This window comes from Sardina pilchardus, chromosome 20 (assembly GCF_963854185.1).
Source record: "Sardina pilchardus chromosome 20, fSarPil1.1, whole genome shotgun sequence".
NCBI classification, from domain to species: Eukaryota; Metazoa; Chordata; class Actinopteri; order Clupeiformes; family Clupeidae; genus Sardina; species Sardina pilchardus.
In genome coordinates, this window is record NC_085013.1 from 13,014,089 (window position 1) to 13,119,488 (window position 105,400).

Genomic DNA, 105,400 nt, shown 5'->3' on the forward strand with positions numbered 1-105,400 from the left:
TATACTGGTATAATTACTACACAAGCCATTAAGTAGGCTATATAATGTACTTTCTGCACGTTATTCATGGTCACTGTGTTTGAGATGGCTATTGGCATTTTTAGAGTATAATCTGTTTTTAACAACCAGACCACCAACCCGATGTGCTGCTGGCAATTACACAAATGGAGCCGGGACTGCGCTTTCCTCCCTAAATAAACAAGATAAGTCATGCCCTGCCACTGCAAACAGCAACCGCATATTAAGGCTTTCAATTGCAACACTCTTAAATGGTCACGCACAGGAGACGCACCAGCCTGGTAGAAAAGATAAATAAACAACCAGAATAAAAGAATATTGTCTGGACTTTATGAGGAAAATGGCTACCCTGTAGCACATTTGTTAGCTTTTGATTTTGTCAAACAATGAGACACTCAACAAATCCTCAAGGAACTTTCCGTGTTGCATTGAAAGGCCACGTTACTTACCAGGGTGTTTGGCCGACACATGGGTAAGGAAAAAAGCAGCCATAAGGACAGGGTGCTGTATCCTGCTGCAAAAGCTAACAAGAAAATGTCATTCATCTTCAGGGTTATTGCCCAGTGGGATGAAGCACAGTCACAGTTAGTGACCAAATGAAGCAAGTGACAGTATTCAGAGAGATGGGGATGTGGACAGAGTACGGCTCAGTAGTAGCCCCATGGGCAGCTGAATGCCAGACTCAGGACATAATTTGTGGTTATGTTCTATGAAACTGAAAAGGTGGATAGGTGTAGTGTCAACATTCAATATCAGCTCACTAGGGCCTTTTGACTGATCAGCTTCAGCAGCAGTGTTGTCCTCACCAGTTTCTATGTAGAGTCTATGCAGTACTGAGCCTTTATACTGACGTTTATTGATAGATAGATAGATAGATAGATAGATAGATAGATAGATAGATAGATAGATACTTTATTGATCCCCAAGGGGAAATTCAAGATGTTTTGTTACATGTAAACAACCGACTGACACTGATAAAAGTTAAATAGACCTATAAAGGTATTTTCTTCATGTACTGTAGTAGCACTGGTTACCATAACACAAACTCTTGCGTAATCGACATTTTAAAGAGAAAATGGGAGAGCACTAAGACCCAGAGGATGTTGGCAGCTCTCAAGTAAGGAGACTGGAGTGATCATAGCTACAAGTTTCATCGGAGTCAGCTATATAAAGCCAAGTCCTTAACCCACCTACCAGCAAAAAACGGATGCTACCCTCTATTCAAGGTGCTTTGAGCCTCATCGCTAAAGGGGTAAACTAACCCTTTCGTGTGAAAATCGATATTGTTTCATGTTTCTAATGGCCTAAATATTTTACTTCCCTATTTATTTTCGAACGTACTATTAAATGAAAAATGATGAAGGGTAAAAGGAAAGAAAAACGAATCGAAATGCAACATTTGGGAAAGCCACGAAACTTTTTGAGAGTACAAGAAGAACGAAGACGTGGATCAAATATTCAAAAAAATCTATGATTCCTGAAATCAAAATAAGCCGGGTGTACGCGTATTCGGAGGATACTTGTCAACTTTGTTTAAATGGGCTGACACAGAGAGAACCATTTCTGAATACATTTCAGTATGAAATAGACAATTACCTTATTCTTGTGAAAGGGGGCTGAGGGATGGATAGCCCAAATAACTTGAAGCCAACATCACCGAGTTTTGGTCAGGTATATAACAACTCCACCAATGATGCCAATGTATCTCATTCATCTCAACCTGGTGAAAAGACCACCGACTTAATTTTCCAAACAAGTCTAGCTGTCATTCTTTGCATTATAACTTTGGCAACAACATTATCAAATGCTTTTGTCATTGCAACTATTTCGCAGTCACGGAAGCTGCATACCCCGGCAAACTTTCTTATAGCATCTTTAGCGGTGACGGACCTTTTGGTATCCATCCTGGTGATGCCCATTTGCGTGCTGTACACAGTAAGTCATATATGGACTCTTGGTCAAATTATTTGCGACATTTGGTTGTCTTCGGACATAACATGCTGCACGGCGTCTATACTGCATTTGTGCGTAATAGCCCTGGATCGTTATTGGGCTATAACGGACGCGGTTGGGTACGCCAAAAGGCGCACACCGGCGAGGGCAGCGGGTATGATCGCCACAGCTTGGGTCATTGCTGTGTCCATCTCTCTACCTCCACTGTTCTGGCGCCAAGAAGTAAAAGCTGAAAATGTGACTAGTTGTTCTGTGAATACCGATCACATATTCTACACGATTTACTCTACGTTCGGAGCGTTCTACATCCCAACTTTGCTGCTTATCGTTCTTTACGGGAGGATATATGTTGAAGCCCGAAAGAGAATTCTGAAACAGTCACCGAAAGTTGGCAAAAGGCTCACGTCTGCACAGCTGGTCAGTAATTCGCCTGGATCTGTTGCTTCGACTAGTCCCTTGCACTTTGGACGAAAAGACTATGGGTTAAATGATACGAATGTGCACCAAGTTCAGGTGACTCTGTCGGACGGACTACTGGAGAAAAAGAGAATCTCCGCTGCTAGAGAGCGGAAAGCGACCAGAACCTTGGGTATAATTTTAGGAGCTTACATAGTATGTTGGTTGCCGTTTTTCATCTATACACTGCTGGTGCCACTATGTTCGTCATGCTTTCATCAAGAGTTATTTGATTTTTTCACATGGCTTGGCTACCTCAACTCGTTGATAAATCCAATAATCTACACCATGTCCAACGAGGATTTCAAAAAGGCTTTCCACAAACTCCTGCGATTTAGATGTTGTGTATCTTAAACAATGTAAAATACTCAACTAAAATCATTTAAAGCAATGTTAAATGAAAAATGGCAATGAATGAAAGTCAAATCCAAGGCAACAATACTGAGGTAAAGTAAGTATGGACATTTGAACTAGTTTAATTAAAAATGTTGTCTAAAACCAGTAATGAGGTGGAGATCAGGGGACCATTCACGATTTAATCTCACTGTCAATTGCTAGGAGTCATGTTGATTGTTTGTTATGCCTTGGAAATTGCCAAACAAGAATAGACCTCAAGACTAAGGTTAAAGTACAAATATGTATTTCCTGGGCAGTGGCATGGGCTTTGTAATAAGATGAATGTCATAAATTGAGTAAATCCGAAGTAATATTTACTCCACGAAAACAGGTCTGGCTCATATTTGCTGAGTAAACATGCATCTATACAGTCTCCATGCGCTGTGCATACACCCTTCAGCTGTTTGCTCCGATGGACATTGCCGTTTTGGCAGCTAAAGATAAAAGGCATTGTTCCTTAGTACAGTGTTTAAGTAGCCATGAGCTACAGCTACAATATGGGTTCCATAACTAAAATGACTGGAGGGAGACTCAGAGCATGTTTCCTTTAAGACAGCAATGACTTGTAACATGTCATGTGCCATATCACCTTGTACCTAAGGGATAGCTGTCTGTATGCTGAGATTCTATTCCACAAGGCATAATGAAATGCTTTGCAATAAAAGGGACAAGGAAACCAAGCTTGGTCTCATCGTAGTCTTTTCATGCTGCAATTGTCATTCAAGACTGTGTGTACTATCTCTTCACGATGGAAACATATTGATTAGTCATTATGTCCAGATTTGGTCCAGTTACTGTTGACATCTTGCTGCTATTAAGGTGGATATAATTGATCAGCTACAGTAAATGTACAATTAGCCTACAGCATTTTCCTGAATGAATCTTAATTGATTCATATGCTATTTGAATGTGATGCATACTATATGTTTTTTCACCATTTGGATAACATGTTTCACCAGGCATAAATGCAGACTCACATGACCTCCTATTTGATACCTCTGGACTCGCCTCCAGTTTGCATCAAACACCTGGCTCACCAGATGTGACCAACCTCTGTACACAAAAAAAAACACAGAATGGAGAGAGTTTGAGGTAACAGGTGGGGGGTTTTATGTGAGATTCCTTCAAAAGCTCAGAGCTAGTCATGCGTCGTCATAATCAGACATCTCTCCCTTTGGCTATGAATTGAGCTTAACAATCGGAACAGCTAAGCTGTGGACTTAACTGCAAACAGGAACAAGACGGAGTGAATCATACCAGTTGGATGAGTCTGGGGGATTGGGTGTAAGATCATTACAGCATTACAGAGCACTGTAACTAAATTACATTCTGGAGTAGAAATTGCTGAGGAAAAAAGGAAAGCAGTGCATGAAACTTTCAGGTTGATGAAATTGGTTTGGAGAACCATGCTTTGACTTCTATGAAACACACAACAGTTACAGTACAATCCAAACTGGGCCACAGTGAGTGATGAGAAGAAAAGAGTTATTAATTTAACAGCATAACATACTGTATATATATATATATATATATTTTGTTGTTGTTGGGGGGGGGGGATTCAAGGGGAAAAGCTGGAATAATTACATTACCATGCAATAATATGCACTAAACCGGTCCAGAGTGAAAGTGTATTACTGTGGCTCTAATAGTCTGTGCACATACAGTACATAACCCCTCTTGTCCTCTAAAAAATGAATGAGTCCATCACTTATTTGTGGCATTTGGCTGTGGTCATAAAGACTCTTTCAATTTAAAAACAGTTGACCTTACAATAATGAGCTGAAATTAGTGAGACGTAACAGAACATTAACACATCAGCATTAAGGGTGGCTTGACTGTTTGTGTTTAGATCGATGATTTCTTCACAGAGGGCACACAGAAAATTGTCTGAGGGTGTGTCTCTCTCTCTCTCTCTGTGCTCTCTCTCTTCTTGTCTTGAGTGTGTGTGTTTGCTTGTTTGTGTGTGGTATAGAGGCCACGATGCGAGATAATTGATTTTTATTAATAAGCAACAATGACACAAGCAAAATATTGCACCTGCCAGTGAGCTCAATTGGTGTGAACATATGCCATGGGTGGTATTGCTCAAAGCTATTTGGGTGTCTCTCTCCAACAAAACAAGACCATTCAGGGTGTTAATTGAAAGTCACAGTTCCATCTGTATAATACCTTTGTCTGGAACTGTTTTTATGACTTCAAAATATTAATGACTGAGCTCCTCCTATGCTTTTATGTTCCATGAATTTATTGACTTTAATACTCAGTTTGTGACAGCACTGTGGGCAGGCACTGTAAACCAAATTGCCCCATCTGAATGAATGATATATTCGATAGATTCATAGTCATTCTGACTGTGTTGCTATCATTTTTCCCATCCTACCACCAGAAGTAACAGCGTGTGAGTCATTGCTAAGTATAAACATATGGCAGATCAGGAAAATATTCAAAGTTAGGAGGAGAACGCTTTATGTAAAAAAACAAAAACAAAAAAAAACATATTTTCTATTGTGAGAGAAGCCTCGAGTACACTGAGACACTTATCCACGAAGCAATAATCCAAAAGCTTTGCCAAGATACCTCTGGAAACCACACAGAGGCTTTGTTGGTTGGTTTAATGCATTACTCTTACACCACATTGATAAGAACACTAATGGCATCTAATGTAGCTGGGGTTTTGGATCTGAAGGTCAACACTGCAGGACGGAATATCAACACATTTCACGATCAGCCGGTTCTGCCGCATGGACTTGTGATCCTCTAGTGTACATACTGCTCCTCATACTGCTGTCGCTCTGTCCACATGGGGATCAGCAGAATTGGATTGCCCTAAGAGAGGCTAGTAAATTGAATAGCTGTTTATTTATGATGCTGTATGATGTGTGGTGGCAATCTATTTACAAACTGTTTTATGAAGCTGCTGTAGTTTTCAATCAAATGTATTATGCAAACGTGCATGTGTGTGTGTGTGTGTGTAAATGTCTACATGTTGATGTACAGTATGTAAAAAGACATTACAGTCCAAGGTCAGTATACTCTCCCTTACATGTCTGCCCTGAATTTTCATTGACAGAAGCCTCTACGCTATGGTGTGTCCTGTGAAACTGTGTGAAAGCCTGAAGCACAATCTCATTAGCTGTGAACATGCCTCTAGAGGACCGTTAGTATCCTCCGTAAACTCTGCCTCCATCGCCCCCCAAGCCCGCCCTAGCCTAGCCCAGCCCGGCCTGCCTGCCTGCCCCTCACCCCCCTTCTCCTGGAAGCAGTGTCCTCTGGAGCCCTGGGCCCAGGAGCAGTGGCAGGTCAGCACCCCGGAGAGCGCCGACAGAGGAGCTGAAGGCAGGAGAGCGGTGAGGAGAGGAGAGGAGAGGGGAGCGAGAGAGGAGCGAGAGGGGAGGGACGAGGTCGTTAGTGCGGAGACAGGGGCCTCTCTCTCCCTGTGTCTGGCCCCCTGGTGACTGGCGTTTCCTTCAGCTCTATTTCACACAGCTCTACAGCTGACACCCAGAACTCCTGTGGCCTCTCACAGAGCAGATTGAGCCACGCGGATAACAGTGGTCTGAGCCACTGTTGGCATGCTTGCCGTCTTACCTCTGTTATCTCAATACGGTGTCTGCTGGCACAGATTGAGTGCTACCTTAATGGAAACTGACATTAGCGATCAATGTTTATATATACTTATTTAATAATTTATATAAATATTGGCAGCTATGAAAGGTCAAAAGCGATGTAGGTCCTTCCACGAACTGCCAATTTATTTACCATTTGATGGCTCATAGAGTGTAAGAAAAACCTGCCCATCTTCACATCAAGGGGTGTAAATTAGCATTGTAAAATGGCAAGCACACACTGGTTTCAGAAGTGTTCAGTCAGCTTGCCCGGGGAGACTGTTGGCATGGCTACGTTACGGCTCTCGTTGTAAGTCACGGCCTCTTAACAAGCCCTTCAACTGTCACATGGTTAATCACCTGGAATCCCCGTCTCTCATTTTTGTGAGTCCATAAACACGGTCTGTGTATGTGGCTCCCATCCAGCCCAGCTGCATGGCACTAAGGGCTTAGTTGCCATGGTCCGAAAGTCCCATTTGCAGTCACTGCTAGGGCAGACAGAGTGATAAAGAAGGGGATGCAAGACATGAACAGAGGGAGTAGCATAGTTTTGAAAACAGGAGACATAAAAGCTATACATTACACCAGCAACCCTCTTGGACGAAATGACTACTGGAAAGCAGGAGAGAACAAAGTGTCTTAACGACTGTGAAAATGGAGCAGCCAGCAGCTTTTTCATGTTTGGCATTTCTCTGCCATTTGTACCTCAAAATCCAATAACACACCTGTCATTCTTTCCCTTAGTATGAAGAGATGTAATACAAATAGACTAAAGCCCTGATTCAGGAAATCTGTTCCGTTTATTTTTAGTGCAAACAAATAAAGAAACCAAAGGAGAGAACATGTCAGCCACAGCTGCATTCAGAAATCCCTCTTTTCACATCAGGGATTCAGAGTTTCTTTTTTTGTCAGTTCAATCGCAGGCGAGGATGTTCAATGTAGGCGAGCGAATTAAGCGAGCTGGTCTAAAACTGGCCGTGAGTCCACCAGGGCCCAGTGCCCAGAACACGGAACGCGGCCATGGTCCTGAAGGAGAAAAAGCCAGGCTGTCATCACTTGTCAGCCGGCCTTCTCTTCCCCGGCTGTGGAAAATAGAGCCCTCCCTTGGGGTGTCTTGATAAATGGGCTCAATTTTGCAGTCCAACATGCTTTCCACTCTCACCTCTGGAGCGATCCGCAGAAAGAGACCTGTGCAACCCGCACACGCCTGCTCCAACAGGGTCAAAATTCCAGAGGAAGTGTGAAATTGTTTCTATTCCATTAAGCCTCAAATCAAATCATATGTTAAAGGTGATTTCACCACACTTCATATGGAACATAGCCCATTTCCTGTGAAATGCGCTGAATACTGTAGGTGATTCGTAAAGTCTTTATGCATCTCAGATGTAATACTCTCCGATTTCACTTTTCCTCTCAAAGGGTTTTTAACTGTTTTGCCCTACAATGAAAATCTGAGAGGCTCTGTTCCTGCCTGATCCTCTACACAGCACCTCTGATATCCCTGTGTGTGTGTGTGTGTGTGTGTGTGTGTGCGTGCGTGCGTGCGTGCGTGCGTGCGTGCGTGCGTGCGTGCGTGCGTGTTCCCTTCTCCATTAACCACAGTGTAGTCCTGTATTTCCATTGTTGGACGGTATCATTACCATAAGAGAGAGCTGATATCACATTAGCATGGATCGGCCCTTCTCTCGGTCATCATCCTGCCCTGCTCTATGAAAGAATAATGGGGCCCATCTCTCCACCCTGCTCGTGCAGGGAGCCTTATTAGGCCATCCGCTGCCCTCTTGCTCCTGCTCTGATGAGGCCGCTTTACCATAGTGCTGATCTGATGCCACCACCCGCGGAATCCCTGATTTTGCACCCCTAGCAGCATATAAATGAACTTGACTTTAGAGCAGCAGGAGCCTAATCAAACACTTCATGCACCTCCAGGTTTTCTAAGTGTCCTGACTGATCTGTCCTTTACTGTAAGCAGTGCTTTTTGGATGCACTATGAACTCCTAAGAGTTAGTTGTATCAGAGTGGGCTTTGTGATGGGAAATTATGTTGAATGGCTCAGGAGGTAGAGATAGAATTAAGCTTGTTGTCTTTCTCTATATTGTGGTGCTTTATTGGATCTTTTTTACTTATTTGTGAGGTTAAAGGAGAGCTCCAGCCATTTTGTCGCAAGGAGGATACTAACAGAGAGCCTCTGTTGTCACAGAGTACTCATAATTCTCATCATTTATTTCCGCATTTAGTTATTTATTTATCTGAAAGTCATCATTGGTCCCCCTCCCCCATCCTCCATTCATTCATGTTAGTGCTGTGGCAGTTCAGCTGTCATTTGGACCGTTTTCATGTTCTTACATAGTCATCAATATTAATATATCGCCATTGCAATGCTCAATCATCGTTTTTTGGAAATAACCTTCAGATTTTGGTGTTCATGGAAATGGGAAAAGGCGTGAGTTTGACTTTGGCATGGACTCTAGACTATAGGAAGAGATGGAGGGAAACAGAGACTGCCAACAGCTGGATTTATAGTTTCTTCACAATAACTGAGTTGAAGACACATAGTGGTGTTGTGTAAGAACCCTGTTCATGTTGCACAGCCCTTGTAATGACATTTTGAGTCTGTTAAGAGGCACAAAGGTGCAGTTTAAGTGCTGCCCCCAGAGCATATCTCATAGCAGCCTGGTTGTAGTAGTTAACTGGATAACTTGCGTTAGGTAGTACTGGGTTTGTTCACTTGTTTTCTTACCTACAGTTCTACTCAGTGGCCTAGAGCAACAGCGCTCTATGTTAAAACATGGTCTGAGTTCTCCTTTAAACATATTTATTAGTGACATGCATAAGATGTCCAGGGTGGACCAGACCAAAAAGATAGCAGCATTCCGAGGCCCTTTCAACAAAATAACAAAATGTTTGAACAATATTTTTCCTTTGTGTTGTGAAAAAAAAAAAAAAAAGTTTTGTGTCCACACAACATCCTTTTCAGAAATATCCCTGTCCATACGGAAACGCAAAAACAAGTGAAATGTTGTAGTGCTGATGCCCAGCCAATTGGTGCCTTGCAGCAAGAGGTTTCACACAAATTCAGAAAGAAGAGACAACAACTGTAAAACTAATCAAGATCATTTCAAAAATCAAGGTTTGTGACGGCTATGTATCTGGAAATGCATTGGTCGTTTTACGTTTGGCATCATGTCTGGTGTAGAACAAGTTACACAAGGGAACGACCATTAGCTTGCCATGGCCCTGCAGTAACGTTCATCTTGCACTTTTTGTCCACATGGCAAGGCCTGGGTAGCCTGACTCCACCTGTCTACACACTCCTGCTCAATTTCTCTTCCCTTCAGTACTCCGTCTGGGATATTCTGATCCACTTCCGGCAAAAGCACCTCGCCCAATCAGTGAATAGAGGGCATTCCCGAGAGCGATTACATTTAAGTTTCAATCCTACAGTATCATCGTTGTGTCCCCTGTGGTTAACATACGTCATTACCAAACGTTAGTTATTGAACTCCAATGATTTCAAACTTCAGACAAGTGTCCACCAACCAGGAAATAAACGTTTGAGAATGGATCTAGCCCAGACTCTCTGCTAGAAGAGTCTGGTCTCCAGGCTAAAGCAGCATTCACACCAAGAACGATAATGATAATGATAACTATAACCATAAAGATAAAAGCGTCTACACTGGCCAACGATAAGAACACTCTCTCCTCGTGTTAATGAATGTAGAATATTATGGGTTCTGATTGGCTGTTAGCTTTGTATCGTTCTCTAAATCGCTCTGAAAGTTATCAACAACGATAAAGTTCTTCATGTCGTTATCGTTATAGTTTATGAGTGAACATTGTCATTCATATTTAACCAGAGTGATATTTAGAGTGCATGGAAATGCACTCTACTGTTATCCGGTTTCTTCTTATTAGAGTGCATGAAAATGCACTCTACTGTTATCCGATTTATTCTTATTATTAGAGTGCATGAAAATGCACTCTACTGTTATCCGGTTTCTTCTTATTATAGGCGATTATTCTTCTTCTTCTAACGCTTTTTGTGCGTGCAATTCAGCTTCAACCGTTTAACGTAGAAACTTCATTCAAACTGCGCTGCGTAGGTCTTACTTAGGTGACTTCAGCTATGTATTTTTCAACTTTGTAACTTTTATACTTTTTGAACTATTAAATAAAAACTATTAAAATTTCCCCATAGACTTAACATCACATTGTGACATCATAATAGGGCAATTAGAATCTTATGCCAGGTGGCCAGTCCAGGTGCAGCAGCTCTCTCTCTCTCTCAGGCTTTAAGCATACATTCTCTGTGAAGACTAATGTACATATACCTGTTAAACTGTTTCCTCTGTCCAAAACTGTTTCAAAATAAAAGTCCTCACTACAATAATACACTATTAAATCATTTAACCATTGAAACTACTCATCTATTTAACTGTTCAACCATTCCCACTGTCAGTTATCATCAACTATGCCTCCAGTCAACTACATGAGACCTCCATGTACCTAGCAACCAACATAGCAACCATTAAAATAAAGCGTTTATGACCGTTTCCATAGCAACCAACATGATTTTACTACAGTAACTTCTTTATTCCTGATAGTGGCAGCCATGGATACCGTATCAACAAATGTTTCAAAATAAAAGTCCTCACTAGTGAGTTAGCTAGTTAGCATGGTTAGCATAGTTAGCAAAGTTAGCATAGTTAACATAGTTAGCATAACTGCTATAAATAATTAGCTAAGTTAGCTAATCAACCTGGTTAGCATTGTTAGCATAGTTAGCATTGTTAACATAGTTAGCATTTTTTGCATAACTTCTAAAAATCATTAGCCAAGTTAGCTAATCACCTTGGTTAGCATTGTTAGCATAGTCAGCATTTTTAACAGAACTGCTAGAAATCATCAACTAAGTTAGCTAATCAACCTGGTTAGCATTGTTAACGTAGTTAACATTGTTAACATAGTTAGCTTTTGTTCCATAACTGTTCAAAATCATTAGCCAAGTTAGCTTATCACCTTGGTTAGCATTATTAGCATAGTTAGTATTGTTAGCATGGCTAACAAAACTGCTAGATAACATGAGCTAAGTTAGCTAAGCAAGCTGATTAGCATATTAGCATTATTAACATAACTGCTGGCAAACATTAGCGAAACATTAAACATCCATTAAACTATACCTTTTGCATTTTCATGCACTCGTAATTTCCTTGGAATTACATTCTCTAGTTGTTTATTGTTATCGTTAAGGGCCGTTCACACCAAGAACGATAACTATAACCATAACGATAAAAGCGTTCACACTGACCAACGATAAAAAAAAGTCTCTCCTCATGTTAAGGAAGGTGATTGCTAAACTGTGATGGGTTCTGATGTGCTGTTAACTTTTTATCGTTCTCAAATCACTCTGAAAGTGATCCCAAACGATATCCTTCTTCATGTCATTATCGTTATAGTTTATGTGTGAACGTTCATTCATAACAAGAGCGATATTTATTTATAGTTATCGTCATAGTTATGGTTCTTGGTGTGAACGGCCCTTTATACGATAGTTATCTTTCTTGGTGTGAACGGCCCTTAAGGCCTGGGCAGAGTTTTGAAAATTCCCCTTCTGGAACCCGTTTTTTAAATTCTATAATTTAGGGTAAATACATTTTAAATTCTAAAATAGAGAGTCTGGTCTCCAGGCTAAGGCCTGTGCAGAGTTTTAAAAATTCCCACTCTGGAACTTTTTTTTAAAGTGTGTTTTCAGACAACTTACGCATTGTTACTGTATGTGGTCAAAAGGCGAAACGACACAAAACGTTTGCGTTTTTCCAAAATAGAGTTTTCAGCATTTCTGTGTGGGTGGGGCCTGATATGGTATAGATTGTCTTTGCTAGGCTTTGTATTTGGCTAAAGTGGAAGTTCCACCCCCTCTTTCTCTCTCTGTCTAAAATGTGCATGCACACCGAAGGGTACAGGATCTCCATCGTTGGGGAAAAGTATCCACACAATAAATTAAACTGCCATTTGACATTGTCTAGACGATAGCCTATGGTTTTGGGAAACGCGCTCCTGATCAGAAAAAAAGTAGCCCAAGTTAACTCTATGCATGTTACCACTGTGGGCTAATTACATTTTGTTAAGAATTAGGAGGGCTGTCAATTGATTAAAGCAATTATCTAATTAATTACATACTCTGTGCTTAATTAATCTTAATTAATCGCATATATAATGTTTGCTGTGAAAGTGTTTTATTTAAGCTATTTATTTTATTTAAAAATATTTCAATTCAAATGAATAATTGAATAATCAGCATTAGTGACATTAAAGTTCAAAAACTCTTTAATTATTATATTCACTGTTCAAATAATTGCCATAGCAATCTGTAATATGACCTAATATGCTGAGGAAATGAGTTCAAAAGTGCTTCGGGAATATATATATATTTTTTTTTTTCAAATACAAGGCATTTCAGGCCACAGTTATAACCTAGTGGACACAATGAAAATAAACTCCCCTCAATGTCAACACTTTATTTTTATCAACACCATCAGGCCATTTTTTAAAAGTAAATGTTCCAATCAATGATCCAGACAGCGTATTCTCCCTCCTTCATTTTACAGTCTAATGGTTACTGACTAGAACGGCTCCGGGTCAAAGGTTATATGGAAATGATTAATCTGTGTTATATTATTTAATCAGTTTTTTTTCTTAGATGAATTTATCAAAAGTTATTTTGACAGCCCTAATAATAACATTGTACGGCCAAAATCAGCTAGGTCACGATAGGTTTATGAGCAGAGCAGAGATACACACTAATGTTGTTTAAGTTTACTGAAGGAAAGTAAAACATGAGGGATACGTTCATGTTCTCTTTCAGTCGACTTCACTCAACGTTGACCAATGGAAAGTCATCCCTGCCTGACATCAACAATCTGAATCTCCAATCACATGTACAGTATTAGGGAATTTCTTTGTGGGTATACTAAAGGCACATACAGTATGATATTGAATTGTCCTTTGAATTAAAAAGGGTCTGTATTTCTATGTGTTACATGACAGTTTATGGAAACATTATCATGGGTAGCCCACTCTACTCATACTCCAAGACATGGATGCAAATCACATTATTTATCGTTGAAGTTAGCAATTTGCTGGTCAGGTGGGGTTAGGGTTGATGTTTAATACATATTTTGGTGGGTTGGGTGTGGTGGATTGGATATCCAAATAAGATCATAATAAAATTTGACCCGCACATCAGTAGGTCTGCTATTTATTGGACTATTGATAATCGATTATTGCATTATCTATACCCTTCAATCAGACATCACCTTGTTTGACAACCTTATTCCTTCACCTGAGTCCCACTACGTATTCCACGGGAGTACCCTGCCATGTCTAGAGGATCAGCGTTCACCACTGTTGACTTCTGTGTGGATTTTGGAGGACCTAATTCTCATGCTCCCACACTCACCTCAGTACCCAACAGAATACATTATGTTGCTCATTTGCTGAGCAGATGTCCACATTCGGAGCAATTCACATAGCTCACCATTCAGGGGAGCATATTTCCCGGACAGCTGGACATTTAGAAAGGCCATCAAAGTGAACTACACTTCCCAAGGGGACTGGAGCATGGTATTAACTTTTGTGTACCATGTCCTTCACATCAAGCATGTATGACACTTTTGTGTCATTTTCAGACAAGTCATTATAAAAATGAATGACTCTATTTCAGAGAGGTGTTTTGATGTGATCCAACCTGTTGCATTTTACTAGTGCCTTTTACCCTTTTCATTAGAATCCAAAATGTAGAAAATCTGTGTTTTGGAGAATTTCTACTGCACCTGAAAGGGTATGTTGACTACATTCCCAAACAAACCAACACACATTCTCACACATTCTCACTCACACACACACACACACACACACACACACACACACACACACACACACACACACACACACACACACACAAACATGGTGTGGGCGTAGAGTCTATGTCATTTTTCACAAGTGTTGAACAGATTTTCTCAACATGAAGAAGAGCACTATCAATGTCTATCATTAGATCTGAGGGCCCTCTCATGTGTGAGCCATCCTCTGGGAGAGCTGCTTGCTCTTCATTTATTGATGCCAGGGAGGAGATGTTTTGTTGGGTACGTATGTATGTGCAGACACACTCTCCTGCTCTGCATCACACTTCAAACATTCACTTCACTTGAAGTCATTTCACTAAACACCTACAACTATGATCATCCACAGAGTACTGTATTATGCATACTGATGATCATGCTGTGCACGTGACGATTCAAATGTCTTCCAATGATTTGAAGGTTGTTGTGTCCCGATCTGTTCCATTCAAAGTAAATCCGGTCTTACAGTAAAAGGATGTGAAAGAAACAATCTATCTCAATCCGCCAGTCCTCAGTTAAAATGGGAAGGGCATTCCAGACATGATGTGTCTTTTGGCAGATGGTCCGGTGAGTTCACCATTCTAAGCATAATTCAAAGTGACCCCACCTAAGTAGAAAATTATTTATTTATTTGTAAAGTGTATTTTGGGGTTTTTATGCCTCAGCAAACAGAGTGACATAAGGCGAGGGGGGAGAGAGAGAGAGACGGCGTGGGATTGGGAGATGTCCTGGATCGGACATGAACCCAGGCCCCTGTGGGTGCTTGGACCCCGATGTGTTATGGACACTGCACCAAAAGTGCCCCGCGGAAGAGAATGATTTAATTCATCATAATATAAAAGACAGTCCAGTAATATCTTACATAACACAGCATGCTTTGTTCTAACCCTCAAATGCATCTCTTACCTATGACTAAAGGTACATCTGCAATCATTACCTAGTACCTACTCCTGTTGCTGGAGTGAACTCAACATTTCAGGAAAAGATGCTTTGTGTCTGTGGTTCAGTTGTTTTCTGGCATTGCCTTGGAATCCATTTGGGAGGTAAATCAAGGCTTCGTACGGCCTGATGAATTTGTGCAATCCCGCAGCAGCCTGAGGGATTTGCAACCAAGCGCCCGCTTCCGATCTGATCATTGTATCTCGATTCATGCTCGGCTAGCCACTCATGCAATATACTCCCTCGAGGGCCAGCTCAGTCATCGGGAGAATCAGCAGTATAATGAATCTATTGTTATTTTCCTTTTATTTAACCACTACAACAAACACCTTGATTATGAATATGGGCACATCAGTCAGTGTGATATTTGGTAAAAGAATGAGGTGCTGTGGGGGGAAGTCAGAGGTGAATATCCGAGCATAAATGCAGAGATCACAAAGCATAAAGCAATAACGCTGAGGAAAGGGCATTTTATATTGTAAGAAATAGCATCGGGGAGTACTCATATTTTTAACTAAACACAGCCTGCTTTGAATTTCAATGAATTTCTTTTTCTCTGTGCAACTTTTGACAGTTTCAAGAGTTTCATTAATATATGATAAAGGGTATCTTTTCCATTTACTTCTTTGAAGTATTTTCTTTATTTAATTTATTAAGGCATCTCAGAACTATTGAAACTGTTGAAGCGGTTGAAGAAAACTGCTATGAAAACAACACGTGCAGCATTACTGTCAGTGAAAGTAAGTTGAAAGGTCATTTCTTAGTGAACTTAGTGAATGGATTTGTTCTGCGAAGGCATATTTTTGGCATCAAAACGTTAACACGAGCAGTGAGCCAGTAATCCTCTTCTGCACTAGGGAAGTGGACTGGAGACCACAGGACCACATCCAGCACACACACACACACACACACACACACACACACACACACACACACAGACTCACTCACTCACATACACTCTCACACACACACACACACACACACACACACACACACACACACACACACACACACACACACACACACACACACACAGGAGAGAGGAGGGGAGGCCAGATCAGCTGCCACACACTGGTGGGAAGGAATAAAGCACATTGTCTAAGCCGATGGGAGTTGCATAGTTCCCCCATAGTTTGGCAGTCAAGAGAGCCTGGCACAGTCCGGAGGGAGAGCCAGAGCTGAAGCAGAGCAGGCCAGGTCTAGGGGGACACGCGCTGGGGCTGCCCGTGAAGAGAGAGCAGCACTCTGGGTCTCCTTGGGGGTCACCCCCCTCACGGCTGCCCGGCTAACAGATGTTGGTCCAGAAGGCACCTAACAGGATGAAGATAGGCCACCACGTGGGCCAGGGAACAGGATTAGGTAGCGAGCGCAAGGTAAACAGATTAGTGCCTAAAGGGAGCCTGCTTTTTTAACCTCGTCACTACTGTCACACTCGGGAGCAGCGCCGTTTAACCCCACGAGTCACAACTCCTGCCCCCCGACGCTCTGCAGGACGTCAGCGTTTCTGGACTTGGACTGCTGAGGGAGGACGCGAGGACGTCTCCAGGGATCAAACGTCACACAGAAGCCTCGCGGCCATCTACCTTGGACTTGTTTACCCGAAGCTTACTGCGGGACAGAGAGCACCCTTTTTTAATGGCATCTTGGATATCCAGGCACCGGAGAGCTTGCTTGTTACCAATGGATCCAAGATAAAAAAAGGAAAAGACTTTTCTCTCCCACACCCTTTCCAAATGACCAATTGTGCATCCTGAAGTCCACCATGCCATTGAAAATAGGACTATTTATCTTTCTGTTCCTGTTCACCCTCCAAGTGACCACCATCAAAGGTAAGCCTTCACCCCGGGGAGTCTGCACTGACACCTGGTCGTGGCTGGTGCTTGTTTCTGTGCTCTCATGGAATTCAGATGAGTGTGCAAGGTGTCGTGTGACAGTGAGAGACGTATAGCTCTACGCATGAGTGTGCTCGTCCGACATCGACTCAGAGCACAGGTATACTGTACCGGCCATTTCCTTTTCTCTTGGGCAGGGAATATACACCAACCGCAGGAGGTGAACAAAAATAGCTTCGTTAGTAGAAGTTGTGCAACGGCAAATGCATCACCATGTCCTCCTTCAGTTTAGAGCACCAGGCATGATTCTGTTTTGTGCCAAGGGATGTTCATTAAAGGATCTACAGGACATAAAAGAAGCCGTGGCAGACTAGACACTTGTGTTTGTTAAGTACTGTAACTAACTCACTAGTTCATTATTTGTTTCAATTTGTTAATTATAATTATGCCCCCTACTGTGTAGTTTGTCTTTTGTTGTGTCTAGGATATCTATTTTAAGTCAAACATTTCCATTGCTGTTGGACTTCAGTCGCATTTTGTAAAATAACTGTTGTTAGCGCTGATATGTTTTATCTTTACGACTTTTTCCTTGTGCCATCTGTTGATACGCCACGATCTTTAATTAATGCCCTAATGAAATAATGAAGATCCGACTCACTGATGCAAACTCAGACTTTCATCATCAAAGAGCACAAAGAATCTGAGCTTGTGAGTTTTTTTGTGTGCGTCTTCTAACCCCCCCAAAAAAGAAAAAAAAAAAAAACATGTTTGGCCACAGTGTTTGCCCGATTCATTCATTAGTGGGCAGGGAAACAAAGGCATTCTGTTTGTGGCCGTGTGGGACGTTAATCTTTTCTGGCTTGTAGCTTCTCTGTGAGGCCTCCACTGTGCTCGGCCATAATAAGGGCCCATTTAGCCTCCCCTCTCTCCTCATGCAGGCACATGGACGCGGCGCACAACGTGTCTCTACTTGTCAATTGCTTGTCAATGAGATTGTCAAATAGAAGATTGCTCCCTTTTGTGGCGCTCGCCTTTAACAGGCAGCAGAAGTCTTATCAGCAATTACCACGCCAGCTTGTGTTGTGTTTGTGGGCCTCTTATGGCGGCTGCGTGGGCTCGGCTGTGCTCTATGACCCAGATGATGTGTGAATGCTAAAACCCATCCCAAAGTGACCCACCACTCACCACACCATCGGTCACTCCTGTCATGGGTCATAAGTTGGAATGGCCATTTCTGCTCATTGTTGCTAAGCTCTATTGTTGAGAGACCTTCAGTGACATGGTGGGATTGTTTCGCGTCAAAATAAGAAAAGAAAAAAAAAACTCCCGCACAAACCTGGGCCAAAAGCTATGGTGTTGATATCGTTTACGCCGCTTGCTGTCAAACCTGGGCTCTTAATCTGCAGGCGGAGAACACAGGCGCAGCAGTGTGCCATATACGCTGAGCCCTGGAGGCTTAAGGTCTTAAGAACAGCCTCTGAAGTTTGCCACCTGGTCACACAATGCTGCGATTTTGAGAAAATGGCCTCCTTGAATGGAGAGCCTATGCTTTCTAGCCTAATGACCTTGCGTAATTACATGGCACTACCTGGCGGTGGAGCAGTGGGAGGTGGAAAGGAAGTAAAGTGTGGAAGTATACAAGAAAAGTTTGCTGGTTGACTGATTCAATTACAGTGGAGCAGAGTACAAAACAGAATGGGATATTTTGATGCAGTGGTTGAATAACAAATACCATTGCTGAAGACAGACATGACAAAATATATTATTTACATTATGCACACAAGAACAGACCCAGTAGGTGATAGATGGGTTCATGTTAGAGAATCACAAAGATCATAGTGTCCATCATACCTTGTTTGATGACTCGGTGATGAGCATATTGGCACAAAATGGCTGGTATCATAACATCTAGGTGGCTGCTCCACATTGGCAGTAGTGAGACAACAAAGTTTGGGATCTAAAAGTGTAAAAATGGTTTAGATGTTAATTCACATTACACTTGCATTTACACTTTATTATATGACATTTGAGATTAAATGGCAGATATAGTCAAACAGCCTTACATAGGCCTACTGTAATTGCAATATAACTGTAGTGATTCACTAAAATGATGATAGTCTCCTCACAGAGCTCATTAATGGAGGGCACCATCATGAACACTTTTAAAAGGCTTTGACTGTTTTGACACCACTCACTTAAACAGACCTATGGTTGTTCTGTCTGTTCTGTAGTGTACAGTAGGCTTCTTAACATCTGCTATGGTGGTATTACAACAGATCGTGAGCTCTTCCGGCTCTAATCCTATTAAATGAACATTGTATACAAACATACTTTCACGTGATCACCCAAAAAGATTCACAACTGTTTGTTTATTTGGCACTCTTACACAGACTCACCTTGGCCACTCTTATTTTTTTTTTAAGACACCGACAGTCAAGATTTGTCAGGGTTCAGGAACGTGAAATACAGACACTTCCTGGAAACGTTACGGCCCGTCGTTAAACGGACCTCGGGCGATACGGCAGTGCACGATCTGAGGACCACGAGGATGAAGAGGTCCACTGTTTTCAGCACCGGGGTGAAAGTGTGTCCACAGGAGACCATGTCGGAGGTCATAGCCAGCCACCGCGCCTACTACAGGATGAGAGGTAAACCAGTCCCACTGGGAACCGTGGAACCATTATCTCATTTATGAGATCAATTAGTTAGGGGTCACAAACGTGTGGAGAATCAAACAGAGGCAAGAGGAAAGGCAGAGAAACCAAGTGAAGATATAGAAAAAAGAGCTACACCACAACAAAACCCCTATCTCGAATTTTAGCCTGTAGCCTATTGATAAATATGCCTCTGCTTTGATGTAGCTTTGGCTCAGTGCTTTTAGTTTTGAGGCTTAGATGAAACAGATTTGCTCTTTTTGAATCTCATAGCTGAAAAAGCCTCAGTATTGTGCTAGAATGAACAGCAATCATTTTGAAGCAAATTGGTACAAAAGTGATGTGTGCGTGTGCGTGTGCGTGTGTGTGTGTGTGTGTGTGTGTGTGTGTGTGTGTGTGTGTGTGTGAGAGAGAGAGAGAGAGAGAAAAATAATGATGAAGTAGCTAAAATTATTGCTGATGCCATTCTGTACCACACCATAAACAGTTAGCACTAGCAGTCCACATTCTGAGAACGATTCAAAGATGCATAAAAGCCATTGACAAAAAACTGAAGAGAGATGTGTCTCATTGCGCAGTGTGTCAGGAGGCGGTGTGGGAGGCGTTCCAGATCTTTCTGGACAGAGTCCCTGACACCATCGAGTACCATCAGTGGGTGGAGGCCTGTCAAAGGGACTCTCTCTGCGTAGATGACCTGGCCAGAAACTTCAGCAGCAACCAGGAGCATCTCGACATGGTTGCAAAGGTGAGGACCTTGGCTGACACAGTGTGAAACACAGAGTTTTACTGTGGCATGATAATGGATTACACTTAACAATGTTGTTGTCCTCCACAGAGGGTGAATCCCACAGAGCTCCACCTGGAAAGGTAAAGAACAGAATTAATTGAATCAAACTGGGGGGGAAAGTCTTTCACACTGATATTTTGAAGTCAAGGTTACTGAAATAGTGAAGTGCAAAATACATGCTCTGATGAAGTCGTTTGGTACTTAAATGTCCACACACCACATTAAAAATACTAAAATAGTGTTTTAAAGAAGTGAAATAGCACAATGTATGTGTAATAACTTTTTCTCCTTATACCAGTGGCTTTCCTTTGGCAACACACACGCCGGGTGGAGATAAGTGTGAGTCATCATCAGCCTTTACTGAAAGCAGCTGCTAAAATGAAAGAAAGAATTCTCTCTCTCTCTTCAGGCTGTAACATTACTAATGTCTGGCTCATTACTACCTCACAGGTTCAAAGACTGCCGCCAAGCTAGTGATCATTGGAAGTGAAGAGGTGAGGCTGATACTCTGAGTTTCAAAGCCCAAGCTGTGGAGTGAATCACCCTTTCAAAGTGGAACAAGACTTTTGATGTGTTTGCCAATCATGACATAAAGTTAACATGGGATGAACAAAAGATTTAAGATTTTTTTAAAAAATGAAGGAAATTGATTTCCAGAAATTTTCCAAAATGTGCCTACAGTTATGCCTGTGGACAAATCCTTAAAACTAATCACCACTCCCTCCAGCGCTGTTTCAGTTAGCCTGTTAGCAATGTCCTGTGGGGTTGCGACTAGTTGGCCAATCCTCCTGTAATGCAGTTACCGTGGCAGCTGAGGTCATGCCCACTGACTGGGCCAGTGGCCTTATTGCCCCACCGTGCCAGGTCTGTGGGCAAGGCCAAAAGGTTGTGTCATGGTTCCACTTCCAATCCAATCACCCTGTCTCTCACTCTGTCTCTCAGACAACAGAGACTCTAAACGTCATTCCCGAGGAGGTGGAAGAGCAGATCATCGTGGAGTTCAGTGTGACTATATTGGAACCAGGCTATAGTGAGCTTCTGGCTGACCCTGACACCCCCCAGTACCACGACATAACACAGACCCTCAAAGAGCAGGTAAGCTCTTCAGATCTGATGAGTTGGGATTACACTCAGACATCCCCTATAGGCAGCCTTTGTTTTAGTCCACATCCAAGGACAATACAAATGGCCTCTAGCCAGAGTCCTCACATTCTTTGTGTGTTCAATCAAAATATCCTCTGTTTCCCAATGAATTTTGCATGCCTTGCGCTGTGCGGCAATAACTCTGGAACAGAGTAAATCTTCCCCAATAAATAGTTGGGAGGATCTGTTGTAAAAGCTGTTGTATTTAGAGCTTTGACTGCAAATGCATGGATTTGTTCAACCAAATTCTTAGCTCGGGTTTTAATTTGGGTCAAAAGAGTCAAAATATGATAAAGCCGACTAAAGCATTGGGCAACTTCAAAAGCCTGCTGCCAATTTGTACAATGTGATTATGGCTATGCATGATAATGAGGAAATATTTCTGATTGATTAAATATTTTATCCAAGGCATTGTTTTGTACAAAGGTCATGGGCATGCAAATACCAGAGGAAACAAACTGAGAGGCTTTATTTCACACCAGAATGCCATTGTTAAATTGAAGCATGTTTGCTGCAGTTATCAAAAGGATTAGCAAAGTGAAGTGCTTTAATCAAGCAAGACTGTTTAATTGAATACACACGTAACATTAGGACTATTTTGTTTTGTTTATTCTCCCATAGATGGTACATATCTTGGACAAACTTCCTGGATTTAAAGAGATTCGGATGTTGGGATTTCGGTGGGTTTTTAACTCTGAAAGTTCACTGATATTCCCCTCCATTGAGTCAGCAAATTGCCGTTTCACACAAACGGCTTCCTTCTTAAATGAACAGATTGGTAGTGAAAGTGCCTTAGGAATGGATGCACACAAATTGTATTCATAGTGCCACAGTAGTTCCCCTCAATACATTATTATTTGGACAGACCAATTGTCAAACATCATAACCACATGGTATGGGGTTAATTAGGGCATGTTCTTTCATGTCGTTGCCGTTAGTCAGTGCTAATTGAGCTCCCTTCTCCTCTGCTGGCCACCCTTTTGTTTATTAGGCCCGAGGATGTCTCTGTGCATTACGCTGTGGTGTTTGAGAACGGCCACCCCACTGAGCCAGGCGGAGAAGTGGCGGAGCCCCCCACTGAAATGGACTTGAGGCAACTGGTAGCCAAGGCCCTGAGCGAGGACACGTCGCTCCCGGTGGACATCCTCTCACTCAGTTTTGGCTCAGGTAAGGTGTTTAACTTTAGGATACACAAGCAGGCGTTGTGCTGTATTAAATGCTATGTTATCGAATTAGCTACACCCCCCAATATCTGTTTCCAGACTCCGCACCCACTCAGCGAGGAGAAGAACAGGGGGCAGCCGAGGACACAGCTGCCCCTGATGATGGTGGTGAAGTAATCCCTGAAGATGTCATGGAGCCTCCTGCAACGACCCCCTTAACGGTCACGGAGCACCCCCCTACTGAGGCAATCAGAGTCCCAGAGCTGGAGGACACAGAGGGGGACTCGGAGCTCGAGAATCTCATGCCTGCTGAACAGGAAATAGAAGGTAGAATTCCTACAGTATTTAAATCAATGCTGCCCCTGAGATGTACCCCAGATGTTGATGAAACATAGCATAGGACGTGCTTGTTAATCTGACGGAGATGTCAAAATCTGGATCAATGAAATGGATTCAGTTTGACAGTATATAATGTAGGGCTTGGTGATAATGAAACTATTATTTAGTCTAATATATCTAATATCTTGTATGTCTGTGTTCATCTGTGCCAGGTGAATATTTTTCTTCTCTGAAAATGTCAATGAAACTGAAATATCAATGTCTCTTGCGTTGTGATTGAGCAGTGTCTGATGCATTCATGTGTTTCCCAAGGAGTTGATATGACACCTGAGGATGCCTTACCACAAGACTTGGAACCTATGGAGTTGGACGATACTGAAGTAGTACTCGAAGCAGCAACTGTCCCTCCCTCTGGGGGTGCCGTGATGGAGACAGGTGCCACCACCATAGAGTCTGTGCAGACAGAATCCACCATTCTATCACCATCGGCCATCCAACCCAGCGAGGAACCTACAGACACTCCTGCCACATCTGCATCTATAGAAACCGTCGAGGCACCTGCAGTAACTGACACAATCGAGTCGGTGGAACCAGTAGAGGCTCCTTCTGTGCCAACTAGTCTTGAGCCTGTAGAACCAGTAGAAGCTCCCTCAGTCCCTAGCACGCCTGAGCCTGACCTGCCCATGGACGTCCCTGCTGTTGAGACAACGATACAACCAGTTGGACCAGTAGAGATCCCCCCTGAACCCACAGTCTTAGAACCTGTAGAGCCCATAGAGGTCCCCTCGGAACCCAGCTCCACCGCTGACACTGGAACCCCAGCCGTTCCACTACCAGAAGAGGAGGGCCAGGAAGTTCCTCCAAAGGTGGAAGTCCTGGAGAACGAGCAGGGCATGCAAGAAGACCGGGAACAGACTGAGATGTTGGACTACAGCAGCGGGGACGCCCCCGAGTCCAACGAGACTGTGACTGCACCTCCACAACTCAGACTCTTGACTACGCCGTCCATGGTAGCCTCCAACCAGGCCAATGATCTGGTGGTGTTCTTTAGCTTAAGAGTGACTAACATGATTTTTTCTGAGGACCTGTTCGACAAGAGCTCCCCCGAGTACAAATCCCTGGAGAACACATTCCTTGAGCTGGTAGGTAAACATATTTATGTGATTCCTATCATTTGCCTGCATGCCTTTATCCTGCTGTTAAATGCTTAGCACCAGGCTCATGTGAATGAAACAAGCCAAAAAGAACAAGTCATTGGATATTTTTGTCATGGAAATGACACTTTATTTGTTTTTCTTTTTTGTTTTTTTTTTGTTGTTGTTGTTTTTTTAAGGGATTTTTTATACCTCTTCCGTGATTAAATTATTAAATTAAGGGTGCTGATGTATATTTTTTGAAAACTTATTTTTGTATCTGAAGACATGCAAAGGTGATGTATACTGCATGTATACAGAATTCAATGGATATCATGCAGATTTAAGTAAACAAATAATATACAGTAACATGTGAAACTGCTGGTTAAATTGTCTTTCAACTAGAGACAGTTGCCTGATCGTGAGGAAACTCCAACTCCTGAAGCGTCTACTAAGCCGGAAACTGGGAGGACATTAGCCTCAATACCGGTATCTCCACTGGAGGGGTTTTGCCAATCTCTCTAGAATTACTGTAGTTTATCTAGAGGCTTACAACTTTATTTTTTAACAACTTAACTTTTCTAGTGCAACTGATTCTTTAACAGTTTCCACAGACATGGAAGTAATTAACCATCATCTTAAATGTTGTCCATGTCTATACATGTTTGTCCATAACTAACCACCAGTCCCCGCACTAAAATTTCTTATCAAACATCAAGCATGCACATTCAGATATGGATGAATTTGCGTGTCCGTTGCATTTTGGCTCATTGTTCTCCTTGTTGCGATATGTACTGTATTGTGCCTTAATCTTGTGTGCTCTCCGCATGTTGTTGCTTTTCTGGAACTCCTTCTCTTGTTACGGTGTATGTGTGCAGTACTGTATGTCAGTAGGCTACTTCAGCTTGTGCTGCTGAGGATCTCTGGTAGGGTAGGGTTACTGTAGGTCTCCCATTTATGAATGGCACAGTAGCTTATAATCCTTTGATATGAACCTCTTAGTCTTGATTGAGGAGATTGGAAGCCACAAAGCCAAAGACTACTAATAGGCTCATTCCATTCTGTTGTTTGTCTGAAACGGCGTCAGTCAGCCACAATGGTACAATGTCTCTTTTGTGAAGTGTTTGTTTGCATTGTATGCTTTTTTACATGGATTCCAATAAACCTCTGAACTTCCTGCATAATGGTTAATGGTGAAATGAGTTCAGTCTCAGAGTGTCTGGAGAGGCAGGAAGGGGGGGGGGGTGTTAACAGATACTCTGGACGTGTAGCTAATTCTATAATTTGTTTCAAGCTGTGGGTACTTCAGCACTGTGGTGTACAAGATGAAAAGTCTCCCTTGCAAGAGAGCTCCTGCTATGAGTTTGATGGAGACGGCAAATTGCATCAGTAGTTTGATCAAGACATTAAGAGCATTTAAGCTGTAAAGGCACAATGCGTTTTCCGGTGTCATGAAGATTTTCTGAACACTGTTGGGTTTCTGCGGAACCAACTTAGAATGGAAGACTAAGGGTAGTCTGAATCAGGTGACAATCTACACGCTATGCCTTGCTGTTGAGTGACTAACTAAGAGGCTTTAGGTAATGCTGATTTGTATAAGCTCTCTGCATGTTTTACATGAACACTATGGGTGATTCCTATCAACTTAGGGCCAGTGTGGTCGTACACGTGCAAGAGGGTGTGTGTGTGTGTGTGTGTGTGTGTGTGTGTGTGTGTGTGTGTGTGTGTGTGTGTGTGTGTGTGTGTGTGTGTGTGTGTGTGTGTGAGAGCGTGTGTGTGTGTGTGTGTGTGAGAGCGTGTGTGTGTGAGAGCGTGTGTGAGAGCGTGTGTGTGTCTGCGTGTGTGTGTGTGAGAGCGTGTGTGTGTCTGCGTGTGTGTGTCTGCGTGTGTGTGTCTGCGTGTGTGTGTGTGTGTGTGTGTGTGTGTGTGTGTGTGTGTGTGAGAGAGCGTGTGTGTGTGTGTGAGAGAGCGTGTGTGTGTGTGTGTGAGAGCGTGTGTGTGTGAGAGCGTGTGTGAGAGCGTGTGTGTGTCTGCGTGTGTGTGTGTGAGAGCGTGTGTGTGTCTGCGTGTGTGTGTCTGCGTGTGTGTGTCTGCGTGTGTGTGTCTGCGTATGTGTGTCTGCGTGTGTGTGTGTGAGAGCGTGTGTGTGTCTGCGTGTGTGAGAGTGCGTGTGTGTGTGTGTGTGTGTGGGTGTATGCTTGAGTGGTCAGACCTGTGTTTAGTCAGATATGTACTACATGGCATTATTGCTATAGCAGAATATGTCAATGATGTGAATTCAAACATAATGTCCACATGCTGCTGCATTTCGTTTGTGGTTGTTGTTGTTGTTGTTGTTATTCTTGAACTGCATAGAGAATTGCCACATTCCTGCTATGCTCCAGACAATAAGAAAGAGTGTACTGTATTGTGTTCACACTGGTTTAAGTATATTTAGTGTATGAAATGATCTTTATTAACATGGTCACACTTGTGGCAGAAGAATGCTTTCACAACATTCATGAGAATTTGCCAAATGTCCAAACTGACAGGCTGGTGGAGAACAATCTTTAGGAATTGTTCATGTTTATGCTTATCGTCCTTAGCAGATATTTTGGTCCAAATGTGGGCAGACATGTGGTCAGTGACCTTTGGAAAAAGATATTTTAGTGTTGTTGATTCTCCATTTCCAATTATAAATGGTTGCGCAAACCAATGATCACATTTCACAAATACAAGGTTATGTAAAAGTAAAAGTAATATTTAAGTATACCACCTCAGTAAAAGTCTTAATGTATCTATTATTTGCAGTACTTAAGTATGACAATAAGCACATTATAAAACTTAAGTACTGAAAGTCATAGTCCAAAGTAGGCTACTAGTAAAAACTGTGTCAACTCTCTCCCTTCACTATGCTTTTAATGAAAAAGAAAGCAGTCAGAACTTTGGATAGGCTATTAAGTTCATGCAGCACCTTAAAACTTGGTGCCTACACTTCATACACAATGTCTTTGAAGCCTGAACAAAGGTATGGCTGGCATTCATTTTTCACTGCTGGTTCCTTTTATAGGCCTATAATGAAGTGTATCCAACATGTTTACAGCTACATCACACTCCATAAACATGCTTTGCCTAAACAAAAGTGATATTAATGAAAAACAAACAGTTAGAATTTTCTTTTAATTAAGCTCCTTAGCCCACATAGGCCTTGGCTATGTCTTAGCTGTATTTGCTTTAACTCTGTCACTCTGTCTTCATTCATTGCTGTGTCCCGTGGTGATATCAGGTCAGAAAATCTTGGGGTGGCAAATAGCTATAATATTTTGGCCTACTCTCTACTTAATGCTGCAAATGAAAATTTAGTAGAGTTAAAGTACACATTTCATTTATAAAAATGTAGTAACGTAAAAGTAGGAGGGAAAATAAAAACTCATGTAAAGTACAGATACTCCCCGTTCATACTTAAGTAACGCACTTAAGTATTTCTACTTAGTTGCTTTACATCTCTGCTGGTAAGTACACAGTATAGAACACCTCAGTAGATAGCCATTAGCATAGTGTATCCAGTGCCAAATGACAGGGCTACTGAAACGGCTTCAACTATCAGAATTTGGACATTAAACTGAAACCATATAGATATTGTTAATCAATACTCAATAGTAGCACAGGCAGCCAAATCATGGATCCATTATATTTGAAACAAACATGCCAACACGATATGATTGTTACCCATACATGAGCCCTTAAACTCTGGCACTTCTCAGAGAGGAACACTGTCTTTGATTTATTTCTCTATTGTAGGCAGTTCAGTAGATGTACTGAACAGATTCCCTTGGGCCTAATTGACATACCCCTCCCTTACCCCTGTCTCTACTGGTTTGTGTTGCAACCAATATAATTGGATATGGAGATTTAAATGGCTCGGGGTGACACAAAGCAAGATGATTCCATCATGGAGTTAATGTAATCATTTCATCTTAACGTCTTAACACAAGTACAGGACTGTATCATCTGGGAGTCAAACCAACAACCAGTAGATACAAGTGTAACCTAGGACTGGTATGGCCAATAGGCCGTGACTGTTGTGTGGCCGAGTGATAACACTATAACACTACGGTGTGTTTTTGGTTCCTCGTGTGTTGTGCTTGTGTGGCCTTAGGAGTAAAATGCCATGGTGACTCCTTCTAAAAAAAACCTGGATGCAAAGGTGCAAACGTATGCCCAGCCAATTATTTCAGCCACTGGTTTGCTAGCTTAGCCCTTACTGGGAGACACAGCGTTCTTCGTGGGGGTGCATTACATCTATAGTGAGTTGGCGGCCAGCCGAGAGGTGAGAAGTGCACCTGGAGTGGCAGATCAGGCCGTAATGCCTCTTATCTCCTCGCATACAGATATGGGCGCTCTGCACTAAGACATTCTAATCCGCTACTCCACCTTTTGAAGAGGGTGTGCTAAAAGCATAGCAGCCCTCTGATCCTCAAACACCATTATGTAAACAAATGTCAAGCGCAGCGGTGTGGCTAGACTGTATTTTTTATTTAGGGCTGTTGTTTGTCTTGACATTTTGAGAATGTTTTTGAGAGCATGTTTGTAAGTTAGGGCACTCATTGTAACATGGGGAAGAGGAAAGAACTTGTTGGAATGCAGGTGCACCTTTTTTAGGTCCCAGAAACGATTAAACCCTAATGTTTGGGTACAGCTGCACGAGACCCCAGCTTAATGTAATGTGGTGTTGAGTGACCTTTTCAGTGTGATCTTAATTGAAAGGTGAGAGTATTCTCCACAGCACTGTAGACATGGTAGCTTGAGGCAGAGGGGTGGCAAATCGATGTCTTAAAACCACACCACCTTGGCTTTTGTGTTTCAGAATCTTACATTCTACATGAATTCAAGGACTCTGAGACACTAGCAAACCTTGCAGCCTTGGGTTTCAGATTGATTGAAGTGTTTGGTGTTTCAGCGGGTTGGAGAGGTGATCCTGGAAGACACTGCTTTGTTCCCAGTTTGGCAAGGCCAAACAAATGATTGTGCACCTGAATCAAAAAAGAGTTTGAGATTCAGTCAATTAAAGAAAATTGATCACTTCCATTGTCCTCGTGTTGAATGGAATCACCTATCCAGCCTGCATTGTGTCTGTGCATTTAACCTCCAATAACCATTTTCTTCTAGTACTAACTTATGAATGGTAACAGTTCATAGTAAAACATTTGTGACATCTGACTTTGACATTGTGACATTGTCATTGTGACGTTGAACTGTACAAATGAAACGTTGACAAAATCATCCTCTTTGCCTATCATTTTTAAAGTCCAATATCATGATGATTACTTGTGACTTTGCTTTGAACCATAGAAAATATTTACCAAAAACTTTTTTTTGATCCAAATTGCTTTTTTGGCGAGAGTGGCTTTGATGAGAGAGGATGATTCAACACTCCGACATGCCGGGCGACTGTACTGACTCATTTCCCTCCCTTCCTTCTCCTCTCCTCCTCCCACAGCTTCTGCCATATCTGCAATCAAATCTGACAGGATTCAAAGAGCTTGAGATCCTCAACTTCAGGAACGGCAGCGTGGTGGTGAATAGCAAGATGAAACTGGAGAAGCCGGTGCCCTACAACGTCACGGAGGCAGTGACCTGCGTACTGGAGGAGTTCTGCAATGCCGCATCCAAGCGGCTCGACCTGGAGATCGACAGCGGCTCTCTGGATGTCGAGGCGGGTAGGGTGCATAGTCATTAGCCTTCTTTTCCTGAAATTGTATGAGATATACAGTAGATGCTTAAGTGTTGTGATTTTGTGGATTTCAAGAAAGGCATTTGCAAGTTTATTGCGAATGCAATATTACTGTAATTATAGCTGATAGATGACATAATGTATCTTTACCACGGCCTAGAATTTTCTGTGATCTCAGATCATTTCAGTGCTTCAAATTTCATATTTTTATATGTCACGTAAATCCAGAGTGGCACAGATGTGATGAAAAATGCTTAGAGTCAAAGTTCTTCCATTGGTGGTTGTGAAATGTTAATATTCTCTGGCATCATGGCTCAGTGCCTCACCTATGGTCCGAGTTTTCCTACTCGCCTAATGAAGCCCCAGTTTAAAACTGTCACTCCCATCCATCAAAATGCCCTTGAGTGCTCCCCTGCCCACCCTCCCCGAGTACCCTGGGAGAAAGTGAGGGAGGTGGTGTGTGTGTGTGTGTGTGTGTGTGTGTGTGTGTGTGTGTGTGGGAGGGGGGGGGGTCTCCCTTTGACAGGCATGCAAACATGTCATAACCACTACCCTCCTGCTGTCCAGCGGACCACGCGGACCCGTGCAAGTTTATGGCGTGTAACGACTTCTCCCGCTGCGTGGTCAACACGTGGTCCATGGAGGCCGAGTGCCTGTGCGACCCGGGCTACAGCATGGTGGACGGCCTGCCCTGCCAGAGCACCTGCGCGCTGGAGCCCGACTACTGCCTGAACGACGGCCAGTGCGAGATCATCGCCGGGCACGGCGCCACCTGCAGGTACCCTCAGGCCACTCGGCTCCGCCCGGAGCAGTGACCAGCTGGACACTACCTCTGGTTACATTTGTCTTTTGAACACGTTCCTCCGTATTTGTTTTTGTATGTCCCTGTAACTCTTTTTGTTGTTTCTGTCTGAATGTTAATGTGCTGGTGTCTTTACCTGTTTTGCCTTTGTTTTTTAAAAATCCCTGAAGTGATGAATTGAACTGGAGCCAAAGGTGCCCGCAGTAGTAAAAGTGAATCGAGTGAAATCCCTTAAGTCCTGGGATGGGCCATTGTGTGTGACAAACAGTAACTCACGGCACCGCGGCACAGTTCCAGTTGGAGGGCATGTGGCTCCTCCACAGCGGTCCCCTAACTCCCTCCCTGTGTTCTCTTGACCGTTCTAGATGTCCTGTAGGCAAATTCTGGCACTACCACGGGGAGCGCTGCACGGAGCTGGTGTCTCTCCCCATAGACCCACTCCTGCTCGTAGCCTGTCTGGTGGGGGGCCTGGCGCTGGTGTGCGCCATAATAGGCCTGTTGGTCCTCATAAACAAGAAATGTATACGGACCAGAAAGACGGTGACTTTGGTGTAAGCAGGCCTCTTTCTCTTTGCCTTTTTTTTTGTTGTAGAGAATGCCTACGTAGAGTAGGTGTTGCTACTGTACTGTGTTTTGTTTCATTTCAGTATGGATGGTGTTGAAATTCTCGTCTCGTTTATGTTGTAGGCACACTCAGAATGTTTCTCCATATGAGAGCTCAATGAGAGTTAATCCAGTTTTTCAGAGTGACGATGGTGTCTTAACCCAAGTGGCTAGAATACGCTACCCCTTGGGGTCGGAAGCAGGTTCTTCCCAAGTCTCTGAGCAAGGCACCTTTCACTCAGTTGAAAACATACATGTTAGCATCGAGGTAAAGAGTAAAGCTTATTATGTCCACTTGCTCTAACCCTCAAGTCATTTGAGCTGCACCGCTAGGTTTTCGCTACCAAACACTAACACTCTGTCTTGGCCTATGGTGAATTACCATGCACTTTCTTTCCATGCATAGATAAAGACTAGATCAAATGAATGAAATAGCTTTTCACAAGAACCAAATAGATCTATAGAAATCTATACATTCTTCTCAAAAAAGATTTACAGCTAGTATGCACTGGCGTATATGTACTCTTCAAAAGAATGAGGTTTTGATTTATTCTGAACAATATAGATCAGTACCGAAAACAAATAATCCATGCAGCAGTATCCATCGCAGTGCGCCCTATCCAACAATTTACTTGGAGCGTAATGAGATACTGAGAAGAGGTTAAATGTCATTGACAATCAAGTCAACTATATTTTCAATGAGAGTTTTTTCAGTCTCACTAATGACTTGAGTTGAGATGCAGAGGTTCATCTCAGGCTCATCATTGCAGCGTCAGGGCACTCTGACAGTTTAAACGAGGCCCTCCAGTTCAGACATGAAAGATGTCTCAGACGTCTAGGTGTTTTTCCTCCAAAGGAGACTCGAAATTAGACCCATATGGCTCTGCATGGATTGACCTAGAGCTGTAGCAGGTGTGAGCAGTAGCCAGCCTCAGTAATCACCGCCACATCTCTTTGCACCAAACCTAGAGCTCTGCTTGCAGTTAGCGTAGCTACAAAGCCAACTCTGCTTGCTTCTGCTTTGTATCGCTGTAGTGGCTCCGCTTCCTGCTTGAGAGAAGTGTTGTTGTGTAGTTGTGGTGCTGATTGTGCTGTCCTCCGCGCCTTTTCCAGATCCCCAGACAGCTCTACACCACCAGATCCGACAAGCTAGTTTCAGACATAGTCGACTTCCATCACTGCATCCCACACAATGAGGTAAGGCAATGGATACGTGCACTTGTGTTAAAGGGCACCGTACGTTATGATAGGAATAAGGACAATCAAAAGTGATACACACTGATGTATGCTGCAGGGACTGAGAGTAGGCCTATGTTAAAGGCACAGTGTGAGATAGTGTGTGCACCCCACATGCTGGGTGTGGAATGATGTGGACTTTTCCTTTTTGAATCGTTCCCTTCATGTCCTAAAATATACTGTATGCATGTTGTACTGTGAGTCCTAACTGTTAAATATCAAATCACGGACAAACAACATTAGAAGTGGTTAAAGCACTTTTCAGGTTAATTGTAACAAATATAGTAGGCTATATCAGGAGTGCATTCTGGAGAGCTAAATATGTGGCTGTTTAATGACTGGTACGTCTATTATTAAATACAGGATTATTTGTAGATGTGAAAGACACTGGGCTAAGGTAAGAGGGTTAAGATCTGACCTTGTCACGCCCATTAATCAAATATAAAGTTCAATGCCTTTTTATAAACATCAATGAGTAATATGATAAAGTAACTATTTTACATAGAGACTTTACTTCTAATAATAATTACAAATAATATTTCCATAACAAATATTTACAATTCTATCATTTGACTTTTAATCTTTTATCTTTATCTTCAAAAAAAAACATACACAAGTAAATAACCAAAATATTCAAGGTGTGAATAATCAGGCATTCTGACCTTAACAGCTGCGAATGGCATTTTCTCACTCTACTCTTACCCAATCTAACTTTCAGTGAATACGAAACACATTTAGTGACATAATACTGTATGTACTGAGGTCACCCTGTCCACTTGACCCTGCCTATACCAGCTTAATGCAACTAGCATTCACACAGAGCAGCTCAAATCTGTGCTTACACAAATTCCACTCTATATGCATTTCCGTTTAAACTTAAAAACTAATGAGTTCTTAATGTGTTTCTACCTCTGTTTCCTTCAGCAGACATGGAGGATAGACGACGAGTATCGGTCATCTTGTTGCCTTCTGAGGGGAGCTGACAGCGACGGCTTTGAAGTGACTGTTTTATGATGATGGACCTCCGAGGCCACCCTGATTGACAGTGCAATACGGGAACCAAAGGTCTCTGCTGCTCCTGACCGTGTGTGGACTGAGCTGGACCTCTGGCTGAGGGGGACAGGACTTCTGGTCACAGGACAGGACCAACTGGGACTGGAGATTTCACATCAGTAATCGAGGATTCACACTAAAAAAGAATGCAGTTCTAATCCTGAAGTATGTACTGTACACTGGTCTAAAATACTGCTTCAATGCGCTCACATACAGTATGTGTACTGAGGACTAGGAGTGTTGTATCGTGTCATATACCCTTGTCAAAAAGGTTGTTTCTCTTCCCTCACAATGAGGTTGTATACATATTGGATACACTTGCTGGTATCATGACTGGAGACAAGAAGATGTGTAGCTGTCTAGCCTTCTTCAGAGTCCCAAAAATAAGATGAATGTAAAATAAGCTGCTTGTTATTTTTCTTACTTGCCATTTACAGAAGTACTGTACGGTATGTCTTCCTTTTTATGTACCTCAATCATATGCCCATGTATTAAATATCCCCATATAAACGCATATCTAGTGCTATTTAATATCATCCACCCATCTCTCTTGCTCCTCCCAATCACGTGTGGCGATCATCTCATAACCCATTTGAAATGTATGGTGGGATGCTATGAATGATTTTATACTTTTTGTGGCAATAAAATAACTTTTTTTTAATTAAAGTCTGACATTTCTATAACACAGCACACCTGAAAGACATAATGAGGAGTCTTATTTTGGAGTTCTAATAGTTACATTAAAGGATCATTCATATCTGGTGGACTCTTACCACAATGACCTTTAAAACCATGAAGGTGTATACATCACGTGTTTGTTTCAGTGGCAGCCTCTGAATGAAAGCTATTGGACTCAGTGCTTCAGCTCTAGCAGTTAATGTCACAGCTGTCTGGCCCCTGGAGAGTGACTGGTACGGCCTGGCTAATATATAGCTATCGGGAGCAGTCCGCCCAGCTGTTTAAGGTCCACTGCTCTCTCACCAACGCAAGGTCACACAGCTGGGAAGGAGAAGAACATTTGAAATACAGAACAACACGTTGGGAGAAATTATGTTTATTATGATAGCACATTGCGGCCAACAAATGGACACGTCTGGAATGCAATGACCCTCTGCAGTTTGGAACATTAGCTCCGCCTAACCATAAGAGTGACGCGGAATGAGAGAGAAAATGCTGTTTAGTGTGTGGACGACCAATCAATCAGTCATCTTCTGGATGCTGACAACAGCGGCAAGGTTGCATCGCATTGCACCACTACAGGAACTAAGCACATTTACATAATGAAGTAGTGTTTGTGCCACACAGGAGAGATCAAGTATCATAAATAAGCAGCACTGGAGCACAAACAGACCTGAAGAACAGCTCTGCACCGTATCTTAAATTACCTCCGACCAGTCTCATGTTAGTCAAATGATGCTGTACAGTACATTTCAGATTTCCATCACCGTTTACTAGGCATTGAAGAGCACATGATTAGACATCAGTATCATCGCTTGGAACATTGAACTGAATTATGCTTTCATAATCGAATATGTTCTGCCTATACTATAGCTTTCATAGCACTGCAAAAAGCAATCTGCCTTCATCAAAAGGTTACAATTACGTTAAAAACGGTGCTTGTCCCTACTCTGCTCCATATTCTGTCCCATGACTTCTCAGCCAAATGGTCAATGCCTCATATAAATATTCATATGCATTTGAAATAACTCGATTTGCAAACCGCCTAACAGCCTCAGAGAGGAGTATTCTTTCCAGTTCATAACAACGGTGCTTGACGTTTTTTTGCGCATCAACAAACAAGAGCTCCAGAGAGGCAATCTGAGACCTCGCATACAGCGAGACATCACAGCAAATCACTCACTCGAAAGGCTGACTCTCCTCCGCACTTACTGGGGAGAGACTGCTCCTGCTTCCGTCAAATGAGTTGCGCTTTTTTTATTCGCAAAGTACAAAAATCGTGAAGAGAATAAAAAGCAGCAGGTGAATGATGGATAGATTTAGTCTAATAAAGCTGCTAGACTAATAAAAAATTCAGGAATAGAAAGTTTTTGAGACTTTGTGAAGGCAGTTCTACTGCTACAGTTTATCAACTGTTCCAGTCTGACATGCACAGTGTTTCGCTGAGGTGATGTAAGGTCACAAAGTGCATCCTGACTTTTACAAGTGTGGATGCCTGTGTTGTGCTTGTGAAGTGTAAACTTCTCGGCTTTCAAGTGAACTAACAGGTCCAGTTCTGGCCCCAATGTTTCTCTTCGAAAACGAATATTTGGAAAACTACACTGACAGCCGACAAGCGGCCGAGACCTTGTGAGTCAACATGAACAGAACAGCAAAAGGAGACTTAAAGGAGAGTTTGGAGGAGTTCAAACTGAGAGACGCAATTAAAAGCACGGAGTCATTCATCTCTTTACCACAACTAGTCACACAAGACAAATGTTGACACGTTAACAACCATTAGCAGAGTAAGATCCGGAACTTTTCCATAACATAATAACATCAGAAATAGGTACACCACCATTACAATAAGGCCCCAATTTTTATCATGAATTCAAGCATAAGTCATATTTGCATGGGAAAAAAACAGTACAAATCAGAAATTGTCATCTATAAAGTCTCACAGCAAAATCATACAAACAAACAAGAAAGGACAAAAAACAAGAAACATACGCTTTTAAATATGACAACAAAAAAAAAGACAGCTGAGTAGTTAAGAGTTTTCTGCCGGATGCTCAAAGTGCTCTAACTACCCTTGATGGAGTGGATGGATGAGTGGATGGATGGGTGGGTGGGCGGGTGGGTGGTGTAGGGGGTGCTGTTCCCTTTGCGCTGTCTACAGCACAAGATTACCCTAATCGTCCAGAACTAGAGCCGGACAGGAGTGGACGGTGCTCGCGGGGGGCGTGGGGGGGGGAGGCCCTCCTCACTTGAGGAGGTTCTGCAGCTGGGCCGTGGCGTGGGTGGGCCGCGCCTGCTTGCTCTCGATGGCGCTGCGCAGGTACTGGATCCCGCCGCAGCGCTCCCAGATCTCCTCGAACTGCCGGGGCAGGATCTCGGCGCCCCGCTTCCGCGTCAGCCCCGTCTCCTCCAGACTGAGCTCGCACATCTCCATGTCATCCTTTCCTGGAGGGAAGAGGGGGGAAAAATACACACATAACAGGGGGTCAGGAAGTCACCGCGGCTCCTCAGTACGGACTACATACAGTGCACACACAAGGTAACCTTTGAGACCTTTGGAACAGGACATTAAAAATACATGATCCTTCATGAATGTTTCACACACGGAAGGGCCCCTCTTGTAATATTCATATAGAATAAACCCTCTTGAAGCAACAGCTCAAAGGCAAGGTCATGGCATCGCGGTAACGTTTACAGTATGTTGATAAAACGGATATGATGGTGTGAGCGTCGGCACCTGCTACGAGCACTATGGGCTGCTTGTCGGGGTGCAGCTCCATCTGCCGGGCGATCCAGGGCCCGTCGAAGTGGGCGTACCACCAGCCCTTCTTCTTGTTCTGCGGGTCCTTGTACTGGTCGGCGGGCCGGATGAAGGGGATGCGGAAGTAGCGCTGCTGGCGGCTCATGGCGTTCTCCTGCTGGCGGGCTGGCACGGGCGGCGCCGGGTTCTGCTCGGCTGTGGGGGGGGGGGGGGGGGGGTGAGACGGGACATCGCCACTTTAGCCTGTTAATGAATTTGCTCTCCAGCTCGTCATCCAATCTTGTTAGACTAATGGCAGGTCCAGATTGTGGTTTTGGCCAGGGCCAGCTAGTTCATTAGATCACATGGGCCACCTGCATGGGCTCCCACTGCTGGCCCATCAACCGAGCAGGAGGAGAAGAGAGCAACGGAGTGGAGCATGCATGTGCTATTCATAAGAATCTAGAGAATGTCCCAGAACCCAGCAAAGGGATCCTGAACAAGCTATGATCCGTTTGGTATTCTTACTGTTACTGGCATAAATCAGGTTCCTACATGATCTGATACTTTTGCCTGGGCATTAGATGTTCAAGCAATTCTGTCTGCTCTGTACATCAATCAAGCTACCTGCTAATCAAGCTCTTTTTGTAAGCAACCACAGTGTCTTCTTCATGTGATTAAATGAAATAATACTATTACAATCTCTCCTGGGTTGCATACAGTACTTGTGTGCACTGTATACTTTGAACACAGTGGCAAGCATTGACTGTTGATATGGTGCCCTGATTTAACACTACTGGGAGTGTTATGCAAGTCTGCCGATATTTTTACTTTTTCAAAATCACACTAGGCCTGTGGTACAGTACCCTATGAGAGATATCATCAACATACCACATGGGCATGAAAAAGTATGCCAGTTAAGTAGGGACTCAACTTAAGCTTCATGTCACCTAACACTGAAGAGTCCCAATCTCTTTGCCAGAGGCAGCCTCGTTAACGTCAGTCTGCGTGTCAATGAGCCTCACACACACAAACACACACACACACACACACACACACGCACACACAGCTAGGATTCACAGTAGGACTCCGACTGCCACCAAAGTACACTCACCAAGCGGGAGAGAAATGCAAGGGACACGGAGGGTTACCACAAAGAACGGCGTGGGGATAAAACTCCTTTTGTTCTTCCCACAGAGATGCACTCAGAGAAAAAAAAAAACAACACACGCACAAAAAAAAAAAAAAAACTTTTCATCAAATCAAAGAGATGAAGTAGCTTTTGGAGCCAGCCGCGAACAATGTGGCTCTGTCCCCCAGACGCCGCGGCGCTCGCAGGCATCCGAACAGCAAACGGCACCCCCTGAGGCACACAGACCGCATCTGAGGGTGACACGGCTCAAAACAACCTGGATGCCACAAAGCGATGCACAGAGAGAGAGAGCGAGAGAGAGGGAGAGAGAGAGATAAAGGGAGAGAGAGAGAGAGAGAGAGAGAGAGAGGGCAATTGTGGTGCCAATGGCCTAGGGGTATGCCTCAGTGCCACGACAGACAGGAAGCCTGCCATAATTAACAAATAGCGGGAAAATTGTCGTCACCGACAACATCAGTGAGCGAGGCTGGCTGTGTTTACCTTGCCTTTGCTTTCTCACCCAGGATCACACCTGGGCCTTTTTTCTGCATGGAGAGTAAAGCTTCATCTCCTTAAACTCGGGAACAGATTACTGTAAGCTCGCTGCAAGCCCGCGGAGACTTCATTGTAAAAAAAAAAACGGGGGTTGGTTTTTAAAAGGAAAACCGTGCAGCGTGTGAGTAATGTGTCTGTCTGTTGCTGAGGACCGAGGAGCACACACACACTCCTGGGCTGAGGGGGTTGATGCCGCCGCTGCTGCTGCTACTGTACCGCTTACCGTAGTCGGTGACGGACTTGGGCGCCCTCTGCTCGGTGTCCGTATTGCGCTTCTTGTTCTTGGACTTCCAGGCGTGGTACACCTTCAGGCGGCGGTGGAACTCCTCTCGGCAGGCGGCGAGCAGCTCGATATCTACACGTGAAAGACACACCACCACCACCACCGCTCAATACTCGGGGCCCGGGGAGCCGTTCAAAACGCATGCATTTTTAATAAGGACACACAACTCCACAAAACATGCAATGCCGCGAGTAAGAGAGAAATATATTGATTCCATTTTAGGTGGTTCTAAGAATGCAACATCACAACACTTCCTCAAGGTGACATTACAAAACTGTCTCAGTCAGGGAAATACAAAGAGGCTGATTCAGTGAAAAGTCCATTAAACACCTGATATAAAGTCTGATCATTTTCTAAGCTGGACATAAAGTCAGGAAATCTTTAAAGCGTCATGAGATAAGTTACAAATCATATCACAGCCCACGATAACTATGGAGACAGACAGAGGAGGTCTAGAGGTTAAAGAGTAGACAGACAATGCCACTGAGTGACACTAAGGACAAATGGGTTGAAATGGCCTTCCATTAAACTCTTAATAGGTTGCGAAGGTTTCCACACACGCACAAGTACTTTCTTTCCAATCTATATACTTTTACAGCTTTGTATACAGTCAGAACACTGTTCTCAGCACTCAGTCTACAGTCGTTATCAGTTTATTTCAGTCTCTGAGAAGAGAACCCTTGGTGTGGCGCAGACCGGTAGAGCGCCCTTACCGCAAGAGGTGTTGATGGCGTCGCGTAACTCAGCATACTTCCACTTGCTGAGGTCATACTTCTTGACACCAATCGCGGCCTTGCTGGCTTGCACTTGGACTCCCCTGGAGTGGAACACAAAGAGGGGAATGAGAGAGGACTAACAATGATTCATTCAAACAGTGACAAGTCTCCAAAAAGATTTACTGCTCAAAGTTGATGGAAACGCTCAAACAGGATGAAAGCAGTGGTCCCTTTGAGGAGACACTACACGGATTACACAAGACTGGCACATTCTACGGTATTTCATTTACAGCAGGCCTGACATATAACCCTGCTCCACTTCTCAATAGATTATCTGAGTGTCTGAGGTCACCACAAGCCAGTGGCCTAGCTAGTTTGTAAGAATAGCATTAGTAGAGAAAGGGAGCGTAAATCAGTTGGGTCAACCAAACTGCCCTTTGAACTGACATTCTTTCCCCCACCCCCAACAGCACACTGCCTGACTCGTAACGGCTATCCCATAACACCATCCTCTCATCGGTGTGGGGATCACGTCAGGAGCCATCTCCTGCTGGTTTGAGACCGATAAGTCCACGGAGCCGAGGGGATTTACTGGAGGCATCCGAGGCTCTCCCAGAAGCTTTGGAGTACTGGGGAGTAGTGGCAGCCCTAATCCAATTGGCACGGAGAGAGAACGCTTGTCATCAACAGGGCGCCCAGTTTGGTACCAACCCCGTCTGAAAGTCACGCAGTGACATTGACCTTTAGCTGGCCCAGTGCCGGAGGTTTACAATGGGTAAGTGCCATTTAGCTGAGGGGCAGTTATGTCAATGTTAGTCAATGTCACTGCGTGACTTTCAGACGGGGTTGGTACCAAACTGGGCGCCCTGTTGATATATATTATATAATATATAATATACTGTATATCAACAGGGCGCCCAGTTTGGTACCAACCCCGTCTGAAAGTCACGCAGTGACATTGACCTTTAGCTGGCCCAGTGCCGGAGGTTTACAATGGGTAAGTGCCATTTAGCTGAGGGGCAGTTATGCAGACCAGTTGGCTGAAGGAGGGCTGAGATTCCCACACAACGCCAAAGACATACTGCTACTGGGTACACAGTACACTGTGTGGTGGACTGTGAGTAACATCACAGGAGAAAGTCAGGTTGAAGGGCTAAAGTAACCAAGTAAGTCTGGTTATGAAACAACATGGTTCAACCATTGCCAGGATGGATTTGGAGGATGGATTTAGTCTTAATGACCAAGTGTATTGTTCCCTAATCAAAAAAATCAGATGAAAAGATCAAACGTGGAGAATCAAAGGAATTCAATTTCAGGAGGATGATTTGCTGTATTTGATGTGATTCTTGCATGTGATTTCATGTTTTTTTAATCTTTGCCATCTGGGTGATTTGTTGGGTTGATTACCCCCTCACTTTCAAAGGTCTTTGTGCGGTTCACCCACCTAGCCAGAAGTTCAGCTATTTCTGTGGCCAAGTCACTCCTGGAGGAACATAACAGACAGCCATGTGTTCATAAAAAAACACACAACAACCCAGATCAAATTCACTGCCATCTAAATTACCCCTCCACGGTCCGATTTCCAAGCTCCCTGTTCTTCACCTGTCACTCATTCCCACAGGAGACGTCACAGATGTCTCCTTGCTGTTTTATCAGCCAGGTTATTAGCCACACTGTGTGTGTGTGTGTGTGTGTGTGTCTGCGCACGCTTGTGTGGATGTGTGCATGTGTGTGCGCATGTGTGTGTATGTACCGTACGTGTGTGTGTGTGTGTGTGTGTGTGTGTGTGTGTGTGTACACACTGTACACTGCACTGCGACCACCTCCAACAGCTGTGAAGGGGAGGGCGAAGCTCCTTAAGCGAGTGCCTGAGCGGGAGTCATTAAAACGGACACCTGCGTGATTAACCCACCATGGCAGGTGTCATGCCTGAGTCCCCTCGGCCTATGCAGGGGAGATCGCTGAGCGCCATAAGCCAAACGATCTGACACCGGCTCACACGCAACGAGAAAACACACCCAAGCACACGACTTTCACACACACACACACACACACGGACGCACGCACAAAGATCAGTGTCAGCAGAGACACCTGAAGCGTGGTCTGATGGCACATTCCCAGACCTGACTAGCACCACGCTAATCCTAAGCATGTGAGGGGCAACCACAGCACAGAGACCTGTCACTGGTGGAGGACACACACACACACACACACTACACAGCAAATACACCTGACTGCATTTGGACCACTTACAGTACATCTGAAAATAAACATCCTCTCCACGATTAAAGGGTTCTACACTGAATAGACACGTACTGTATAGGATTAAAGATAATAGGAGGCCAGCATGTGTGAGATGTTATAGGCAGCTTTCCACCACAGGGAGTCAAATGAAACAATATTCCAACAGTAGGCTAATGACTCCTCGGGGAGTCCTTCTGTTCTTATCATTATGGGATTTCAACATCTATTCTTTTCCACCGATTTATTATGGCATAACACAATCCTGAGCTCTATGCCATTTTCCTCTCATGATGTAATGCTGCCTATTGCACCTGTAAGTAGACTGCAGCAGATGAAATGGTAGATTCTATATTATAGGTTGTCTATATATTATTATTAGGTTAAAATACTACATGAGCTTTGAAAGTGCTAGTTACAAAAATGTTCATGGCCAACCCTTGTTGCATTGCCTAAAATGCTTGAAAATGGCATACGTTTTATGGTCAGGGTTTTTTATTTTCCCAGTACAGGTATAAGCCTGAGAGCTTAGCCCTTAAAGTTTTCATCCTTGGATATCCCATAGTCTATCCCACAACTGGGGTTATGTAATGCCTTTCAATTCCTTCACTGCCACAAACAAACAGAGCAGTTGCTAGTTTGAGAATGCTCTGCCTTTGAAATTCGCTTTTTGGACGACTATTCGCTTGTTTTTTTTTTGCTGCAACAAATACATGCCAAATCAAGTGATCCTCTGGTCCAGCAAACACAATGCAGGATTGATTCCTGGGTGCATTAAAGAGAATTTGGATTAGGCATCAAATAGAGAACCGGCCCATTGTTTTTGATGGCTAGGCAGTCAGGGTGTAAGCCTCTATCTAGGTTGGTGAGAGATTTGGCGGCGAGATTAAGAAAGTATGGGAGAGGAGAGGGTCTCAAGGAGAGTCACTGTTGAGATCTATAGACGAGCTAGAAACAGGAAGGGGAGGGGGGGAGGGATGGAAGTTTCTAGATCTTACTTCTCTCTCTCTGAGAACGAGGCACATGAGAGATCGTAGCTGGAGAATAAAAAAGAGAGAAGTTACACAGCCACAGCATGAAGGAGTCTTCTTCATACAAGACACATTAAGTGGTGATGCACCTTAAGTGGTAAAAAATAAACTTCATAATATGTAACCTTGTATGGATATACATTACATAATATAAGCATAGACTGTGCACAAATGTGTAGGTTTCACATGCTTTCGCATAATGTCAGAAATAATCAACTGCAATGAATCTCTTGAGTTGAATTCTGAATCCTGCTTTCGTGTGATAAACACTAGAGTAGGTGATTGAGCAAGTGGCTTGTTGTGGGTGATCTATTTGCTGTCATGTCTGGGGCGCTGTGGTGTGGTGTGGTGTGGTGAGGGGAGTGGGCACACCTGCGCAGGCTGGGGTCCATCTGGGCCTCCTCCTGGATGAGCTCGGCCTCGCTCTGGGCGATCCTCATGGCCAGCTCGCGGTCGCGCCGCTCCTGCTCCAGCATGGCCTGACGCTGCACCGACTCCTCGCGCTCCAGCACCAGCTGCTTCTCCATCTCAGCCTGCACACACACACAGAGACACACACACACACACACACACACACACACACACACACATGCAGACAGACAGACAGACAGAAATACACACAAACACTCAGTTTCAGTTCGGTAGACCTGATAGATTTTAATATGACAGTGAAACCATTATAAGATCCTTGCTAAATCTGTGTAACCTGAAACATATAAAACATTGTAACCTGTAAGGACTATATACAGTATGACGTTGTATGAGGAAAACGAGAAAGGGGCCACTTTCAAGAGTAAATCATACAAGTTTTGTATATAAAACACATTGCTGGCATATAAGTTTTTTCTATATCTTTTCCATATGGGAAAACACATACACATACACAGAAAAACACACACACATTCAGATGTAACTTTCAGGCGTCATTCATCTAATGCATACAATTTCACCCATACAATTCCTCAAAGTAATTGTTGATTTGAGGAATGTCTATTCATCACCATCATCAGTAGTTCATTACTGATATCTGACTTATAAACCATGTGAATTGTATTCGAGCACCTTTCCTTATCAAACTGTACGTCTCCTGCACCCTTGACCAAACATCTATACAGATGCATGGTTTTACATGATATTTAATCTAAAATGGCTCAAATGTCCATATGTTGAGAAGCGTTTGAAAAGGACAGATTTAACTTGTTCGGCTCTTTCGTCTCAGGACACGGAGGAGGACAGAGAGAGAGATTAAGGAGCAGTTCCCTCCTGCACTCGCTGTTCCATACCGCATCCTGTGGTGCCAGGGATTTAATCACAATCCTGCCAGGTACGAAAATATGGCCTGATCAGCCATGTTATTGGGGTTATATTGCAGCTAATAAGCCTGTCTTACTATGGCGAGTCTAGACGGACGACCTACAAACAGACCAGGCTGGCAACAAAACAAACAGCCTGCCAAAGAATGTGAGTTATTTGAGATCGCTAAGGACTTTTAAAGGAACAGGGGTGACCTGCGAAATGAAATGTTTATAAACATTGTTAATGTAATCAGTGCCCTTTTCATATACAGCAGATGAAATAAGTATTGAGCACGTCAACGTTTTTTTCAGTAAGTATATTCCAGTGAGAAATAAGCATCGAATACGCTAAGAAACAGCAGTACACCAACGCAATAAAGGCAAGGAACGAGCTGGAATCTATCTGTGCAAATCAATATAAACTAAGTTAGTCCATAATGATGGGCTAATAAAAAAGTTTTTCGTTGCCAAGGTGTCAAAAAACATTTCATGATGGGTAAAAGCAAAGAGATCTCCCAAGACCTTTGCAAAACATATTAATGGGACTGGTTACAGGTGCATTTCAAAACTTCAGAATTGTCAAGTAAGCAACATTGAGGCCATTATGTGCAAGTGGAAGGAACATCACTTCATCATCAACACACAATCTCCTCGCAAGATTTCCGACCAGGGAGCTAGAAGGATAGTCAGAGGAGTAGCCAAGGACTGCTCGAAGAAAGCTTCTGAAAGACTTGGAGGCAGCAGGTACAATTGTTACAGAGAAAATCATAGGTAATACCAGAGAGGGTTAAAGCGGAGCGAGAGGCACAAAGGTTCGATCATTACCGCGTTCTGTCTTCGCAAAGGGGAGGGGGGCGAAATCCCCCTTTAAGCAGACCTGTTAACATTCAAACTGAACTGCTTGCCAATCTCAGAGATCTCAGAGATCGATATCCCACTATGACGTCTTTGCGACACGCCTCTTTAAGCAGACAGGAAGTGTTCGGATTTTTCTTCCATAGAGATGCATTATGTTGCTCTATCTTGTCAGTAATTAAGGATCTTTGGTAATGCACTCCACCGCCATGGCCTCTATGCACTCTCCCCCCGCATGGCTCCATTGCAGAAGAAAGACTTACGAAAGAAGCTTTTTTGCTACACAAAACTGGGAGAAGCCTATGAAATACTGAAAGAATGTAGTCTGGTCAGGCGAGGGCAAAATTGAACATTTTGGATGTTATACTACACACCATGTTTGGAGGAGAAATGGCACTGTACATCACCCTAAAAATACCATAACAACAGTGAGGTTTAGAGGTGGAGGCATCATGGTGTGGGGCTGTCTTTCATTTCATGGTACTGGCAGACTTCATACAGTTGAAGGAATGATGAATGGAGTCATTTCTTTTCCCGGAGAATCTTGCCATCCACCAGGATGATGGGGATGAGACATGGCTACTTGCCCTCCAGCAGGACAATGATCCAAAGCATTCAGCAAAGGAAACTCTCAATTGGCTTCAGAGAAATCCAGAAATCCAATTGAACAGTTCTGGAAGTTAACTAAAGATCAGTATTCAAAAAAGGGACCCCTGGAATCTTTAAAAGAATGGGCCAAAATCATACAAACAATGGTTGATTAGTTTCTTCATACAGGAAATGTCTTGAAGCGGTCATTACAAATAAAGGCTTTTCCACAAAGTATTTAAGACATTTCAGGGAGGGGTGTTCAACACTTTTCTACCCTTCAGCTGTTGAATGTCTACTGAGGTTGTCCAACTGGCTACACTTTAAAGAAATGTAGACATTACAAGGATGGTCTGAGTTATTTTGGGTTTCTCTTGTCCATGACCTCAACTGGCCGTAGGGAGGTCAACTGGCCGTAGGGAGTCTGGAGTAATAAAAGCTTTTCTTTATCATGACACCTCTTTTTCTTTCATTTTATGTACCGCCGGTTATCCTTCAAGAATAACCTGTTTTAGACTTTGTCTACAACAGACATGTTGCGCTCATGCTCGCCTAGGATACTTGTGTGCAACCTGTTTCCGGCGTTGTGAATAAAGCTTTGTACTCTGACATATGGTCAGCTTCCCTGTGCGTTACTTTTTGTCGACAGTATTTGTGGATTAATACTGTATTTTCACCACGCTCAATACTTATTTCCCCCGCTGTATCTACGATCATCCATATCCCTGTTCATGTGCAATATGCAGCTACCCGATAACAAAGCCAAATAGCTAATCACATCATTCACAGTGAAACGAAATCCCTTCTGTACGTCTTTGAATGATCACAGAGAGAGCGATAGCAAACTTTATAAGCAGAATGGATGATGGTCTGGAGGGCATGGAGGGCTGGAGGGGGGGGAGGAGGAGAGGACGCAACCCAGCATGAGTGAGGGGAGAGCGGGGTGGGGCGGCGGGCGAGTGGGGCTGCGGCGTGAGGAAGGAGAGCCACGGCAGGGGTGATCCATCAAGAGCACGTGGGGGCCGTCGGGAGACCGGGCGGCGCGGCGCGGCGACGCAGCGGCATCGCCACGGGAGACCGGGGAGAGAATGACTTTCACTCAGCGGGAACAATGTGTTGCTGGCTCGTCAGGGGCGCAGGGGCCGTAAACACGGAGAGGGCCCCCAGAGGGAGGCTGGCTGGCCGGGACTGGACAGGGCAGAGAGAGGCCAGGCAGAAACATCAGCGTCAGCCTGATACTGCTGGGGCTACGGAGTCACAGAAAGGCCAAAAGACCAAGGCCGAGGCAGCTCTGGTGAGGAGAGGGTGTGGAGAAAGCCAGCGGCTAAGATATCAATGTAGAAAGGGAAACTGCGAGGAAACTGGGGCTATGCAGGTCAAGACAGAGATAAAAAAAAAAAAAAAAAAGAGCATCCCAGAATGTGTTGTGTAAACACTGGAGGACTGGGGCTATGAAGCCAAATGAGAGGACGAAAGATCCATGTCGAAACAGATCAAGACGCATCTTAACTTGTCTCAAGAGTCTCAAGTCATCTCAATAGTCTCAACTCGTCTTAACTCAATACTCAACTTTTTCCTCACTATTCGGTTTTGAACTCTTTCTGGGTCCAATGGCTTTCAGACTCGCTTGTTGTTCTCCATAGAGAGTAAAATAAATTTGCTACTCACATTTTTCACAAAAGCCTGGACGTTACCCTTGAATATATAATCTGGCTGCACAGTTACAGTACTTACTCAGTTAAGTTTAGCGATCGCTCGCTAAAACGGAGGTGATTATGACAGTCTACAAGTTGCAAAAAACGTCTTGCTGCGCTAGTAAACGTCTTTTGACGAAAAAAGCTGTTGGGACAGTAACGTAGGACGTAACAACCAAATGTTCGCCATCCTCTGAATACAACTAACTGCAAATCGGAGTACTCTTCACAACCCTTCACATGGTAGTTGCTCAGAGATTTCAGCCCAGGCCTGATCTCGGGGAGGATGAGGAGGATGAGGAGGGTCACCCACCTGCAGGAGGCGCTCTTCCTCCTCCCTCTTCTTGCGCTCCTCCTCCTCCTGCTTCCTCTTCTGCTCCATCTCAGCTTTCCTGTAGAGAATAGGGGGAGGGGGGGGGGGATGTGGGGGGGGGGGACCAAGGACAGGTGGAGAAGTTAACCACAGGTGCATTCAAGGACTGCACTCAGACGCATAAAACAATAGAAACTCATCACAGCACAAACAAACACAAAGAGCGCCTCCGGTAGCTTTGTAAACAAAAGGTACAAGGCGCTGGAGGAAAAAAATAAATACATTTCCAAGTCATCAGGCCTAACAGACTTCACAAAGGCATTTCATTACAATGTTTATTTAATTCTTTTGTTTGTTTGTTTACGCAGTGCTCCGGGGATAAGGAGTCTGGTGCAGGAGGCAAGGTGACACTCACAGGCGGCGGTCCTCCTCCTCCTGCTTGCGGAGGCGCTCCTCCTCCTCGCGGCGCTTGCGCTCGCCCTCCATCTCCTGCTGGATGCGCTTGAGGCGCTCGCGCTCCTCCTCCTCCTGCTTCTGCTTCTGCATGGACGACAGCAGCTGCTCCGAGCGCTTGACCAGGCCCTCGTACTCCTGCTCGATCTGCTGCCGGCTCATCACCGTGCTCTGCGTTCGGATGGGGTTGAGGGTGGGGTGTTTGGTGGTGGTGTTAAATTTGAGTTTGGGGGGGGGGGGGGGGTAGGGGACAGAAGGGACAGCACATGTGAGATGAAACAGAGAGGGACAAAGGACTCTTGACAGTCGCAACACACTGCAGAACGTCAGAAGTGAAAAGTTCAGAGACAGCGCTGCAAATGCGCAGCGTCGGCATTCCAACTCAAAGGATGCCGTTTGTACACAACTGCCCTGGTGCATTGTTTTGTTACCTATGAGGAACCCTCTGCTCCCAAACATAAAAGCCACAAAGTTCCAGCCGAGCTAGACGGAACTCCTCAAAAGCAGACTCATCTCTCCTCAGAACCATAAACAGGAAGGTAATGACTGTCCACCCCTCTGGCCTGTCAGACTAAAGAGAAAGAAGCCTTCCCTTTTTAGAACAAAATAAATCTACAGAAAGCCACGGGCATGATGCATAGCTGATGGTATGGTATATAGCAGTAGACCGGGGAACAATACATCATGAGTCACAGCTCCATAATGCTAATTTGCCAATCAACGCTGGTGATGACAAGTGAATTGTGGGTGGACATTTTCACCACGCTCATTTAGCGAGCTACAGCTAAGTCCAGCGAAAGTCTACTTTTCAGAAGTTTCAGAGTTTCAGAAGGTGTCAAGATCCCCCGAGTCTAATCGACTACAGAGAGCTTAAGACAGGAGCAAAATCTCCACATCAAATGCACCCTGCTTTTAAAAAGAAGTTTTGGGACTCTCGCCCAAGTAGCCTTCTAGCCCTTGAGCGGTGTATAGCCTTAATTGGTTTGGTGCTATGTTACACAATAACGCTTCAATGACTTTCCAATACAGAGGGTGGTAGCTAGGGGCAATCTAAAAGCTCTGTCACAGATCGACTAAAAGGGTTAATCTGAGCCTTGGGGTGGTGCGAGGCTCTCACCTTAATCTTGGCCATGAGCGCGTCAATGGCGGTGCCCAGCTCCTGCACCTGTTTGGACATCTCCTGCTTGCCTTCCTTGAGGCCGCTCACCGCCGGCGTGAACTTCTCCAGCGTCTTCTTCAGGTTCTTCACCTTCACCAGGCCGTCGATGCTGCGGCGCAGATATCACAACGCGCTCCGTGAGCACACGCTAACACACACACACACTAACTCATGCTAATGTATGCTAACACAACAGTAGAGTTTTTAATTGACGGGATTTCATGGCACCAGTTGCACGCCCAGCTCGATCACGGAGAGAGGCTTTTTAAGTATTCCTGGAGGATAGAGGGAGATTTGAGTGTGTGATGAGAGGGGACGTAAAAAAACACCCACCGCGGCTTGTGCCTCCTCTTGCATAACCACATGCGCACCGTCTTCTGAATCTTAATGCAGGCCTGGGCTCTGTACTGCATCTTGTTCTTTACTGTGTGTGATGTGCGGGGGGGGGGGGGGGGGCAGATGAGGAGAACAAGCATTCAGATCATGCTGGCAGATTGTAAATGGTAATGCTAAGTGAGAAAGGAATGGAGGCTCTGTAGTGTATAGTCCCAGGGGGCTTTGCGGAGGGTGTTGATTGAGGGGGTGACGTACGTTTGATGACGGACAGCGCGCACCACTGCACCTTCTTCCAGCGGCTCACCACCAGCCACTTGTTGACCCGCTTCACCAGCTCCAGCAGGTGCTCGGGGTCCGACTTCATGATCTGATCGAACTCGGCAAACTGTCACACAGACACACACGCACACACACACACACACACACACACACACACACACACACACACACACACACACAGACACACACACACGCACACACACACCCACACAAAGACACAGACACGCACGCGCACACACATGACACAGGCAGACCCGCACACATACCGAAACACAGACATACCGACACACGCACCACACGCACAAGGACTTGTTTTACGCAATCAGCAAGACAAAAAAAAAGTTCCGAAGGAGCTGTCGCCCTTGGGAGCTGGGAAATGGTATGCAGATGTATGGACTGAGTAATGGAGTTATGTACAGGACTGCGTGCGCTGCAGTTACAATACCTTCCCTGGACGGAAGAAGACCCGCGTGAGGCCGAACTTGTAATCATTATCATTCAGTCCCAGAGCCTTGAACAAAGCCTGTGGAGGAGAGGGATAAGCAGGCGGATCACTTTCAAGGCCACCAAACATATTCCATCATACTACGAGGACCTTGGCAGTCCAGGAGGGTGTGAGGTGTGTGTGTAGGAGTGTGTGTGGGAGGGGTGGGGGGAGGAGGGGTGGGTGGCTGGTGGCACCTTGCAGAAAAGCCGTGGGTCCAGCCTGGTCAATTTGTCAGGCATATACTGCTTGTACATATTGTAGAGCTCGTGGAAAGGTGCTCTGGAGGGGAAGCCGCCCTGCATCAGGTCCAGCACCGACACCATGCCTGGTCAAGGAGGAGGAGGGGGAACACAATGCAACAGGCCATTAAAGCCCAGCCAGCGAAATGAACACGGACAGACACACACACACATGGCCCTGCCTAGTGAAGGCCAATCCAGGTGGCCGTGAGTAGTAGGGCCTGGCAATGAAAACAAGGCGCTGGGATGAGCACCAAACGGCGGGGCATAGGAGTGGGAGTGGGTGAGGGTCATATCTCCCCTCGCACAGAACGTACCGGAACACTGCAGCTGCGAGAGGATCTGGGCGCCCTCGAACTGGTGGCTCACCATCTTCAGGTTGGGCTTGACACAGCGGATGAAGCTGGAGCCCTGGAGAAGGGGAACAGACAGAGAGAAAGAGAGAAAGAAAGAGAGAAAGAGAGAAAGAGAGAGAGCACACACACAGGGAGGCAAAGTGGCAGTGGTTCAAACAGAGGTCTCTGCTGGCAGCAGATGAAAGGCAAAAGCAGCAGACGGTGGACTCGGTGAAAAAGAACTCGACTCACCGTGCTGCGGAGCTTCTCTAATAGCAGGTTCAGCTGAGTCTGCAGCGGGAGGGAGAGAGAGGGAGCCGTGTTATTATTGTTGCTGTTATGTAGTGGGTCATTCACAGGTAACCAGCGTGGGACACCACACACACAGCAAACACAGGGTTAGGGAGGTGAAATGAGTGTGTACACACAAAAAAACTGTGCACACACACACAGGCCAGAGAAAGCTGCATGGGCTTCCCCATCAGGTCGGCCAGAATGACGTGCTTTGCATGCAAACAAAGTCTCTTTAGAACGTAATATGTTACAGCACGGCAAACAGGTATACATCAACTGACGTCAGGGGAGGTCGGTCTATTAGGGAATGGAAATAATAACACACATTGTTGGTGCTTATTAAACCAGTAAAGGCTCACGATAAAAAATGCCATAACCAATGTAATTCAAATGAAGGGTGCAAGAAGAACAGCGAATGAGTGGGTGGGTGAGGAAACGATCTGAGATTGATTAATTCATGCTAAAGAGGATCAGAACCAAAGCCAGCATCAGTGCTCTGTTATTGAAGCAGCAGCACACTAGCCCAAAGATGAACACTCACACACAAGGCGACAGCAAAAGAGCCAGGGAGACCATCGTGCATCGTGTGCAGGACACACTGGTCAGTGTCTGGCAAACCGCTGTGGACAATCGCAGGGCATGGAGAGCAGACAAGTGGATGTGGGGGTGGGTGGTGTTATCTTCACTGTTGATTCATCCTATGCCACCCCCCACCCCCTCCTTTCAACTCTCCCTCGACTACCTTCTGTCTCTCTCTCCCTCTCTCTCCCTTCTACACACCTGGACTTCTCCAGCTCACACCAGACACTGATTCTCAGGGAAAGGCGCGGAAGATGGGAGGAAGAAGTCTAAGAGAGGAGAAGGAAGAGGGGGAGGAGGAAGAGGAGGAAGAGGGAAAGGAGGAGAGGAAAAAGAAGGAGAGCACAGGAAGAGGGAACATTAGGTCAAAGGTCACCAGAATCAAAGAGAGGGGGGGAAAAATGTCCAGGAGAAATCTAAAAATCGCAAATTAGTTCTGACAGCACAGATGTAGAATTGATGCCCCGCAGATGATCTCCGAGCTTAAATATTCCTAATGCTCAGCAAAACGCAGGATTTCTGCGCAGCATGAAGAATTTTGAAAAGTTGAGGAGAAGTGAGAGAAAAGAAGTGAGACAGAGAAAGAGGAAGAGGGAGAGAGAGAGCACAATTACAGTGCCGGTGGGGGAGGGAGGGAGGGAGGGAGGCAGACAGACATCTCTCACCTTGAATTTGTTTCCCACACTGATGAAGCCGAGCTTGCCGGCCTTCTGCTTGGCATCCCTGGAGTTGCTGAAGTTCTCAAAGAGATCCTTCACAAACTTGTCCTTCGACTCACATACCAGGATCTCCAAGGACATGTGGAGGGCGTCATTATTCTTCTCCACAAACTGGGTCTGCACACCCACACACAAGTACACACACACACACACACACACATATATAAACAGGTCATGGAAAAGCACACACACACACACACACACACAGAGTCTGATTATCCCATACACTTCCCATACTCCAGAAGAGCGACACAAATGAAGACATGACATATAAGGAGCTGCTTTTGATCTAAAAATAAGACAGGGAACCTCCACCATATGCTCACCCTCAGTCACGCAGTACGCTCAATGCCACCGTGATTAAGGAACTGTGTTCTGTGGTAGCAGATCTAAGTGGAGGAAGGTCTACCACGCTGCGTTCTTACCGTTTCATAGCACACAGCTCCCGCAAAGTGTCGGACGATGAAGCCTTCGTCGTCTCGCAGATTCCTATGCACTGTCAGTTTGGACTTCCGGGGAACCTGTAGATCAAAGCCACACGAAATGGTGAGGAAATCTAGTCTTTTAGACTCTACAGCACATTCTAAAAAGCCCGGCGTGTTTTTAAAGAGGTAGCTTTGATTCTCTCTACTCTATTTTTCAACATGGCGCTCCCCAATTCCCTCTTCCCAGTCGAAGTTCTATTTGAAGTCGGCCCCTCTTGAAAGAGCGGGGTCGACTTTAAGCCTTGAAGACGGACGAGCCGGGCGAGATGGAGAGACGGGCGTCTCACCGTGAGGCGGAAGTGGTCCTTGTGCTTGCTGTGCACGGCCTCGGCGAAGTGCAGGTCACTGGCCTGCGGCAGGCGGTTCTCCTCGTCCAAGATGTCCAGGATGCCGACCAGCTTGGCCTCCACCAGGTCTGGGTGGCACAGACAGACAGACAATGTAGAGATTGAGCAGAGATGTTAAAAGTCCAGCTTCAGAAAGTAAAAGTCCAACCGTGTATTGGTCACACAGGTGATCTCACTAATTAGTTGCTCTACCTAACTGAACTGAGTTGTGATACTTAGAATCAGCTGGTTTAAATGAGTGGTTGACACAGATATGTGGTAGGACTTGTACTTTCTGAAGCTCGACTAGCTTTTTTACATATGATTTATTTGTGGAAATTTCAATACAAGAGTTAATGTACAATAGTACAATAGGGGGGGAGAGAACTATGAAGGAGCATGTGCAAATCTTTGCTTGTGCAAATCTGAACTTGCGAGCACAGGAACTCACTGTCAACTGACAAGCTGTGGAGTTTTAAGAGCCCCGTGTCTGTGACAGTTGTAAGTATGCGATAACACGGCGTCACGCTAGAAAGAGAATAATTCATAAGGCGTTTGCTAATTGCAGATGACACCGAGTCCTCCCGGGCACAGCCAGGCCGCGGTGCACTTGCGTGGGCAGACACCTGGACCGGAGAACGGCCGGCTGCTGGGAGAACACGGGCGGGAGTGCCAGCTCTATTGGCAAGTTAGGATTCCTGACAGACGGTGTAAATGGAAGCAACTGGAGACGGCGCAGCTAAGAGGCATGATTTTACTCATTAGGCGGAAAGCAATTTCCCAAGCACAGGTGCATCATAACCCCAAAATCGATGAATGCGACTATGGGGTTATGAGTTATGTGAGGGCAGATGTGGATTGTGTGAATGTGCGTTTGTGTGTTTGTGTGTGTGTGTGTGTGTGTGTGTGTGTGTGTGTGTGTGTGTTTGTGTGTTTGTGTGTTTGTGTGTTTGTGTGTGTGTGTGTGTGTGTGTGTGTGTGTGTGTGTGTGTGTGCGCGTGTGCATGTGCATGTGTGTAACATCCATTGAGGCAAAAAGCGCACGCGTATAGGAGGTGGTGTACACACCTGCACTTCTCGGGCACATTTAGAATCCTGATATGCACAATAACAGTGTCCCCACAACACACCCTGGCATCATCTGCTTAAGTGGCAGACACCGTGTTCTCTCCTTTCAGTGCAACCCCTGAGTCATCCTGTCTCAGTCCTCCCTTCTCGCGGAGAGACACTTTCATTTCACCCCCTGATCCCTCTCTCACTCTCTCTCTTCTCTCTCTGTCTCTCTCTCTCTTCTCTCTCTCTTCTCTCTCTTCTCTCTCTGGTACATTTCCACCGGCACAACATTAACTGAGAGGGGCTGGAGAGAGAGAGTGTTGCGTGCTGCATGGCTTCATAGATTCAGACTTGCTCCTCTGAGTTGTCTCTAGAGATAGTGGTTATTGGTAATGGCTCACAGTAATGGTGTTTCCTCTCTGGGAAAGAGATGGCTACTTTTCTCTGTATAGAACCTTGTGGTCTGACTGGCCAGCCTACTGGCCTGTCTTCATAACCGCTCTGAACTTGTGACTCTCAGTTTGCTTTCAGTTTTCAGTAACCTGATTTTTTGTGTTTTGCTCACGCTCCCCCAAAAAATGTATTTGGACATGGGAATTATATAGCTCTTGAATGGGACACAGCCAATGTGTTATCTCATGTTTGTATGTGGTGGCAGTGTGTGTGCTTGTGCGTGTGTGTGTGCTTGTGGGTGTGTGAAAGAGAGAGAGAGAGAAAGAAAGAAAGACAAAGAGAAAGAGAAAGATAGAAAGAAAGAGCATAAGAGAGAGAGAGATAGAGAGGACAATGTGACATAACATGAGTATAATGTGTGTATGATGCCAAATTAGCCTAAATCTACAGAAGGGAAGATGGTGATTAAGCCCACTAATGACGGCCATCCACAGCATTTGTAGCTCCACTATCAGCCCTTACCTATGCAGTCCTGGTTGTCCACATAGTGCACCTCGTTCACCCCCAGGCCTTCTCTCTGGTACAGCTCTTGCTCCTGCAAGCCAAGCACAGGGATATCAGACCTACCTCAGCACCCTACACATACACTTACACCCACGAGTCCGTAATCCACCAGCCGAGACTGGTGTGGTGTGTGTCTGAGTGTGTGTGTATGTGTATGTGTGTGTGTGTGTGTGTGTGTGTGTGTGTGTGTGTGTGTGTGTGTGTGTGTGTGTGTGTGTGTGTGACGTCAGGCGATTATTGAACTGCGGGCCGTGTTACGAGGGGAAACATCAGAGTGAATCAGAGTGGTGGGAACCGACAGATGTCCCGCTGCGCACTGACGCAGCTCATGTCAGCTGTGAAATTCTCCCTTCGTGAGTCATTAATGAGGAGGAGATGGCTGACGCTTGCTCTCTCTCTCTCTCTCTCTTCTTTCTCTCTCTCTCTCTTCTCTCTCTCTCTCTCGCTCACATTCCCCCATCTCTTTCTCTCACCTCCTTTAGGATGCGCTCGTTGAAGAACTGCTGCAGCTTCTCGTTGCAGTAGTTGATGCAGAACTGCTCAAAGCTGTTGTGCTCAAAATATTCTGAAGGGCAAACGAAGGAATGAGAGGAAGAGAGAGGAGATGAGAGAAGGAAAGAGAGACAGACAGAGAGAGAGAGAGAGAGAGATTAAGATTTCATTATTTATAAAGCACTGGGCATGTTCCAAAATAGCTCCTAAAATCATTTCCCTGCTTGCAGTGTATCTACACGTAAGTGCCCCATCCGTTATGCCAGTCTGTCACACAGTCTTCTAGTCGCCATGGACTGGCAGAGCTGCCATCTCATCATCAGTCACTGTTTTCTGCCCGCTCAGGTGGCCAAGGTCTCAGCAAGCAATTCCCAAACTTTTCAAATGTGCAAAACCCAAATCAGCATGAAATTGGATCCCTCCTTAAAAGGCCATGCGACTGAACAGATATATCAAATAAAGTGAATTAATAAGAAATTAAAAATGTGCCCCGCCAGAGTGTTCTGAGGGTAAGTGGTGTGAAGACATGAGTAATCAATTCGTATGATATTAAATTAATTCGCCACAGCACTAACCGAAGCCAGCGATGTCCAGGACCCCGATGAAGTTGGAGGAGGTCTTGAAAGGGAAGCACTGGTTGACCCTCTTGACCACGTGATCAAAGAGGCGGCTGTACACGGCCTTGGCCAGGGCATCCCGCGCGTTGTTGGCCTGTTCCACCTTCAGGGGCACCCTGGGAGGGAGAGGTGAGGAGAGAGAGAATGGGAGATAAATAGGCCGCAGAGTCCGATATCTGGACCACGGGTGGTCTCGACTGCGGTCAGCACAGGCACCTTCACACGCGCTCAGCCTCTGGCTCTCTGCCCCTTTTTCCTGCCGTGCTTCTCAGAGCACTACAATGCCCCAGGTTAGGAGAGAATAAACAATACAAACACCTGGGAAGTCTCATGGTAGTGGGGGGAGGGTGGTGGGGGGGCGTGAATTATTGATTTGCTTTGCTGACACCACCGGTTTGTCGGCCATCGGGCGTGCTATTGCACTTGCGTTGCCTTCCCACTTTCCAACAATACAACTTCCTCACACCTTTTGAATTCAATTATTTAGAGTGGAGTCGGACTGCTAACGCTTGATGGGAATGGCAGGTCATAGCCTCACCTCTAACTGTTTCCAGTACTTTGGGAAAAGAACAAGACAGAGGACAATGTAGAGAGTCAACAGAGTTTATGAGCGAGTGTGCTCAAGTGCATCTGAGTGTGAGTGTGTGTGTGTGTGTGTGTGTGTGTGTGTGTGTGTGTGTGTGTGTGTGTGTGTGTGTGTGTGTGCGCACACCTGTGAAGGTGTGTGACTGAACCCTGGGTGAACTATAGGAGTTGGAGGTGTTCTGCCTTGTAGCATGCTTCATAATTGTACCAAACAGCTTTCTTTTCTGCAGCATAGTGACTGATGGTCACTCAAAGGTCTCCCTGGGTGGTGTCCTGCAAATGGCCATCTGCTGCTGCTGCGGTCAGATGGGGCTTTTCTCCCTGAGTCAGACCAGACCCCTACTCAGATGCAGGCCAGCCTCCTTCCCTCCCTTCACCATAACCTCACCCACCTGCCGTTTGCCCAGTTCCCTTCCTGAGAGGCCCATGCACTATTTATCAGGCTAAAATACTCCCCTGTCCTGCATCTGCACCCACTGAAATATTTATCTCTCCCGCCTCCAGCCCGCCCCCCCCCCCCCCCCCCCCGTCACTCAAAACCCCTCGCCGAGGGCCAAGGAGGGACGCTTTTCTTTTGTGAAGGGGGGGGGATGATGAGGTTCCTGAATGTTCTAAGATCTTCTGAGACGGGAGACGGGGAGAGGAGGGGGGAGAAAAGTCGGTGCCTAAGCGTGGTGAGGTCAGGGCGAGAGTGCGAGAAGCCGCCCCAGTAGAGCGTGAGCCCGGCCAGGGCACGGAGTACGTACTGTTCCTGGCAACACTAATGCGGCTCACAGGCGCAAGTCACGAATGACTGGAGAGAAGAGAGGAGAGAAGGAAGAGGAGAGAACGAGGGAGAGAGGGAGAGAGGGAGGAAGGGAGGAAGGGAGGAAGGTATGAAATGAGAGTAAGCTAGAGAGAGAGAGAGAGAGAGAGAGAGAGAGAGAGAGAGCGAGCAAAGAGACTATGCTTTATCTCATATCCAGAATTAAATCAGTCTTAGTTCCACTTTGGCTTTCGCCCATTGCGCAACCAATAAAAGTAAGGCGGCTTAAATATAACAGACGACTTTAAGCGCCAACCAGACTATTACAGTCCCTCAGCCAATTTGGCAGTGCCAGCTCTCATTAAACATCAGGGCACATATCTTTCAACTGGAGAGGGGCCACGATTAGCTATTTTTAGCTCCACGGTGGCAGCACTTTCTTAGCGGGCGAGAGGAGAGAAAAAAGAACTAATCATGACTGGACCTAATGAGGGTGTTAACATCAATAAAACACACTCCATTAAATGTGCTGGTGTAACTACATTGGGGACTTTAGATTGATGGCATGGGGAGAGATCTGTAAGGTAAGAAATGTAAAGTTCCCTCTATGTATTTTTTCCCACAAAAGGGTGCTCCTTGCTGCACTACGGCATGGGTGTATATAATGTACGGTAATGTATGTACGACACCACGGCAGACAGTTACTGATAGTGACTGATACTGCTTATTTATAAGCTGTGGGCACACTCGGTGGCGTAGTGCTCCCTTGCTGGCAGAGGCGGCACAGTGAGGCTTTGATGGCCGAGCTGCTTACTGGATGACTGTGCCTTTAGCGCCCCCTGCTGCCGGGAGCATGACCCTGGTGGTGAGGCTGACCCGCAGGTCCTCCTGGTCCAGGCCGAGCAGCTCCGCGCAGTACTGCAGCGCCTGACTGGACTGGTTCATCAGGATGCAGCCACCTGGGTCACACAGAGACACAGAATGCACAGGACACAAATAAACTAACATATGGGCATGCATGTATGTATATCAGCACCAGAAACAAAACAAACTTAATCCCCCCCCCATACACACATACACACACACACACACACACACAAACTACATAAGCAAGAAGACAGAAATAGACAGACACACACACTCTCACAGACACAAACACACACACACACAAACAAGGGCACCGACACAGGCCCACACACACATACCGCACCAGCACTGCATCAAAGCCGATAACTAATGTGATCTGAACGACATTAAGGGCGTTTTAAGGGGAGAGCAAGATGTGATATGAAAGCAGTTCCTCTGCGTCCCCTCCCAAATGGACCCGTCACGGCCCGAGACACAAGAGCAGAGTAATGGAGATGGGCTCGCTGCCACCGCCGCACCTCCGTGCCACAGACCGTATTAGTCTGCAGATAGCGGCGGAGCGCGGCCATCCATTTTTGATGGGCACGGATAAGAGACGGCCATTGATAGAGACCTCCAGGAGGGGGGACACTCCTCGCCGGGGGGGGGGGTTTGTTCCGAGTGCGTATGGACACTCTAAGAGCTCCTGGCATGCAGGGCGAGGGAGAGAGAGAGGGAGAGAGAGAGAGAGAGAGAGAGGCCGCACTTTTAACGAGTGCTCGCCACCTCATTCCACCAGCCAACTCTAGAGCTGCTTACTTTTTTTTTTACGGGGAAATGGAAAGAGGGGAAACTTTCAGGGCTGGCGGCACTAATGTGAGCTAGGAGGTGTGTGTGTGTGTGTGTGTGTGCGTGGGGGTGGGGGGGGGGGGGTAGGTGGGGGGGGGGGGTAGGTGGGTGGGAGGGTGGGTGGGGGAGAAAAAGTGGAGCAGGTATCTGGCTGGCAGATAGCTGGCACCCAGTGCGGCGGCGGCCAAAACCAAACCTCTCTCAGGCCTGGCAACATATCTGAGCCGCGCTAATGAGCTCCAGAGAGAAGCTCGACGAATAACCAGACGGGGGAGAAGAGACAGAGAAGGACAGAGAGAGAGAGAGAGAGAGAGAGAGCAGTGGGAGAGGGAGATGGGGAGAGAGGGAAAAGAGAGTGAGAGAGAGACTAAGAATCATTAAGAGAGTGATTCAACAACATTGCAATGAATGCTTTGACAGTTGGTGTGTATGTGTGTGTGTGTGTGTGTGTGTGTGTGTGTGTGTGTGTGTGTGTGTGTGTGTGTGTGTGTGTGTGTGAAAGGGGTTGTGTGTGGATAGAGAGGCAAAGAGCTAAGAAATCTGCTCAGACTCACCCGAGGTGCTTCCCGTCTCCTCAAAGTCGATGTTGCCCAGGTGCAGCACACCTGCCACTACTCTGAACAGGTTCTGCTTCTCCGTGTCGTCCAGGCCGATCCTCTTCATGGCCACGCACATCCTGTTGAAGTCGCCCTGGTCGTCCAGCAGCGGGTCTTTCAGCGCTCCCACCTTGTCGTGCTGCAGGACCACAGGACAAATCAGACGTCTCGCCACCGGTCAAGTCACAACAGAGTTCCTCTGGACACACGCCTTTGAAACCTTTCACCAGAATCAATGCTACTTGGGCTTTGTTAGAACTCAAACGTGTAGGCAGGCACCCTTTAATCAGAAAGGAACATGTTCAAAAGGTCAAATGTAGGTTTGCATGGAGAATCTAGTCTGTTCTGATTAGAGGGCTACCACAGCAGAAGCAAAATAACTCCCCAATATGTCACAGAAGATGAATCCATAGTGGATAACACTAAAAAAACAAAGCATACCCTTTGGAACCCAGGCTGAAACTATGGAAGAGTTTCACTCTTACTTTTTAGCAATTCATTAGAACTGTATGCTGGCTTCTTCTCCCAACATGATGGAATGAGAGCATCCTACTGTGACACTGGGCTTCATGCAAAGCTTCAGACAGTCAAATGTCTCCATAAGAAACCCATGCTTTTGTTCAGTACAACCACTTCTAGAGAAACAGCCCCATGCAAAATTCACCCAAGAGAAGGCATGCATTATCCTCACTACCAGTTTAAACATGTAAATTTTGGGCGTACAGAATTCAGAGAACGCCCAGAATTTACAACCAGAAGGAGACACACAAGAAAATAGTGTATGCCCTAAAAGTCACCTTATTGTCCTGAAAATACGGGGAAATGGAGCAAGTAAGAGAGATGTAGAACTCGGGTTAATAACAGCACATGATAAGGACTGAGGGCAGAGGTACCACATGGCTCTCTGCAGAAATATTGAATTCGTACAGTCGCCTTGGAGAAATCCAGAGCGGAGCAGAGTGAATGTGTGTTCACAGCTGTCAATCAATAGAGGCACTCACGGAGAGGTTTAAATTGGGAGTCATCTTAAGAAGCAGATCACGCCTGACTCCAGTAGTAGGAGATGAAAATATCTCTCTCCGTCTCCCTCTCCCTCTCCCTCTCTTGCTCTCCCTCTCTCTTTCTCCATCCCTCCCTCTCTGCCTGAATTCCAGATAACAAGTCTCGTAGTCTGGTCACAGAGGGAGGGAAACGGTGCACTGTTTTTCCGATAACAATAACAGGAATTCCACGGCTCCCCACACTTCTGCGCCACGCCACGCTGTGGTTCTCGCCACGGCGGTACATTATTCATCAAAGCCCTGAACTCATTTCGGTGCATCACTAATTCCTCTTGATGCAGTGTTATTAATAATATTAGGAAGTATTGGGCACGGATCACTTTGTTGTGAGAGGACGTCCTCTGCATTCCAATCGCAAACAGATTTAGCACAAGACTTTTGACTACTGATTTTCAGTTTCTAACAAAACAAAAAACAGCGCAAAGAGAATTAAGTAAAACATGTCCATGTCTCCTTAACTAATAAAACGCGTTTTGAACACTTTAATAAAATTCTCCTTCATCATCACAGCATTTAATCTTCTGTGCTCAGTGGTTGGGGTGAGTGTGCCTGCCCCAGAGCGTGGGCCTTGTCTCCAGACGTGACCCCCAGTGACCACCCGCGAGGTCTGGGGAAACTGCCACCCTGTGGACTTAATCTGCGGGAGGCTCCAGACTGCGACCTGGGGGGGGGGGGGGGGGGGGTGGAGAGAAGGAGGGAGGGCAGGAGGGAGAGAGGGAGGGAGAGAGAGAGAGAGGGATTGCCAGGTACCTCAGCGCTCTTCCGGTTCTGCATGATCTGCTTATCGGAGTCCATGCTGGCAAAGTAGCGTGTGCAGCCACGGTTCAGGTACTGCGTAGAACAGGCGGGAGGAAAACAAAGAGCGTCAAAGAGCCGTGTGAGAGTAGGAATATGCTAATAGTGGGCCCATTTTTACTACATGTGCATGTACACAGCAGACCTTCCAGAATAAAAAGAGCGGTTCCTGGACATCATAATGTATTATTAATGATGCTGCTCTGTCAAGTACAACAGATAGATCTACTGATGCCAAAACCCAGAGAAATTAATTAGTGATTTTTTTGTCTACTACAGTTGATGCCATCTGCTTGCAATGCAGACTACAAACCAAAAGTGACACCTAGTGGTCAATGAGAGAACTGAGAGAAGACTGGCACAAAAATACAAAAGAAGTCTTTGTACAAGCAAGAATGAATAAAGGAAATGGTAAAAATGGTAATTATCACAGTAGCAGAATGCACAACTGAAATGATTAAACAAACACTCCATCTGAAGTGTTATCTATACTGTACTCAAAGCATTGAAAACTTCTGAGTGAATGAATAAACTGAAGCCTTAACATCAACCAACAATTGGGACTGTGCGTCCTCAACACACTTGAATGTGTACGGAGGAGGACACCACTTGCTTTAGGAAGAATATGTGATAAACAATCTGTCACATACATGACTAACATAGTGAGCTTGGTGGAGAAACAGCAATCGGTCAAAGCGACTCATAATCGGCCAGGTTTCTTTTGGATAAAGGCATCTGCTAAATATCAATCAGCATTAACTTCAACTTTAAGTTTATCTCATCTCAAACCCAGAATCACCAAAATGCCATTGTTAACACAAGACATGTTTGACATGTCTTTCGAAGAACTGTTCCATTGACCAGTTTTGTTGAATAGAAGAGAATTTGGCAGAATACTCCAATTTCTTTTCAGCATGGATGGGCAGAACAGCCTCTACCTTCATCCTGATGCTATGGGCCAGTAGTTTCTCATTACCCTGGGCCCATAATCTGTCTGTCCAGTGCCAAAAATATGAACAGGTAATTCCAGACGATCTACCGCTACAGTCTTTAGAGAGGACCTGACAGCCTCTCATTGTGTGTTCAGTATGAGGTGTCGTGCGAGAGTGTGTGTGTGTGTGTGTCTGTGTGTGTGTGTGTGTGTGTGTGTGTGTGTGTGTGTGGGGCACAGGTGGATCCACTGACCCGGAAGCTGTCTGGGGAGTTGAGGTGCAGCTTGTTCCTGATCTCCTCGGAGGCTCCGGCACAGAGGCGGTAGAAGATGTGGTAGTTGCGCTCCTCTGAGCTCTGCATGCAGATGCGCGACTTCTCCAACAGGTAGTGGGACACAAACCCCCCCACTACGGCATTCTGGGAGACAAAGGTCAAAGGTGAGACTTTTCATATCACAGTCAGGCGGTAATACCAAAGCAGAGAGCAGAGATTATAGGATTAAAGCAACAGTGTTTCATTTGAATGTATTATGTCTATTCTGAGGACAAAAGCCAAAGCTGAACAGAGGAGGCTGACTTTACCTTCTCATTGAAATGAATCTCCACAAACTTCCCAAATCGACTGCTGTTATTATTTCTGACTGTCTTGGCATTGCCAAAGGCTTCAAGCAAAGGGTTGGCTAGAGGGAAACAAAAATAAAAAATACATAAAGAATGCCTAGGCCACGGCCATGGTTGTCTAGACCACATTCTCATCAGCTGTGCGGTGCATAAAAATATTTTTGAACAAAAGAAAAGTTTGCTTACCCTCAACTATTCTCTCATCAATATCTTGACCTGTTCCATATGATGATGTTAAATACCTACAGAGTCAAAGGGAAACAATCTCCTGAGTGGTGGTCTCTGGTTACACATAAAATGACATAAATGTGTCACTGATTTGAAATATATCTTCTCTGTATGCGTGTCTAAGTGTCAAAGGTTCCCACCTGAGGACAAACTTGGTGTTTTCGGTCTTTCCAGCTCCAGATTCACCTGAAACAATGATGGACTGGCTCATCTTCAGGACCCTCATGTCCCGGTAGGCCTTATCCGCTGAGAAACAGAGCAAAACGAAGAGAGCAAAGGGACATAAGACATGCTTTGTTTTGTTGACATGTTACTTGCATGAAAAATGCTGATGTGAACAGAGCAGATAGAGGCGGTGTCCTCTCACCAATAGCGTAGACATGAGGAGGGAGCGTGCCCAGTGAGCGCCCATGGTACATCTTAATGGTCTCGGGGGCGTACAGCTTGGGGACGTCATAGTAGGGGTTCACAGCAATCAAGATGTTGGCCACGTATGTCTTAGAAACAGAGGAGAGAATAGAAACAGATTATTCCAAATTGGTCATACTTGCCTCACTGTACTGCTGTCAGTATTCTAAACTGAAGCTACTGCATCTTGCTACATCACTAGCGCCATTATCATAACACCACAATAACAACACAATTATATCCAGTAACCATCAACAAGCCTCCAAGCCCACAGCGGCCGACAGGTGTCAGCTGAGGGAGGCTGAGGAGCTCAGTAAACAATGAGTACCCTCGGCCCTCCCCCTCAGCCTCTCCGCTCCTGAAGTCTGTCGAGCCGCACTACCTCAGAAGACCTCATTAACTTCATGGAGCAACGTGATAGTGTTGCCGCACGATTAGCCAGGTCATCCGAGACCAGGCGCGCGCAGCAGGGCAGGGCAGCGCCCGGGGGCTCAGGTGAGCCTCCGATGACAGGCGTGGCCACTCCGCTGATCAAAGCGCGACAATGTCCACCCTCGTCCCCCATCAGTGGCCCAAGGCCCCGGGCTCCACATGCACCACAACAATAGGGCTTCCTCCAGAGGGACAAGGGATTAAACAGAGTCCCCTATCTGAGGTTCAGACCCTTTTGGGCTAAAGTGCCTGGACATTATTAGCCCATTTGTGACCCTGCAAGGCAAAATCAGTCGCTTTGCGCTCGATGCTATATTGAGAAAATCCACGATAAACAAACGGGCTAAAATGTTAATATCACTATCACTAATATCACGTTTTCGCTTAATTTGGCAGTATACAGTCCACACTTTCATATCATGAACAAATTTCACGGAAAAACATACGTTTTGACTCTAAAACCAGGTGAAGACTCAACACATTAGCAGTCATTCCCGTTGTCCACGCCGCTTAAAAAGGTGAATTTTTCCTTTCTGGCATATTGTGACGGGAGAATCATGTCAACTTTGAATGCGGTTATCTTAGCGATAGTTTTTCCAATACCCTCGATATACATATCGTTGGAAAGCTTAGTTATTATGACCGTTCATGTGAGCACAATAACTTAATTTTGTAAATTTTACCAAAGCGACTGGTTTGGCCTTGCAGGGTCACATTTGTGGAGTGTGGTGAGAGGGTGGTGCACAGGTGGTATGGTTCTTGATGAGTAGGTGGGATACATGGATAGGTGGTGTGAATGTTGATGGCAACTTGTGAGTCGGGGGAAGTGTGTCATACTCACATAGATTTTGTCTTTGCTGTAGCGTATGCGGACGTTGTTCAGGAGGGTCGCTTCGTTCAAGTACATGAGAGAGCCTGCAACAGGAAATTAAAGATTTGAAATGAAAGGCTTTAGACTTGTGCCCGAGTATAAATCCTTGTGGGCTCCTATACAAATCCCAATGAAATCCTGTACAATCCCTCTGATTTTGGTATCTATCCTACAGGGTCTTTCGGATGTTACAACGGGATTTCTAGGATCAAAAGGCTGGGGGGGGGGGGGTTGATAGGAGGAAATCCTAATTTTGTTGAACTTTATGACAAGGGGGCGTGTGACCAAATGACTAAACTATCTGAAGAAATAAACACACAGGATGGAATCAGAGCATTGCCAAGCACAGACACACACTCACAGTTGTCCTCCACATGTTTGTTGACGTCCTCCTCGGCGGGGAACACTTGGCTGATGGACGCCAGAAAGGTCTGTAAACACCAAAGTGCGACAAAATCTTTAAACTCATCAGAGCGTACATCTTTAAACTCGCCACGACCTCCCTCCCCGCCTGTCTCATCAACGTAAACATTCTCATGAGAAACCGGCCCGGCCCCATGCTGAGAGGAACCCCCTTCTTAAATCTGACAGCCACAGGAAATCCACCCAACATCTGCTCATCGATTCAATATGGCCTAACCCTCAGCTCAGGAATTACAGAAAAGGGTCACGTCTTTTTTCTTCTTCTTCTTCTTCTCATCATCGTCCTCCTTTTTTTTCTCTCTGAATAATTTGCATTTACTCTTCTGCTGGAGGCCCAGATCGTTACGGTGTATCGAGAACCTCATGTCTGAGTCGGAGTGTGTTGTTCGGTGGGGCGAGCGCAGCATGGTGCCGGAAAGTGTGCCGCAGGCCCAGGGCACTGTGGTTTTTCCGGAGAATCTGAGGGCCCCGCTGCATTCATTAATGATGCCTCAGTGCACACATGCACACATACACTCTCTCTCTCTCTCTCTCTCTCTCTCTCACACACACACACCACACACACCACACACACCACACACACCACACACACCACACACACCACACACACCACACACACACACACACACACACACACACACACACACACACACACACACACACACACACACACAGGGAGAATAATAGGGGAAAGGCATTCATATGACTATAGTCTAAGAGTCGCTCTCTCTCTCTCTCTCTCTCTCATGCGGCGTTTGCAGTCATTAACATCATGCTGTGGGTGTCTGGGCAAAACAGCTGGTCAGTGGGACAGCTATCTCCACTGTGACATGTGGGATGATAGGCAAGACAGAAAGGGACTGTGACGGAGGGACATGGCCCATGGCCTCTGCTGAGGGATCTCTCGGATATCCCACAGGTGGACTTTTCACACGAATTTAGGTGTCCACATGTGGACTTTGCACATGAATCTGCTTGGGAAACTCCAGGACACCCCACAAGTCATGTCTGTAAGAGATTATTGCTTTTTAATGCTACTCTCTCTCCGTTTTCAGTGACCTCTATGTGACTCTATAACCTTTAATCTGTGTATAGAGCCCCTACCAGCACACTGCTGTAATCCTTGGTGTGTGTTTTATTGTTGGGGATGAGCACATCTCACTATTTGAGAATTGGGTCGGGTGTGCTTTTATGCTCTCCATCACATGTGGAGTTGTCACTAAAGGGTCACTTTGGGTTTTTTCAATCACATGTAATCTTTTCCTGCGTCCATTTTGCGTTTCTTTTTATAAATTCGCAAATACTCTGCTTTCATCTAGCATGCATGTTTCTGGCACTAATCTAGCAAAATATGCAACCAGAAAGGCCACAATAAGACATCTGTTTCCCACATTCCCATCTTTTGTTACTGCAACATCAGAGGAAAAAAGCAAAAGTATCCATCATGCTGCAGAAGGATACACCATGGACATGCTTTAAATGGCTATGCTAATATAAAACCATTTCAGATAAACAGGGAAGGAAAATTTGCCTGCGAGCTTCCTCCTGATTAGCTATTACCCAGGAAACATGACCAACGCCAGAAAAAGATTAGCCTATAGAAAGCGCCAGGGCCACAGGTGTAGCAACGGTGCGGAGTTTCTCTTGTTTATACCTGTCGCCTGAGGAAGGAGAGAGGCTGCTCAGGCCCTGGGTGACTCCTACCTGGGTGCCACAGGTGGGCCTGCTCCTTTAATGAGCCGAGCGTAGCTTGTAACACGATCGACCCACCTGCTGCTGCTGCTGGCATCATTAATTCATCTCCTCAGCCAGCGACACCCCGAACGTGCTCGGGGCCGTTCTACATTCACTTGCTCTCACGTTTAACTTAGTATGCGCTCGGAAAAAAGCTGTAATTCAGGGGAGCGGCTCAGAAACTCAGGACACTTGCTCAGACGGAAATCTATAAAAACGGCGTGAGGTTGTTTCTTGGATGAATGCCTGGAGAGGGTCAAAGGTCGTTGATATATAACTATTGCCATAGCACTTGGCTGCTAATTATTAGACTGTCTGTTTACTAATATCTCCTGAGCCTCAGGCTCTTTGATTGTCTCATGTCCAATGTTTTTTTGTTGTTGCATGTTGATGACATCTATGGTATACAACCTCTTTTGTGGTCAAAAGTTTAGCAATTATAACAAAGTCAGTTAATTAAAAAATAAATGCAAGCTATGACATGCAAGGTTACAGAAGACACTCTTCATTCATTGATGTTGGTCATACACAACGTGTTGTCGGGGTTAAACTCACTCACCTTGCCTTTGTGGTTGAGGGGTTCTATTGTGAGGCTGTCGGCGCCGATGTCCACAATATTGCCCAGCTGGAACCCATCTGTTGGGTGAGGCGCCCACACAGGCTTCCCATCATCCATTGCGAAGCACAGCAATGCACCCGCTCTGCGGACCATAACATCAGAGGGACCTTCCTTATTCATTAATTCATGGTGCAGGGTCAGGTGTGCAGTACACCTGGCGCAAGGTGGTGGCAAGGGCTACATCATCCTCCTGTTTATACTAACAGCTTGTGCAACAGCGAGTCTTTAGCGTCCACTAACCCTGTAAGAACTTTCCATCAGTGGAGACTTTTAATTTGCTGGTCTCTACAGACTTTCCCTGATCTTGTTATTCAGATATTCCCAGAGATGATCCGCAAGGCAAGATACATTTCCTAAGGGACCACTTTTTTACTATTTGAAATAGTTCACTTGGGAATTTCCTTGTGAAAAAGATAAAGCTGCTTTATGGAGTTCCAGTGTAGCGACGTGTAAATAGTTTGATGCCATACAGCAGATAAGATTGTACTGTACTTCAGCTCATAAACAACTCTCTGTTGATGCCACCTCTAACCGATACAACGTCGATGCAAATCATGTCTGGTGCAGTGGAAGGGATGAATATGTGTCTCTTGAAGGCTTCCACTGACAGTATAAACTGCAGTATGTTCTCTTGATACCGAGTGAATACCCTGCACTCCACAACAGATACATACTGTACAAGCCAAATGGGCATGCCATGAAATGGGCCATCTCAACCAGCTCATTCACAGAAGTCGGTTCAAACTGATGAGTTGCTTTAACTTTCAAACTTTAACAGCCTTCCACTGTCCTTGATGGATAAATGAACACGTAACTGCACTAACTGCAAGACTAATCAACCTTGCATGGTTCATACTGCTACACATACCAACTATAGTGTGTTTGGCTTTTTACCTCCACTAAGAAGGTTATATTCTCGGTGCAGTGTGGAAAGGTGTAGCAAAGGTTGAGGATGAATCCATTCAGTTTTGGAGCAGATCCAACTTAGGGGTGACTCCCTAATTTAGTTTCACTTTAAAGTAGCAAGATAAGAAGACATCCGCCTTTACAGAGGCCTGCACTCTCCAAAAGCCCATATGGCTTTTCTATGCTACTCTAGACTTCCAGGGTTTGAAAAACCCTGTTGAAAGCAGAATGGTGGCTTCTAACAACAGCACAGGAAACAGGCGTGTGAAATTGGGCCAGTCACACATGCTACGAGGGCCACTGACCGATTCACTGCTTTGCTGACAATGACAGGATACAGTTCCCATGCCCCTACCCCCCTGCACATGCATGTCCCAGACTCTCAGGCCAGGGGGGCCCTAAAAGCTTCGGCCAGCCCAGCACTCTGACCACTGCCTGGAGGCCTGTGAGAACCCCTGACCGTAATGATCAATTAAGTAGGCCATGCTTCAAAAACTCTCATCTCGTCCCATCAAACAAGCACTTTGTCCACTTGCCAGCTTTGCGCTGTGGTGCTTGTTGTCCACAAGCACAATCTGATGCATTCTAATAAACTGAATGAGAGCCCAGAGATAAAAAGTGACAGAACTGGGGGAGTGCTCTGTTTGGCTAGATGTTGTTGCCCTGGCCAAAGGACAAGAATGGCAGCTACCTCATCAGACTGTGATTCTGTGACTATTAAGTGGATGAATGCACTGCTCCACAGTGGTTGGGTATGCCACCCTTGTACCAATTAGAGGCTCTAGGTCAAAAATGCCATTGATTCAGGAAATATAGAGACAATGGTCAGTTTGTAAACTATTTAAGCTTGTTACCATAATAGCTAATGAAAAATGCTTAACATTGCAAGTGGCAATCGTTCTAGAAAAGAAAGCCCAACCTGAACGTATGGACACTGTTGTACTGTTAAATGCTTTTTTTCAGCAGATGATTTTCATTCTTTAGCCACATAGACACAGAGCATAACGTTAAAATAAACAGAGAATGAATCTATACAGCAACGTTAAACCCGTCTTCATCAAAAGAATCTTGCTCTTGTCAGAAAGAGAAGAAGCAAGGTCAAAGGGGAGGTATTCCGGAGTGTGAGAAACAATGACTCATGGGGACTATAAATAAAACCAGATAAATAAAATGGCGACATTCCCATTAAACAATGTCAGTCTCAATGCCGGGATGTCTGTTTATGATGTGTGTATGTGTGTGTGTGTGTGTGTGTGTGTGTGTGTGTGTGTGTGTGTGACTCTCTCTTTCTCTGAGTGTGTGAGTGTGTGTGTGAGTGTGAGAGAGTCTGTGTGTCTGTGTGTGTGAGTCAGAGGGAGAGAATGCTTGCGAGAGAGAGTGTGTGTGAGAGAGATGAGAGAGATCTAATCAGATAACTGTCTAGCCTAAATAAACCTTGGTTATGTATTCGCTAGTTGCTATCATACTCAAGGTTCACTTCAGAGGCTTCTCCTAATCACCTATGCATCAGCCAAGAACAAAGAACAGCTGGGACACACAAGAATGAATGCGGATCACAAAGACCTGAGTCATTCAATCAGTAATCCCCGTGTGTGTAGCTGATATGATACAGGCCCAGCCACACCGAGAACATGGCCAGTCAACTGGTGATCCCATTAGAACTGGGATTGAGGTCAAGTGTCCCAAGTCGGGCTTTAGAACTACCTGGAGACGTGAGCAGGTCAAAGTTCCTCCGCGGCTCCATAACTTTGAAACCAAACTCTCTCTGAGTGCCTTGGCGCCAACAGGTGCCAGAAGTTCTCAAGGCCTGATTCCGCCAACTACTAAGGGCTAAGACTAGCAGTGATGTCATCGTACTTAGGTCTGACTGCAGCACACTTTCCTCTTCTGTGCTGCCATGACGACCATCTGCCTTGTTGTCTTCGCACTGCTGTTGCATGATTCAACAAGGGGCGAAAGGGTCATCAGATAGGCCCTCAATCTGTTCTCGGAGCTTGTATGGCGATCCAGGTTACAGGCACAGTCGCTTACGTTACCTATCAGCAAAATAGGCCAATTCAAGTCATCGGAATTGCATGGCGAAACCGCAGCCTACTTCTTCCTTGTTTCGCTATCAGCATTTTATTGCTCTCAATGATCCGTCACTGCCCTAAATGCAGCATTGCTGCCAACTACACAATCAAACTGTCCAGCTGCTAATTGCAAACAGCGCAATTGAGGAACTGAATGGAACTAGACTGGGAATGGAATTCTCAAAAGAGAAGCCAAGTGCAAAAGAAAACAAAACAGCCATGACCGAGGAGTTATTAAACAGCTCACATGGCTCTTACAACACACCAAAATAACAGCATGACATTAATGTGAAGGGGGGATTTCTGCCCCACTAATGATGGGATTACTACAACAGATTAGCATGAAATAGTATAGCACACAACTGTTGATACTGAAGCGAAGAGTGGCCATGCTATTATAACTATGGAGAAAAAAACAGAACATAGACTTACTTTAGTCAGGGAGGACTACTTTCATGGTACATAAAGTACACTCTTGATTTAAGACTATGAGATCCAGATGGATCAAACATAACAATCAGAATCTTAGCAGGGTGTCTTTAAGCCCTGTTATGGGGGCTCAACAGTAAGTCAATAGAACATTATTCCCACGGAGCCCTTCACATGGTTTGTGGAGTCTGTTGGGTGTACTGGATTAACTCTCTGTCAGTGTATTAGTCAACAACCTTGTAAGTCACCAACTTGCATAATGTTGCCATGGAGACTCGGCTTTTACCTATGCAATAAAACCTATCTAGAACATAATGTGTTTGTTAAGCAACGGCTTAGGGCAGACACTGTATGGGTTTTATTGCTATATTGCTGTTTTAGCCACTGTAGACAAAGGATCATTGTTTAAAATCTGCTGATAATAGCTACAGAGCAGCTGCAAAACCCTCACAAAACTGAGTGTTGTCCTCATCACAAAAATAGAAAGACACATTTATAGAAAAATTATCAAAATTAAGATTATTAATTATTATAGATTATATAGATTATTATAGAAGTATAATCATCGTTTCACATTAACAGACATGCATAGAATCATATATTGCACAATGCAGGATAACGCTTATCAAAGTCAGCTTGGTTCATATTGAGTAAGAAACTCATCCAATCATAACTACGCAAATGGGCACAAACAAAATGTCATCTACTTACAAAAAGTGATGTTGAGTTGGGTAAAAAGTGGTGGTTTTTGGTAGAAACAGCAATGTCTAATCTAAACATATATACAATGAATCAGATGTTATAAAAGAAGTGCATCGAACTGCACTGTACCTAGAGAATCATGTGAGCCAGGCATGTCACTCAGGCAAAACAACTTATTGAGTGACTTCGAAATGGAATGGATTCCAAGCTGTCAATGGTGCAGCTTTCAAAGAGTCAAATAAATATGGTTTTAGAGCTTTTTCACACTTTTAAAACCAGACTATTATAAATATAGTCTGGGCCTATATGATGTGACATCATTCTGCGTCACTATGAGAAACGCTTCCCATCTGCATCCCTCGTCATCATGTAGGATACATTAGAGTGGATTACACTGTGCCGGTCTCATGAAAGTAAACAAGTGACCTGCAAGACGAGCGGTCACATATGGGACGGGTTGCTTTTAGTTTGTCTGTAATCCTCTTGGCATGCTGTTCTAATCCTGAGTGGAGGTGAGATATCAGACCTATAGGAATTGAGAGACGAGTTGTGATGTGATGTATACACACAGACATACGTATATAGGTGAGTGTCTGTTGGCAGTGGCATACAGTTCACCGTTGTCAGGAGCAACAGCAGCACTGGAGCTGTGCACCGAGGGGGTCAAAGAGCAGACGGGAACTTCCTGGAGAGGACATGAAAAATCCCCAATCCGCCCACCCCGATGCACATCGGTCCCACTTCCTGCTCTGAACGTGGCAAGAGGATATGGAAAATGCATTGTGCTATCTGTTCCAGACCAACAGGATGTAGGGGCGAGCGACGTTCCTGGCTGACATCCTCCGTACCATTCACTTCCCTACTTTGACCAAAGTGGCGCAAATCATAATTCATAATCAATGAGCATGTTTCATTGGAGTTGAGTCACATCAGACCAAAACTTCGTCCACATCAAAGGGCAAAAAGGCAGACAGATCATTCACCATCTTCACATCCTCTTAAAACTTAGAGGATTGTAAGGACATAGCTGAATGTGGATGTTCTTCCATGCAGAAAATGCATAGACAGCTATGGTTACCAACCTCACCCCTATCTTTCTAGGACAACTTTCTTGAAATGGGGCCATCCGAACGCTGCATGAATCATGATTCATGAATCTATCTAGTATGAATCTAATTATTTTGGAGAGGCCTGCTTAAAATATAATGTGTTCCCTGTTTAAGCTACTGTAAACATTCCATGCAGCTGCATAACGTCTACCATGTATTTTGCAAAATGACAATTTAACTTGATGAAATCTCAGCTCTCAATCACATAAAGTAGCCAGATGAAGTTCACGAGCATACAGGCGTCAAGGATAGCTTACTAGAACTGTAGTCTACAGTGAAATAAACGATTAGCCATAGTCATTATAGAACTCATTAGACCAATCAATGAACTAACCTATTCTACCACATAATTAGGCAATAGCAAGCTGGTCCCACAACTGTTGCAATAACATCACACAACTGTGAAAGTATCCAAGTAGTCATAAATAATCAGTAAAACATGCATTATGTATTCTTGCTAAGCTCATGAGCAGCTTGAGTAGGACATTCCAAGCACACCGTTCAGTATAACCACTTGCTAATGTCGTGGTCACTCCGGACAGTGCTCTTCTGTCACTTTTGAAAGCCCCTGTAATGGACACAGAAGTAGCCTATTTGGCTAGTGTGTGTCAGACTGGACGTATACAATTAACTCAGAGTTCTAAACACGTAGACTGAGGACTTACCGTAATGTAACAACCAAAAACAATTAACGTTACTTGCTAACGGTACTGTATTCCGTGCATTAACCAAGTTACCAACCATTAACAAAGAGTTACTTTGCTACTTTTGCAATCCATGGTTTAATACAACATATGCATTGTTACAGAGACATATAGCATGACACATAATGAAATGCCATTGGTGCTGTCTGACTTACTTCCAAACTGACTTTCCCCTAGATGCGCTCCACTTCCTTGCTAGCGGGTTAGCAAGCCTCAGAATAAAGCTAGCGTTAAATTCGCAAATAACAGCTAACCTACGTTTTTACAAAACCCATTATGTAAACACAGCATGAGATGGAATAAAAGATAAAGTCGTAACTACTTACACGCAGGTCTTTCAAACTGTACAGTCCGTTTATACGCAATGGAAAAAGTGCGTTCAAGTTCCACAGGACAGATTCGCTGTCATTAGTCCGTCACTATTCTCTCCTGTTGGTACTACTCCCGGTCTGCCCCGGCTTTGGACTGAAGTCCAGCGAAGTGGTGACGTCAGCGCGGAGGGAGACGCTCCAGCGGGCTAGACCTGTGAAGTTGCGCCTCGACAGACGGCACCTTGACACAATGTTTCTTCAATGAAGAAAGACATTTGTGCCAAAAATGTAGCCTACATTTATATAAGAAATAAATAAATAAACCTTAAACCACGACTTGTAGATCTGATTAGTGTAGGAATATGTTGAAACAACTAAAATAAAATAAAATAAATGATTCAGCCTGCTTATTTTGGCTCAACCTGTTCACACACATCCCCATGATTCCCACTAAGGTAAGTTACAAACTTGAGATCAATTCATAATTGATGAGCACGTAATTTAAACCGTTTTAAACATCTCTGAAGTAGATATTCTATCCTCCATTGAAAGCCTACACTCCGTTTGTAAATCTAATTAGGACATCTGATAGGCTATGCTCTATGTGGGACTATCACATTTCCAAGCAAAGGAGCAGCCTATAAGCAGGCCAATACAGATGTTCACAGTTCATTTGTTTTGTTTATATTTTTCATGACCTATCATTCTCTGTTTATCCAACACACAGATGCCAGAGCCATTTTCTCACTTTGTTATTGACCACACTCAGTTGGTGATTTTGGTTTTAACACAGTGGGATAGGTAGGTTTAGGTTCCCATCATCATATAAACAGGGGACATGTCCTGTAGCTGTTTGATCCAATGATGTGCTGGTCTGACTGTAAAGGCAGGAATTCCAAGTGTTTAGTGACAAAGCTGCAGGTCAACTCAGAGTAAGATGTAAACATCTTAATATAACAACCTTACGACTTTGATAATACTTGTACGTATTTTGGTTACTTAGTTCATCACTAAACCACTAGCAATACCAACCTGTGCTGAGACATGATCAGTCTTTCTGAGGTTGACTCTGCTGTAAGATCCCACTCCTGCGCTCGCATATCACACTCTGCCACCTGTTGTGTTCTGCAGGAGTCCCCCAAAGCAAAAGGTCTGATGCTGGGAGATTAGTATGTTTTATGCGCAACAAACGCACAACTCAGACCAGGTGGACAGCAGGGCCCAATCATTACTATGCATGAATGTGTATATTCTTTGTATACTTCGACCAACCCAGTGGACGGGCATCACAGGAAATCACTGATGATACATCCCTGTCGGTGTACTTAGGACAATGACATTTATTATTAATCAGCTGTTGCTAGTCCAGAACAGTGTCAGGACCCAACATCTTGATGGTCCAGGTAACCATCTGGGATATCTCAGGGTACCATTAACATATAATATAATGGTATAATGTTTCATAGAATTTAACAATATTGTACTATGCACTATATGCATTATTTCCCCTGAGGTTACAAAACATTTATCAGAAACACCTGAAACAATAAGGCATGGGGATACAAAATACTATCTCTTCAAAAATATACCATTGTATGTCAAGGAACCACCTTTTTTTAATGACAATAACAGCTAACCTCACCTTCAAGACAGAAAACAGATGGCTCTTCAGATAGTATTTAAAGTGCACAATAAACAGATTTGGATGTAAATTCCAGGGAAATGTAAGATTACTACATTCATTGTGACATTATGAAGTCACACAATTAAGTGGACAATAGTCTTGTGTGCTAAGGCTAGACTTAAATCCTTTTCAATGTGCATGCCTAGACTTGCTAAGCTGATAATGCAATTAGATGGCAAAGGGGTCTGTTAGAACGACAAAAGTGATATCACATGATGACCACCTCCTGGATTCTCGTCATCAATTCTGTCAATTGTGACTCGTTTTCGTGTCTTTGGTCACAACTTCATTGAGATTACCCTGGGTTGTTTGGACATTTGGGTTTAAATTACCCAGATTCCATATGTCTATCTACTTAGTGAACAGATGGGCTACTCCAAAGGGTCTCACAAATAATTGATCGGCAAGGCACTTAGTAAATTCAACATCCGTGGCCAAGACTAAAAATGCTGCTATTTACCTTTCAAATTGCAGACCATAATACGGCCGATTAGTAGTGAGCAAAAAATCCAAAAGTATGTTTATATATTACTTAAATAAGATTTATTATTTAATCATACAATCCAATGGGACAAAATTATATTTTATGCAAATCAATTTAGAACCGTGCTGTATTTACGAATTACAAGGAGGAGAGGAACAAAATCGACTCATCTGTACGATACACAAACAAAAAAACTGTTTTTTAAAAAATGTTTAACAGAAACCATCTTATTGTGTGTATGCAGCCTTCAAAGCAGTCAGTGTGTATGTCCATATGTGTATTTGCATGAGAGTGAAAGAGCAGCAGACCCATCTAGCTATGGTGACCCATCTTCAGCTTTTCCTGCCATTTGTTGCTGGTTTTGAATTTTCAGAATCAGCTTTCTAATTTCTTTTCGCTTCTTTGCCACACGAGTCTGTGGAAACCAGTCATTCAGGTCCATGGGCGCTTCGAAACCTTGAAGAGGACTCTGCAATGAAGAAAAAGGAAACACAACAAAAGTAGCAGTTTAAATGCTATCTACAAAGCATTCGGGCGCATATAAGTGCCAAGAAATACAAAGCATGTGATAGAACCCCATACCTCAAAGAAGCTCTCCACATACTGTAGCAAGTAAATCCCGCAGTCACTTGAGTTGTTCTGCTGTGGGACCGAAGGACTGAAACCCTTCACCTCAAAACTACATGGAGTTCCCTTTCTTACTCTCCACTCCTCTTCCAAGTACCTGGTACAGAACAGAGCTCATTATTGACCAGCCCCTGGGACTAGAAAGCTAAGCCTGATGACAGAGCCAGTGACTTACTCTTTCAGGATGTTGACCACACTGGACCGACCACAACCTAGAGAGTCCATGATGAGAATGCAGGGTCTATAGAGGCAGATATGCGTTATTCATTCACCTCAAGCTGAAACCTCATAAAACAAGTATTATCATTGGTGCAGATTGAAAAGGAGTATGGCATCCTGCAAACTGGCCTGGGGTGTGGTTTTGCATTCCACAACACGTTAGCGTGTTGTCATGACGATACAATTCAAAGACAAATTACCATGTTATCTATTACTTGTATAAGATATGTTACCCTTTTGGGTGGAACAAATTTTGCAATCATACCTACTGTACCTTTGATGGTTAAATTGAGGGACCACCTCTCTGAAGCCTCATGCTTGTAACAAAATAGCTATGCCATCTAGTGGTCACTAAAATAATAGCATGCAAGGCCTAAAAATGCTATACATTTAGATAGATAGATAGATAGATAGATAGATAGATATTTCGCATCTTGCGAGACTGAGAAGCTTTACGTTGCACTCCACTCACTGTTCAGTGTTGCATGGTTTCGGTAAATTTTTCTTGTATTGCAGCAGTTCACTCTGCAAAAAAAAACACAAAAGGAGAGTGTTTAAATAAACACTGTGACAATGTGACGATAAATTATTAAAAATACTATTATAACTGTTACAATACAATTTACATTGCACTGTTCAGAGCGAGATTAACAGATCATACCGTAATGTCCATGTCTTCCTCATCTTCAAAGGAAAAGACATCGGCTGGCCCTGTGCTCCCCTTATTTGGCCCAGTGGCAGTGTTGGTGGGCTTGTAGAACAATGACAAAGGGTTGGGGGAGTAGGAGAAGTCTTGGCCAGTCCTCCAGAAGAAGCTGGTTTCCAGCCAGTCGGACCGAGCAGGCCCCTGTGGGCAGACATCCTCCAGGGTGTTGGCTGGAGATCGGCTCTCTGCATCAGGTTGACAGCGTCCAGGAAAGCAGACAATGGCCAGGAACCAGTGGGCCCTTCAAGGAAATCGAATAAGCATGGCAGAGGAGAGTCTGACAGACCCACACATGAAATGGTAATGTATGTGTATGCGTGTCGATTTTTTTTCTCGTGAGTGCACGCTTGTGCATGCGTGGTTCTGTCTTATTTGTGCACGTGTGCTACAGGTGTACCTTTCTTAAGTATAGACTTTAACTTACGACTTATTTATGGGAACAAAAAGAAAGTCTTTTTCAAAGAGGTCAACATGTCTGGTCCATGACTTCACTCGATCGTGCCTCCTCTTCTTTAGGCTAAGACACAGTTATAGTACATTTCAACATTACTATATCAGACACATTCTTTATTATATTTATATTTCACTAAACTTGTATTTTATCCTTGATGATCAAGTTGCTTGCATTGCTGAAATGGTATTAAAAAAAAACGTTAAAGTTGTAGTGCGTAATTTTGGCATTAGTGAGCAACAGACTAAAATAAACAAGTAAATAATAAAACTCTTTCTTCAGGACCAATTATGCTTACGGTTGTTTTCCATTTGTCCCACCCCCCCTCTGTCTTCCCTGGGTGAGATGTTTGTAGAAGAAAGTGCTGAATATGTGAGTTCTCTCTGCATCTTCACTCATCAGCTTTTCCAACAACAAATACCTGAGAAACAGAAAAGCCAGTAACCATTACTGATTGGCTACTGTCTACTGTTAACAGGTTTCCAATGCTATTGACAAAGAATATAAAATATGTCTAATATGTCCTTACTTCAGGTAAAAGTCTATGATTACATCATTCAGGAACTCTCCTTCTTTGAGGCAGCCTAGGTCCTCATTTGTAACTGCTATGCCTCCTTTAGCTGGTGGAGGAGGGAAAACCAACAACCTGGAACAAAACACAAATTAATCCAAAAACATCACCCAAAAACGCTAAAGAAATGAGAGCACTCAGACTATCAGCACCACATTCACTTGCCTATTGACCGAGTCAGCGATAGCTGTGGGAGTGACTGTCAGCGCATTGCCTCCAGCATCCAGCAAGTCCTCCTCATCTGTGTCTAAGACATTAAGCATATGCTGCGGAGTCTGTGGCGAGGCTGGAGGACTCTGTGCCACCTGCTGACAACACAAACACAGACATAAGATTCATCCTGCAGGCAGCAATTATAACATGGAGTCAGACTCCAGAATCATGTGGATTGCCATGATCATGCAACACTAACTGAAACCCACCATAACATTGAGTCTTTCAGCAGTGTGTATACTGATCAAACAAATGAAATACTGTCATGTGATGAGGTCAGCCAAGGATGATTATGAGTAATAAATATTCCCAGCAGAAGTAATTGATTCCATACAGTGAGTGACGCAACAGAACTCCCCTCGTCTTGTGCCATTAGTCTGTTGTAGGCTTCATCCAAAGAGATTTTGCGTGGGAACTCGTTCAGCTGATTTGCTCTACCAATGCCGGAGAGAATTTTCTCCAGAGCATTCTGCTGCTCTGCCGAGGGCAAGTTCTCAAGCATCAGCACAATGTATTTCTCTGCTGGGCCTACGGGGAGAACACATGGCAACGGACACAACCATCACCAAAATCTTAAACTGGAATGATCTGGACCAGAAAGTCATCTCACCTCAGAACTGTATAACCCTGATCATGCTTGCCAGTTTTATAGTTGTTCAATACTATAACTGGCCATGTTCCAGACAAATGTAGGAATATTCTTCTAGATGCAATATTCATGAAACATTTTTTTTAAAAATCCAAATGCTGACACAACTCACTGGCACTTGCGCCACAGTCGTACCACACTGCCCATTTCTCCCGAGACATATTCAGCTGTACCCGTAGGCGTAGACTACCAGCAGAGGTGGACTGGATGAAAATAACTGGCAGCTTCTGATCAAGGCACAACTCACAGCTGGTCAACTCCGATGACTGCACATACACTAATAAATCAAATAGTCCACAACACATCACATCAGTCACAACACAAACAATTTACACATTACCAGAGGATGCTTAATTATACCATATGCTAGTGTTGCCCAGATGTCAAGTGTCTGCCATTCTAGAATACACATGAGTTTGTTCCAAAATGACTAACATTGATAACTAACTACGGTACTGATCAGGCACAAACACTACACCATAAGATAACATAAAAGGATGATGCTGAATATTTAAAGATTTTACTAAATAGGAAGGACAAATTCAGGCTTCTTACCCCTCTGGTTCAGCTCAATTTTCTCATGAGTGATCTGCACATAAATGAAGGTTAGTATAATAGATACAGTAATAGTTCAGTCAGTACAAACACTTATGTGCAATGTTATAATTGTTATGATAAAAAAAAACAATAAACAAAACTTTCTTCTAAACAAGCTTACTGAAACAGTGCTCTTGATTACACTGTGTAATGATCCCAGTCTCCAACTTGAGATATCCAGACAGACGTTTGTCAGCTCTGGCTTCTTGAATGGCGGTTCAGTAACAACTGATAGATGTAACTTGATTTTGCGTTTCTTTGGTGAAGATTTCCACGCCACAACGTCTCCAAGCTGTGCAGGAACCCACAGACATGTCAGTCCCACCCCAGGAAATGTGCACAGTGTCACCTCATTATTTACAGACACTAGTAGTCAAAGAGTATTCAAATGCCTTCTCCCAAATGCACACCACATTAATACTATGCAACAAAAATAGACTTCACTCCACACCTCATCTCGCATGCGTAATTTTCTTGGCAGTGCAATTTTGGACTTTGAGACTGGGAAGTAGGGGCTAGAGATCTTGGGAAGAGAGTTCAGAGCAGCCTTGAAATCTGTAGGGGGTGCCATGGATGGGAGAAGAGGGCTCGAGGGCTTTGAGGCAAAACTGGAAATGCTGGAGAAGATTCCAAATTCAGGGACCTCTTGAGGAGACCTATCACAACTACGGAGAAGAGCTGAAAAGGTAATCCCAATAAAAATATAATTCAGCTTGGTATAATATGCCATCTGAGTGTGGTCAAACAATTTCAGCAATTACAATGTCCAATTCAATGCTTTTATATCTATTTTAAGTAACTAGGCTACATCTTTGTTAAACCACTTTACCTGTGCACAGCGGACTGCTTGTATTTATCATATGAAGCTGTTGTGTGTAGTCACTCCTGGAATGGAATTTTTAAAAAAACAGATGTTTTAATTTGCTCAAATTTGATCTTAGATGTTTGTGTTGTCTTAAAAAAAAACAGTAAATGTACACTTGTAGTCAAACCTTTCAACTTTTCTTTGTAGAGGTAAAAGACTAATGGTGTGATGGAACAACCGCCCTTGAATCACACGTGGGGTAGTCGGTGACTCCACCAAATCACCATGGATTGGTCTTAAAGACATTGATTGGGACATATGGCTTGAAAGGAAATAACACACACTACTGTGATTTCATAAAATGGTTTGCTTGGGCATTTTGTTTCAAAAGAGTTAAAAACAAATCTCAACAACAAAGGTTATATGCACCTGAATAGTTTGTTTACCCTGTCTTTGAGAGGTCTGGGCTCGTTCCTGAAGAAAGTGGTGGTGGTGGGGGGAATCGGTGGCTGTTGTTGACAGGTAAATGTGGTTAATGTCTGGGAACAGTTTCCACGTAGTTGCATCATAAGTAGTAACTTGGTAGAAACGAATCAGGCAAGACGAGAAACAATAACAGATATAATTGCAGAGAGCATGTAACAAAACTAGGCACAGAGAAGCTAACATTAGTTAGCTTATACGCAGTTAAAATTAACGAGCTTCCTAACCATTTCAGTTGGCTAGCTATGCTAGTTAGCAACCACACACTGCTATCTGTGAATCTCACTTACACTGAGTTCCATGGCCATTAAGTTATCTTGCAGTCTCTTGAAATGTAAAGCACGTGCGAACACTGTGTCTCTCACTCTGAAGATGTTTCAAGAGAGATCCAACTAACTTAGCTAATTGCGGTGCGGCGTTCTTCCGACATCTGCTTCAGTAGCTAGCTGTGTCAGTGTATCACCTGGGAAGGCTTTTTGTTGACTGGAAGATAATAGACATTTTTCAATGAGAATGTATAGAGGTGTCTAGTTACTTACAGAATTTTGGCTACAGATTGTGGAAGCAGTTTTGTGTCTGGGAAACAACTTACATTTCACCGCCCATCGAAATTATAGCGATGTTATCCCATGGATGGCAGTGTTGAGTTTTTGTTTCATTGACATTCGGACTGACGACGAACGCCCCCTGCTGTGAATGGTTTGTTAGTGCCTGGCCTACCTGGCACAAGCATGCACTAGAGACCAGAGACTTTCATGAGGAGACACAGTTGTAAAAAAAAAAACCTCCATGCATGAGGTTCGTTTGTAACGTCAATAAGGTAGTAGATTGTCCAACTAATCATCAGACCAACCATCCGAGAGCGCCTTTTGGATAAGCGAGTTTGTGATTAGATGTGGAAGCAGGAGAGATAGATGTGCAGGTTTCCAGCCTGAGCTGCGGGGCGAAATCTAAAACAGGGTTTACCCAACCTCACCAATGCAATGCTAGGCCTATACTCTGTACCATGCTTTCTAACTCTAGGACAGGACTACAGCATCTACTATGCCAAAATAACGATTAGGTTCCCTAGATGACCAACCAATCGTTCTACTTATGGCCTAGGCTACTTAGATTGCCATTGAGTTCTGCTTAGTATCCAGTGATGTGTAGATTTAAGAGATGTAGTAAACACATCCCCTGGGAAACTGTCTGAAATAAAATAGATTTATATCTATTATGTGTGTATTAAATTCCATTCCCATATTTCATAATGATGGATCCCTATAGAATCACATGTCTGATACTTTGTATGCCTGCAGGAAACAATAAGGCATGCTCTCCCCATATTTTCAAGAGATTTGAGGAATTGTGTGCGTAAGAGACAATTGGAGCTTGGAGATAAAACTGACAGATGTAAGTCGTTTGGAATCTTCTTCTGTTTTTGTGTTTGGCACACTGTCCAAAAGCCAATGTGCTGGGCACGCAGCAATCAGTTGTAGTCAACTATCTGTAGTGAATTTAGTTCACTCTTTTTTAATCAATATGCAATTCCAGTAAGCAATAAATATTTTATTTAGTTCTCTGTATTACATATTACAACAATTACAGTTACATTTCTTTCAAAATTCATAACAGTGTATCATTCCCCATGCCATACATAGCTGGCCACAGAATAACATTATTACAGTCAGAGGATCAGTGTGGTGTGTTACGCTTTCATACAGTAGATTGCACATGCAGCAGGTGCTGGAAGGACAACAGTCACTAGGTAGCTTCCTACATCCATGGAGCCATCAGATGACATGTTTCTTTCTGTACCTGTCAGGAAAGGCATGGCATGAGATGACCTCTCCAATAGGTGCTTAGAGTATGGAGCTGGAGTGTCAATAACAGTCCTTTATAATTACCTTGGTAAGTTCAGGGAAGAGCTCTAGGATTGCCAAATCCAGCAGGACATAGGTCAACTAAACAGATTAAACAAAATTGTTGATCATTAATGCACTTATTGTGGTTTTTAATTTGTTGTTAGAATTGCTCTTAAAAGCTTAAATGTTTTTACCATGTTGTAAGTCGCTTTAGTTAAAAAAGCGTCAGCCAAACGTAATGTAATTTAATGTAAAATACCCTTAATGGTAACAGGCATTGTTTGACTGAATAAAATGCACCCATCATAGTCGCTTCCATTACCAACCTATGATTACCACCTGACTTACCTGTTTGTTTAACACTGGCTGTTGGAGTCCATCAAAGAGGAGTCGAACACCCTCGTACTTTGATTCTTCTCCAATACATTTTGTCAGAAAATCTGAAGATAAACACAATATTAACACTTTACAATTCTAAGTCTTAATTGTATTGGTTACATTATTTGATGTATAGGCTAGTAGACAAATCTACCTGGTATATATTTCATCATTTCTTCAAATGTTTTCTTAGCTCTTTTTTGCTTATCTTGAAGGGGGCGAGGTTCACTGGCTTCACAGAACACAGAATCTAAAAAAGAATAAATTAGGCACGTAATTCCGCATCTAAATTCATATGGCAAAATGTATTAAGCATTTGCCAGTAGACAGAAGTACATTTAACAACATATTTCATACCTCAGGTACGGTCCAGATACAGTATAGTGAATACATTCACGTTGTAAACATATGGACAGACTATTGTCAGGCTACTATAGTACCTCTCAGAAGTGTGATGAGGGAAACCACTCGATGCTCCAGCATAACTTGGTCCAGTTTGCGATGCAGGTAGTAATCTGTATAAGCCTCCAGTGTGTTTTTGAGCAGTATTCTTCCACCCATCAAAAGGTGGTGCAGCCAATCAGGGATATGGAAGACTACTCTGCCTGGTATTGATGATAGAGTGCTTTTAAGGATCAGTTCACATGAATTGTATTTTTTGAAGAAAGCAGACAGACATTTTTTAACCACAGCATGGAAATGCAGAAAGACTGAATAAAGATTGCACTTACCGACATACATTAAATAGTCATAAACTCCCTCCACAGTAATCATCTCCATGAAGTAATTCTGATTATGCTTCTTCTCACTGATTTCAGATCGATTGGCATTGTTTTTGAACAACTCATTAAAAAGCTTAGGGAGAGAAATATACAAGAATCATCACTTTGCTTTAAAGAACAGTTTGAAAATATTTGAGGAAGGTGTCGATCTATCGTGCTGATGTAAGCTGGATTTAAAATGCCACTAGGGGGCGCTGAGCCTCATTACTGAGGAGAGGGCATACCAGTCTTTTTCCAAACATACCTTTTTGTCATTCTCCGATGTGGGGCTGAGGATGGTCAGCTCAGGTCTGCTGGGTTTGGGCTTTGGTGACTCACAGGAGTTGAAGAATGACTGGATGAACGGCTCCAGGTGCTGTCCTCTCTAAGGTTTAAGAGTTTAACCAACATAAAAAATAGTGTTATATTTCAAAGGTTAAAGACAGCGAGGAGAAACTTATTAGTACAGTCCATAAACCATCACAAGGAACCACATAGATACCACAAGGATAATTGAGTGACTTACTTCTTTTATTAACTTTCCAGGTACAGATTTGATGATCTTCCCTGAGGAGTAGAATTTTTGGTTAGGAAATCTGACAAAATATAAGGGTTTGTAGGAAATGTATTACACAGGTGTGTGTGCATTACAAGAATACCTAGGTTGACATCAGGAAGCATTTTGTCATGGAACTGGGATTCCATACTATGAGGGGAGAGGAAGTCTGCTAACAGTTGGCTATTGCTGAGTTCAGGGTGTTGTAGTAGTTTCTGGTGTAAGAAAATAAGAAATCCTCAACTAAGCAGATTCATTTTGCATTGTTAAAAAAATCAAAACTCAAAAGCAAGCCTACGAAGCTCTGTAGATCAAAGTGAAAACAAGTAATGTTGTGCAACATCCTCTGTACCTGTAGATATTCTTGGAACTCTTCCCGTTTGGTTTTTAAGAAATCGTAGTTCTTTGGACCGATTATTCTTTTAGAGGGCAGCTGTGCATCTGGAAAGGAGCCTGTTAGCACAGTAAAGCATTGTGAGAAACAGTGACAGAGCGAGAAGGCATGGTAATTTCATTCCAGCATGCGCAAAGAGGTGAGGTGATTCCTCGATGGCAACTCCATGCCATAAACACAACGCAACAGCTGCAGCCCAACAAAGTCAGTTCAAATCTAACCATACTGTGTGTGTGTGTGTGTGTGTGTGTGTGTGTGTGTGTGGGCATACACACCGTGAAACTCGGTGAGTTTTGACTCCAGGACGTAAAACTCAAGGTATCGTCTGTAGACAGACCAGTTCTCGGTCTCATGGCCCACTAGAAGAGGAAAGACGAGAAGTGGCTGAGGTGAGAGGTGGTGTTCGCGCTGTCCAACTGCTTTCTCCCTTATATCCAACATCACTCTTATACTGCCACCGCGAAACACTCACCAGCACGTCTGTCATTACGCTCCACTTCAATGCAAAACACTGGGATCCTTTCTTTCTTGACCTCGTCGTCAAAGAAGTCCACATAAGGGATGGTGATGCTCCAGGCGGAGAGGTTGCGGGGGGTGCTGGGGGTGCTGATGGCCTCCACAGGAACGTCGTCTTCAAGAACCATCATGGCTTCCTCCACCTGAGCACCGCCCCCACACACACACACACACACACACACATAGCAAGATGGTACAGAACATCAGCGTCTACAATGGCAGATTTTGGGAAAGGTGTTCAAACTGTTCAAGGTGTTCACTATCTGTCATTGATGATGCAGTTTACTGTTGAGTATTTCAGGAATGAGGTTGAATAACAAATCATGTTTTTTTTGTTTTTTTTTAAAGCTGGGAACCGAATCAAAAGTATTGGTAATCCGGGTGTATTCTGTCTATGTCTCTACACACAGTTGTTATAACTTTTATAAGATAAATGTTCAAGACAAATGTTGTTTAATTCCCACAGTATGTGATTGGGATGTAAGAAAAAAAATTCAGTTACATTTCAATCCTTGGCACAAACCATTCTTCATGATATTAGGACCATCAAAACTAAGTCAAAAATACAGATAATATAATAATAATAAATAATGTTTCTATTTCACTAGATTCATTTTTCACTAACTGATTCTCCTAACTGCTTTAGCATTACTACAGGGTGGAGAGGATGATGTCCAATTCTGAGGGGTCTCTAGGGCAAGCTGTTACAAGGGAGACTACTGTACATCAAGACTATAAAATATGGTTGACATTCAACCAAAAGAAGTCATACTGCAGCAAAACGCCCTCATGGTGGTACTGCTGCAAAATAATATTCATAGGGAAATAAATAGTTAATAGACAGATTGTTATCTATTAAATCTTCTGAAATAGACAGCAACAGAGTTCATGATATTGCTACTTCATAGTTCAAGTCTTCTTTAGTTGTGTAAATTCTGCTTTTTAAATAACACATTATTTGTCTTGGTGGGTGTAATTTCTTACACCTTTCGATACATAAAATAAATGTTCTCAAAATGAATTATCAGGCCATTTACGTCTCACTGACCATGTCGTCCTCTCCCTCTGCCAGTCCGTAGGAGGGCAGCATGGCTCCCTCCATAGTGGTGCTCTTAAACACGCCTTTGATTTTACTCCCAATTCGACTGATCCCAAACGATTCTCCCCGTTTTGAGGTGTTTCTGCAGGTCACACACAGGGAGACACACACACAAAATACACAGAAGTCATTATATTTATTCTTATTTGTGAATCTTTATATGATGAAGACCCCATCTCATTGCACATGCAGAATGTAAAGCGGTTGTGAAGCATCTGTCCCATTTAGGACACTGGGTTTTAGATTTTCAAACACCCAGAGGTTTCAATCCATTCCAACCAAACATATGCAGCATCTTTATGATATTACTGATAATGCTACACATAATCAAAGTTAAAACATATACCAGTATATCATGGAACAATGGAATAAATCTGAAAATGTCAGCTTTCAATATCTCCTACACACAAAATTACATGGAAACCTGCCTGACATTAGTTGGAGCACAGAAAGGAAGTAAATAAAGAAAGGAACAAATAAACAAACACATTAGTGCATAAATAAACAAACAAACAAATACATATCAGATTGTATTTTGTTCCATGTATGCAAATCGTATCACAACAGTCATGCTAAGCCTCAGGGATACATACAAAAAAAAAACACACATAGGGCAGACATACTCAAACACAAATCAGGAGAGAACACAACGGCCCATGCTGGGGAATGATTGGGGGAGGGGGGGGGGTTGCAGGGACTTGTGATGGGCCCCGACTTACTTCTGCAAGGCAGTACGGCTCGCTAGGCCACTGGACGGGGAGGTGTGAATGGACTGGAAATGGGGGGAGACGAATGCGGGTGATGAGCCCGGAGAGATGGACGTGCACTCCACGCTCAGCGGACAATCCCACTCTGAAGAGCTAGAGCCCAGTTTTTTATTAACCGACACAGCACGCCACAGGGATGGAGACAGACAACAAGCACAATCCAATGGCGGTGGAGAGGTATGAGAGACAGAGAGGGAGAGAGAGAGAGACACGTGGGGGATGGAGGTTAGCAGAGTGGGAAGGTGTTCACGCATGGGGTGGCGCAAGAAACAATGCCATTCTCTTCTGCCTCTTCCTCATTCCAGCGACAAAGACCTCAGTCCATGTTACCATGAGTGCTGCCTTTTTAGACCAAAGGCAGTGGCTAAACAACATCTTGCTTATGATGCTATTAACTCTTGAGCAAACTGGCAAATTACTATTTCATTTGTAAATACGTTATGGTTCTAAATCAGCTGGACAGGCGGTTTACTTTGAACTGGTAAACACGGTCTGTTCAAAAGGTATGAAGGCTGGTTGTATTTCTCTGGTTATCAGAAATGCTCTAGCATGAAACTTTGCCTTGATCATTCTCTGCTTTGTCACCAACAGAGTGAGCTCTTCATCTTCCCTTTAGTCTCATTTGGGATCTTAGGACAGATGGAGAGCTGCTGTGCATCTGCTGCATCCCAATTATAGGGGGAGTCAGGCAACGAGAGTGCGTTAAATTTAATCTACAGCCAGGAAAAAAGACAGGCCAACGATCCTATCATAAAATCAAACCGCAAGCAGGAAGACCTTGGATTTCTTCAATCATCTTGTAATGATTACACCACCTGTTTTGTATATGTCACAGGACTTTTCAACATTTAGGAAGGTGTTTCTTGTACCTTGTATCTTTTGCACATTGTTCAGACCCTTTTAATATTTTGTCATAAAGTCATTCAAAAATCCCCCCAAAACATAGTCACAGGTGAAAATGAGGAGCAAAGTTTAAGTTAGAGTTTTCCTCTCTCTCACCTGACTGCTGCTTAGACCCAGAGAAGCATAACCAGTCTTGAGTCACACCTAAAAATGGCTTCACCGTCACTGCTGAAAAGGCTTTATGCATGGACCTTAGTAGAGGCTAAATGCTATCAGACACCAAGAGCCATCTCAATTCAAATAGTTCATGAGCAGTGGTTGAAACTGTTGCATCCATATCATCTGATGAGACTGTTATCAAAAGCAGCTTTGTATTCTGACTGCAGTCCAGCAAGTACAGTTACCCTGCGAGCAGCATGAAAAGGGCAGAGGAAAGCTGCACAGCATACTCACCGAATGTCATCCAAACTCACGCTATTTCTGAAATAACAGGCACAGGGGGTTATAACTGGCCCATGAGCTTACCCTATGATGCTACAATATACAACTGGTGAACCATGTTTGTCAACATAAACCATGTGGCGGGCACAACCAACAGAAAGTTAAACACAAGGTGCTGGTAAAAACAAAACAGTGATATTCAGACGTGTCAGTGATGTTAGTCCATCTGAACTAGTAGGATGGCAGTGAGGCATTTTACCAAGCATCTAGGTGAGGGACACCAATTCTCAACTTGTGCTTCATACACAACGTGGTATTACAAAAAATAAAAAAATTAAAAATCATTGAAACGTCAATCAGATCCAGCGACTGGCTTCAGATACAGTATACCCACCACTTGAGACTAATGAACTGCACAGGGAGGTGGACAGACACCCACCTGCTCAGCTTGGAGTTCCTGGTAGGGGACTCGGCCCCTCTCAAAAGTTGTCTGAAGTACTGAAACATACATAAAATGTTACTCCATTACTACTGGTTATAAGTTAACCCCTTTTCTTTTTTTGGGCAAGATCTTGCATTGGGCAAAGAGATATTGTTGCGCTCAGATGACAAATTTTCCAGTCAAAAAAGATCTGTGCGGAAGAGGCTAGGGGTGGTTTGTATACTGAAAAAGGTGACTAGACAGCGTCTTTGCAAAAAGCAAAGATCTTGCATTACCATCAATTTCATCTCATGACCATGTAGACATAATAAACAATTCAACAGAACCTTCAAAAGATTCAAGGAACTCTCTCCACTATTCACCACACCCTCTATTACGTGCGCTTTACGCCAAAGACAGCCAGCTCTTGTGCCACAGATGCCCCCGCGGCAAAAACCCCTGTCTGAGGGCTCGTTGCCAGAGTGAAGTCATCGTCCAGTCATGTGTCTTCCTGAGGTGATGACACAAGCGCTGATTGTGCACAGTGGGCAGATTAGCGCTGTGAGGGCCGCTCTGTGTTTAAGGGGAGGGGCTTTGGTCGGTGGGGCACAGGGGCTGTGGGAGGGTGGGAGGGGGGGGGGGGGTGAGGCAGGCTTTCCTCTGGGTTACCTCATCGCTGTGGCAGAACATGGGTGTGAAGACATTCTCCAACAGGGACAAGACGTGTTCGTAGGCTTCAAACAGGCAGCGCATGGTCTGCAGCTTCACCACGTCAGAATACGGGCCTTCAGCGACTGCAAGGGAGAAAGCGTGACCATGAAAAGAGTGTAGCTAATGATGAAGTCAGAAGCAAAGCACGGGTGTTTTCAGCTGAGGGATGTCCGCTTTCTCTCTGTGATTTTACTGTAATGGAAATGAGGGATCTGTTTAAACTTACTTTTGCCAAAGACAATATTGATCTCATACATGGACAGCCTACTGATCCAACACATGTAAGAAGTGTGAAAAAATCAGCTACTCACTGTTTCTGATTTCCTCCACAATGAAAGGGTCGAAGCGAATCTTGTCAATGCTCTCATCCAGACAGTAGGTCGTATAGAGCTTCTTCACCTCTTCATGTAGCATAAGCTTCTCAGCATCAGTCAGTTCTGGGCACAGGATCTTGTCGTTGAACTCCTCTGTGAAATGAGACATAACAGTTCATCCTGGCTGTGTTCCATACCTAACTCACACACTGACACGGGTTTAGTGGGACGGTGGACCAACTGACCTACGGTCAAGCAGAACTGCAGGACGTGCACAGCACCCTCCTGTTTGAGGAAGTTCATGAAGCGGAAGAGCAGGTCCTGATGCTCACGGATCTCCTTCAGCTCCAGCTTCAGCACCTGTGCGTTGACAGGCCAAAAGCAAAGCTCGAGTCAGCACCAGAAAAAGTGCAAAGTCTTAAGTCTAGGCAAGGCTAATTTAGTAACTTGGCAAAAAATCATGTACAAATTCAAACCATGAACAAGACCATAAGCTCAAGCATAGGCAAAAAATGGCCAATGCTTGAGTCAGCATCAGGAAAAGACATACTGTAGGGACTGTAGTGATAAAGAGGCAAGCACCATGAAGCCTCACCGAGACCTTCTTGTTGCGAGGTTCAGCATACTTCTGCAGGAATGGCACCAAGGCTGATGTTGGCTCCGTTGCAGCCTCTGGCTACGAAGGTATTCAAGGTCTTCCATTACAAACACATAACAAACACAGCTACTACCTCAAGGGCAAGGACTGGCAAACAAATGTGACGACAGCTCAAGTACTTTTGCTTACCGGAGAACTGTCTATAAATATCAGCAGCAGATGGTTCACTGTATCCTAGTACAGAAAACACAGCTACAATTACAACCATGTTCTAATTCATCCTGGTCAGCATCCCTTTCGGGAAATTAAATATGTAAATGTATGTAAAATAAGGATTTTTGGTGTCTCTTACAGGATCAGCCAAATAGTCCATGGACGGGAGGAAAACAGAGCCAGACAACACTTCTCTCATGAGGAAGGTAAGTGACCTGTTGGAAAGGAAATTAGTCAGTGTTGGCCTGGGGATGTTTGCAAGGAAAGAGAAATGCTGAGAGGCAGAGAGAAGCAGTACATCAGCACAGTGATTTTATGGTCTGGTTTTCATATTTCTGTTTATATTTCAATTTTGGTCTGCTTTTCACTGTGTGCCATCTTTAAGAGGTTGTGTATAATAAGACCAGCAGAAAGACAGATAGTTGAAAGCAGACTGATGGAAGACAGACCACCCTTGGCCAAGACCAGAGGGGAGTGCAGAATGAGATCAGTAGAGAGGCAGATCTGCCTGGAGGAGGCCCACCTGCAGTCAGTTGCTTTGGGGGGCAGAATGTATGGGAAGAGCACCTCGGTCAGCTTCCTCAGGTACAGCAGCTCGTCTCTGCGGCTGCGCAGGGCCATGTGCAGGTCTGGCCCATACTCCTCCAGGGCAGCCTGCTGTAGGTACTCTGAGTTCTTCACTGAGGGAACAGAAAGCAGTAGCATACATGTAAGCTTCCACAAAATGTCTTCCTCCTGGTCCTCACACGTGCATAGTAAACTGCAGCAGTCAACTTTTTCAGGAAATCTGAAGTCTATACTGGTGTGACTTCTTATTGACTCCAGTAGTTACTGGACTTATTCATTTTGCTTACATGGCTTTTCCCTAGTTTATACATGGATCACTTGACCAACCTTTCTGCCTTGCTTTGGCAATAATCTCAATGTGCTTCATGGCAGCCTTAAGCAGTTTTTGTGTGATGAGTGAAGGGACATCCACCTGCAAATAATTCAATATAACCATGTGACCACACAAAGCAGGTTACTACACTAGAGTTTGTACTTTTCCATCTAATGACTACAATACAAATGGCTGGCTTTTCAGTCCAGTAAACTTATACATCTGCAATAGATCTGCAAACACTGATCCTTGATTAAAATTGAATTTCACCTTCTGCGTCCGACGCACCAACACTGCAGCAAAGAAGCGTAAGGTGACTCTGAGCTCATCCACAAAAGCCTCATCATCTGTGATATCTCTGCCAACGGAAGTTGTTTAATGTTAATGATCTATTTGACTACTGAAATGTGCCAAAAATTCTAAAAATCCAAAAGAGCAGCTGAGACCTTACCTGTACCACGGGTACACAAAATTTTCAAGGACCAGTTCCAAAATCTGTAAGGGCAAAAGATGTGCATGCTAAACAAACACTATTTTCTGAACCAAATCTCCTAAGTGAAAGTAACTGAAAGTTTATTTAAGTTCATACCTCTGATAGAGAGGCATCCACCTTAGAATGCACATTTAGATCTAGCCACGGCTGATAGTTTTCTAAAAGCAATGTTGGTCTGTCAAAGACAAAACAAGATTTTTTCCTAACATAATAAATGCAAGTGATCCAGTTTAATTGCAAATGAATATTAAGTCGAGAACTGTGTGAACCCTAAAAGAAATTATGCCATGAACAAACACAAATTGTTGGCTCACCTGTGTCTTTTGCACTTTATCTTTCCACAGACCGCACAACTGTGCCCCAGTGGAAACAACTCCTGCTGATCTTGCTGTAATAACAGTAACAGGCCCAAATATATTCATCACTCTATTTTAACCTCAGCCCAAACAATAGGCACCACAACTGCATAGGCTACTAACCTTAACCTTTGGCCTGACGGATAGCAATATATTGGGTAGTAGAGTGTCTGGTCCAAGTGAGCAATAGAATGTAACAACGCCCGCCAGGAAGGACCAGAAGACCATAATAATGTGTAGAAATCTAGAAATATTGTTGGAAATATTATTATTCAAACATATAGGCTACAACTAGTCTATTAACCAAGAATGTATTTTAATGTGGAAAATACCTATTCAGAAGGACGGTGGATAGAAGCAAAATAACAAGGAGAAAGCAAAACACTGGGTACTGTCGCCCGACTTCTTTGAATAAGTCCAGCTTCAGCCTCTGCCTCAGACTTGTCAAACGTGCCCTTATGCCTGTCATTTTCAATCCTGCATCGGAAGAAGCACAGGTTCAGCTCCACACCAGGATGCGTTTGCACCCAGCATACATAACCCATCACGCTAATGCAAGCATTATTGCGCTAAAACTGCTGTGCACCATTACATTGCATAGTGTTTACATCTTTTTTTTTTAATCCCCAATAACACTGACGTTAGCGTTGGCGCTTTGACAATCCGGCCATTTCACTGACCAACTCGTCGCAGAATATAGATGTAATTCACATTTTTTTTAAGATCCAACCAATGCACAAACTTACATATTAGTAATAAGATGTATTGTGTTTACCTACCGACTCAAATGCCCACGGGGCTATTTATTCTGATTTCGCTGTGGCTGTCACAGCATTGTTTTTTTGATCCAAATGATTTAATGCTAAGCTAGTCGGCTAGCTGGCTTGGTTCATATTCAACGCTGCCATTTCCATCTGGCATTCACAAATTACTCAGCCATTTAAAAGAATTTTGCAAACGACTGTAATATTCCTAGGCTGTGGTGGTGCAGCGTTGTGGCGACACTACCACGCACTTGAAACGAGGCATGATATTGCTTGCCGTCCCACACCGGGTTTGTAGCGTTACTTCAGTTGTTTTGCTTCTGCCTGATGTCACCTCCGGTCTTTGAAGATGCCAATTGCCCAGCATGACCCACTGTACCAACATCACTGAAGATTTTAGATAGGCGGAGAGGCGGGTTGAAAAGATATTCCCCACTGATCCGCATTGTAGTGGATTGATCCAGCAGCATAATCTGGCCACGCCTTACCCAGTAGAACCACACAAGACAATATAAAGGATTTGCAAATTGAAAACTGCCATTTGCAATTTGAAAATTACTGTATTAAGTATTTCAACATACCAGTGTCACACACATTATGGTCATTTTAAATAAACTGTTAAATGTCTACCACAGTAAACAGTTTTGGGACACAGATAAAAATCAAACAACTTTATTACAAAAATAAGTTACACTCAACCTCATTTTACAGTATAAAACATTTATTTGCAGGAATGCAAAAACGTTGTTGGCCACCAACAATAGTTTAAAACTGCTAACATCTTTTTCAAAAGGTTGTATGGATACAGCTTTATTGAGAGGGAGTTAATACCTGTGTACAAAACCGGGTGTATGGTTCAGTCTTCCTTTTTGGCTAAAGAACATGGAATAGAAACCATAGCTGCAGCATCCCTTTTTCCATTGAATGACCCCACACCTTACCAGTCAACTGAATCAGGCCTGTATTAAACCCAAGGCAAAAACTCAGGCCTGTTGTTGGTCAAATACAGACCAAAAGGCAGTTGGCTTAGGCGTGGGTGTGTCTACCAGTTGTTCATGATTAAGATTTTCAAACCTCAACACATAAGGGAAGATTTAATGGTACTGGACATAATTGGTTGCTGTGACCTTCACAATGCTCCACTGCTAAGTAGGAAAACGTAAAATAAAATCCAAAAGTAAAAACCTGTCTGGCTGAGGAGAAAAGGGACACTGCAGGGCTTTTTTCAAAAGCACTCAGATGCCTTTGTGATGTTCAAGCCATTACAAAAAAAGTAACATCTTATTCCAAACTATTATACAATCATACACCAGTAACTACAGCTGAACAAGCAAGGCAGCTAATTCAGTTCAAAAATACGATGAAAGCAAGGCTTGTTTAGGCTCATCATATGAGATTTTGCATGCCCAGTTAGACTGTTCGCAGTGTCAGGGCAGCAGCTAATTGACTATATTACATTAAGTACATCTGCCTAGCTGCTGCCTTTGTGCATATTTAAATGGTAAACAAGCCTTGCTTTCATCAATATAAGTTTCCCTATTTACAGTACAGGCAGGGTAGTTGAATCCTCTGTACTGAGGTAGTACACCAACCCTTTAAAGACAAGTTCTGAAAAGAACCACTTTCCTGGAATGCCTGACTTATCCATGCAAGGTGGTTACACCAAAAACCTGCAGATTTTAATTACTTAATTTTTTTTCTTAAAATTTGTATCAATTTTGATTAACATGGATATTTCTGACAATAAAATTGCAATTAGCACAAAAATATACAATAGCATCAAGCTCCTTTGAGCCACTTCAAACTTAAAAACTTTAAAAACAAAAAGTGCAAAATTCATTTGACATTTCAGTATCCTTTAGGATAACTGAACTTCAATGATTTAAAATGGCATCCTTTGGGGGCGTTGGGGCATTTGACAGAGGGTGGCATGTTTATATATCATGTTTTAAATGCTAGGCTTCCATCAATGAGAAGAGTAAGTCCAAGCATGTTGCTTTCTGAATTTCCGTTGATTCTTAGGGTGGCAGTATGGGAGATATGCTTCTGTAAGGCTGGAATATCATTGGACCATTGCGTCGACCTTACCATCATATCATTGGCAGCTTCCGGTGTAACCCCATGTAACAAGTCAGTCTTCATAGTAACTGGTCAGGACCAGCCTCGACCCCTTTTCCCTGCTGAGGAGAAACACAGAGTCAGAATCCTGGGGGATCCGATTCCTACTTTGTTCACACTACCTTTCAATGATGGACCACACAGAGACGATTACAATGGAATTCCACCACAAGCTGCAATGATGTACAGACACATGGTGCAGACAAGTGAAGAAACATATAAAGGCGGACATTCTGAATGCAGAGCCTGGGCACCTTATGAACATCTAACTTTGTGTAGTCATGGCTTACACGGGGAAGGTACATGGCCCTACATTCAAACCTCTGGAGACATGCATGTGGACAACACCCACTAACATGACATTTCCCAGAATGAGCACTGTCTACATTCAACTGACCAAATGACAACTGATGTAGAGGGTGAATTTCAGGGTCTATGGGACTTGACAGCATGCTAAGTGTAGCCACAAATGCAAACCTTTGGTCCATTCCTTCCACATGGGGCCTTCAACAAGTATGCACAAATGAGGAGAGATAGCCAGAACACAAAGTTCAAATTAGTATAGCTGGGTCATTAGAGTGAAATATGGTTGTTGAGATAAGGGAAGTCTCAACAGTTCAAAGATAAAAGCCAAATCTCAAAGCCTAAAACAAACACCTGTCCAGGCCAGGACGATTTTATAAACTGTACCATGACAATCAGCTATATCTGTCTAACACTGCATTCAGACAGGAAGAGACTAGGTGCAATGTGGTGACAAAAGATGAAAACAATCATAGGCAAAATAAACTTTGGCAATACAACAAAGTGAAATGAATCAACTTTTAAGGCGTCATACACGCAGTGAGTGAATCGCCGCTTGTCTAAATGAGGATTAACTTTACTTCCACACCACAGTCCACCAAACATCCTTTGTCTGCAAAAGCTCTTTGAGATGGTTTTCAATTTACTGCTGCCCAGAAATTACTCTCTGCTCAATGAGTGGAACAACTACTTTACACCAGCAACAAACTCAAAACTCAAGAAAATGTACTACATGCAAATGCTCCACAGATACCCGTTAACCTCAACATCACAAGACACCAAGTCAGAGCTTCCTATGATCTCACAAGACATGGACAAATCATGAATTGTCATAAACGATTAAAAGCATTTGTATTGGAAAGTACATCCACTGTGCTATCACTCATCACCTCATGCTTATCCACCCCTCCCCAAAGGAGTCCACAATCACCTACCACACGGCCTCTCTGCTGGGACCCTCCCCTGGAGCCACGTGCTCCTCGGCTGGTTCCAGGACCTCCGCGCTGGGTGTAGGTGGACCTTCCCCTGGGCGTGGCGGTGGCTCCTCGGCCCCGGGACATGGAGGGCCCGCGGGCACCTCGCCCTCCTCTGCCCCGCCCTGTGGCTTGGAAGTCGTCATAGCCATAGTAGGGGTCCTCATAGCCACCACGGTAGTTGTGATAGTCATAGCCATAGTAATCGTAATAGTCTTCATAGCCGTAGTAGTCGTGGGGATAGGAGTAGCCTCCTCGTCCACCCCGTCCTCTGCCTCTCGTTGGGGGAGGCATGTGTGGGGGACCATAGTAATAATAGTCATCATACCTGGGGGTAAGGAGAAATACGATTGCAATTAGTTCACTTCCTTCTCAACTGTCAGAACAGTCATCATGCCATATTACATGTAATTGACAGCCTCCGTTTATGCTTACATCTGTGTCTTGGCTGCTTGTCTCTGAGCCTTGCGCTCTTTCCTCTTCTGGTCTGGGGGCTTGGCGAAAACAATTTCGATCTGTTCTCCCTCCAGCTCCTTGCCATTCATGTCAGCAAGTGCCTAGAGGACAAGACAAGAAATTGTAAATTCTGGATTTTTACAGCACAGCAACGTCTGAGATCAAGAGAGGGGGGAAAAAAAGAGGTACCTTCACGGCTCCTTCTCTCTCCTCAAAGTGGATGAAGGCGTAGTCTTTCAGCTTCTTCACCCGTTCCAGTTTACCAAACTGGCTGAATGTCTTTTCAAGTATATCTTCTGTTACAGTACTTGCCAGGTTTCGCACAAATAAAACCTTGACCTGTGACACATTAACACAGTAATTAGACAGACAGCCTGATGCATTTCAATAAAGATGTTTTACATTGGTGGCATGCGTATGCACCATTTCCATCACCGTCTGACCCCCTCACCTTGGCCATGACCTCAGGGTCAGGATCCTCAATAGGATCCGCCCACTCCACAGTCACCACATTGCCCCAGACCTTGACCTTGCCGCTCATGAGCCTGCGCCGTGCCTGTGCGGCCGTCTTGTGGTCGTCATACTCCAGGAAGCAGAAGCCCCTGTTCTTCTTCTTATCATCTGGCTGATGGTACAGGATGACATCATTAAGACCCTCTGTATGGAGAAACAAGAGAGACAAAAAAGGCTAATGAGGAATAGAGCAAATCACAAAATAGATAGATGTCCTGAAGTCAAGTCAAGTTTATTTATATAGCGCATTTCATACACAGGTCATTCAATGTCCTTTACACAAACAAAAACCAAACAGTAATACTGAAAACAATGATCATGAATTAAACTCTGTGTACACGGACGATAAACACTTTGCTTTCATTTGTTGAGTGTAGATTACCAAAGTCTTGAACATGAATGTACACTGGTCATAATGCAATCATGACTGATCCTGTGTAGCCTGCACTATGTCAGTACTTACCGGTGACTTTTGCAAACTCCTCCACAATCTGTTCTTTTGTTTTGCTCTTCGGGATCGAGCCGACAAACAGTCTGTTATTGGCCACAGAGATACACACGCCGATGTGTTTGCCAGGTCGGATTTCACTATTGTTACACTAGAGAGGATCAAAACACAGCCGAGAGTCAGTCATCAAAACACTACCTATGTTCTTTTATTCAATACATGCAGCGAATGGAGACTTAACATCTGTGCCAACTGCTGTGCCACAAACAATCCTCACCAGCTTAACTGCCGCCTGGGCAGCCTCTTTAGTGCAGAAGGTGACAAAGGCATAGCCTCTGTTCAGGCCACTGAGTGGGTCCATCATCAGACGCAGGTCCCAGATGGGACCTGCCTTTTCAAACAGGGGGACCAGCTCATCCTCAAAGAGATCCCTTGGGATTTTCCCCACAAATATCTAAAGGGAAAAAAAAACAGGGAGCAAGAGTCAAGCTCCACGCAGCATGAAGTATTTCACCGTGTCAGAACACAAAAACTTAACAAAAGGGGCCAGCCTGTCAGATCTTCACTGTAAAACATCAGCAAGGATAGACTCTAATCAGACGATCTATACAAGGCAGAAAAAAATGTGTTTGGTAATGAAAGTATAATCACCTCGACTCCTACGCTTACTCACCTCTGTGCCAATGGTGGGCTGTGCTCCTGAGTGGGTAGACTCTGGAGGTGGACCACCATATTTCCTCTGACCTGTTGTTACATCAAGCGTGTAGCCAGTTCTCTCAAGAAGAGCCTAGAACCAGCAGGACATCGATTAGTTTCATCTGTTTAGCACATAGAACATAACCAAGACTGATATGCAGGTGCTAACTATTTACATTCATAGTGCTCCCACTGACATCCAAACAAATCGAAATAAATATATATATTTTGTTTGTTTGTTGGAAAAAGCCTCCAGAGACACATTAAAACACACTGGACTTACTTTTATTTTTGCTTCATCTGGTCCTTTACTGGATTCTGACACTTTGGTCCCCTGCTTCTCCCTCTGTCTGTATGTCTTCATCACTCCACACAGAAAGGCACTTTTGTTCTGTTCAAGGACGCACATAAGTATATACATGTTATAGGATGAAGAAACACAGGGAAATACTGACAGCATTATCATTAAACAATCCTTGACATTAAATTACCATGACAAAACTAGAGGTTGACTTGAGTTTGATGATTTGGCAAGATTTCGATTGTTCTCAGAAGTCCAACTGGCCAGAGTGACTCGGCTATAAAAACTAAAAGGGCAGAGCCCCATCATTTAGGCTAACCAAAAAGAATCCTATCCTTCCATTCCATACTACATTTCAAAATGCAGTTCACTATTCACTAGTGAGAAAGGCCAAAAAGCTGCATATTTCAGAAGACATAGTAATTTGGGCCCAAGTTCATACACTACCTGAACATGTGAGAGATCGCTATCCTTAAACTGCAGTAGTACTTGCAGGGCACCCTCCTCGTTGAATTCCTTCAAGGCTTCAATTGCACGGTCATCTAGGTCACTGTGTGATACCAACCCTGAGGAAGAGACACACACAAAAGGAAACCAACTATATGAGCATGGACCATTGATGTCCATCATATATACAGTGGTTAACCAGGAACTGTTGCTTACATTTTCCGCATTGCCTGAGATGGAAGACATAACTAATCAACAGTTGGAAAAGTCACTGGCAAAATATACATTCAGGTGAACATGAGGCTTGAACTGAAGCACTGTCCATGACGACTAAACATAGGTTACGGTGTAATTTTGCTCACACACAAAGAATTGCTTTACATTGACCAGTTACTCCATTTTTTAACTTGCCTAGTATTCCAGCCACTAACAGCTGCTTGCATTGTGTCTGTTTATGAAAATCTGCACATACAGCGTATCCACCGCATGACTGAACGAGGTGGACTACTCACTCAACCACCTCGTCAGCTCCCTTAGTAAACTCAGTATGTCTGGGATAAAATTCTGAGACGCAGGGAAATTCTGACGATGCATGGATCATAAGTACATGTCCATGGTTTAACATTACTGAGCACTCATCATTTGCCTCTAAATTTTACACTGCAGTACCCATTTTGACAGGAAACCACAAAAAGTTGCTTGAAAGTCAAAATTTCCATTTATCCAAGATAACTTCTTGGAGTACATGCAATTAGACAAAAACAAAATATGGTAATGAATGTGGTTGAGCTGAATGTTTAGTGGGCCTTACCTGCTATGTAAATTTCGTCTAGTTTTTCTGCAACTTTTTTTGGTAAACCAGCGTCTAATAAAGTCTGGAAGTGCTCTGAATGGGTAACTGCAGCAGTGGTCTCCATTGGTTCTTCAGTACCGTTGCCATTTATATGCTCTGTGGCCATGTTCTCCAGATCTGCACAGATGCAATGAGCCAAATTAATCCAAAACTGGACAATATTAAAGCGGGGTACTATGTATTTGATCCCATGCAGGGTGTTGACTATCCAGATCCGGTTAGACTACTTGCGCTAAGGCGCACATGAATAACCTATTGACCCATTACCCAACTGAGGGTAATGCAAAGTTACATGCATCTACAACCCCTCTAACCGTATGTAACATTCACAGGGCAAATCTAAAAACATATCAAAACATGCATCATTTCCACTCTGTTTTTGTGGCGATAAATGTTTCCAAACTTGTTCGGACAAGTGCCTCCCTGCTACATGACCCACATGGTGGTCAGTCATAGCATAACAAATAAATCATTGAACCTACCTCCAGCAAAAGAACTTTGACAACACCTAACATTATTCCGACAATTTGTGAATGCACGTTGAAGTCATTGATATTGCCCTGTCTCTGACGCTCGGACAGGGCATATGACGGGGTAGGGTTCGGCAATAGCCCTGCCTGCTAATACACGTGTTCCTTTAGCACTGTTTCCGGTAACGTTACTTTGCTAGCGAGCATGTGCCGCGCCACAATGCAATGTTAGCTACCCAAGTTGCTAGCTTATCAATGCACAATAATGTTATTAATGCACAAATTAAGGTAAGTCCATACTACATCAAGCTAAAGTTCCTTTAATGATACCCATTGCGTACGATGGCCGTTTAGGACGGAGATCTTCCAACCAACATTTTTCAAATTCGCCAACATTATTCAAGGTTTTAATCCAATTAACGTTAACGTAAATTCACTTTACTACACTGACTAGCTCTTCATTTCTATTGAGCGCATGGCTTGCTTCACAAGTTAGACACCATGACTGTACAGCTTGATATTTCTTCTTCCCCACTGTCGAAAGCAATCACATACCATGCCAGCTAGAGTTCTTACGAGCCGTAACACTAGCATCTGATAGGCAGTGCAAACAGATAAGACACGAAAACTAGCTCCACTGCAAGCAAACGTTAGCAAATTCATACGTACCCACTAAGCTACCAAGCGTAACTTGGACGCGCAAGGAAGCCAGATAGCGAGCTAACTACGTGTGCAACACTACTTAGTAGGCGGTGTCTGGAAGAAAAACAAGCCATCTTAACACAAGCTTGGGCACTGTCGCGTCAATCTCATGGGCCAACTTCACAAACACCACCCCAGTCAACTAGCCACTGAAATGCAGAACGACTTCACCAAGTTTGAAAGCTGATGTGACGTTAGCCACATAGCAAATGTTAGAAAACTGTATTGCTAGCTTGCTAATGTTAGCTTACTTATCCTAGTTTCCAGTATCCACATGACCTTCTGCTGCAAACAATTTAAGATCATCTGTGCTTCAACAAACCTAAACACCTGCATTCATGATTTATTTAACACCGCTACGGTGAATGGCAAGTTCCTTCGCCTGTGAACGAGTTTGCCAACGTGCCGCCACATAGGGGAGTCCATTTTCAAAAAGCCGGTCTGAAGAAACGTCCCAACCAGTTCCCACTTTGTTTGAAAACACAATATAACCGAAGCCTGGTGATGACTACAAAACAGCATATGTGACCAATGAATAAGTATTTATCGTACCTGATGATAGACCACTGAACTGTACTGAATGGGAGGGAAACGTGAAGAGAAAAAAGAGTCGAAATCCCCGCCGCTGCTCCGGCTCCACTCTTTCACTCTGGAGGATGTAAAATGGCGGCTACGTTCACGCCGCGAGTTTTTCCCATCTACGGGGTTTCTCACACCCATATACATGGACTACCTTTTTCAGCTTTGTAACAAATCATTCTCGATGACCAAATATACCACTAGGAGGAATCATTGTATCAAAAGATGTAGCCGTCTTTATTTACAGAATAGGCATCGAGTTTGCACAATTGCACCGTCTAGGCCTAGATATTAACTCCACTCCACTTCTATGTTCAGTTAGGCATAAGACAAAATGTTTTATTTATATTTATATGTAGTCCTATTAATGACGGATTCATCAAGAAAATAAGTGCACTAAAAATGAAAAGCGGAGGGAATTTAAACTGTTAAGAGACTGGATTTCCAACATTTCTCATGTCCATGTCTCATGTCCCTGTTTTTCTTTTCTTTTTATTTATGACTAATATTCTTTTTCTATTTTTACTATTCTTTCTATTCGTTTTGTACATACTAGCCTATGTAGGCCTACTTGTTTGCAGAGATTGTAAAATTACACTTTCTACAGATGGCCTCTCTGTGTTGAAAAGATTATCCTGGTAAAAGTAAAAATAAGCTTACTAATTCAACTTATTTACCTTTGTGACAGTAAAAAAGTATCCCAGCTTCCCACCTGTAATCACTCAGCTACAGTTTTCTTTCATTGCACCTTCATTGCCCTTTTTCTTTTCTTTTTATATTCTGTGCCCTTGATAGATTTAGTTCCATCTTCACCCGTGTGTTTCACTGATGCATCCATGCCTAATATGGACCTATTGGTCCAAGATGTTGTCTTATGGCCTATGACACAATGATATGAAATAATAATAATAATAAAAAACAATAACTTGACCTAAAATGCATTAATGGGAAAATAACAAACCCGTTTTGAACATGTAAGGTGTAGAAGGTGCAGCTATTTTTGTTGAAATGTATTTCTGTTCAAATGTAGGGGAAAGTAAACATTGGCAGAAAAATAAATAGACCTCCAGTAAAGTGCAGAAACCTGAAAATGAAGTACAGTGCAGTACAGTAGGCTACAGCCTATATCTGTAATACCAATTTTGCATAGGCCTACGTACTTCTAGGACTTTCTATTTGGATGTTCTAAACAGAAAACAATGATGTTGCCCCTCTTTTTGCAAGGTATACCAGAACAAAGTATTACTGATCTACTGGTGGTGATAAGGAAAGATCCTAACATTGCAGTTTTACATACATTTCACTAGCTTATCACGGAAAGTTGACCCTAAGAAACATATGAAAGTAGCGAACCACTTACATACCACAACGAGACCATTACTCACAATTCCGAATTCATAGGGAAAATGGGTTTCTTTTCTAAAATTATTTGTAGCCCCTGTCACTGATGAATAGACTACGTTAGACATTCAAGGACCTCACACAAAATGCAAACACACATTTTAAGTAGAATTTTTTTTATATTATCAGACATTCGAGCTGGGTTCCCTTTTTGAAATACTATGAGAGCCTTGAGAGTCTCTCAGTAGTCAACCCATGTGTCAGTCATTTAGTACAGTTTTTCAAGGACCCTGGCTCACAGTGGATCAGTTCTTGTGAGTCCAGAGTGAGAGATTTTCTTTTAATACTGGTTGCCATTGGAACTAACAGAGAGGAGTAGAAGAGTGTCTTGCTTGGCTACAAAGACCAGACACACAGCTACATTCTGAATCATCTGAACTGTTGGAGAATAGCTGGTTTAACTATTGTTTTATACTTGGTGTAGCAAAGAGTGGGAGGGAGCAGTCCGGCCTCGAACCTGGGTTGCAGGGTACCAAACCCCAGGGTGTTGCTTGATCGCAACGGCATAGAGTCAGGCTCTTTGGTATGGTAGTCAGAGTGCCACTTCTGTTCTGACACGATGTGTACTGAAGGGAGGGAACAGTCACTCCACCCGGCCTTGAACCTGGATCTCTAGGAAACCGAGCATGCAGCTTGACTGCAACGCCAAAGAGCCAGGGTTGTTGG

General features: G+C 44.0%; 6 protein-coding genes across 17 annotated transcripts; 2 read left to right on the forward strand and 4 right to left on the reverse strand.

Annotated features, from left to right (window-relative positions):
* The first annotated feature begins 1,641 nt into the window (after nucleotides 1-1,641).
* htr1b (5-hydroxytryptamine (serotonin) receptor 1B) lies at nucleotides 1,642-2,852 on the forward strand. Its single transcript, XM_062523493.1, has one exon. It carries the CDS (start codon nucleotides 1,642-1,644, stop codon nucleotides 2,779-2,781), a length of 1,140 nt encoding a protein of 379 aa, XP_062379477.1. The 3' UTR covers nucleotides 2,782-2,852.
* A 16,796-nt stretch (nucleotides 2,853-19,648) lies between these two features.
* On the forward strand, nucleotides 19,649-34,294 carry impg1b (interphotoreceptor matrix proteoglycan 1b). The gene is made up of 14 exons (XM_062523494.1): nucleotides 19,649-19,748; nucleotides 20,333-20,499; nucleotides 20,590-20,621; nucleotides 20,840-20,880; nucleotides 20,992-21,035; nucleotides 21,484-21,636; nucleotides 22,306-22,364; nucleotides 22,676-22,851; nucleotides 22,947-23,174; nucleotides 23,499-24,328; nucleotides 29,799-30,018; nucleotides 30,600-30,810; nucleotides 32,551-32,634; nucleotides 33,601-34,294. The coding sequence occupies exons 1-13, from the start codon at nucleotides 19,649-19,651 to the stop codon at nucleotides 32,588-32,590; spliced, it is 2,301 nt and encodes a 766-aa protein (XP_062379478.1). The 3' UTR covers nucleotides 32,591-32,634; nucleotides 33,601-34,294.
* Nucleotides 34,295-34,772: 478 nt separating this feature from the next.
* Nucleotides 34,773-74,768, reverse strand: myo6b (myosin VIb). Of its 2 annotated transcripts, XM_062522942.1 has the most exons (33): nucleotides 74,648-74,768; nucleotides 68,340-68,481; nucleotides 65,985-66,054; nucleotides 65,594-65,667; nucleotides 64,280-64,409; nucleotides 64,053-64,158; nucleotides 63,871-63,926; nucleotides 63,646-63,743; nucleotides 63,317-63,481; nucleotides 62,087-62,167; nucleotides 60,234-60,414; nucleotides 58,799-58,943; nucleotides 56,613-56,770; nucleotides 56,019-56,110; nucleotides 55,504-55,576; nucleotides 53,497-53,624; nucleotides 53,150-53,245; nucleotides 52,671-52,841; nucleotides 51,385-51,423; nucleotides 51,115-51,208; nucleotides 50,753-50,883; nucleotides 50,517-50,594; nucleotides 50,048-50,177; nucleotides 49,790-49,880; nucleotides 49,415-49,565; nucleotides 48,260-48,468; nucleotides 47,845-47,923; nucleotides 43,472-43,632; nucleotides 41,272-41,310; nucleotides 39,825-39,928; nucleotides 39,052-39,183; nucleotides 37,139-37,357; nucleotides 34,773-36,846 (listed from the first exon to the last, which is right to left on the reverse strand). In XM_062522942.1, exons 2-33 carry the CDS (start codon nucleotides 68,454-68,456, stop codon nucleotides 36,647-36,649), a joined length of 3,798 nt encoding a protein of 1,265 aa, XP_062378926.1. In that variant the 5' UTR covers nucleotides 68,457-68,481; nucleotides 74,648-74,768; the 3' UTR covers nucleotides 34,773-36,646. The 2 variants fall into 2 exon arrangements, with proteins under 2 accessions (XP_062378926.1, XP_062378927.1); XM_062522943.1 differs by lacking the exon at nucleotides 41,272-41,310.
* Nucleotides 74,769-76,853: 2,085 nt separating this feature from the next.
* On the reverse strand, nucleotides 76,854-82,657 carry senp6b (SUMO specific peptidase 6b). Of its 5 annotated transcripts, none has more exons than XM_062522918.1 (18): nucleotides 82,519-82,657; nucleotides 82,085-82,147; nucleotides 81,826-81,960; nucleotides 81,663-81,718; nucleotides 81,285-81,511; nucleotides 80,955-81,125; nucleotides 80,792-80,825; nucleotides 80,349-80,513; nucleotides 79,922-80,115; nucleotides 79,540-79,679; nucleotides 79,333-79,449; nucleotides 79,102-79,224; nucleotides 78,777-78,869; nucleotides 78,308-78,593; nucleotides 78,119-78,171; nucleotides 77,603-77,668; nucleotides 77,383-77,524; nucleotides 76,854-77,269 (listed from the first exon to the last, which is right to left on the reverse strand). In XM_062522918.1, the coding sequence occupies exons 3-18, from the start codon at nucleotides 81,954-81,956 to the stop codon at nucleotides 77,117-77,119; spliced, it is 2,151 nt and encodes a 716-aa protein (XP_062378902.1). In that variant the 5' UTR covers nucleotides 81,957-81,960; nucleotides 82,085-82,147; nucleotides 82,519-82,657; the 3' UTR covers nucleotides 76,854-77,116. The 5 variants fall into 5 exon arrangements, with proteins under 5 accessions (XP_062378902.1, XP_062378901.1, XP_062378900.1 ...); XM_062522917.1 differs by having other exon boundaries at nucleotides 82,068-82,147; XM_062522916.1 differs by having other exon boundaries at nucleotides 81,826-81,933; nucleotides 82,068-82,147; nucleotides 82,412-82,656.
* A 994-nt stretch (nucleotides 82,658-83,651) lies between these two features.
* On the reverse strand, nucleotides 83,652-94,786 carry LOC134067741 (sorting nexin-14-like). 5 transcript variants are annotated; one of them, XM_062523157.1, is made up of 31 exons: nucleotides 94,489-94,786; nucleotides 94,042-94,186; nucleotides 93,833-93,953; nucleotides 93,668-93,741; nucleotides 93,450-93,528; nucleotides 93,312-93,355; nucleotides 93,131-93,218; nucleotides 92,875-92,959; nucleotides 92,504-92,660; nucleotides 92,120-92,195; nucleotides 91,957-92,001; nucleotides 91,771-91,845; nucleotides 91,415-91,529; nucleotides 91,167-91,322; nucleotides 90,814-90,938; nucleotides 90,163-90,221; nucleotides 89,736-89,762; nucleotides 88,392-88,532; nucleotides 87,622-87,754; nucleotides 86,530-86,716; nucleotides 86,333-86,416; nucleotides 86,016-86,116; nucleotides 85,767-85,878; nucleotides 85,634-85,674; nucleotides 85,373-85,492; nucleotides 85,078-85,201; nucleotides 84,787-84,951; nucleotides 84,501-84,596; nucleotides 84,317-84,408; nucleotides 84,011-84,067; nucleotides 83,652-83,921 (listed from the first exon to the last, which is right to left on the reverse strand). In XM_062523157.1, exons 2-31 carry the CDS (start codon nucleotides 94,176-94,178, stop codon nucleotides 83,880-83,882), a joined length of 2,958 nt encoding a protein of 985 aa, XP_062379141.1. In that variant the 5' UTR covers nucleotides 94,179-94,186; nucleotides 94,489-94,786; the 3' UTR covers nucleotides 83,652-83,879. The 5 variants fall into 5 exon arrangements, with proteins under 5 accessions (XP_062379141.1, XP_062379140.1, XP_062379142.1 ...); XM_062523156.1 differs by having other exon boundaries at nucleotides 91,765-91,845; XM_062523158.1 differs by lacking the exon at nucleotides 89,736-89,762 and having other exon boundaries at nucleotides 91,765-91,845.
* Nucleotides 94,787-95,129: 343 nt separating this feature from the next.
* On the reverse strand, nucleotides 95,130-103,462 carry LOC134067743 (heterogeneous nuclear ribonucleoprotein Q). Of its 3 annotated transcripts, none has more exons than XM_062523162.1 (12): nucleotides 103,307-103,462; nucleotides 101,541-101,699; nucleotides 100,730-100,848; nucleotides 100,265-100,372; nucleotides 99,959-100,072; nucleotides 99,563-99,739; nucleotides 99,301-99,436; nucleotides 98,776-98,981; nucleotides 98,514-98,663; nucleotides 98,304-98,425; nucleotides 97,830-98,196; nucleotides 95,130-96,650 (listed from the first exon to the last, which is right to left on the reverse strand). In XM_062523162.1, the coding sequence occupies exons 2-12, from the start codon at nucleotides 101,686-101,688 to the stop codon at nucleotides 96,612-96,614; spliced, it is 1,686 nt and encodes a 561-aa protein (XP_062379146.1). In that variant the 5' UTR covers nucleotides 101,689-101,699; nucleotides 103,307-103,462; the 3' UTR covers nucleotides 95,130-96,611. The 3 variants fall into 3 exon arrangements, with proteins under 3 accessions (XP_062379146.1, XP_062379145.1, XP_062379148.1); XM_062523161.1 differs by having other exon boundaries at nucleotides 95,130-96,653; XM_062523164.1 differs by lacking the exon at nucleotides 101,541-101,699 and having other exon boundaries at nucleotides 95,130-96,653; nucleotides 103,307-103,460.
* Between the last annotated feature and the right edge of the window lie 1,938 nt (nucleotides 103,463-105,400).

Excerpts from the sequence above, each read along its gene's own strand:
- htr1b (XM_062523493.1), top strand. The coding sequence starts at position 1,642 with ATGGATAGCCCAAATAACTTGAAGCCAACATCACCGAGTTTTGGTCAG.
- impg1b (XM_062523494.1), top strand. The coding sequence starts at position 19,649 with ATGAAGAGGTCCACTGTTTTCAGCACCGGGGTGAAAGTGTGTCCACAG. Across the intron at positions 20,622-20,839 it reads ACAGAGCTCCACCTGGAAAG|TGGCTTTCCTTTGGCAACAC; the intron begins GTAAAGAACAGA and ends TCCTTATACCAG. Across the intron at positions 21,637-22,305 it reads CACAGACCCTCAAAGAGCAG|ATGGTACATATCTTGGACAA; the intron begins GTAAGCTCTTCA and ends ATTCTCCCATAG.
- myo6b (XM_062522942.1), bottom strand. The coding sequence starts at position 68,456 with ATGGATGATGGGAAGCCTGTGTGGGCGCCTCACCCAACAGATGGGTTC. Across the intron at positions 55,577-56,018 it reads ACGAGCGCATCCTAAAGGAG|GAGCAAGAGCTGTACCAGAG; the intron begins GTGAGAGAAAGA and ends CTTGGCTTGCAG. Across the intron at positions 41,311-43,471 it reads ATGGACCCCAGCCTGCGCAG|GAGTGACTTGGCCACAGAAA; the intron begins GTGTGCCCACTC and ends ATGTTCCTCCAG.
- senp6b (XM_062522913.1), bottom strand. Across the intron at positions 81,512-81,662 it reads AAGCAGTCCGCTGTGCACAG|CTCTTCTCCGTAGTTGTGAT; the intron begins GTAAAGTGGTTT and ends TTACCTTTTCAG. Across the intron at positions 77,525-77,602 it reads GTGGTCAACATCCTGAAAGA|GTACTTGGAAGAGGAGTGGA; the intron begins GTAAGTCACTGG and ends GTTCTGTACCAG.
- LOC134067741 (XM_062523156.1), bottom strand. The coding sequence starts at position 94,178 with ATGACAGGCATAAGGGCACGTTTGACAAGTCTGAGGCAGAGGCTGAAG. Across the intron at positions 86,117-86,332 it reads AAAACTCACCGAGTTTCACG|GCTCCTTTCCAGATGCACAG; the intron begins GTGTGTATGCCC and ends CTGTGCTAACAG. Across the intron at positions 84,068-84,316 it reads AGCCAGTGTTAAACAAACAG|TTGACCTATGTCCTGCTGGA; the intron begins GTAAGTCAGGTG and ends TAATCTGTTTAG.
- LOC134067743 (XM_062523161.1), bottom strand. The coding sequence starts at position 101,688 with ATGGCCACAGAGCATATAAATGGCAACGGTACTGAAGAACCAATGGAG. Across the intron at positions 99,437-99,562 it reads CCCAGGCGGCAGTTAAGCTG|TGTAACAATAGTGAAATCCG; the intron begins GTGAGGATTGTT and ends GATCCTCTCTAG. Across the intron at positions 98,982-99,300 it reads GGAGTTTGCAAAAGTCACCG|AGGGTCTTAATGATGTCATC; the intron begins GTAAGTACTGAC and ends TTCTCCATACAG.